Source organism: Dendrobates tinctorius, unplaced genomic scaffold, assembly GCF_039654945.1.
Source record: "Dendrobates tinctorius isolate UK_male_01 unplaced genomic scaffold, ASM3965494v1 ptg000022l, whole genome shotgun sequence".
NCBI lineage: Eukaryota > Metazoa > Chordata > Amphibia > Anura > Dendrobatidae > Dendrobates > Dendrobates tinctorius.
The window spans coordinates 23,463,740-23,607,918 of NW_027361690.1; the positions used below are offsets into that span (position 1 = coordinate 23,463,740).

Consider the following 144,179-nt stretch of genomic DNA (forward strand, 5'->3'; position numbering starts at 1 on the left):
ACACTGCTTGCCTGCCTAGCACTGATATGTATATACCCACATACACTGCCTGCCTGCCTAGCACTGATATCTATATACCCACATACACTGCCTGCCTAGCACTGATATCTATATACCCACATACACTGCCTGCCTGCCTAGCACTGATATCTATATACCCACATACACTGCCTGCCTGCCACTGATATCTATATACCCACATACCCTGCCTGCCTGCCTAGCACTGATATCTATATACCCACATACACTGCCTGCCTGCCTAGCACTGATATCTATATACCCACATACCCTGCCTGCCTGCCTAGCACTGATATCTATATACCCACATACACTGCCTGCCTGCCTAGCACTGATATCTATATACCCACATACCCTGCCTGCCTGCCTAGCACTGATATCTATATACCCACATACACTGCCTGCCTGCCTAGCACTGATATCTATATATCCACATACACTGCCTGCCTGCCTAGCACTGATATCTATATACCCACATACACTGCCTGCCTGCCTAGCACTGATATCTATATACCACATACACTGCCTGCCTGCCTAGCACTGATATCTATATACCCACATACACTGCCTGCCTGCCTAGCACTGATATCTATATACCCACATACACTGCCTGCCTGCCTAGCACTGATATCTATATACCCACATACACTGCCTGCCTGCCTAGCACTGATATCTATATACCCACATACCCTGCCTGCCTGCCTAGCACTGATATCTATATACCCACATACACTGCCTGCCTGCCTAGCACTGATATCTATATACCCACATACCCTGCCTGCCTGCCTAGCACTGATATCTATATACCCACATACACTGCCTGCCTGCCTAGCACTGATATCTATATACCCACATACCCTGCCTGCCTGCCTAGCACTGATATCTATATACCCACATACACTGCCTGCCTAGCACTGATATCTATATACCCACATACACTGCCTGCCTGCCTAGCACTGATATCTATATACCCACATACACTGCCTGCCTGCCTGCCTAGCACTGATATCTATATACCCACATACACTGCCTGCCTGCCTAGCACTGATATCTATATACCCACATACCCTACCTGCCTGCCTAGCACTGATATCTATATACCCACATACACTGCCTGCCTGCCTAGCACTGATATCTATATACCCACATACACTGCCTGCCTAGCACTGATATCTATATACCCACATACACTGCCTGCCTGCCTAGCACTGATATCTATATACCCACATACACTGCCTGCCTGCCTGCCTAGCACTGATACCTATATACCCACATACACTGCCTGCCTGCCTAGCACTGATATCTATATACCCACATACCCTACCTGCCTGCCTAGCACTGATATCTATATACCCACATACACTGCCTGCCTGCCTAGCACTGATATCTATATACCCACATACACTGCCTGCCTAGCACTGATATCTATATACCCACATACACTGCCTGCCTGCCTAGCACTGATATCTATATACCCACATACACTGCCTGCCTAGCACTGATATCTATATACCCACATACACTGCCTGCCTGCCTAGCACTGATATCTATATACCCACATACACTGCCTGCCTGCCTGCCTAGCACTGATATCTATATACCCACATACACTGCCTGCCTGCCTAGCACTGATATCTATATACCCACATACCCTACCTGCCTGCCTAGCACTGATATCTATATACCCACATACACTGCCTGCCTGCCTAGCACTGATATCTATATACCCACATACACTGCCTGCCTAGCACTGATATCTATATACCCACGTACACTGCCTGCCTGCCTAGCACTGATATCTATATACCCACATACACTGCCTGCCTGCCTAGCACTGACATCTATATTATATACAGATGGTATACCTACACTAATAAAATTGCAAATCTCTCCCTATCTCAGCAGCAACTCTCCCTACACTGGCGATTCGGGAGTAGACTGTGACGAGCAGGGCTGTGCCAGATGGCTGCTGCCAGCCAATCATTGTAATGCAACAAAGATGGCTGCGTTACAGTGCATGGCAGACAATCCCTACATGTTGATTGGTGCTCTAAAGAGCGCCAAACACACAGGGCGGGGACAGAACGCCCGCCGAATAATCCCGGAAATGCTCGGCGAGCTCTGAGCACCGCGAGTACAGCGATACTCAGATGAGCACCAAGTAGTGACGAGCAAGCTCGCTCATCACTAGTCACCATTTCTGGATTACTCACCCGCTCCTAGTTTTAGTTTACAAATACTGAGGTAAAATACTGATGAAATACTGAACAGTGGCCTTAATAGGCCAAAAATCCCTGTTTTGTGTACCTTCTAGTTGCTTAAAAGTTAAAACTTTTATGACATTCCGCCATGATTCTGGCTCCAGCTGCCGGATGGCACGTTTTTTATACATCTTTCGCATATAACCTGGCTTTGGATAGAAAAAAAACTGGATGTGTGAATCCGGGTACAGGCTCATTACGTGTTCTCCTACTCTGACAATTTCCGAGCAGCCTGTACGGTCTTTATCGTGACACAACCTATCACCGACGCGGAAATTATATCTCGTGACCGAAAGTTCAATTGCGAAAAGCAGGGAATTCTATGTGTCACACACCTGCGCATGCGCAGAAACCCACCCCAACGTCCACTGCGCAGCGTCACTTGTTGCTACGCAGATCCCGGTAGGAGGCTCCGGGAACTGGTGTGACTCCTCCGGTTACAGCGCTTTCCTTGCCCCGGGCAGCTCGGTGTCATACGGGGATCCGGGAGCTGCCGGCCTGCCCTCCGCTTATTCACGGGGAGTCATCGACCGACAGGAAGTGAAGATCCCGGAAAGAAGCCATTCTTATTGCTGACACATTAGTGCGGCTTTGCCTACATGAAACCCCGGCCCGGCCGCTTGTCTGACTGTCGTGATTGACAGCTGAAATGGAGCTGTCCGCTCTGCTGGGCCTTATAGTGCTGCTGCACCTACCGCAGGTAACGACTGACCCGTGTACACCATAGATGGAGCGGGGCGCACACAGTGTGCAATACCGGGCGCCAGAGCTGTGCTGGAGCTTGTAGTCCTCACAATAAATCACGTCTATGGCAGTAATGGTCAGCGGTGGGCATGTTAGGGAAATGTATGTGGTGCCAGTCTGACTAAAGGTGTTTTACAGAACAAAAACTGTCACAAACCCTGTCACCCTCAAGGCAGTCCCTGGCACTGACCTGTGCCAGGGCAATGCCCTCACCCACCTCGCTCACCTGTGCCAGGGCGATGCCCTCACCCACCTCGCTCACCTGTGCCAGGGCGATGCCCTCACCCACCTCGCTCACCTGTGCCAGGGCGATGCCCTCACCCACCTCGCTCACCTGTGCCAGGGTGAAGCCCTCACCCACCTCGCTCACCTGTGCCAGGGCGATGCCCTTGCCCACCTTGCTGACCTAGGGTGATGCTTTCGCCTACATCACTGACCTGTCCCAGTGCGATGCCCTCACCCGCATCTTCTTGCCTGTTTTAGGGCAAAGCAGTCACTCACCCCTACTGGCCTGTCCGAGAGCGATGCCCCCTACTCAAACCTTCTGGCCTGTTTAATGCCGATGCCCCCATCAACTCTTCTGGATTTTTTAGGGCAATGTTCCCACTCACCCCTTTTGATACTCTTACCCCTTCTGGCCATTTTGCAACCCTCATTCACTTTTTTGTCTGGCAGCTCTTCCCTCTCGCAGTCCTCCTTCCAGTCCTAGGCCACTGCCCTTGCCCAGTGCTCTGTCCAGTCCTAGGCCACTGCCCTTGCCCAGTGCTCCGTCCAGTCCTAGGCCACTGCCCTTGCCCAGTGCTCCGTCCAGTCCTAGGCCACTGCCCTTGCCCAGTGCTCCGTCCAGTCCTAGGCCACTGCCCTTGCCCAGTGCTCCGTCCAGTCCTAGGCCACTGCCCTTGCCCAGTGCTCCCTCCAGTCCTAGGCCACCGCCCTCGCCCAGTGCTCCTTCCAATCCTGGGCCAGTGTTCCTTCTAGTCCTAAGCCAACGCCCTCGCCCTGTATTCTTTCCAGTCCTAGGCCACCACCCTCGCCAAGTGCTCAATCCAGTCCCTCGCCCCAGCGCTCCATCCGGTCCTAGGCCACCGCCCTCGCCTCAGCGCTCCATCCGGTCCTAGGCCACCGCCCTCGCCCCAGCGCTCCATCCGGTCCTAGGCCACCGCCCTCGCCCCAGCGCTCCATCCGGTCCTAGGCCACCGCCCTCGCCCCAGCGCTCTATCCGGTCCTAGGCCACCGCCCTCGCCCCAGCGCTCCATCCGGTCCTAGGCCCTCGCCCCAGCGCTCCATCCGGTCCTAGGCCACGGCCCTCGCCCCAGCGCTCCATCCGGTCCTAGGCCACGGCCCTCGCCCCAGCGCTCCATCCGGTCCTAGGCCACCGCCCTCGCCCCAGCGCTCCATCCGGTCCTAGGCCACCGCCCTCGCCCCAGCGCTCCATCCGGTCCTAGGCCACCGCCCTCGCCCCAGCGCTCCATCCGGTCCTAGGCCACCGCCCTCGCCCCAGCGCTCCATCCGGTCCTAGGCCACTGCCCTCGCCCCAGCGCTCCATCCGGTCCTAGGCCACCGCCCTCGCCCCAGCGCTCCATCCGGTCCTAGGCCACCGCCCTCGCCCCAGCGCTCCATCCGGTCCTAGGCCACCGCCCTCGCCCCAGCGCTCCATCCGGTCCTAGGCCACCGCCCTCGCCCCAGCGCTCCAACCGGTCCTAGGCCACCGCCCTCGCCCCAGCGATCCAACCGGTCCTAGGCCACCGCCCTCGCCCCAGCGCTCCATCCGGTCCTAAACAGTCCCCTTTGCCCAGAATATAACCCTCAATCACCACTTCTGGCTATTTTGCAGCCGTTATTCACTTTTTGTCCCACAGCACCGCCCTCACCTAGTACGCCATTCAGTCCTATACCATCCACCTTACCCAGAACACAGCCCTAACTCAATCCTCTGGCCTATCCCACGGTACTGCCCTCACCCACTCCTCCGGCCAGTCCAAGCGCTCTGATCTTGCTCAGCTCACTAGCCTGCCTGGACTGCGGTCCTGATCTGTCTCTGGCCGGTCCCAGGGCACTAACCTCCCCCACCAGGACCAGGATTGTATAGACAAAGTGCAGGCAGTAATATTTGGCAATAGCAGAGAAGTTCTGTCATCAATTGTGGTAACAAGTTTGTAGTTTAATATTCTTAAATTTTGGGACAATTAAAATGGATTTCCGATCCTCACCAGGTCCTCTCTGGCATGAAACTGGGTTTATAACTGAGGAACGACCTTGTCTGGATGAAATATTTTGACAGACACGAGAAGAGCTAGAGAACACAACCTTGTGTGATCCGCATTGTTGACAGAACCAAACAGCATCCCGTTCCTCTTCCATTACCATTGATGGACATATGTTCTGTCCATTCCGGTTGGGCCTCCCCAGACTGATGACTAACAGACATGATGAGTGCTGTGTTCCAGAATGTAATGTGATTCCTGATCCATAAGTAATTCTAGAGATGCTGGATTATTGAATGTGGGTTACCATATGGCGGTACCAAAATATAGAAAAGGTACTTGTAAGGAAAGTGTCAAGGGAGTTTCAGTCTTCCAATTAGAAATCGTCCAGACCTGAATAAGTAAGATGCTTCTGTATTGGACATGCCGGCATGGAGAGAGAATGACGACCACACAAGATGTGAGGAGTCCTCTGTCTAACTTAATACATATTCTTAAGAGTTTAAATAGCAAAACCCAAAGGGTGTTGAAACATTGCGTTTGCAAAAAAGAGTACATGGAATATGCTGAGCTTGTTAGAAATCCTTATCTACAGTTACCAGAGAAGTCATGTAAGACAAGGAAACCTGCTAAGGTTCACAAAAAGTAACACCCAAAAGTAACACCCATGTATTACATCAGCTGAAAAGAGTTTCAAAGTCTTAAGCAAAAATAAATGGCATATATGCAGTCATGTGCATAGATACATATATACATACATATACACACACTCATACATACATACACGCATGGGTATATATATACACATATATATATATATATACACATACACCCATGCACACATAAGAAAGAACTTTATTACAATTATTATAACATTCCCTCATCTTGTAATAAAATCATTTATCTGTACACATTGGGGACAGATTTCTTTTTGTCAGATTTCACATAAGATCTTCATATAATCTAGAGGGAGAGTAATATGTATATTTATCATTAAGTCCCAAAATTTTCATTCTTTCGTTGGATTCCAAGGTCTCCATTCCTTGATACATAGTATTTGTTATGGCAGAGTCAATCAGTCTTTGAACAAGTCCTCTAATACATGGAATTGCACAGCATCCACAAACAATCAGCACTCCGGCCACGATGGTAAGAGATGTCAACGCAGAAATGAATAATCCGGACCATTTCCCAAACCATCCTTCAGTCCAGGAATATGTCATCATATCCAGAGTTCTCTGCTAATTCATTAGACAGGGCAGTCAGTCCATCAAGAGCTTTGGAGATACTTCCATCAAAATCTGTATTAGGGATAAAAAGGTGCAACAAAAATCCTCCAAACATTTTATATACACCTCCCTTTTCTGCTAAGAACTTGTCTAGTGCCATCCTATTCTACCAAGCCATGAGAGGAGTTGGTCCTAATTGCTCAGCTATCCCTTTAACTGCATCTCAGGTATAATTAACAAATCTCTGCTGGTTATAGTATAAGTAGTTTATCCAATCTGCATTCATTTTTATAATCACCCACCAAATTATGGATTCCCACCCGGATGCTACCTGGTTCCTAGCCTTGTACTCGTTGGTCACTCCCCTGGGAACTCCAATGTCATCTCTGTAGATACTAGAATGGAAGGATCCTTGCGGAGTTTCACGCTTCTGTCTCTTCCACTACTTACCTTTGGCCATATCCCTGTTGACAACAGGTGGAACGGAATGATTAGCTGGACCACCACACAATCCCCTCGGGAACCATGTGGTAGTCTGGCTCTTATCCTTTTATCACCGCATAACCACTATACATCCGCTCTCAGGGTAGTGTGGTCTGACCATATGGCTGAGTACTTGGCCCTGTGGGAGACAATGATCCATTCTCTACAAGAATCACCTTGGAGCTCTCCGAAGTCGTGCCCATGCCCTGGAAGACTAAAACAAGTATAGTTACCAGGATTAGCAATCACCTGTGGTGGGATATCCGGTTTCTCAAGTGGAGGATATGAAAATGATAATATTTTACATTTTCCTTCCCTTTCTGAGGAGACATAAGTTTTACTATATAGCTTAATTTTTTTTAAGCTTTCTGCAATGTATTTAAGCCATTCTAGCCATTCATTCTTCTCCTCACAGCCTCTCTCTAAAGCTAGTTTATCTTCATAAGTTAGGTTAGACAATCTAACTATGAACCCTATGGACTCTGTTAGGGTTAATTTCTGACATACCTTCCTTGGGTCTATGTATGCTATTATTCTGAACTTCTATGTAGAAATATCATATTGGCTCTAATCCTGACATATCAGCTCCTATAACCTTTTATCCCTCATCTTAGGGTTTTCTTAAAAATTCTCAGTAGCTGATTACAATTATTCTTATTTGTGTAAGGGGATCTCCTTTTTCCTAATGGAGAATCAGGCTTTAAATCTATGTAGCCATAAGGCTTATACCTATAGTCTCGGGCTACAATTGTCCATGCTGCTTTACTCCAGTCACACACATACATCCCCTCTGCTATTAGCGCTCATAACACAGACATACTTATCAGACTGCTAGTTTCACAGCTTGTTCCCTGTCTCTGCATCATTTATACAACAGACAGAAATCCAGTAACATGGCGGCCTCCTGCCCGATTTCAAAAGTAGGATTTAAAGTCTTAAATCTGAAACCATTCTACCACCCTGGACTTTCCTGCTGGGTCTATTACCCTCCAATCTCCCATCACTATGGTCATGAAGAATATACATGTGACTAACCCTGATGTACACATCCTAGATCTGACCGTCTTGTCAGGGTAGGGGGATGAATGGGAGACTTCACCAGTTTGAGACAAGCTTTCCCTTGTGGAAAACCTCCCTTTGTAGCTGGACTTTGACAAGCAAGTCAGATCCTACTCTGTCCCTACCTGTCTGACAAGTTTACAGTATGAGAGATGGATCCAGGAATCTTGACCGCAGTAGGAGAAGTCCACAGGACTTGGTAAGGACCTTCCCACTTAGGATGGTGCTGGTGTTTCTTCTTTATCACCTTCACAAGGACCCAGTCTGCAGGTTTCATGATCTCAGGTTTTGTTAGTGGGTTTCCTGGAACAAAACTACGAGTAGAAACTTCTTTGTGAGTTAATATCTTAGCCATATATTCTGCTAATGTACAATCAACTTCCGCATCTATTCTTTTAAAGGATTTTAGCTGAGGTAACAGAAAAGATCTCCCGTATATGATTTCAAAGGCTGTCAGCACTACAGATGTCCGTGTGACATACATATATAGTACAACCAATAGGAGACAGTGCAACCAATTTTTTCATGTTTCCTGCATGGTCTTTGTCAACCTATTTTTCAAGATCCCACTTTGTCTTTCAACCAGTCCGGCTGACTGAGGATGACAGGCACAGCGGTTTCCCAACTCAATTGACAATGTTTTTAGGTAATAACATTACTTAGTTTACTATATATTTTCTGGAACCCCAAATCTTGGTATGACTTCCTTTAGAAGGACCTTTGGTACCATTAATGCATCAGGGTGGACAGCTTCAATCCACCTGCTGAAAGCATCCATAATAACAAGGCCGGACTTTTTCCCTCACACTTGTTCAATAAAATCCATACAAATGTGTTGGAATAAGTATTCAGGGTGAGGACATTGTCCTCTCTCTGGTCTCAGGTTCATTTAGGAATTATTTTTGCACAAGTAATGCAGATTAAACAAAAAATTTAATAGTTAGTAAAGCCATACATCATAAATACGTAAGATATGACCTTTACCAGCCCCCCCTGTTGAGACACAGCTTATGCCATGGCTCAATACTGTGACATATCTTAGGAGGTCACTGGGCAGTTTATACATATAGGGCATCTTTAAAGATAACCCCTTTTGTTACCAATTTTTTTTTTTTTTTTTCTTTTAATGCCAATAGCATGTCATCCACATATAAGAGCATCTGGCTCTCTTCTGGTGACTCACATTGAGCTAGGTTAGCCGATTTTACCTGGTAAACAATAGTAGGTGATTCACAGTACCCTTGTGGGATTCTGGTGAATGTATACCTGCTGTCCTTATATGTGAATACAAACCAAACCAGGCTATCTGGATGTACCAGGATGCTGAAGAAGACATTACTGATATCACTGTAAAGACCTTATGTTCCGGCCTCCAGTCATTCAGCAGAGTATGGGGGTCTGGCACTGTGGGGGCTCTTGTTATCACAGCCTCGCCTACAGATGGGGGCGCCCTCCCTACTGGAAACAAGGCTGCGTTACAAGGTGAGCTGGACAGGGTATAATCACCCCTTTTATCGATCCCACATCTGCAGGTCATGAGCACCACAAAGATTCTGGGTATGTGGTCAATTCTTCCTCTAATTCTAGGAAAGGATCAGCATTTCTCACTCGTTCCCCTGCCTCGCTGCAGGTGGACACTGAGTTTAGAAATGGTGTTCCACTTTAGTACTTGTGAACATGCCTGCAGTCTGGCATTGTAAAATGAGCCATCACCCAAATCCTCCCATTGTTACTTTCCTTACACCCCAACAAAATCACCAAGGGATTTCCATGATCTACCTTTACATCTGGAGAGGGAAACATGTGGCACGGTGCCTCTAAAAAGCAAAAACAACAATTTAATTTGTTCTGACAGTTTACAACTGACGGCACAGTTCCCTTTATAATCCCAGTATATGGTGTGCAAAGAACAATCTAGAGCATGAAAATTCCCATATTTTACATCAGGACCCCTAAATACCTATAGTACATTGTGTAGTTCTTCAGGTGTGTGAAAATCTACATTTGTATACCTTTATCTATTGCTTCCTTGATGAAGGACTCAGTAATAAAGGATGGTCCTGCAGTTATTAGATCTAGACTGTAATAATATCTGGATTCTCCATACCCCTGGAGCACCATTGTCTCAGCCATGGATTTCACCTATAGTCCGGCAGCAGTAGGAATTATTCCCAGGCTCAGGGCTTGCATCATATCCCTCCCACACAGCTGATAATATAAGTTGTGTAATTGCACTTTTACCTGTGCCGAGAGACCGGTGTCTCCACAGGCGTAGACAATGGCTCTCTGTGTCTTACCACTTGCTCCTTTTACCACTATGCAGGCAGCAGACAGTCCAATAGTCGGTATCTCTTCTGGATGGACTAAGGTTCTAGTGGCTCCTGAATCAACAAGAAAAGTGACCTCATGGCTTCCCACAAGGACGGTTACTTCTGGAAATACAGTGTTTTTTATAAATGTATTTCTACTTTAGCCAAATTAAATATTTCCTCTCATTACACATTTCTTGTACCAAATTTTAAACTAAGTTTATCATCAAATGCAACCCATCTATCAAAAGACACATTCAGGGTCTCCTAGTGGCCCCTTCTTATCTCCAAACCACAAACACATTCCACAACAATCCTCCTGTTAACAGCTTATCTCCCACCTCAGGACTGTTTGCTCTGGGTGGTGCCTACTCCTAGTTTGTCAAGACTAAACAGACATTGTCAGGGATCTACAATGTTTACTCTCTATTTGTTACAATATATAAGAGTTAGGCCTATAATTTACCAATAAGGACACATTGCACATTTGATCTGAAGACTGTTCTCTCTGGGTACCTGATGAGAAAGGACCATATCCAGTTTCAATCCAGGGATACCCTTTTGGTACAATCTTAGTAACTTTCCAGCTTTCAGATGAAATGGAAAATAACAATTCTGCCTTACAATGAGGACAAGATATTAAAATATATCTGTGGGTCTACGTCCTGTAAGGATGTTACGTAAAATTCTTATACACAAGAAAAAGACAAACAACAAGATAAGGACTATACACAATATAAACCCTGGAGCACAATGGATTTCTACCCACTGATAAGAAGTTTGACAAATATCAGTGAAATTCATATATCAACAAGAAGATAAAACACCAATAGCAACAATTCAATTACTGCTACTTATATCCAGGATCTAAATAATCCTCACTGATTACACTATGTCCCAGATATTTACCAGCTTCTATCTCTATATCCTGCCACCTCCGTCCAATGAAGGCCTGTAAGGGCCTAGTATGACAACACAGTGTGACAAACGTGAACGGTCCCCAAGGAATGGGGTCACGATGATAAATGTGGTCACTGATCTGAACGAGATTAATATGCTCACAGGGACTTCTGACCAGTGTAACAGTGCAAACACACAACATACAACACTCTTCACAGTTAGAGACTGGACAGACACACGTACACAGAGACATAAGACAGGAGAGTAAAGTTCCCTCGTACTCCTATTCCTGAAGTGCTGAGATAAAGTCCAATGACACCACCTCTTTATATACAGAGACGTTCCCGTTCTTAATATCAGGTATTCAGAGCACCACCGGCACAGACTCTCCTCAGTGAAACGAGGAGGGTTCAGTCACTCTGTGTTATTAAAAGAAAAACATAACAAAACAACATAGAATATTCTCTATGGGGATCAGGTGGCATGTATCTAGGTGATTTATACCACTATAATAACCTATGATTTGTCTCCAGTCCACAGATGACTGTTGACCACGCCTACTGGACTCCCTAATACAGTCAGGATTTTATATTGCAATCCTCATACATTCACTCAAGATAACATTCAAGGAGTCTCATGTGTAACATAAAACATATATTTATGGCATTTTAGTTCTTTGTAGTTTTAAAAGACAGACAAAACGGCACACTTAATTCAACAAAGTACAGAAGACAAAACAGAATACCGGCAAAAATTCATCTTATACCGGATTCCTTAACCCCTTAGTAGCCCTTTTTAAAAACAGCACCCCCTGACATATTGAAAACTTCTGTCAGATAGTTTATTAACCCTTCAGGTGATTTACAGGAATTAATGCAAAGTGGTATAGCAGGATACAGCAAGTTGTCAGCTATAGTAGACAGCCGACAGCTGCTGGATCGTCACCTGTGTGGGGATGATATTCTCTTATATCTCAGGTCAGAAAAAAGATATATTGGCTGTCATTAAGGGGTTAATCTAACGAGAATCTCCCTTGATTCTCCCATCTAGATCAATTTAACGTGCACACAGAGTTTTTTATTCCACAGTAGCCTTCTCACACTGGCTTTGTACCCATTCAAAAATAAAAAAATAAAATAAATAGAGATTATTGTTATTTAGCGGAATATCTTAAAAGAACAAACAAACCCCAAATCTATGGAGCTCCAATTGCATGTAAACTTCCAACTTACAGGAGCCTCTCACAAACCCCAATTGGAAAAGTCTACCAGTTCCCAATTCAATTCCTAAAATAACATTCATAATATAATGAAAATTATTAAATGTTCTTACCTGTATTCAGATACAGACGATTCCCAGAGATCCTTAGACTATACGAAATCTGTCACTTTCCCTCAGACCGGGATAACTGATTAATGCCCCTGGTGACGCCTAATGTCAAGGCGGAGGACTTACTTAAGGAGTCCCAGACTCCCCCGTGCACGGTTTACAGTACTCACCGGTGAGGGAAAGGTGTTGGATTCCCGGCCAACGCACCAAAATGTCAAGGGAGTTTCAGTCTTCCAATTAGAAATCGTCCAGACCTGAATAAGTAAGATGCTTCTTTATTGGACATGCCAGCATGGAGAGAGAATGACGACCACACAAGATGTGAGGAGTCCTCTGTCTAACTTAATACATATTCTTAAGAGTTTAAATAGCAAAACCCAAAGGGTGTTGAAACATTGCGTTTGCAAAAAAGAGTACATGGAATATGCTGAGCTTGTTAGAAATCCTTATCTACAGTTACCAGAGAAGTCATGTAAGACAAAGAAACCTGCTAACGTTCACAAAAAGTAACACCCAAAAGTAACACCCATGTATTACATCAGCTGAAAAGAGTTTCAAAGTCTTAAGCAAAAATAAATGGCATATATGCAGTCATGTGCATAGATACATATATACATACATATATATATATACATATACACACACTCATACATACATACACGCATGGGTATATATATACACATATATATATACACATACACCCATGCACACATAAGAAAGAACTTTATTACAATTATTATAACAGAAAGGACACCCCAGGATAAATTACTACCCAGAGTAACCTCCTGTCATTTCTAGGGGCCTGAAAATTGCTTATTTCATCACTGATTGCTGAGGATCTGGAATTCCTGGATGCCATTAGTAAAGTAATATTAAATTACAAGCCCCGTATCTTAGTGCATTGTATGTATTCACATCTGTTACCAGGGTTGTTTGTGTCGGCATCCCATTCACAGGATGAAACTGCTTCAGACGCCGCAGGTCCAGCGTCTCTGATTGTCAACAGTCACCAATGGACGCTGTGTGATTGCTCATTTCTCTGCAGATGAATTAGTGACACAAGGCTCCGTCTGTCTGACGGAGTGGGATCCACTGTCTTCAGCCACTCTCCATGTTAGCTCACGGCTTTTGCAGGAAGATGCATGCTCTTAATGAAAAATCTGTTTAAGGGGATTGTCTCCTCTTCTGCAGGACTTCTGCGGTCCCCAGGCTTCCAACTTGCTGGAGGGTTGGGCTCTTCTGCTTGATTGACAGATTGGAGCAGCGACATTGTTGCGGCTCTTGCCAGAACTGTGCTGTCGCTAATGCTGCTATGAGGCAACCTTGCTGCTGCAGTGTCAGAGGGGCTCCGTTGCATTGAAACTGGTTGGATCGGGAGCTAACAGAGCTCTCCAGTTATCCTGGAATCCTGGCCAGCTTCAGAGCATAAGTTTTCTAAAACAGCTTGTAAGACTGTAGCGGTGGCTTGTTACCTAGGCATCGAGCCATGAACAATAAAATTTTAAAATCTATCTGTTCTTGGGGAGATTTTTAATACCACATAAATTGAAGTTGAAAAAGAAAAGGGGTGGCGGCACACCATTATGTAATAAAATCCCCAAAAACTTTATTCAGTCATGAGCCATAACTAAAACAGAGAACTGACGCGTTTCAGGTGCGTTACATGCACCTTTACTCATAACGTTTTGACAAGCACTTTGCAATTTTACCCGTTAACAAGCTTGAAAATATCCCTTTACAGCATTTAACAAAGGAATTGCCTAACTCTAAATTCCCTTAAAGGGAATCTGTCAGCAGGCTTTCACCCCCCAAACTAATATACACTGCTCAAAAAAAATAAAGGGAACACTTAAACAGAATATAACTCCAAGTAAATGAAACTTCTGTGAAATCAAACTGTCCACTTAGGAAGCAACACTGATTGACAATCAATTTCACATGCTGTTGTGCAAATGGAATAGACAATAGATGGAAATTATTGGTAATTATCGAGACACCCTCAATAAAGGAGTGGTTCTGCAGGTGGGGACCACAGACTACATCTCAGTACCAATTCTTTCTGGCTGATGTTTTGGTTACTTTTGAATGTTGGTTAGGAGTTGTTAGTCAAGCAGGAGGAGGTGGCGATGGCAGGAAATAGAGCTGGAGTGACAGAGGCTTCAGAACTAGCATAGCTCTTCAGCCTCATTTGCATATCTTTTCAAATTCTGATTCCTCAGTAACTGAGCAATGGACTGGCCATATAATGGTATGGCTCAACTTTCTTTGAAAGAGGTACATGCACATAAAAATGGTTTGGAGGTTTAAATCCAGCTGGCAGGTTCCCTGACTCGGTCAGCACAGGATGACTGTTCAAACCAAGTACATACGCACGCTGCTTCACAGCCGGACCACTCATTTATATACACCTTCCTTCTTGCTAGTTTTCCATCTATTTCCACCCATCTGTGGTCCTATGAAGCTAGTGTTGTCAATCAAAGAAGGAGGGGAGGTGGAGATGTTGGGAGATTATATAAACGATTGGCCCTGCCGTGAAGCACCGAGCGCCTGTACTTGGTTTGAACGGTCATTCTGTGCTGACAGTCCCTTTAAATGGGTTGTTATCAGCATTGGTCTGTTTATAAAGGAGCTCCATGTGTGCACTGGTGAGAATCCCGGGAATTTAAGGCTGTTCCTACTACCGTACTTACACTAAGAATTTACCTAACTTTTCACTAAGAATTTCATCTCGCTAGTTTTACCGTACTTCGTAGTTGCGGGTGTGATGTGAAAATCCAGCAGGGCTGCTATGGGAGTGCTCTGTGTGCTGTCAGCCAACCACAAGTTGGTGGTTTGTCTTATTCTGGTCTCTGGTTTGCGGTGTCCTAATTTCTAGCAAGAAAACCACCAATTTAAGCTTTCTCTGGCTCGCCGCTAATTAGATCAAAGATCACTTCTCCTGAAAAGTAGCTCTTAGGGGCTTTCAATTTAAAGGAGACCCCCGTTATTAGTTGGGGTACAATATCTAAGAACGAGTCCTATGAGAAAACTAGGTTGTGAGCCTCAAGGGATCAGCATGGTGTTTGTTTCTGCAGCCAGAACTTTCACTCTTGGCCGTAAAAAAACGCTGCGTGTAAAATGCATCTATTTGCTTTGTTTTTGCTGCTGCATCTTGCTTTGTTTTTATACTGTTTTCCAGGTATAATCACACAGGATTTGTCTACAGCACACATTAATAAAGTTAGTTTTATTCAACAAAAACGATGCTATAATTGTTTTGCTGCAGATTTTCAAAAACACTGCAGTGCACGTGAAAAAAAACAAGCGTGTGCATGAGAACTGAAATCTTAGCTTTTGTTGGTGTACTGTAAAAAGCAGCTTTTCGCTGTAAAAAACGGCAAAAATGCCATGTGTGAACATATCCAGGACATTTCATAACTGAAATTAGGCTAACAACAGATTTCTATTGGTTAATACGTAGATAAGGAGTGCTTGGTCCGATGGCTATGCCATATTGTTTCATTCTATAGATAACATGGCAACATTGTCGCACGTCGGCTGCTTTTTTTTTCCTGGTTTGACTTGTTATACTGGAAATAATTGTGTTCTGACGTCTGTAGTTGTGAATAGCGATGCTCTGCTGTAGAGAATACTAACTATGGCCCCGATTCAGCCTGTACATTTAAGAAGTCACTTTTCTCTTTCGTCTTGTATTGATCGTTTGCATCAAATTTTTAACAATGGAGCGCACAGTTCACAGATTTTTCACAAAGAGAAAAATGCTATTATTTTTTGTTTTAAAACTGTTTTGCTACCTCTTTTTAGGGCAAAAAAAGTTTCACGATTATCAAAATGACACAAAAGTTGTGCAAAATATATGGCATAAAAAAAAAAAAAAATACTCCAGGGGAAACTGAGTCAGCCTACAACTACTGAAAACCCTAAACTCCTAGAATGGTGCACATAAGAAACAAATGGTTGAGCACAGATAATATAGAGATTAAAAAAGCTCAAAGAAAAGGAAGAATTGGGCCACAATGAAAAACAGGCAAAAAAGGCACAAAGCAAAAATGAATTGGACCAATCAGCAGACCCATGTACAGATTCTCCAAACCTAAAAGGCAACAGAAATGGTGAATAGACATAGTAGTGTCATCTTGGATGTCACCATTGCAGGCAGCCACTGGCCTCAGCAGTTGTCTGCTGAAATGCTAACATCACCGCTGAGGTCAGTGATTGGCTGCAGCAGTCACACGTGCTCTATAGTTATGACATCACTGCTGCAACTTGTAATCAAAAGACAGTAGCCGTTGCATTTGTCATTTGATAGGTCTGTGAGCCTATGAAGAAAAATGTATCTCAGACAGCCCTTGTAAGGTTTCCTGGGGGGACTTAGTACACGGTTTTTGTTGGATTGAAATGCAAAGCTACAGTTTTTGTTGTGTTTATTCTGGCAGTATCGTGGCAGATCCCCTGGATAATCTGCACTGGTTATTATAGGAACACCGGCGTGCCATCTGTATTACATGTAAGAGGATTTTGGCTTAGCATCGGGCCAATGGACACACGAGGGTTTGATTCATGCAGTGTTAGAATTAACAAGTCCGGGCATCAGGAGTCATCCATTACTGGATTATATACTGATATTACATCCTCTAACAATGTGTCCTAACATTCAGTAATGCTTAAAGGGGAAATTGATTTTCTTTTTCGGGGTGGGGGGTGAGGGGATTTCCGTTGAGGACAACCCCTCTTGCCAAATGAAGCCACAATGCTCAATTTAATACATGGTCACACAGTCTTCTCCATAGAAAGGCTAGATCCACGCACCCATAATGCTTGGAGAGACAGCAGGGCTCCAGACACAAACTCCGCAGCTTTATAGCCATGTATGAATCTGCTGAGTTTGGGTCAGGACACTCCTGGCTCCTCTGTCCATCATGGTTCTTGCTTGGACCATGGTAAAAAGATGTTTGAATGTAGCCAAAGGCTATGTGCACACGTAGTTTTTTGGGTGTGCGGATTTTGGAGAGAAAACCCCAGGTAAATCCGCAGGACAAAAGTTTTGCCTGCGGTTTTACACCTCATAATGGATGAGGTGTAAAACTGTAGCGTTTATGCACCAAACAATTGACATGCTGCGGATTGTAAACCGCAGAAAAATCTGCAGCATGTGCACAGCGGGTTTTTTTTTTTTTCATTGAAAATAAAGGTACTGTACAACGCAGCAGAATCTGCTGCGTTTCCGCAGAACCAAAACCGCTGCGGAAACGCAGCAGATTTCACTACGTGTGCACATACCCTAAGGGTCCCTTCACATTGGGTTCTTCCATCTGTTCGTTGACCTCCTTGGGGCTTACGTCTGAAAGCTCCCCAAAACGGGAGTTGGACACTTATACGGATGGGCGCCATAGACTATAATGGTGCTGGCAGAGCGAACGTGCGCTTATGTCGTGCGTCATTTTCATGTGTATACACTTACTGGAGGCGGACACTCAGACGTATTAGACTGCTTCTGGGTGTAAGTCTCCAGTAGGCCTACACACCCGAAAATCATGCACGGTGACTGCACGTCACACGTTCACTCTGCCGTCACCATTCTAGTCCATGGCCCGTCCGCGCATACGTCTGAATCCTGTTTTGTGGGGGGGGTTCAGATGTGAGCCCCGATTGGGCCACCGAACAGATGCTGGAGCACAATTTCAAAGCACCTTGAGAGTCAAGAATTGTAGACACATCAGGTTAATGTCTCTCAAACCTAGCAATTTGGGTAGGAGAAGGCACTCATTTGCTGTGTATTGGGCCCCCCGACTCCCACCAGATAGCTGAGGTTGGGGGAGAGAAGGATTGGACAGTTAGGATATAAACACCCGATCCTTCTGTTCTCAGGGAAGGTTAGATGCTGACAGTGGTGTCTGGGGGCAGCTTTCCCCTCTCCCTATCGAAAACACATGACTGTATGTTTATATGTAGGTTGGAGTTAGGAGTGATGGCTGTCTGTCAGACAGACGTTCATTTGGCCAACAGCGGTCTCCTGAGTATGGCCAGCTTGACTCTTTCCAACAGTTTTATTGCCTAATGTATAAGGCCACATTCACACTTTCAGTATTTGGTCAGTATTTTACCTCAGTATTTGTAAGGCAAAAGCAGGAGTGGGACAGTCAGAGGAAAAGCATAATAGAAACTCGTCACCACTTCTGGATTTATCACCCACTCCTGGTTTTGGCTTACAGATACTGAGGTAAAAATCTCACCAAATTCTCAATATGTGAACGTGGCCTAAGAGTCCCAAATGTGATGTTTATTTGCAAAAACTTTTTTTGGTATGTGCGCACGTTAAGTATTTGGTGCAGAAATGTATGCACCATTTCTGCATCTCCTGGCAGGAAAAACGCAGCAGTGTGAAATAGGTGCATTGTTTAATGAATTTTTTGACTTGCGTTTTTGGTGCAGATTTTTCCCCCACTCATTAGTATGGTTGAAATCTTCAGCAAAAATGCTGAAAGAATTGACATAAAGCAGTCAAAAATAAGCTCCGTGTGCATGAAACTTCAGAATTCTCATTTACTTTGCTGGCATCAGGAAACAATTCAGATTTTCGGACAAAAGTGTGCAGAAAAAAAGTGACAAATCTGCAGCATGTGCACAGGCCCTAAGGCTGTGTGCACACGATGCAGAATTCCTGCGGATCCGCAGCGGATTTTACCGTGCAGAAACGCTGCGGATTCGCAGTGTGATTTAAAGTAGCATGTAAATCAATGGAAAAAAAAAACCCGCTGTGCAGACGCTACGTTTTTTTCCGCGTGGTACAAAATCCGCGGCATGTCACTTCTTTTGTGCGGTTTTCCACCTCCCCAGTCTCCAAATCCGCAGGGGGAAAACTGCAGTGGAAAACCGCAAAAAAACCGCATTAAAAAAGGAAGAAATCTGTAGGAAAAATGCAGGTCATTTGACCTGCGGATTTCTTCAATTCTGCGCGGAAAAATCCGCAGGGCAAAAAAGTACGTGTGCACTCAGCCTAAGACTTCTGTTCTGTCACTGACTTCTCTATATCTATGCTGTATGCATATCTCTGATTTTTAAGAGATTTTTTTGTTTTTTAATATACATGTTATAGCATAGATATTCGACGCTAGAAGCTAAGCTTCTAAGGCCGTGTGCACACGATGCAGATATCCAGCGGATCCGCAGCGGATTTTACCGCACAAAAACGTTGCATATCCACATTGTGATGTACAGTAGCATGTTAGTCAATTGAAAAAAAAAACTGCTGTGCAGACGCTGCAGATTTTTCCATGCGGTTTTCTTGTGGTTCAAAATATGCAGCATGTCACTTCTTTTGTGCGGTTTTCCAACTACTCCATTCTCCAAATCCGCAGGGGGAAATCCGCAGGGGAAAACCGCACAAAAACCGCAAGAAAAAAAGGAAGAAATCCGCAGGAAAAATGCAGGTCATTTGACCTGCGGATTTCTTCAATTCTGCGCCGAAAAATCCACAGGGCTAAAAAGTACGTCTGCACACGGTGCAGATTCTGTGCAGTTCTGCAGCAGATTTGGCCCAGCAGAACTGCACGTGATGTACAGTACCATTTAAGGCTATGTAAAGCAAAAAACGCTGTGCACATGCTGCAGATTTTTCCACGCAGTTTTTTTAGCGGAATAAGGCTATGTTCACACGCTGCAAGGATCCGCAGGTAAAACCACAGGTAAAGTGACCTGCGGTTTTCCTGCAGTTTGGCCTGTGGTTTTGCCCTGCGGTTTCACACCTCTACTATGTTAAAGGTGTGAAATCGCTGCGGAATCTGCCCAAACAATTGACATGCTGCGGTTTGTAAACCGCTGCAAAACCACACGAAAAAACCCGCAGCGTGAGCACAGCAGTTTTGAAATTGCATAGGCTAACATGGTACTGTACCATGTCTGTGGAACTGCTGCGTTTCCGCAGGGCCAAAAACGCTGCGGAAACGCAGCAGAATCCGCAACGTGTGCACATAGCCTAAAAGAAGCAGCATGTCGCTTCTTTTGTGCGGTTTTAGGGTGGTTTCACATTAGCGCTTTTTAAGCGCACGCACGGCCGGGGGTAGCTCCGCCCCCGAGCCGGCTCTCTGCCCGGCGTGCCCGCCCCTTGCTTGTAGCGCCGCCTCCTAGCGGACAGCGGCGCCTGCGATCGGCGCACCCTATCTTTAGCATAGGGTGCGCAGATCGTGCGCAGGCCGTGCGCTAGTTGCGCTTTGACCTGCGCTGCGCACTTTTGACGGTGCGCCGTGCGCGCCAAAATCGCTACAAGCAAGGGGCGGGCACGCCGGGCAGAGAGCCGGCTCAGGGGCGGAGCTACCCCCGGCCGTGCGTGCGCTTAAAAAGCGCTAATGTGAAACCACCCTTACTGCAGTTTTCCACCTGCTCCATTATAGAAATCTGCAGGGGAAATCCGCACAAAAACTGCACTAAAACTGCAGGTAAAACGCAGGTCATTTTACCTGCAGATTTAGCAAAATCAGCGTGGAAAATTCCACAGCAGAATCCGCACCGTGTGCACATAGCCTAATGAAAACTACAGTACATGGGGAAGGGCGCACTAAACTGGGTGATAATGAGTTTCACTTTTTGTATTGAAAAGCTGAAATTAAGTTTTTGATGATATTCTAATTTAGTGAGAAGCACCTGTATCTAATTAAAGAAACCAACATAATTCTCATAGATGGCTATACACAGTGGTTGACTATTGTGTAAACCCACCAATTCCTGCGGCAACTATGTAACGTCCATGGGGTCTTCTAACTTCCTTACATATAAGATGTCAGGGCAACTAGAAAATGCATTTCAGTAGGCATAATCCTGTGGTGGTAACTCGCTGCTCTTTCCTCATTAAAAAAAAGTGTTCTTTAAAAGTCATATTTAAAACTTCTTACAGGAGACCATTTTAGTCATATAAAGTGAAGTGTTGTCGTAATTACAATCCATTTGTGGAATATTGTAATCCTTCAGATCACAGCGTTTAGAGGGAAGTAACTAAAAAGGTCAAAAGTTTGTTCTCTCGAGGATCCGGTATTAGTAGAAAGTCTGTTACAGACAGGATATTGTAATTCCTTTGATACAAAATTTAAAGGGGAATCCATGCAAGTGTTGAAAGTACGTTGTAATGTTTAGCAAATCCAGTATTGATAAGCAAAAACCTGTGTACAAGTTGTTAGGAAGGAGCATCTCAGCCATGTAAATTGGAATGTTTGTGGAATTGTCACCCATTCTGGTCATTCAGGTAGGGGAGAAATCCTGGTTTCATGTTTTTCTTTTCCCTTTTCCTATTTTCCCTTTTATTATTAAAATTAATAAAAAAAATTGAAGGAAAAAAAAGCGTTAAGGCCTGGATCACACTTCCGTTTTTTAAAATCCGCCTAAATCCGTCATTTTCCGTTAAACGGATCCGTCATTTTTTTTGAGGATCCGTTTTTTTGTCCCATAGACTTCCATTAGCGGCTACCGCGGATACGTCAAAAAAACAAATCTGTTTGCGGCAAAACGGAAACGGATCCGTTTTTTCTCACTTTGACGGATGCATGCGGATGCCAAAAAAACGGATGTGTGAAACAGGGCTAAGCAATAAAAATGAGCATGTTTGTCCCTGCATGTTAATGAGGGACGTTGGGAGGAATAGCTATTGGCAGACAGGGAGTAATCCCTCGTTAACTAATAAATCAATAGGTAGAGAAGCGATTTCTCATTCGGGTTGATGAAAGCATCATGTGACAAGTACATCATTTACATTGGGAGCAGAATCATTTTTCGGGCTTCCGTCTTCCGTCTTTCCCTCACATTATGTAAAGGAGCTGGGCACTCCGGTAGGTTTAGTTTTTTGGAAAAATGTAAAGCCACCTTCTCCTCCTTATATCTGGTAATACTGGTATGTGTTGTAGAGAGTGAGTCATTATCCTTTGCTTTTCCGTATATTTGTTGGTGACAGTATTTCAGAGTAAGTATCGGAATTTGTCTTTCCATTGTCAAATAGCCCAGTGTATATTTGCTCCATATGTTCCCTAACAAAGCTGTATTTACTTTCCAGATACGTGCCACTCACGGCATTTTACATGCAGAGGGTGACGGGGGACCGAATTCTGCTCAAGATTACTGCATAACGTACAATTCATCATGGACAACACTCCCAACATCTTACACCAATGCGGTAAGTTATTACACCATAGATATGTAGACTTTTTCTGAGAAATCGCCTTAATAAATTTAGCATTTGCCAAATTTCCACCCACTAAGGCTACTTTCACACTTGCGTTTTTTTGCGCTGCGCACCGTGCGCAGTGCAAACGCACATAAAAAACGCATCATGCGTTTTTGTGCGTTTTTTGCGTTTTTGTGTGTGTTTAATAAAAAAAAAACCCACGCATGCGTTTTTTTTGCGCTGACGTGCACATTACCATGCGCACGTCAGCGCACCCATAGACTATAATGGGTGGTTGGGTGGAAAAAAACGCATTGCGTGCGCATGCGTTTTTTTGGGGCAAGTCGGACGCTCAAAAAATGCAACAGAGTGCATTTTGTGCGTCCGAGCACACACTACAAAAAAAACGCATGCGCATTGAAACGCGTACAAACGCATGTGTATGCGCACTAGGGTGACCGCAAAAAATCGATGTCGGAATTTTGTTCGTCTGGACCCCACAAAACGATTCCCCTTTCCAGATATTGAGAGAGCCAAAATTTGAGCTCGATCAAACGACGTTAACCCGTGCCGCTCGTCGCTCAAAGTTTGAAAAAATCCAAATTGAGGTATTTTAAGATTTAGGTATTTTGCATAGTCTGTTAGACTATAAAGAATGTGACAACAACATTGCAGAAATAGCCCTGACCAAATTTTCGAACCATTTGTGGTATTTGAATGCAGAGTTGGTGGGATTATCGTTTTTTGATCCCACCATTACAGACAATGAAAAGTTGTTAATGGCTAATAAATTGCTCAGTAGCACAGATGAACCATCAGAGCACGCTAGGGATGTAAATCCAAAAGTTAGGAAAGAAAAATTAAGAGGTAGGAAGTTACCGACTTTAACGACCTTCTGACAAAAGATGAAGAACAAAAGCAATATGTCCTGCAAGTTGTAAGCAAATGCCGAGCATTATATTCTGACGTTTCAAAAACTACTTTAACAAAAGCTCTAGAATAGATTAGATAACTATGTAAAATTATCAACTCATGTAGGTTAGCGTGCTCTGATGGTTCATCTGTGCTACTGAGCAATTTATTAGCCATTAACAACTTTTCATTGTCTGTAATGGTGGGATCAAAAAACGATAATCCCACCAACTCTGCATTCAAATACCACAAATGGTTCGAAAATTTGGTCAGGGCTATTTCTGCAATGTTGTTGTCACATTCTTTATAGTCTAACAGACTATGCAAAATACCTAAATCTTAAAATACCTCAATTTGGAATTTTTCAAACTTTGAGCGACGAGCGGCACGGGTTAACGTCGTTTGATCGAGCTCAAATTTTGGCTCTCTCAATATCTGGAAAGGGGAATCGTTTTGTGGGGTCCAAACGAACAAGATTCTGACATTTTTTCCCCCCCATATGAGATCCGTCACCCTAATGCGCACCCATGTTAAGAATAGGGGAAAAAAAAACGCATGCGTTTTTTTGCGCAAAAAAAACTCAAGTGTGAAACCAGCCTAATAGGAACTAATGCTTCGGGGGCAGTGTCAGTTCTGTAGTTGGGCCAGCTGGCACTACTTGTGAGCATGAAAATAATACTCAGATTTACAATAACACTTTTGGGTTTGTAGATTTATCATTGTGGCAGGATCTCATTTTGTCGGTAAAGAGCTGAGCTGCAGTACCTGAGACCACCACTAGGAAGAATATCGAGCTATTCACTGTCAAATCCGTGGCTGCAACTCCTAAAAGCGGATTGGTGAAGGTTTTGAGCCTGCCGGACACGGAATTAATATTGATTACCTATCCAAAGAATATCATATTGTCAGGCAACCCCTTGAAGAGACAGCACTGTAATCCTCATGGACTACTCACAGCACAAGTTCGATAGCAGAAGCTAGAATGACTTGACAGTTTTTTAATTCAATAACATGGATGACCTTTTCTTTTAGATGTACTACAAGCTAGAAAATATAACTACTGTCTGGCTGTGCAGCGAGACCGAAGTACCCAGCACAGGCCTGAAGGATAAAGCCGTGGTGGTGATGGTGGGCAATTGCTCCATTTTGGACAAAGCTAGGATTGCTCAGAACAGCAATGCAAAAATGTTACTTGTGGCCAGTAAAGATGGTCTGGTAGGTGTTTGGATTTCACTGCTGAAAGAGTTTCTTGTTAAAATCCTAATTTGCAGTCAGACTGATCCAGATTAATAATAATCTTCACTATTTTTTATATTCGCTGTACGATTCCACTTGGTTAATGCCCATGAAGAAACTGCACGAGGGATAACTGTTACCAGTTCTGTGGGTACACAGCCCTGTACACAATACGCTGTGATGCACTGTGTCTTCTGACACCTTTCTTTCATAGTTGACATTAACTGTTTCATCGTTTTGGGAAGCTGTTCAGACAGGCTAGCCTTCACTCCCTATCAATGAGTCTTTGGTGTGCAAGGTCACTTACTAACAGGTTGTCCCTACTCGGACTACTTTTCATCAGTACTAAGCACTACATACCATTAATACACCACAAGACCTGCCTTGTTGTAAATGTTGTAACTCTGTCATCTAGCCGTCACAATTTGGCCCTGTTTGGCAATGAATGTGTATAGACTTTTATTATATGAGCTCTGGATAAGTGCATGCTCGACTGACTGTTGCGGTGTCCAACAAGGACTGTGTTTCTCCCTTTTTCGTAAATGATGCCCATGGCCCGTATAAAGAACAGGAGTAATATTTGGGCAAAATCTGTGAATATTACCCAAGTAGTAACGGTCAGCTATTCTTACAGTCATATGATTGCATTGCCATTTGTCCCATGTGCGCTGTATCAGTCTGGAGGACACAATGTTTCCGGATCTCAGTGTGATCGCCAGGCCTTGTGAATTTATAGAATTACAGCATTAATGTTATTAATACAGTCCCATCTATTACAGCCTCGTCCCACAGACAACAGAAGTGGATATGAAAGCCTTACAATACCTATTGCATATGTGAAATATGGAGATATCCGTGGCATGGAGCAGGTAAGTGCCCTTTATATACAAGAAGGAAAACGGATTAGCCTGGGAGGGAAAGGGTTACGGTGCTTCCATGCGTGCATTTGGTAAAGCTAAAATCAGAAGGTGAGTAATCAATAACTTGTTTATTTGTCTCTTCTCTTCTTAGGATGTTGGAAAGAGTATTAATGTGACAATGTATTCCCCATCGCCTCCATTGTTCGATTACAGCATGTTGGTCATATTCCTTATCTCCGTGTTCACTGTGGCACTTGGTGGCTACTGGAGTGGCGTATCAGAGCTGTAAGTATGAAGGATGGAGATTCTGTCTGCTCAAATGCCACGTCACTTCTGGAGGAGGGAAGGGATACTGCTCCAATAATGCACGTGTCACAGACTTGGCACTGTACTTTCACCTTTGTAAACTGCTCGGCTTATCTAAACCTATTTATTATGGCATGACGTAAACAATAGCTTTATATATGACGGCTACTGGAATCTGACCTATCACAATCTCTAGCTTTCACCAATAGTACAATGACTAAAGGTACTGTTACACTTAGCGATGTACTAGCGATCCCGACCAGCGATATAACGCGGTCAGGATCGCTGGTACATTGCTTAGTGGTCGATAGTGAGCTGCCAAACAGGCAGATCTCACCAGCGACATCGCAGGGGTCGGGGCTCGCTACTTACGTGTCAGACGAGGCAATGAAGATGTCCTCCTGCCCGCGTCCATGCGTCGCTCTTCTCCACAGCAGGAAGCTGACGACGAGAAATGGTCCAGGCTGTTCTCGCGCGATCAGCGATAACCAGCGGGGGGAGCGGTCGGAGGTAAGTATCAGACATAGCGATATCGCTAGCAATATCGCTATAACGTCACAAAAAACAGTGACGTTATAGCGATATTGCTAGCGATATCACTTAGTGTGACAGGCCCTTAACACTCGGATGTCTAGAGCTACAGAGAGGACTTCAGTTCACATAGTTCCCGAATGACTAAGTCTCCCACCGTGTAATGGTGGAATATACAAGTGCTTCCTACTAAATTAAAATATCATCAAAAAGTTATTTCATTTCTTCAGTACAAAATGTGAAACTCATATATTTATTACTTATATAGAGTCATTACAAACAGAGTGATCTATTTCAAGTGTTTATTTCTGTTAATGTTGAGGATTATGGCTTACAGCCATTGAAAACCCAAAAGTCATTATCTCAGTAAATTAGAATAATTAACAAAAAACACCTGTAAAGGCTTCCTAAGTGTTTAAAAAGGTCCCTTAGTCTGTTTCAGTAGCTCCACAATCATAGGGAAGACTGCTGACTTGACAGATGTCCAGAAGGCAGTCATTGACACTCTCCACAAGGAGGGTAAGCCACAAAAGGTCATTGCTAAAGAAGCTGGCTGTTCAGTGTATCCAATATATTAATGGAAATTAGAGTGGAAGGAAAAAGTGTGGTAGAAAAAGGTGCACAAGCAACCGGGATAACCGGAGCCTTAAAAGGATTGTTAATAAAAGGCCATTCAAAAATTGGGAGATATTCACAAGGAGTGGACTGCTGCTGGAGTCATTGCTTCAAGAGTCACCACACACAGACGTATCCAGCACATGGGCTACAAGTGTCACATTCCTTGTGTCAAGCCACTCATGACCAATAGACAACACCAGAAGCGTCTTACCTGGGCCAAAGAGAAAAAGAACTGGACTGTTGCTCAGTGGTGCAAGGTGTAGTTTTCAGATAAAAATCAATTTTGCATTTCATTTGGAGATCATGGTCCATGAGTCTGGAGGAAGAGTGGAGAGACAGACAATCCAAGATGCTGGAGGTCTAATGTGAAGTTTCCACAATCAGTCATGGTTTGGGGAGCCATGTCATCTGCTGGTGTAGGTCCACTGTGTTTGATCAAGACCAAAGTCAGCGCAGCCGTCTACCAGGAAATTTTAGGGCACTTCATGCTTCCCTCTGCTGACAAGCTTTTTGGAGATGGAAATGTCATTCTCCAGCAGGACTGGTCACCTGTCCACACTGCCAAAAGTACCAATACCTGGTTTAAAAACAACAGTATCACTGTGCTTGATTGGCCAGCAAACTCGCCTGACCTTAACCCCTTGGAGAATCTGTGGTAAATAATGGGAGACTGGGAAGTAAGAGTCGGCTCACCACCTGTTGCAGCAAAGTCCTGCTGTACACGTATGGAAGAGCCTGAGATCCGGCTGTAGGAATGCACAAGAAGAAGAAATCCAGCGTGTTCACAGGTAAGTAATGAAAGTCCAGTGTTTATTGAAAAATCTTGCTGAACCACAATACCACGCTGCTCACAAGGGCTAATCGAATCATTCAAAGTGAAATCACCTGTGAAGTGCTAACCCACGCATTGCCCTGCATATATAAATGGGAATACTAAAAAACAAAGTGTGAATAAAAACAGCAAGTATAAGGGTATGTGCACACGTTGCGGATTGCTGTGTGGATTTTTCCACTCAGAATCCGCAGGTAAAAAGACCCACGTTTTTACTGTGGATTATGTGTGGATTTGACCTGCATTTTTACACCTGCAGATTCCTATAATGGAATAGGTGTAAAAACACTGCGGAATCCACACAAAGAATTGACATGCTGCGGAAAATAAACCGCAGCGTTTCCGCGCAGAATCTTCTGCAGCATGTGCACAACGGTTTTTGTTTTCCATAGGATAACATGGCCGCAGGCAAATCAGCAACGTGTGCACATACCCGAATACGTGCAAAGGACAAAGAATAAACACACAAAAAATAACTTAAACATGGAAATGTAAATGCATTCAATGTTGAGCGTATGCAAAACCATGAAGAGATTATGGAAACCAAAAAAAAAAATTCTAAGAAATGTTTGCAAAAAATCCCCAAACTAATTTCAACAAGCTATGAATATTGCAAAATGAGATCATGTTCCTTACATTTAATCCAAATTGTTGTCTTGTTGCTAAAATGAAAATCCAAAAGGACTCACTATTCAGAATTTTTCTCTTAACCCCCCTGGCTGGGTTGTGAAAAATTCTGAATCGTGAGTCCTTTTGGATTTTCATTTTAGCAACAAGACAGCCATTTGTTTTAAATATAAGACATGATCTCATTTTGCAATATTCATAGCTTGTTGTAATTATTTTTTTTTTTGCAAATTTTTTTTTTACTTTTTCTTTTTTGGTTTCCATAATCTCTACATGGTTTTACATACATTCAACATTGAATGCATTTACATTTCCATGTTTAAGTGCTTTTTTGTGTGTTTATTCTTTGTCCTATGCACATATTATTCTTGTTGTTTTTATTCACAGTTTGTTTTAGTATTCCCATTTATACACGCAGGGCAATCCATGGGTTAACACTTCAACAGGTGATTTCACTTTGAATGATTCGATTAGCCCTTGTGAGCGGCGAGTTATTGTGGATCAGCACGATTTATGTGTATACTGTGCCTTGCGAAAGTATTTGGCCCCCTGTAACTTTTCAACCTTTTCCCACATATCATGCTTCAAACATAAAGATACCAAATGTAAATTTTTGGTGAAGAATCAATAACTAGTGGGACACAATTGTGAAGTTGAAAGAAAATTTATTGGTTATTTTAAATTTTTTTGGAAATTCAAAAACTGAAAAGTAAGGCATGCAATATTATTCAGCTCCTTTACTTTCAGTGCAGCAAACTCACTCCAGAAGTTCATTGTGGATCTCTGAATGATCAAATGCTGCCCTAACTGACTAATGATGATAAATATAATCCACCTTTATGTAATCAAGTCTCCATATAAATGCACCTGCTCTGTGATAGTCTCAGGGTTCTGTTTGAAGCACAGAGAGCATCATGAAGACCAAGGAACACAACAGGCAGGTCTGTGATACTGTGGTGGAGAAGTTTAAAGCCGGATTTGGATACAAAATGATTTCCAAAACTTTAAACATCCCAAGGAGCACTGTGCAAGCGATCATATTGAAATAGAAAGAGTATCATACCACTGCAAATCTACCAAGACCTGGCCGTCCCTCTAAACTTACATCTCAAACAAGGAGAAGACTGATCAGAGATGCAGCCAAGAGGCCTATGATCACTCTGGATGAACTGCAGAGATCTACAGCTGAGGTGGGACAGTCTGTCCATAGGACAACAATCAGTCGTACACTACACAAATCTGGCCTTTATTGAAGAGTGGCAAGAAGAAAGCCATTTCTCAAAGATTTCCATAAAAAGTGTTGTTTAAAGTTTGCAACAAGCCACCTGGGAGACACACCAATCATGTGGAAGAAGGTGCTCTGGTCAGATGAAGCCAAAATCAAACTTTTTGGCAACAATGCCAAGCGATATGTTTGGCGTAAAGGCAACACACCATCCCCACTGTCAAACATAGTGGTGGCAACATCATGGTTTGGGCCTGCTTTTCTTCAGCAGGGACAGGGAAGATGGTTAAAATTGATGGGAAGATGGATGGAGCCAAATACAAGACCATTCTTGAAGAAAACCTGTTGAAGTCTGCAAAAGACCTGAGACTGGGACAGAGATTTGTCTTCCAACAAGACAATGATCCCAAACATAAAGCAAAATCTGCAATGGAATGGTTCACAAATAAACGTATCCAGGTGTTAGAATGGCCAAGTCAAAGTCCAGACCTGAATCCAATCGAGAATCTGTGGAAAGAGCTGAAAACTGCTGTTCACAAACGATCTCCATCAAGCCTCACTGAGCTTGAGCTGTTTGCCAAGGAAGAATGGGCAAGAATTTCAGTCTCTCGATGTACAAGACTGATAGAGACATACCCCAAGCAACTTGCAGCTGTAATCGCAGCAAAAGGTGGCGCAACAAAGTATTAAGTTAAAGGGGCCGAATAATATTGCACACCCCACTTTTCAGTTTTTGAATTTCCAAAAAAATTTAAAATAACCAATAAAATTCGTTCAACTTCACAATTGTTTTTCAAATAATTTTTATTAATTTTTCATAAGGGAAGGAAGGGTGAACAAAAGGTAATAGTATAAAACTTAGAGAACTCTTTTATAATAGTGCTTTGCAAAACATGCCATACAATATACTTCGTAAACATTAAACATTTTACTGTTGTACTCAGGGCTGTGGAGTCGGAGTCGTGGAGTCAGAGTCGGTGCTCATTTTGGCGGAGTTGGAGTCAGTATAAAATGGACCGACTCCGACTCCTAAAATATATAATAAATTGGGTACAGTAATTCAATGCAGGATGTGCTGAATATTTTTTCATAGGAGTTTGGGAAAGTTATGAAATGTCCTATAAATGGCTGTTATATTCCTGATCTAAGGCTACATTCACACACAGCGTTTTTCCTGTGTTTTTTGAGGATACGTTTTTCAGCTGCAAAAGCTGATCATCTTTTTAAAAAACCGCATCACCTGAAAGGTTTTTGAGCTCATAGATAATGTTTTCAATAGCAAAAGCAGATTAGAAATCTGCTCTATCTATCCATTTATCCATATCTGTCTATCCATATCGTATCTGTACCAAAAAGAATGAAAACCGGGTAGTACACCAATATATATTCTGTTCTATCTAAATATCTTGATTATTGGATCATAAAAATGATTAAATGTCTGAGGTTCACATTGTACTACAATAAATTTTTCACTTAAATATAAGCAATATGTGTGGGAGTCGGAGTCGTGGAGTCGGTGTAAGGGAAATTGAGGAGTCGGAGTCGCAGGTTTGGCTTACCGACTCCACAGCCCTGGTTGTACTTAATAGTATTAAACTAAAGACTAAACTAACCTAACACTACTACCAATCCAGACTTAAAGCTTAACCTTAGTCGCATTCCTGTAGGAACCGTAAGCAGCTTAATGTAACTACAAAAATTTTGAGTTCCACCGAGCCCACTTTGTGTGGTATTTATTCAAAGAGTTGCTATTAAAAGCAAATCTTTCTTCTGTGGAGCTATGGAAACGTAATGTGTCTAGAATATCTGAGAAGTAAGGGATATCTTTTTTTTTTTTTTTTTTTTTCCAAAAAAATGCTAATGAATTTTTTATAGTTAGAAAGATGTGAATCATTATATGTTTGGTTGAAGGATTGATACTCTCCAGATCTAAAGAGAGAAGTACCATCTGCGGGGTTACAGTAATTTCACTATCATGTAAAGTATTAATATGGATTTTGACTTCCTTCCAGAGGATTTTTAGTTTTGGACAGCTCCAAAAGATATGATATAAATTGCCAAGGTTTCCACATCCTCTCCAACATTGGGATGAGATCTCCTGATTAATATGGGATAGCCGTATAGGCGTATAGTACCATCTATTCATGACTTTATAAAAGGACTCCTGTAAGGCTATAGAAATAGTAGACGTATAGGTATGCCTAATGGCGTACTCCCATTGTTCTGGTTGAACTATAATATTTAAATCAAGCTCCCATTTGTGCATATAATTGTTTTTTGAAAAGGACGTATCTTTGTTAAAATGTGAGTAGATATTTTTAATACTCCATTTAAACTTCTGATTAGTATTAACTAGTAATGAATAGACAATTTCCAGATTCTTAGTCCTGCTGCATAACAGCTTTTTTATATTCTCTTTTACCGTGAAAAAAGAATATATTTTCGACGAGGGCAGATGATATTTGGATTTAAGCTCACTAAAAGTACTAAACTCTTTCCCATCCCATAAGTCTTCAACTTTTTTAATGCGTACCTCATCCCAGGTATCTGGTATTGAGAAATTGTAAATCTGGGCCAAGAAGGAAAGAGGGAGTCTTCTAATCATATCCTCCTTATTCTCTTTCCTATGTAGCTTAGCCAAAATGTTCCAGGCCGAGAATATGGCCTGGAGGATTGGATGCTGAGATTCCAATAAGTAACTGAAAAGAAGTTTTGGAATGGAATTATAATTTATTTGGGCTCTTTCTATATCCAGCCATGTCGGATGCGAACTCTCTTTGAACCAATCCTGACTGAGTTTGATGAGTGTCGCTTGGTAGTATGACCAGATATTGGGCAAAGCGAGTCCGCTATGTCTCTTTGTTTTGTATAAAATATCCGCTGCAATCCTTGCCTTTTTATTTTTTCATACAAAGAGCTGAATTAAATTCTGAATTTTTGTTATAAACGAGGGATAGTTCTAAATAAATAAAGAATTTTTTGGTTTTACCACTAAAATTTTTCTTAGTAGGGTCAGGTCGTGAGTTTCGAATCTATGGAAATCTTTGGAAATAGTTTTAATAAGGTTATCTATATTGGTGGGGATAATGGATTTAAGTTTAGTGGTAATAATGATACCCAAATAAGTAATTCCCTTTTCTTCCCATACAAAATTGGATTGCTTTTTGATTTTTTTTCAATTACTGTGTTATTTAGATTGAAGGGTAGAATTTTTGATTTCTCTGCATTGATCGTTAGGCCCTGTCACACTAAGCGATCTCACTAGCGAGATCGCTGATTTTGTGACACATCAGCGATCTTGCCAGCGAGATCGCTGTGTGTGACGGGGATCAGCGACCGGCCCCCCTGCCGGTTATCGCTGATCGTGCTCGAGTGGCCTGGGCCGTTTTTCGATCTCTGGTCTCCCGCTGCCCAGCGCGTATCGCTGCATGTGTCAGCGAGAGACCAGTGATCAGCAACGCTGGACGCTGGTTTCCAAGGTAAACGTCGGGTATCCAGTAGTGTCGCGGCTCCTGGATACCCGACGTTTACATTAGCAACCAGCGTCGCTGGTCCTGTTCGCTGGGGCTGTCTAACGATGTCCCAGCGATCCCATCATATCTGTTCGTTGGTGGGATCGCTGGGACATCATTTAGTGTGACGAGGCCTTTAAAGTAAGAAACTTTTGAGAATCGGTCTAGGACCTGGGTCAAAGCTTTTATTGCGTTTATTGGATCCGAGATTGAAATGATAAGGTCATCAGCAAAAAGTGTTATCTAATGCTGACATTGCTGTGTTTTGATGCCATATATAGAATTATGACCCCTAATTTTTTCAGCCAGGGGCTCAACCGCGAGGGCAAATAGTAAGGGTGATAAAGGACAGCCCTGCCAAGTGCCATTTGAGATGTGGAATTGCGTAGAGAGATGGTTGTTAATATAAATTCTTGCATTCGGTGGAGAATACAGGGAAAAGATTGAGGAGACAGATTTATTATCAAAGCCAAAATTAAATAAAGAAGTTTTTAGATACTGCCAATTCAATCTATCGAATGCTTTTTCTGCATCTAGACTTACGAGCATAGAGGGGATGTTTGATGTCTATCAGATTAAGCAAATTTATAATTCTTTGCGTCCCATCTGAGGCCTGCCTGCCCGAAATGAAGCCAGTTTGGTCTTTTCTAACCAGGTAAGACATGATATTTTTTAGACACTCTGCAAGGACTTTGGCATATAACTTAATATCGCCATTTATTAGCGCTATGGGTCTGAAATTTTGGACTTTTTCCATGTCTCCAGGTTCTTTTGGTATCATTATTATAGATGTTTCCAACATGTCTGCAGGGAATGCTTCTAAATTCGAGGCATGGTCAAAAAGGGTTTTCAAATGAGGTGAAATAATATCTGAGAATATTTTAAGATATTCGTTTATAAACCCATCTGGGCCGGGAGACTTCAGTGATTTAAGTTTGTTTATAGTGCCTGCTATTTCTTTCACACTGAAAGGTGAATTTAATAGCTCTAAATCTGAGGGAGTTATCTGTGGAAGGTTTAGATCAGAGAAGAAAGAGTCTATGGCAGCTTGATTTGGGCTAGGCATTGCAGAGTCAGACTTTAGATTATAAAGCTTGCTAAAATATTCTGCAAATGCATCTGCAATGTCCGAAGGATGGTGTTTAAGAGCTCCTGAGGAAGATCTAATTTTCTCTATTCTCCTATGTATGCGTTCTTGCTTTAGTTTGTTAAGCATGTATCTAGTCAGCTTATTCGTGGATGTATAAGCATTAGATTTGGATGCCCGAATAATTGAGTCATACTCTGTTATGAGTTCCGCCCTAAAGCTGGAGTCACACATAGCGACTTACCAACGATCCCGACAACGATATCAGCGTGTCAGGATCGCTGGTAAGTCGCTATGTGATCGCTGGTGAGCTGCCACACAGACAGCTTCACCAGCGATTATCACAGCGATGCCAAGCGCGCGGCATCGCTGTGTTCGTTAGCGCTGATGCCATCCCTGTAAAAAAAAAAAAAAATAGAATTAAAATAAAAAATATTGTTATTCTCACCTTCCGATGTCCCGCGCAGCCATCCCGCCTCTCTCCACGCTCCCGGTCCCAGTGATCCTTTGTGAGAATGACCGCGAGAATGTCACGGTCTCGCGGGAGCGCGACGTCTCGCGGTCATTCGTGCAAAGGATCACTGGGACCGGGAGCGTGGAGAGAGGCGGGATGGCTGCGCGGGACGTCAGAAGGTGAGAATAACAATATTTTTTATTTTTTTATTATTTTTTACAGCTGATCGCTGGGCTCCCGCCTGTCACACACAGCGATGCGTGCTGGCCAACGGGAGACCAGCGGCGAATAAAAAGTCCAGAGGTTTCTTGCAGCGATCAGCGATACCAGCAGGGGGGCCGGTCGCTGATCGCTGTCACACACAGCTATCTCGCTGGTGAGATCGCTGTTGTGTCACAAAAGTTGTGACTCGGCAGCGATCTCGCTAGCGAGATTGCTATGTGTGACTCCAGCTTAAGTTCCTGCCTTAGCTTCATCAGTTCTAAGTGAATGGCATGAGATGGATAGTCAGATTTATTTTGTTGATCCTCTTTTATTTTTATTTGGGATTGCAGGTTGGAAATTTTTTCCCTTTTTTTTTTTTTTTTTTTATGCCTAGCTGAGAGTTGCATTAAGCAACCCCTAATGACCACTTTGTGTGCTTTCCATAGTATAAATGGGTCAACATCTGATGAGGAGTTTTCAAGGAAGTAGTTATCAATAGTATTCCTAATTATCTCTCTATATTCTGGGATTTTTAGCAATGTCAGGTTGGTTTTCCAAAGAAATGTATTTTTTATCGGGGGACCTAGAATAAATTCCCCCATAACTGGGGAGTGGTCAGAGAATGATTTGTTTAGTATTTCACGCTTTTTGAATTGAGGTAATGAGAAAATATTAGTTAAGAAGAGATCAATTCTGGATGATTTATGCACATCTGAATAATATGTAAATTCTCGTGAGGTTGAATTGAGACCTCTAAAGACATCGGAAAGTTCATTTTGGGTGATCCAGTTAGCTAGAGTTGGAGCCAAATGACGTACGGTAGACGAGGAATCCATATTTCCATTTGGCACTATATTGAAATCCCATCTTGGCTACTTCTATTTTTTTATTAAGTTTATTAAAGAAGTAAAGAAGGGAAATTGTCTCTTACTTGGAGCATACACATTGACTATTGTACATATTTTACAATTTAGGCTGCAAATCAGGATGTGGAATCTACCCTGAGGATCAATCTCCTCACTGATCAGTTGGAATGGGATATCTTTGCTTATAATTGTAATAACCCCTGCCCTTTTTTTGTCATTAAGTGATTTGTACATGTGGGGGTAGTTTTTGTGTTGAAGTAAAGGTACTGTCACACTTAGTGATACACCAGCGATCCCGACAACGATATGACCCGGTCAGGATAGCTGGTGCATCACTAAGTGGTCGCTAGTGAGCTGCCAAACAGGCAGATCTCACCAGCGACATTGCAGCAGTTGGCAGTCGCTACTTACCTGTCAGATGAGGCGATGAAGACATCCGCCCGCCCGCTTTCACGCGTCGCTCGTCGCCACAGCAGGAAGCCCAGCAGGAAGCTGACGACGAGAAATGGCCCAGGCCGTTCTTGCGCGATCAGCGATAACCAGCGGGGGAGCCGGTCGGAGGTAAGTATCACACATAGCGATATCGCTAGCAATATCGCTGCTACGTCACAAAACCAGTGACGTTATAGCGATATTGCTAGCGATATCGCTTAGTGTGACAGGCCCTTAAGGGTGGCTATCCCTGGCTAACTTGATCTCCTGGAGGCAAACAATATCAGCCTGTGCTTGTTTTATCTCTTTCCAAGTGGCAAAGCGTTTATACGGGCTATTTAAGCCTCTAACGTTGTATGATAGAATTTTTACTTTCATATTTGCTGCCTATGTTCCTACAAGTTATAAATTACAGTCTGGATGTGAACAATCAAATAAGAATATCAAAGACTTTCTTAACTATGCCTAAACCTGCACAGTAATGTTTCAAACAAAACTTTGTTCAACTCGATTAGAGCTCTCCTGAGGGATCACACCTCCAGTGAGACCTCTCTCTAGTTTGAGGGGAACAAACAAGAATTGTGGCAAAGAACCCGCCCAGTCATCCCAACACTATACGTAATAAGACTAAAGGCATGTAGACTATACCTACGAAGAGATTAAGGCATAGTGTTTATCCCTTATCTTTTTGGGCTAGTTCTTCTTGGAGGTAGTGCACAAAGTCTAAACCCTCTTCTATTGTAAAGAGAGGGATATTTTTTCCCTTGTGCCAAATCAGCAATTTAGTCGGGAATCCCCATCTGTAGGGGGTTCCCAGATCTCTAAGTTTGGACGTTACTTCTCCAAAAGCCTTCCTAGCCTCCATCGTGGCTTTTGAGAAATCCGAGTAAATTTTGAGGTTGTTATATGGAGGTGGGAAGGACCCCTTCTCTCTAATGGATTTCAAGATTAGTTCTTTCGTTTGGAAAAAATATAAGCACAAGATAGTATCTCTCGGTTTGTCAGCGGCGATGCCTCGTGGACGCGGCAGCCTGTGGATCCTGTCTATAGTGAGCTGTAGCTCAGATAGAGAAGGAGCTGTTGTTTTGAAAAGGGACTTGGCGTAATCTGCAAGGTCATTCTGCAAGACATTTTCAGGGATTCCCCTAATCTTAATATTGTTTCTTCTGCTCCTATCTTCTAAGTCAGTTATTTTTGATCTCAGGGATAGGAGCTCCATTTTTAATTCCAAATTTTCTTTTGCCAGGGATTCTGATTTATTTTCCACTTTCATTATTCTTGCCTCATTGCTTTCAAACCTCTGTGTGAAGCTCCTACATACGTCTTGTAGGGAGTCTTTGTTTGCCTCAAAGCCGAGTCTAATAGACTCGGTCAGGGCTTTGCAGAAATTGGCTATGAATCCCTCAGTAGCTACCTTGTTTGATGTCAAAAACGTATCAAAATTGACCTGTAAAAATGAAGGATCTGCTAAGCCAGTAGACTCCGGGCACCCCCTTTTTGGTTGTGGTTTAGTAGGACTATGGTTGGGGGAGCAATTATGCGACGCGCAGGTTGAACCCGTTTCTCGGGGGCTGCCTCCCAAAGCTCCCTCCTCTGGTTCCTTCCTTTTATATGACTTAGAGCTGTCCATCTCCTCCTCCAAAGATATCTGCCTCCCTACATTAATATCTATATTGCTTGCATTTTTTGGGGGACCTTGTGTCTCATTTTGAGATTTTGGGTCCAGAGGTCTTTGGTCCAGCCCTTCTTGTATCACTTTTTTTTTTTTTTTTTTTTTTTTAAATTCGTTTATTAAACTTCAAAACAAGAAAAGGATGTAATGTACAACATGCATATTTGCTTGTGGTTGTGAACATTGTACAGAGCATACACATTACCGTCTTTTTGTTAAGTACTAAACCAAAAAGTGAACACTCTTATGATTTACGGGTAAATGCTGTGGCGACGAGCGACGCGTGGAAGCGGGCGGGCGGATGTCTACCCACATCGCCAGAGCACTGGTTCCGAATATGTAATCTATGCGCGATAAGGAGCGCCTAGTGGATGAGTGGCAGGTATACTCTCTCAACTCAGGGTGCCGCACTCTCCACAAATCCAGCCACCCGCTACCCTCCATAAATAGCGACAGTTGGTTTTCTGTCGACGAAGTAACCCCCCCAGCCACTCCATCATCCAGTCTCAATTTATCAAGACGATTGTTCATAACCTTATTGAAGTCCCCCATACAGATAAAATCCGCATCCGGATAATTTAGGGCAAAACTCATCGCCTTCTGGAGAATGGACATATTAGCTGGAGGCGGATTATAAACACATAAAATCACATATTTCCTGGTATTTATTGATGCATATACGAAGACAAATCGACCCTCAGGATCCCTCCGGGTCTCCCTGGCTTCCCATCTAACATCTCTATGCACCAACAGTGAAACGCCTCTCGAGTAACTAGTATGGAATGCATGAACAGACCACTGTACCCAAGGCTTCTGCACGCACTGGGCTGTATCCCTGGTCAGATGCGTCTCCACCAAGGCCACAATATGAGGGCGGTAATGTCTAATCTGCGAGAAGACTTTGATCTTTTTCCGGGGGGTTTTTATACCTCTCACATTCCATGTCATACATATCATCTCACACCCCATATTTACTCCGCTGGATATGGCCTACATCAGTACCTGGGTAAAATTTAGAGACACCACACATAAACTGAAATTGCTGCTGGCTGCGAATTATACCTAGAAAACAAATAAAACCACTATAAAAAAACATCAAAATGGAAAAACAAACAATACGGGAGCAAAGTCCTTCTCTCCCATCACGAAATAAACACAGGGATACCATCACCGAGCTCAGTGTCCGGTATTGTTGGTAATCCGGACGTCCGTGGAAAAAGCTCCAATCAAACCATCAATAAAAAGAATTTGAATTAACAGTAGAGACGTTAGGATTCCCTCGCAGCAGACCTGCTGTGGGACCGCAACCACTAAGCCGCCTCCGCCGGATCCATAAAAAACATAGAAGAACCCTCGAGGACCACCCGGAGCCTGGGTGATCATTGAGTACACGATATTCCTCTCCCGGAGCCACTTCTTGATTTCCATGAATTGTGCTCGTTGTTTCTGAAATTCCATGGAGAAATCCGGAAAAATTGATATCGTGGCATTACTGAACTTGATGGGACTTTTTTGTTGAGCTAGACGTAGAATCGCATCCCTGTCCCTGCAATTGAGAAGACGCGCCAAAAAAGGTCTAGGTGGGGCTCCAGGAGGAAGAGGTCTTGTAGGGACCCTATGAGCCCTTTCCACAGCAAATGTTGGGGAGAATTCGTCTCCCAAAGAGGTTTTGAGCCAATCTTCTAGAAATTGTTCCGGATGTTGACCTTCCGAACGTTCCGGCAGACCAATAGCTCTGATGTTATTCCGACACATTCTATTCTCCAGATCGTCTGCTTTTTGCCTCCATGCGTTCACCGAGCCCGCCGCTTTCGTAAGCTTGGCTTCCATGGGTGCGATGGTGTCCTCTACCTTGGACACCCTTGTCTCCACCTCCGTAATACGCCCTCTCATGGCCTGCATATCTTGTCGAAGACGCCCCACCTCGGTATACACGTCCTCTATTTTCCCCGTCAGCGATGTCCTAGTTAAGGAGATTGGCTGCATCAGTTGTTCAGATGCTTGCTTGAGGGTTAATTCCTCCTGCTCACTCTCTTCACCCTCAGAGGGACGGTTTTTACGTTGAGCCTGTGAGGGGTTATTTCTGAGGGACCGTGTAGTGTCAGAATTGGTCAGGTCTAGCAAACTCTTTCAATTTTTCAGCTGCTCCTGCCCCCTTGGAGCGGTTCATTTTCAATAGCAATATGGCCCAGCCGGGTAACAGAAATGGTATGTCCAGGAGGGCTCTCAGGTCCAAGTTATGAGCACAGCAGTGCTATAATATAATAATAGCAAGTGTCCTAGGGCCAGCACAGAGCAGAAGGGCCACACAGGAGGATAAATCCCGGCTCTAAGGAGTGACCGAGAGGCCTTATGGCTGGGGAGGGATCCGCAGTGCCCACAGAGACAGCAGGCAGGGATGGGTCCAGAGGACCCTGGAGTAATAACACCAACTAGCTGGGTGACTTAACAAAGGGGAGTGCGGGGCCCAATCTACCAGAGCACTCACCGCTTCTCCCTTTCAGATCCACAGGATATGTGCTCACCGTCCTGTTAGCGCTGCGAGGAGGGAGCCAGCGCCGTGTCTCACAGCCAGAGCGCGCACTTCTGTAAATGGCCGCCGCCTCGTGTAGGCCCCGCCGGCTGCCCCGGCCTTTACCGCTATCTGCCCGCCGAGATTCGGCCTCCCGCGGGGTCCAGGGGTGCTCCACAGTCCAGGGGGTCCAATATCGGCAGGTATGCCGCGGCACCACGAGTCCGCTGACCGGATCAATGTCAGGATGTGAGGAGCTCTACCTGAACACGTTCTATCTCAGCCACTACATAGCCACGCCCCCTTCCTGTATTACTTTACTGTAAGATGTCATATATAAATTTTTGTTTTTGAGGGAATTAGAGGTCATATTTCCTTTTTTTTATAGGAGATCTGGACCTATAGGAGTTAAAAGATTTTAAAGAATCTGATGTTGGACTTGTATTATTGGGACCCCTGAATTTTGAAGCCCTAGCAGTGGAGGAGTCTCCCTTTTTTGTGGATTTAACTCTATTGGCCCCAGTTTCCATTTACAGGGCTCCTGTCGCAGGTTCACAGAATGAGCTATTTTATAGGGTCTTCCTTCTGAAAGCAATTTAGCAAGTCACAGTCCTAAAGATCTTATAGTTCAAACAGTAAATTTAAACCCACATATAATTCCTAGGAACTCAATGTTTTTCTTCAGAATAAATATTTTGACCACAGCGGGAAGGGGGTTATTACTTATTTCGCTTAATAGGAGAAAGCAATCCTACAATAAGTTAGTCGCTGTATATGTAAAAAGGCACTATATAAGTACTATAATAACAGTTCAGTTCGAAGAAATTAGGAGGACTTCAGTGTTATCCTTCTGCAACAGATGGCAGTGTTGTAAATGATATCTTTCTCTATTTCACTGCTTGATTTATTAAGCACATATAAGTAAATATGCCAGGGACGATGAGAAGTTTATAGAATATATGAATTCAACACAGTATGGCTGTGTTAGGGTACCGTTACACCTAGCGATGCACCAGCGATCCCGACCAGCGATATGACGCGGTCAGGATCGCTGGTGCATCGCTAGGTGGTCGCTAGTGAGCTGCCACACAGGCAGATCTCACCAGTGACATCGCTGGGGACGGGGGTCGCTACTTACCTGTCAGACGCGGCGATCCTGCGTCCTCCCGCCCGGCTCCACGCGTCACTCGTCGGCGCCACAGGAAGCCCAGCAGGAAGTGACCGACGAGGAATGATCCAGGACCTTCTCGCGCGATCAGCGATAACCAGCGGGGGAGTCGGTCGGAGGTAAGTATCACATGCAGCGATATCGCTAGCAATATCGCTGCAACGTCACAAAATCGGTGACTTTACAGCGATATTGCTAGCGATATCGCAGTGTGTAATGGGGGCTTTATACTAGTTATCTCAGTCCAGTTATATCGCTGACCTCTGGCTCACGCTGAATCAGGCTGATTTCTGCCTCCCAAATCAGTTCCTATGTATCTCCTACTGTACCCCAGGGTCACCAGTTTTAATTGTATGGTTTATCAATCACTGCCTGACCCTAGGTTTAACAATAGAAGTGTACTGGGAAGCAGCCAAGCTGTTTCCCCTTCTGTTTATTTACAGGGGATTAATGTCAGTCTATCAGTTATGCCTCTGCTGCTGCCACTCACTGCCTGTCTGGCCCTTCTTATTCAGCAGGTGTCACCGCCATTTTCCTGCATTATGTCTGGTCTCTGGCTTCTCCTTTTGTCTTGCCGCTCTCAGTGTCTCCAGAGCACTGCTTTCCTCCACAGGTCCCTCCGTCCTTTCTTTACCACCCGACTCACAGCCGCTTCCTGGATCTTGTTGCTTCGTCGCCACTGCGTGTGAGGTAATTCTGCGTGTGAGGTAATTCCCTGTCAGCTGGTAGGCTTTTACTGCCGCTTTTCTCTTACCACCGCCAACTTCAGGGGTCTGTAACTCTATAAATAGCTCCTCAAATTCTATGGAAATGGAGGTAGATGGTCCTCAGGGGTATGTGGATATTTTTTTCAGGTACTCTGGGGTAAAGGTCTTCTGTTGCACCGTGAGGGTTGCTTTATTGGGATGACTGTAAAGGAGCCCAGCGCTCAAGCTGCCACCATCTTCAGCGCTCAAGCCACGCCCCCCCCAACTTCACAACTGTGTCCCAAGGATCTGTTGACCTGAGACTTGTCGGTTGCTCACACCATGGCCAAAGCCACATGTCGACATGTTTTTTTGTTTTTTGTTTTTTTTTAAGAATTTTTCAATAAATACTGGACTTTTATTGCTTACTTGTGAACACGCTGGATTTCTTATTCTTGTGCATAGAGAATCTATGTGGTTTGTCAAGAGGAAGATGAGAGACATCAGACCCAGCAATGCAGACGAGCTGAAGGCTGCTATCAAAGCAACCTGGGCTTCCATAACACCTCAGCAGTGCCACAGGCTGATCACCTCCATGTTACGCTGCATTGATTTAATGATTGATGTAAAAGGAGCCCCGACCAAGTATTGAGTGCATTTACTGAACATACATTTCAGTAGGCCAACATTTCGGATTTTAAAATCATTTTTCATGCCGGTGTCATAAAGTATTCTAATTTACTGAGATAATGACTTTTGGGTTTTCATTGGCTGTAAGCCATAATCATCAACATTAACAGAAAGAAACACTTGAAATAGATCACTCTGTTTTCGAACGACTCTATATAATATGAGTTTCACTTTTTGTATCGAATAACTGAAATAAATTAACTTTTTGATGATATTACAATTTTGTGAGAAGCACTTGTGTGTGAATATCTAGAATATCTGTATATGGCCTCACACAACACTAAAGATCCAGGCCACTGACTGAGAGATAGAAGAGGCCCCTGTGCAAGAATATTATATGGGCTCTTTGCAGACCAATAGCTCATCATGATGCACAGTTCTTCCTACTTTAGAGGTTGCAGTCTGTCTGTCCCTGGTCTAGGGTATATCAATCGCTCTGCACACGACCATATATCTGGAATGTGTCTATATAGTCTCACACTCATCTTATAGCCCATTTTTACAAGCCAATAATCTGGGAATGAGCATTCATAGGAAGCATAGTTCCTGACTATAGTCCCTTTTTTAAAAAGGACAACTCTCACCTGATGAACAAGCAAAATGCAATGACTTGTAAGTTGGCTTAAACAATTATTATTGGCAGCACTTCACCTCGTATAATCAGGTGATGTTCTTCCACGACCATGATATTCTATGGGCACAAAACGATGGTTAAGACAATCATTCTATGCTCCTACATCGTTTGTCAGCCTGTCTACACAGTCCAGTAAACAACTGGCAATCGGGTTGTATATATCAGGGGTCTCAAACTTAGCCAGGTAAATATTCCGCACATAGAAAAAAATTTAATATGTATAACATTCTTTACTGGAGAAGATGACGTTTTCAGTTTTACCATTATTTTTCTACATGAGTTTTTGATCATAATTATTTTGGCGTGTTTTTTTAAAATTCTTTTTAATGGTGTTTATTATATGGGTTATGGTACAGGTCTTGACTTTTACTTCAATTTTTACATAAAACATCATTCTGTTGCTCTTTACATACACATAAAAAGAAAATTCTCACCTGACCTCTCTTCCTCGGCAAACAGAGTCCTCTTCCTTCTCCACAGGCGGGAGACTTAGCGGGCCCCGCCGGGATGCCGACGTCAGTTGTTGGCCTCTCGTTTGGCTGCTATTGGTAATTTGGTGCAGAAAGCTGCATTCAGTTGAAAAGAAGTGATGACATCTGCATATCTCTTATGATTTCATATATTACCATGCAGCCAGTACACTTCCATAAAATATAATTTGCAGCCTATATACCTTGATATCAACTTAATAATAATAATTTTTATATAGCGCCAACATATTCCCCAACGCTTTTCAGTTTAACAGTTTCAAACACAACAGTCATAAGTAACAATGTTAACAATAATACAATAATTAAAGGAAAATAAAACGACCTTGCTCATGAGAGCTTACAATCTACAATGAGTTGGAGGAGATACAAGGTACAGGTGTGTATTTACAATGATGATCCAGCCATCTTGAGGGAGTGGGGGATAGATAGAGATAGTGAATGGGCTACACACACACTTACACATAAAATGACTGATTAGGGAACATGGTAGGCCACTCTGAACAAATGCATTTTGAGGGAGCGCATAAAACTGTGCAAGTTGTGGCTGGTCCTAATTTCTTGGGGTAGAGCATTTCAGAGAATTGGCACAACACGGGAGAAGTCTTGGAGTCGGGAGTGGGAGGTACGGATTAGTGCAGAGGTTAGTCGAAAGTCGTTTGCAGAGCGCAGCAGTTGGTTAGGCCGATAGACAGAGATGAGGGAGGAGATGTAATGGGGTGCCACACTGTGGAGAGCTTTGTGGGTGAGAACAAGTACTTTGAATTGGATCCTATAATGAATGGGCAGCCAGTGTATTGACTGGCAGAGAGCGGGCGCGTCCGAGTACCAATTAGCCAGATGGACGACCCTGGCTGCTACATTAAGGATGGATTAGAGAGGGGAAAGTCGAATGAGGGGGAGGCCAATTAATAGAGTGTTACAATAGTCCAGGCAGGAGTGGATCAGGGTGACAGGGTTTTTGTTGTCTCCATTGTGAGAAAAGGGCGGATTCTAGAGATGTTCTTTAGGTGTAAGTGGCAAGAGCGGGCAAGAGATTGTATGTGGGAGGTGAAGGAGAGATTGGTGTCAAACATAACACCCAGACATTGCGCCTGCTGCTGGTGTGTGATTATGGTGCCACCCATGGAGAGAGAAATATCAGATTTAGGGAGGTTAGTAGACGTCGGGAGCAGAAGTTCAGTTTTGGAAATGTTGCGTTTCAGAGAGCAGACATGATGGTGGAGACTGCGCACAGACAGTCACTGGCGTTCTGTAGTACAGCGGGGGTAAGGTCAGGGGATGATAGTTGTGTCAGCATAAAAGTGATACTGAAAGCCAAATCTGCTGATGGTCTGTCCAATTGGGACCGTGTAGAGCGAGAAGAGAGGGGGCCAAGGACTGAGCCCTGAGGTACCCCAACAGTGAGAAGAAGAGGAGATGAAGTGGATCCGGCGAACAAAACACTGAAGGAGCGGTCAGAAAGATAGGAAGAGAACCAGGAGAGAGCAGTGTCCTTAATGCCTAGTGACTGAAGCCTAGAGAGTAGAAGATGGTGGTCAAAAGTGTCGTAAGCTGCGGAAAGGTCGAGAAGAATGACAAGATCAGCTGCGGTGTAAGATGCTTATAATAATAATAATCTTTATTTATATAGCGCCAACATATTCCGCAGCGCTTTACTGTTTAACAGTTTCAAAACACAAGTTATAAGTAACAACGTTAACAATACAGTAATTAAAGTAAAATAAGACGACCCTGCTTGTGAGATCTTACAATCTACAATGAGGTGGGGGAGATACAATGTTCAGGTGTGTATTTACAATGATGTATTTACAATGATGGTCCAGCCATCTTGAGAAGGTGGGGGACAGAGATAGTGAATGGGCTACATACTCACACTTGCACATAAAATGACTGATTAGTGAACGTGATAGGCTGCTCTGAATAGATGTGTTTTGAGAGAGCGCCTAAAACTGTGCAAAGTGTGGATAGTCCTAATTTCTTGTGGTAGAGCATTCCAGAGGATTGGCGCAGCACGGGAAAAGTCTTGGAGTCGGGAGTGGGAGGTGCGGATTAGTGCAGAGGTTAGTCGAAAGTCTTTTGCAGATCGTAGCGGTCGGCTATGCTTATCACCATAAATAAAACCCTCAGGGGTTAAATATCAATAGCTAGGAGGATTACCCACTTCATAAAACATAACCTTTAATCAGTCATTAAAACCTAAGACATCACAAAATTCACAAAAACAAACATAATAGTGCTTGTGCAGGTCAGTGCTCATTAAAAAAATGGTTTGATCTCACCATTAATCACGGACATGTAAATCCCGGTCTATTTTCAGATGTGTCCTACCGGGTACTGGATCCAGTCAGTGGAGCAGGACAGTAAATGTGAAGGGATATAAATGTCAAATGATCCCTATCCTCCCTGTCGTGCTCAAGTTTTGCTCCTGTCCTCAAAAGGACAGGCCCCGAGTGGGCCCTGTAGTGTCATCCCCAATGTGTTATGAGGGGTCCTTGCTCCCTACGCGTTTCCTCCCCAATAATGGGGATTCATCAGGGGAGTTAGATAAATAAGATAGGGGGTTTATTCTAGGATTTGTCCGTATATTATGTAAAGGCCTCGCAGTGGCTGAGTGTCTTGTCCAGCAAAGTGACTGTCCATGTCACTGCGAAAAATGAGTCCAGTGACATGGACAGTCACTTTGCTGGACAAGGCACTCAGCCACTGCGGGGCCTTTACATAATATACGGACAAATCCTAGAATAAACCCCCTATCTTATTTATTTTTCTAACTCTGATGAATCCCCATTATTGGGGAGGAAACGCATAGGGAGCAAGGACCCCTCATAGCACATTGGGGATGACACTACAGGGCCCACTCGGGGCCTGTCCTTGTGAGGACAGGAGCAAAACTTGGGCACGACAGGGAGGATAGGGATTATTTGACATTTATATCCCTTCCACATTTACTGTCCTGCTCCACCGACTGGATCCAGTACCCGGTAGGACACATCTGAAAATAGACCGGGATTTTCATGTCCGTGATTAATGGTGAGATCGAACCATTTTTTTAATGAGCACTGATCTGCACAAGCACTATTATGTTTGTTTTTGTGAATTTTGTGATGTCTTAGGCTTTAATGTTGAGAAGAATGAGCAGAGAGTGGTCACCATTACATTTATCTGTCAGAAGGTCATTGGTCACTTTGAGTGCAGTTTCTGTCGAATGTACGGGGCGGAAGCCGGACTGTGAAGGGTCAAGGAAGGGAGTGAGTGGAAAGGTAATGGGTAAGGCGGGAGTAGACTAGGCGCTCTAAGAGTTTAGAGATGAAGGGTAAATTGGAGACTGGTCTGTAGTGGTTTGTGCACGATGGGTCGAGAGCGGGTTTCTTTAAAGGGAATCTGTCACCTCATTTTTGGCCTATGAGATGCGGCCACCACCATCAGGGGCTTATCTACAGCATTCTGTAATGCTGTAGATAAGCCCCAGATGTAACCTGAATGATAACAAAAACGAGTTAGATTATACTCACCCCGGGGTCCGGTCCGATGGGTGTGGCGGTCCGGTCACCCGCCTCCCATCTTCTAGCGATGGCATCCTCCTCCATCTCCTGCGGCTCCTGCGCAGGCGTACTTTATGTGCCTTGTTGAGGACAGAGTAAAGTACTGCAGTGCGCAGGCGCCGGACCTCTCTGACCTTTCCCGGCGCTTTCGCACTGCAGTACTCTGCTCTGCCCTCAATAGGGAAGAGCAGTACACCTGCGCAGGAGCCGCGGCAGAAGTAAGGAAGAGGACGCCATAGCTAGAAGATCGGAGGCGCAGGACCGCGATACCCATCGGACCGGACCCCGGGGTGAGTATAATCTAACTCATTTTTCTTAACTTACATCTGGGGCTTATCTACAGCATTACAAAATGCTGTAGATAAGCCTCTGATGGCGGTGGCCACATCTCATAGGCCAAAAATGAGGTGACAGATTCCCTTTAATAATGGAGTAATGATAGTGTTTGAAGGAGGCGGGGAACACGCTTGAGGAGAGGGAGAGATTAAAGATTGTAGTTAGGTGAGTTGTGACGACTGGAGAGAGAGACTGGAGGAGATGTGAGGGAATGGGATCGGTAGTGCATGTAGTCAGACGAGAAGAAGAGAGGATCCTGGAGACTTCTTCTGTGATGGGATCAAATGTGGAGAGTGAGCCAGGGGAAATGCAGGGAGGGATGGGAGTCACGGCACCTGGTGGCTGGGAGTGTATTTCCTGACCAATATTATCTCTTTTCTCTATAAAGTGGAAGGCCGGGTCATCGGCACAAATGTCTGTGATAGGGCATTGTGCTGTCGGCCTGAGGAGGGAGTGAAAGGTGTCAAAAAGTTTCTTGGGGTTGTTGGATAGTGAGGAGATCAGGGTGGTGAAGTAGGTCTGTTTGGCAAGGTGAAGGGCAGAGTTATAGGTTCTTGACATAAATTTGAAGTGGATGAAGTCTTCTGGTGTGCGAGTTTTCCTCCATAGGCGTTCAACACTCCTAGAGCATCGAAGGAGAAATCGAGTTTGTGATGTGAGCCAGGGCAGATTTACTCTGTGCTTGGGGGTTCTGAGGGTGAGGGAAGCTACTCGGTCAAGGGTGCTTCTAAGAGTGTCGTCGTAGTGATGTACAGCCAGATCAGGACAGGAAAAAAGAAGAGATTGGGGACAGTGATGAGTATAAGGAGCCTGAAAGTGTATGAGGGTTAATGGTTTGTAGATTTCTGAATGTGTGGTTGTGAGTGTGCTGGCGTGGGCGAGGATTTGTGAGCATGAGGGAGAGAATGCTGTGGTCAAAGAGGGGAAGCAGTGAGTTATCATGGTAGGAGATTGAACAGAGCTGGACAAAGACCATGTCAAGGGTGTTACCATCTGTGTGTTTCAGAGGTTGAGAGCTGTGAGAGGCAGAGAGAAGTGGTTAGTGATAGAAGCTGGCATGCAGATATGGAAGTGGGGCTGTTAATGGGGATGTTGAAGTCTCTCAGGTAAGGGTTGGGAGTTCTGAGGACATGACGTGTGGCAGCCAGGCAGAGAAATGGTCAAGGAAGTGGGTGGGTGAGCCTGGGGCCCAGTACATAACCGCTACCCTGAGGGGGAGGGGACGGAAGAGCCTGATGGTGTGGACCTCAAAAGAAGGGAATGAGAGTGATGGAGCTGGGGGGATGACCTGGAAAGTGCATTGTGGGGACTGGAGTAGACCGACTCCACTACCAAGTCTGCTTGTTGATCTCGGGAATGGGAGAATTGTAAGCCACCATGGGAAATGGCAGCAGGGGAGACTGTCAGAATCCTGAATCCAGGTTTCAGTGAGGGCCAACAGATTAAGAGAGTTGTTCAGAAAGTAATTGTGCAGGAAAGGAAGTTTGTTACATACAGACTGTGGATTCCAGAGGGCACAATTAAAAGGAGATGAAGGTATGCAGCTAACATTAATAACTTATACTGTTATTCATCTAGTATCTTACAAAACAGCCTCAGGGGCCACGATACAGATGTTCTCCACTGCACCATATAGCCATAACAATGTCCAAAACCACAAGCTAGTATCTCAATCACTGCTAATACACTTTTACTCAGATGGCAGATAGTCACTGAATCATGAGGAGCTTCAATGCAATGCTTTGTGCATAAAATCATCTGGTTTTACTTTTCCTCTTCTGCTCCAGTAATGTGCATATTGCAAGAGAAATCCCATCCATAAAGGAATAGAAATGAGAGAACCTGCCACTAAGCTAGTGTTTATGGGGCTTTCCAAATATGATGTTTGCTTGCGTGGCCAACAAAGGATGGGTATGTTGGGTTAATATGCCAGATCCTTGGTTTCCCTGAAAGATCGACTATTGCAGTGTCATAAGCACGTTGAATAGCGTTAGGCTAGGTTCACATTTGCGGCTGGGCGAGCTGCGGAGGACTGCGGACATCCTCCATGAAGCTCCGTCCATGGCCGCACCTCCTCCGGTCAGTGCCGCATGCGGCCTGCATAGCCTATCTTTAACATTGGGTACGCAGGCCGTGCAGATGTATGCAGATGCGAACGCATGCGTCGTTTTGACGTTGCGACGAAAAAAAACCAAATTCAAACATGGTGCGTTTGATGCGGGTCGCCGCATCATCAAAACGACGCATGCAGACGCATCCGCATATATCCGCACGGCCTGCATACCCAATGTTAAAGATGGGGTATGCAGGCGGCGCTGACCGGAGGAGGTGCGGCCGTGCGCGGAGCTTCACGGAGGACGTCTGCAGCTCGCCCAGCCGCAAATGTGAACCTAGCCTACTTCTACTTCTGGGGTACATGTTCATGCACAGCTGTTCAAAAGCTATTTTATGTACAGTTCATGAGAGAGGAACATATTGTTATTTATTTAGTTGGTAGTTTAGAGAAAAATGCATAATTCTTGTAGATAATTTAGGGAAATATATTATAGTGGGTAAATATTCTCAATCAAAGATTTTACGATGCAGACAAAAAAGTAGGTAAAATATCAACTTTTTATTACAGGGAAGACTTAAGACCCTCACAAAATACAGGGGAAAATGAAGGCGGGAAGAAGAAAGATGATAATGTTACATTCACCCCTTTCACTGTCATCCTGTTTGTAGTTATATGCTGTGTCATGTTACTTCTACTTTACTTCTTCTATAAGTGGTTGGGTAAGTATTGTTTAGCTCAGGTTTGTTCTCATGGATTTTATGTTAGTTTTTTCCTGTAATTCATCTTTTGCTTTTTCTTTAAAGGGGTTGCCCACTATTAGGACAAACTCTTCTTAAACTAAATGTTCGGCCCCAATTAAAATAATAAATATACAAAAAAAGTTGCACTCTATCGTGCTAAAGCATGTCAATGTGAAATATATGCAATATGAATAGCAATACAGCTTCTGAATTCTAGAAAAGTCATGCCTGCCCATCAACCAACGTCAAGGTGGTCTCAAACCTGATGGGTCCCTATAAAGCCTATACTTCCCTCCTGTGCAGACTCCGTTCCAGCGATGTTGACACAGTCCTGGGGCTGTGATGCAGTGGAATGACACGTGATGCCCGGCGCCCAATCAGAGTTGGCTGTTATGAATGGGTCATCGAGGAGGATAACAGGACTAGGCTAAGCCACAGAAAACCAGAGAGGTTGGAAACTAAGTGGATTGCAGACCCCTGATCCTACCCACACAACTAGCAGTAGCCGTGGAGCTTACCTACGATGCCCTAGATGCCTCGGCACAGCCGGAGAACTAACTCAGCCTAAAGCAAGAAAGGTGAAATCTAAACTGCCCCGGAGCAGACCCCAAAGGAATAGACAGCCCCCAAACATATATTGTCGGTGAGACAAGATGAAAACACAAACGCAGGCAGAAAAATAGACTGAGCAAATGATGGGGCCCAAACTGACTAGACAGGACTATCAGCACTCTGGTATATACTGAAAGCAAAGCAAAAAGAGACCAATATAACAGGGGACAAAACAAACTGACACAAGAAGTAACATATGGGCGGTGATCCAGCACAGCCCCAGCAGGAGCAAGCTGAACCGCACAAAGCAGAGCTAGACAAAACCAGATCAAATGCAAAAAGATTAGCAAATGAGCCACTTAGCTGAACCATGCAGGAACAGAGCAGGAGACATCAGACCTCAGAAGGCACAGGAAGAAAATCACCAGCAGGGATTGAAGGAAGTCAGCTGTCTTAAATACACCAGTCAGAAACCCCAGATCTCCAATCATTGTCGTCATCATTATCAGGTGGCAAGCCTCTGTCAATCTGACCAGCTCCACTACCTCCTGTAACCACCAGAGGGAGCCCAGAAAGAGAACTCGCAACACCTCTGTCAAGCTGACCTGCTCCACTACCTTCAGTAACCGCCAGAGGGAGCCCAGAAAGAGAATTCACAACAGTTGGCGTCACTATCGCCGCCTTCGATAAACTGAACATAAAGAGAAAGTTTGGGATGAGCTGCAACTCAGGCTTCCTTTTCATGTTCAGTTTGTACGAAGGTGGAGACAATGACACAAGCGCTGATTGGGCGTTGGCGTCATAACAACTCATCACAGCCCGGGTAATGCCGACACTGCTGGAACGGCGCCGGCACGGGAAGCGAGTATAGGCTTGATTATTTTATTGGGGACGAACATTTAAGTCACTTTCCTTTTTTTGGCTTCTGGTATTTGCTGATGTTTATTTTGGAAAATTCATCAAATTGGTACACGTGGTTCATGCATTTGGCGCAAAGTCAAAAATTGTCTTTTTCCTTTCATTAACTATTTTTGCGTCTTTTTAAACAAATACTTGTATCTTTTCCAAAATGTTGCAAAACATGCAACTTTTTAAAAAAGAAATTGATTAAACCACATCGTGGGTGGTGGGGTGAATCAGAGTAAAGTTGCGCCAGATTTTGCAACTTTGTAAAAAGATGCAATTGTTGAATTAGCCGAAAACATCTGGAATCAGCACGTTTTAATATAGACCTCAAAGAGAGTGCAAGTAGCATAATGAATTGGGCGCAAACAACAACAAAAAAGCTCAAAATTTAATCTGGTCCAAAATGTATGTCGACAACACCAATACATAGTAATATAGTAACCTAGTTATTAAGGTTGAAGGAAGACTTTAAGTCCATCTAGTTCAACCCATATCCTATCCTAACTGGCCCTAACATGTTGATCCAGAATAAGGCAAAAGAAACCCATGTGGCAAACAGTAAGCTTCACATTGTGGAAAAAAATACCTTCCCGACTCCACATTCGGCAATCAGACTAGCTCCCTGGATCAACGCAATATCAAGGAAACTAGTGAATATAACCTGTAATATTATACTTTTCAAGAGCCTAGCTGCTCATTGCTGCGGATGGTTACTCCTTCGCTAGAAGAAATACATTTGAAAAGGTAGAATATATAAAAGGACTGCTGGTGTTTCCATGTCTAATTTAAAGTGGTGTAGGACAAAAGGGTTCTCAATTTGTGGACACTTTACCTACACACCATTACATTGAAAACTAAGTGGCATGGCCTTCTGGACTTTCAAGAGGCTACTTCTTTAGAACCCGTAGACTATAATGGAAAATATATACCTATAAACATAAGAAGCACATGTCATATTTTTATTATACTACTTACTCCCCAAGGAAGAAGCTAACGTGAAACGCGCGTCAGGGCGCCATACTGCAATCAGGTCATGTATACCTAATCACTTAGAGCTTTCTTCTTTTCCCTCCTTTTATTCAGCTGGCACCTTTTATAGGCACTATGCATATTGTGGCACTATGGAATTATTTCCTAAGCACTTTATTCTATATTTACTTAAAAGATTTGTTGGCACAGGCTGTTTATTTGAAGGGATTATTGATTGCTCTATGCATTGAACACCACAGGCACAAACTGTGATGTATATACATTTTGGTTGATAAGTATTTTATTGCTTTCGTATATGATCTCTTCCAGTTGGTTGGATTTTTACAAGCACACAGAGGAAAAAAATAGCTTATGATTTTTTATGTGAGCAATGATTGTAAAAACTTTTTGTGATGATTTAATGACATCTTCTTTTGACTTTTTTTATACTTATGAGTAAGAATCAATTGCTTCTCTATCTCTTTAGGCCTAATGCACTTGCATTTTGTCCACTTGGATGTTTTTTACCTTTAACTTAAAGCACCTAGCACTTTAAGGTGTGACTCTAACTGGATTGTTCTGTTTGATAAATAGGTCTTAGGACCATTCAAATGAGGATTGTTTATTGCTTGAATATTTGATTTTTTGAAGCATTTTAATACCATCAGTACTTGTCCTTGAGTACTTGATTTTTTGAAGCATTGAACACCATAAGTACTAACTGTCCTGATATGTGTAATAGGTTTTATTAACCTTTTTTACAAAATCTTTTCAACATTTTGGTGTACCTAACCTTTGTATTTGCAGTTCCTTTTTGTATATTTTTTTTGTCTCCTATGGAATTTTAATTCAAATATAATGTTTGTTTAATAAAGAGTCATATCACTTTTTAAAAACAAATATGGAATGTGCTTCCTTATGTTCATAGGTATATAATTATAGTTGTGGAAGTGCCACCAAAAAGCGAGGCCACCTTGCTTGGTTATATAATGGAAAATATCTTTATGGACAGCTCGCTTTTATACTTCAGTTTGATGTGTACAAGGGATCACAACCACCACCCCATTTCCCCCACATCCTCCATTTTTTTGTGATCATGACTATTCCAGTGACCAAACCCTCAAATTACTGTATTATAGGGAACCTGTCCTGTCCTCAAGTGCTATTAAACTGCAGATATGAGGTTGACCTTCAGGTTAATAGTTTACTGAAACTGTGCTGCCATTGCACTGAAAGATCTGCTGCTGGGAGAAAATTAACTTTATTCTTCCCAGCAGCCTCAGGCTTTCAGTCATAGCCGTACGGCCGGTGTGACGTCACCGCTCCGTATACAGTGAGTGGCGACTGTAACCATTCCCCTGCACTGACTGTCAACTGGCCCTGCAGTGCATTAGTACAGACCTGGCTGTCGATCAGTACTGGGGAGCGGTTACAGCCACCGCTCACTATGGACTGAGCAGTGACTGAAGCCTCTATGACTGAAAGCTGGAGACTCTAGGGAGGAATAAAGTTTTCCTCCAAGTAGCTGGACTTTCAGTATGACGGTTGCACAGCTTTAGCGCTATTAGCCTGCAGAATGACCCCATATCTACAGGTTAATAACGTTTGCCAACATGACTTGTTCCCTTTAAGGATTGGCTGAACAGCTCTCCTACAACTGGCTAGAAATAATAAGTTTACCTTTATAGTTGAAATCACACCAGAGATTACTAGGTCGCTGTGATTTGTTACCCTGACTTAATGCCATATGGTCGTGGTGACCCTTTTTCCATAGTGATGCAATGTCAAGAGAGCAGCCAGAAACACTTCTAATTGGTCCATATGTCTTAGTGCAGCTAGTCTTTACCTCCTCTCTCCCTGCAGCTTTAGCACACGCTGCGCCCAAAGCCTCCTTCTATTGGACATCGGTGAATCCGTGGGTGGTCATTGAACCGTGCGGACTCACCGCATTCAATACATTCTGTTGATGCAATTTCTCTTGCGGACACTAGCATGTTGAAGGAGGCGCCACATGTCAGTCTCCACGGGTGATCCGCAAGTGACTATGGGCACATAGTGGACGTGGGATTTCTTGAAATCTCGCCCACTATGCTGTCACGGCATAAATACGCAGCATCCAACCCGCAGCAGTTCCCGATCGTGGGCACGTACCCTAAGGAGGGGCTATTTTTTGTCTTTCTGATTCATTTGCATTATTTTTTTTACAGTCACCAAGTAATATGACACTTAAAAACGCTTTATAATTCTATATTAGGTTTTACATAGTCTATCTATTAATCCTCCATATTTCTCCTTTGTTTCCAGTGTATGTGATCATCTCTGTGTTTTGCTTGGCATCTGCAATGAGCACGTTCAATTGTCTCTCTGCTCTGATCCAGTACATCCCATATGGAAGATGCAGGTCGGTATAATTGTATTTTTTTAAATCAAGGCTTCTCTTACATAATATATGTCAACACATGTTTGATATTTATTTTCCAGAATTTCATGCTTTAGTAAAAGTGCAGAAGTGCGGCTGGTCTTCCTGGCGGCGTTCTGTGCAGCCGTGTCTGTGACTTGGGCAGTATTTCGGAACGAAGACAGGTACTGTGTGTGATCCAAACTGATCTGTATTTTTAAATGTCCGCGAGTCAGTTTCCACTGTCCTATTAATAGTGTGCACGCGGTGCGGGTTCAGCTGTCAGTGGAGATAAGCATGGAAATGCATGTATGTTTGAAGTGGGCACATACTGTGCATAGTTACAATGTGCTCCAGATATAAAGGGAATGTGTCATCCGAAAGTGACCTATTGTTTAACCCCTTAGTGACGGAGCCAATTTGGTACTTAATGACCTGACCAATTTTTACAATTCTGACGACTGTCAGTTTATGAGGATACAGCTTTGGAACGCTTCAACGTAGCCCACTGATTCTGAGATTGTTTGTTTTTTTGTGACATATTGTACTTCATGTTAGTGGTAAAATTTCTTTGATATAACTTGCGTTTATTTGTGAAAAAAATGGAGATTTGGCAAAAATTTGGAAAACTTTGCTATATTCAAACTTATAATTTTTGTACAATTAGAGAGTTGTCACACAAATTAGTTAATTTTTTTTGTTAGGAAGATATAAGGGTTAAACCGTTGACCAGCGATTTCTCATTTTTACAAAACCATTTTTTTTAGGGACCACATCACATTTGAAGTCACTTTGAGGGGTCTATATGATAGAAAATACCCAAAAGTGACATCATTCTAATAACTGCACCCCTCAAGGTGCTCAAAACCACATTCAAGAAGTTTTATTAACCAGGTGCTTGACGAGAACTAAAGCAATGTGGAAGGAAAAAATGAACATTTTACTTTTTTCACAAAAAGTTTACTTTGAAACCAATTTTTTTTTATTTTCACAAGAGTATCAGGAGAAAGTGGACCACAAAAGTGGTGGTGCAATTTCTCCTGAGTACGCCGATACCCCATGTGTGAGGGAAACCTACTGTTTGGGCGCTTGGCAGGGCTCAGAAGGTTGGGAGCACCTTTTGACTTTTTGAACGCAAAATTGGCTGGAATCAATGGTGGTGCCGTGTCGCTTTTGGAGTTCCCCGATGTAACTAAACAGTGGAACCCCCCAATTCTAACCCTAACCTGGCCAGCAGATCTCGGCGGGCGCACTGAGCATGCGCCTGTCATTTTATCCCGGAAGAAGATGCCGGGGAACTTCAAAGGGGCATGTAGGAACACCAAAGGTATCGGGGGGGTGTTCGGGGACCCTATTTCTCTCTCCTCTGATGTGCGATCACATCAGAGGAGAGAGAAATTATATGGAAAATCGGATTTTATTTTTTTTGCGGTCGCCGTTAAACCGTTAATAATGGAGATCGCAACACTGATATCGGTAAAAACCGACTCGAATCATGTTCTCTGGGGGTAGCCGAGATCCCAGAAAAATTCCCAGAAAAATTCCGACTCTGGGGGATGCTATACACTTATTTCTCAGTGCCGTTAGCTGCGCTGAGGCATAAGTACCCTTAATTGACGCTATTAAAAGGAGTATCGGCAGTCGTTATGGGGTTAAAGTAATTTTTTCTTTTTAATTTTTCATACTACAATCTATATTTATAAATGAAACCTTTGCAATTTTTCACACTGGCACTGGGCGTTATACTAGACACCTACCTCCTGTTTTTCCACCAGCTACATGGACATAGGCTGCAATAGACTGGCTCTGACTCATTCTCTTCTACAGCAGAGATTTCTGGCCATAGGTTAATGTGAAAGGAGGAGGGAGGAGGTGAGCTGTGGCCATCACCTATTGTGAATGGTGAATTCTGTGTCATAAACTGTGTGTAGAGGTGTTACCTTTTCTTGTGATCGTTTCACCTGAGTGAAGTTGGTACCCCATGTTCTCAAAAGATGAATAAAAATACACCATTTGTTTGTGCTGGTTTGTGCCGCAAAAATGAACGTTTGCGCCGCTTTGGTTCCAGAGATATTGCGCGTTATATTTTTATGAAGCTCCGCCCACTTTCCACCCCATGTTCTTAAATTTTAAAAATGAATACACCATTTGTTTGTGCTGCGTTTGTGCTGGTTTGTGCCGCAAAAATGAACGTTTGCACCGCTTTGGTTTCCGAGATATTGTGCGCTCAATTTGCTGAAACTCCACCCACTTTCCACCCCATGTTCTTAAATTTTAAAAATGAATACACCATTCGTTTGTGCTGCGTTTGTGCTGGTTTGTGCCACAAAAATGAACATTTGCGCCGCTTTGGTTCCAGAGATATTGCGCGTTATATTGCGCGTTATATTTTTATGAAGCTCCGCCCACTTTCCACCCCATGTTCTTAAATTTTAAAAATGAATACACCATTTGTTTGTGCTGCGTTTGTGCTGGTTTGTGCCGCAAAAATGAACGTTTGCACCGCTTTGGTTTCCGAGATATTGTGCGCTCAATTTGCTGAAACTCCACCCACTTTCCACCCCATGTTCTTAAATTTTAAAAATGAATACACCATTCGTTTGTGCTGCGTTTGTGCTGGTTTGTGCCGCAAAAATGAACGTTTGCACCGCTTTGGTTCCAGAGATATTGCGCGTTATATTTTTATGAAGCTCCGCCCACTTTCCACCCCATGTTCTTAAATTTTAAAAATGAATACACCATTTGTTTGTGCTGGTTTGTGCCGCAAAAATGAACGTTTGCACCGCTTTGGTTTCCGAGATATTGTTTGCTTCTGCAGTTTCTTCTACGGACCAGGTAAGAACATCTGTGGACTGCTGGTGCCCTATTTACATTCTGCCACTACCAGCTGTAACCCTAGGGCCCCCACCCTAGTCAGGTTGGAGACAGGAGTGAGACTAGGGAGATGGTGGTCGGGTGGATCGCCCTTGCGGGTGTGAAGTCTGACGGTCTAGTTAGGGTTGCAGCGTAGGGAATCTAGATCGGCGGGGGCACCAGTGGTCCGCACCTGGTCTCAACGTTATTAAATTATTGTATATATTTTCTGTTGTGGTTTCTCAGCCAGAGGTGTGTCTGACTTTTCAGCTGCAGTCTTATTGGTTATTTTTGTCACGTGAGTGTTGGCTGTCCTCTCCCTGCTGACGTCACCTTGCAGGGAGGGTTTTAGGACCCAGTGGCTCCCATAGTTCCATCTGGGCCTGCTGAGGGGTTTTGTTTCTTTTTTTTATATTACCCAGCAGGCCTAACACATTGTTTAGCCAAATTACGTTGCACTATAAAAAGAATTCCAGGGAAAAAAAAGATTGTGATTACTTTTGACGTTGGCCAGTTTATGTAAAGTGACTGTCATCTTCTATGAAAATCTTTGCATAAATATGCAATGACCGTAGACATCACCACTTTGTGTGTGATGGCTTTGGATTGCAGTGTGAATATGGCTGGGTTAACATTACATTTGGGCATACTGGGCATACGCTCCATTCATTTCTATGATCTGGCTGGGGTCCGCAAGTGACCCTAGTTGGCTCATTTTTGCTCCATATGTGGTTTTCTTGCTGGACTCAAAACCGTGGTAGACCATGATTTTGTGTCTGGCTCAAAACAAAAGTATTGTTATTTTAATATAGCTGTCCAACTAAACAGGACCTTCAGAGCTTAATAAATCTTTGCAAATCAAACACAGATAAAAATGGAATTACCAATAACAGATGAAACTTTGTAGACAGCAGAACTGTTTAAAGAACCATGAAACGGTTTAATCATAATGGGAAATCCACATTAACAAAATGTTAACAGAATAAAAAAATATTGGTAAGGCATATTTTAGGTTATTTTAAACATACACTTTAAGCACCAAAACAACCTTAGAGGAAAGCATTACTAACACTTTGTTTGGTGCCAGGATACTTTTAAACTTTCCACAACAATCTTGGAGCCTGTGACTTGCCACGGGACTCATGATGAGACAGATTCTCCACATATTCACTCCTCCTTTGTAAATATTACAACATGGGGTTGTATCTTGGTCTTTGCAGAGGCTGTTGTAATAAAGTCACACAGGTCATCATATTTCTCCCAGCCATTAAATTTTCTTCTACAATAGGCAACATAATGACCAAGAGACATATTGCCAGTTCCTGGAATGAAGGCAACAACCCCTCGTAGCACAAATGAATGACTGTCCAGATGTATGTTCACAGGTATTTCGGACAGTGTATACTGTGTTTCTGCACTTATTTCAATACAAAGTACTTGTCCACTGGTGCAGCTGTGCGTGACCGAACCACTGCAAAGAAATTTCAATGAAGATGCATCCTGAATTTTCAAGCCATCTGGACACTCTTGAGGTGACTTTAATGGCTTTAGACATTTTGAAACATTTAGGTGTAGCCCATCTTCCAATGCTAGCTGAAGTTTACTAAGTCCATTAGTTTCTAAAATATGTATATTGATTGGCAGAAGAGGGATTGCTCTTGAATTAGCTATATTTCTATTGCAGTACACAGAAGAACACTGTGTTTTAATTATTACACTTGGTACCTGTCTCATTGTCATTGAGATTATGTGTGCAACATTACATTCAGCATTGACCTGCCTCACACCTGACTTCAGCTGAACATATTCAAATATTCCAGACAGTATTTTAGCCCTCATTGCATAAACTTCCTTTCCAACTCCCTTTGTCACAATTGTCTGCACCAATTCAAAAATTTCAACGGTGTTTTCTTTGATGACATAATTGCAAAATAATCCACTGTCCCAGAATGCACAACAAAGACACTGGCAAAATGAATCAAATGCACAGGTATTAATGATACTTATAAGCTTTTTGTTTACTTGTATTGGTTTTTTAGCTAGATGGTTACCATTTTTCAAAATGCTCACCTTTTTTTTTCGGTTAAATTTTGTGTCCATGTGCAGCAACTCGGAACATGGGGTTAGGTAGGACAATCTCTTTTTTGGAGGAATACTGAGACCTTTCCAATTTTCAACAGGCTGCTCCTGCAAGCTACTTTCATCACCCAATTTTATGTGAACTTGTGAATCCTCCTCACAGTTGCTGTTTTTTTGCCCATTCTCTTGGCTCATATTTTCACTGCTTTCGGTTTTCTTTATGGGAGCTGAGGAAAGTCTCATTTTGCCTTCCATAAATTCAAGGTGACGAATTACAAATCGGTCGGTTCTAATAGGGAGACATTCATGTTTAAAGAGTCCATTTTTTATGTTCTTAAATTCAGCCTCAACATTTGCAGAACTTGCTGTCATGTTCACACTTTTAAAGTGTGGAACCATTATGGCTGTCCAAAGTGGAAGGTAACATGCCATTCTTAAAAGATTTGGAACAAGTTCTGGAAGGAAATGTAAATTGTCTCGGTCACCATGATTTGCTGCAAGCATCTTACTCCTTTCACAAATTTCTGTTGCCCATATTTTCAGGTCTGTTTGGCATGGTTGAATTGGCTCATCCTCTTGTTCTTTCATCTCTACTCCATAGTCATCTTCAGTGACAGTGGGTAAAACACGTCCCTCTGCAATCCGTCTCTTCAGTTGAACTTTGCTAGTCTCTGATAAAACTGGTGTGCCTCTGTCATCATTCCCTTCTGATTCACTAAAAGCAACAACTGAAATTGAATGAATGAGTTCTCTCGCATCATCAAGTGATGTAGACTGTAGAAGTTGTGCCATTGCTCTGAGATAGAATTCCCTTACTCTGTTTCCAGCTTGCCTCAGACATTCCCATCGGCTAATAAGCTTGATACAGTGCGCAACATCAATTCTAATAAAGCATGGTGGTAGTTTTGATGCAACATTCCTGGTCAACACTCCAAAACACTGATTTATATATGTCTTCAAGTCGGGGTAAGGAGTGAAAGCCTTAACTAGAGCTCCAAGCAAAGCGAGGGAGAAATCACAAACTGCTTCCTTTGGAACAGTAGCACCTGCTTGTTTCCATTCAGTCAGCCATTGTGCTATAGAATTAACAGTATGGCTCTCAGAAAGCATCTGCACTACTGGGATATGATCTCCACTCGAACACAAAACCCCTTGGTACAAAAAGATGTGTGCAGAAATGCCAACAGGTCTTTTTAGTTTTCTCACTACTGAACCTGTTGCATCAAAACTTACATAGGAACCCAAGTTCTTTGACTTTATTTGGTAGACTTGCATCTGAGACTGGGTCCAGTAATGGCAAAAAAATTTATCTAGACCAATGTTGTGTATGCTTCCAGTCTGAGGAACACTGTATTTCAGGAGATGTAATGAAAGAATTGGGTCCTTGTGCATTAACTCTCTTTCGCCAATCTCTTGCTTGGCTTTTCTTAACGTTGCTAGATTTGGTAGATGGCTAGGCTCAGGGTCACCAACATCCATAACTTTATAAGCCTCAGCTGCTCGCCATACATGTGCTTGTTTTCGTCCTTCCCAGAGTTCTTTTGACAACCTTTTTCTTAAATCTCCTGATAATTTACGTTTTGATTTTCCTGTGTGGAGACTGTCATCAATATTGCAGATCATACACTTAAGCACTACTGGCTTAGCAATCTCTGGTATTTCTTCAACTTTTATGGATAGTTGTGCATCACACTCTGTGCAGCACCCTGTTATATCTATGTAGTTAGATACAACATTTGGATAAACCTTTGCCCTCCTGAATTTAAGTGTGCACGATGACTTGATATTTTTCCAGATCTCCTCATTCAATATGTGAGTCCATGTACCAGGTTTTAAGATTGTGTATTCTCTTCTATCAGCATACATAGATTTGTCATTGTAAATTACTTTTTCAGGCCAAATTTTGATCCAGCTCTGAAAAGAAAGACTGAACTCAAACTGAATGTCATAGCACTGAACTGATGAATGACTCTCTGTTCCTTCTGAGCTCTCACTGTTGGAAGGTTGTTTTGGGATATTTGTAACATCTTTGTACAGACCAAGGGCTTCCCATACATTGTGCCGATTTGTCTTTACAAACGTGTAAAGGTTTTTTGGTGACATTTTGTTATTTAATTTTTGACACAAGTCTACCCATACTTTTTCTGAGGGGAATGCTATTGCCTGTCCTGTAATAATTTTTTCGTGTGAAGAACAGATGACATTTATAATGTCATCATAGGCACAGGCTGGCTTCCTGGGCATCTGATCAAAACAAAAAATGTTTTTATTAGTTTTACATGCAGTGTATTATATGGAAAATAATTGATTACATAATTTTTAATAGTTAAGATACAGTGGTCCCTCAACATACAATGGTAATTAGTTCCAGGTGAATCATCGTATGTTAAAACCATACTGGAGCAGCAGGTGATGCTGCATTCAACAGAGTCCTTCATATGTTGAAATGATCGTATGTTGAGGCCATTGTATGTGTTGAGGGATCACTGTACTGAGATTAAATAATCCTATTCTTAGCATGCTCACTTCTCTCTACTTTTACAGATGAAAAGTGTATTGTGTATCTCTGCCTCTCCCATAGTAATAAATGGTGGGGGCGCACCTGCCACAGCAAAGCCCTGTGGTTGGCAGTCACTCTGCACAGGGCGGTGATTGCTCCATGCAGGGGAGCACTGAGGGCCACTGCAGGAGATTGCAGGGGGTCCCAGTGGTCAGTACCAAACCCCCCCCCCCCGGGGGGTGGGATAGGGGATAAGTTTTGCAGCAGATTACTCTTTTAATGGGTTAAAGCATTACTGTAATTACAAACAACTTGATGTGTTGGAGAACTACAACCCCCAGCATACCCGGACAGCCTTTGACTGTCCGGTCATGCTGGGAGTTGTAGTTTTGCAACACCTGCAGGCACCCTGCTTGGGAAACACTGTTGTAGACAGATAAAAGTACAACTCCATGATTGAACTAAAGTTTCTTTGCTCAGGTAATAGCTTTGCAGAAATCTACCAAGACAGTTTAGCACATTTTCAGTTCAAATAAGTAAGTACACTTGATTTACCCTGGGAGTCTCTCAGCTAGTAGTCAAATTGTTAGGCCTTTCCCCAAGTTACAGTGTGTGGGGGAGGGGCATCACAAGCAGGAAATCGAAATGAAGTATGGGGTCTAGTAAGGAACAATTTATACATTTTTTTATTATAAAATTGCTATGGCTAGCCGGTGTTTTTCATTTCTTTTTATCTCCCTTTATCCATATATCAGTTACAGTGATTTGAGGCACAAACTCAGTGCGAGATACAGCACAAACGAATGATGTATTTATTTATTTTTAAAATTTGAGAACATGGGGTGGAATGTGGGTGGAGTTACAGCAAATTGAGCGCACAATATCTCGTAAACCAAAGCGGCACAAACGTTAATAAACCAAAGCGGCACAAACGTTTTTTTTTGCAGCGCAAACGCAGCACAAACGAATGGTGTATTCATTTTTAAAATTTAAGAACATGGGGTGGAAAGTGGGTGGAGTTTCAGCAAATTGAGCGCACAATATCTCGGAAACCAAAGCGGTGCAAACGTTCATTTTTGCGGCACAAACCAGCACAAACGCAGCACAAACAAATGGTGTATTCATTTTTAAAATTTAAGAACATGGGGTGGAAAGTGGGCGGAGCTTCATAAAAATATAACGCGCAATATCTCTGGAACCAAAGCGGCGCAAACGTTCATTTTTGCGGCACAAACCAGCACAAACGCAGCACAAACGAATGGTGTATTTTTATTCATCTTTTGAGAACATGGGGTGCCAACTTCACACAAGTGATCGTTTCTGTGATGGTAATGAGACTACTGAATTAGTGAACTTTACAGAACATGAAGTATGAATTTAGAATTAGGCCTAATGGCCAGTATGAAAATGGCAAGATTAAAAAAATAATAATAATGCAGTGATATATAAATAAAATAAAAAAAAGTAAACTGACAATTATTTGATTAAATGTTCCTTTTTTAAAGGGAACCTATCACCAGAAAAAATGCTATTAACCTGCAGATATATGGTTAATTTGTAGGTTAATAGCATTACTAACGTGCCTGCTGCCCCACCCCCCCCTCCCCCGGCATCATTCAGATTCAGTCGTGCTGGTTCCAGAAAAATATATATAGAATTAGATATTCAATATTGATAGATTAATGACGTATGTATGCTAGAATAGGAATGGCGGACCCCATTGGGGTGTGCACCACACTTGGCTTCTGGACCTTCTGGGTAATGTAACCTTCCTGCTTGTATGATGAGACCTTTTGCCTCCCTTGATGCGCCATTTTTGCTTTCTACTGTCATGGCTTGATCTGTATGCTGATATAACTATATCTACCATATAACTACTACTATCATTTCTGTGTGCAATCGGCTGCTTCTGTGCCATTCATAGCCCTATGCTTACCTCTTTGATCGTCTTTACTGCTCCTGTATGGCATACCACACTCGGTCTGATACACGATCCAGCATTTTGGTCTGACACCTCTTTTCATCCCTTACTCTAGTGTTTAAACACACTTACAATAGGCTAAGGTCCTCACGTATTTATCCATCATATACACCTTTTTTTTTTTTCTTTTTAAATACCCACACCTTGGTCTAAACTACATCTTTTTAACTATTTGTGCTAATTCACATATTTTAACCCGTGTGGTGAGTTGGCTGTTGTTTGTCCCATGTTGTTGCCAATTACATAAAGTATATATTTCTTTGGTTTTCTGAATTACATTCTATAATTATGACCTCATATTCAGTGTTCCCCCTTTTGGGTTTTTCCTTAACGCTCTGAATATACATAACGGGAACTGTAATTTCACCCCCGGCCCTGACTAACAGCCGGACCCAACGCAGAGCCAGTGTTGGTCAGGGACGCAGTTACATCCACCGCTCACTATACTCATAGCGACTGAACCAGCATCGGCATTGCCGGGGAGGTCAACGTGCAAGCACCAGGCAGGTTAGTAACGCTATTAACCTGCAGATTAACCCCATATCTGCATGTTAAGGCTGGTTTCACATTTGCGTTTTTTTTCGCTGTATTTTAGCGCTAAATAGCGCATGCGTTTTTTTCCCCTATACTTTGCATGGGATGCGCTTATGTGCGCATACACATGCGTTTGTACGCGTTTTTCCGCGCATGCGTTTTTTTGCGGTATGCGCTCGGGCGCACAAAATGCAACCTGTTGCATTTTTTGTGCGTCCGACTTGCCTCAAAAAAACGCATGCGCGCGCAATGCGTTTTTTTACAGCAAGACACCCATTATAAGTCTATGGTGAGCATATGTGCGCATTGGCATGCTTATGTATGCGTTTTTTTGCACATGCGTTTTTTTTTTTACCATTAGTTTAGACAATGGAATTTAGGGGTTTGGGTTAGAGTTAGGGTTAGTTAAGGGGGTTTAGGGTTAGGGTCAGGGTCAGGGTTAGGGTTAGGATCAGGGTATGGTTTGGTTAAGGGTCAGGGTCAGGGTTAGGGTTAGGATCAGGGTATGGTTTGGTTAGGGTCAGGGTCAGGGTTAGGGTTAGGATCAGGGTATGGTTTGGTTAAGGGTTAGGGTCAGGGTCAGGGTTAGGATCAGGGTATGGTTTGGTTAAGGGTCAGGGTTAGGGTATGGTTTGGTTAAGGGTTAGGGTCAGGGTCAAGGTTAGGGTTAGGATCAGGGTATGGTTTGGTTAAGGGTCAGGGTTAGGGTCAGGGTTAGGGTTAGGTTTAGGGTCAGGGTTAGTTAGGGTTTAGGGTTTGGGTTAGGGTTAAGTATGGTTTGGTTAAGGGTTAGGGTCAGGGTCAGGGTTAGGGTTAGGATCAGGGTATGGTTTGGTTAAGGGTTAGGGTCAGGGTTAGGGTTAGGGTATGGTTTGGTTAAGGGTTAGGGTCAAGGTTAGGGTTAGGATCAGGGTATGGTTTGGTTAAGGGTTAGGGTCAGGGTTAGGGTTAGGGTCAGGGTTAGGGTTTGGTTTAGGGTCAGGGTTAGGGTTTGGTTTAGGGTCAGGGTTAGTTAGGGTTTAGGGTTTGGGTTAGGGTTAAGTATGGTTTGGTTAAGGGTCAGGGTCAGGGTTAGGGTTAGGGTCAGGGTTAGGGTTAGTAAAGTCATGGTTTGGGTTAGTGTGAGAGCCACCTAATGTTTGGAAAAAACGCAAACGCTGTAAAAACGCACTAAAAACGCATACAAACGCATTAAAGCGCTGCGTTTTTTTCATGCATGCTCATAAAAATGCTTGAAAAAAACGCAGCAGTTGTATGCTTTTGTATGCGTTTTTTCAATGCGTTTTTTTGCGGGAAAAACGCGCTGCAAAAAAAAGCAAGTGTGAAACTAGCCTAATAGTGTGTTTTTTTTTCTGGTGACCAGTTCCCTTTAACTTTTTTCACAACCACCCACTGTCTTTGGATTGGAGACTGTGCAAGTTCCTAGACTTTTGACATAACTGCTTTGGTGTTCGTGCAATGTTAGCATCAGACAGTAATTCTAAGGAGAAGACAGAAGCTTTTTACCACCGCTTCTGTCTTTTCTGTTTCCATTTACATATCGTGTAAAGGAAATCTGTTACCAAGTTTTCGCTATGTAATCTGTTATCAGTATGCCATAAAGACTGAGAATCTCGAGTCAGCGATGTCTCACTGGTTGATCTGCTTGCTGTAATTTTGATACAATCACAGTTTAGCAGTGCTTGGAACGCTTAGCTCTGTTTAAGCCCGCCCCCACCACTGATTGGCAGCTTTCTGTGTGCACTGTGAATAGGCAGAAAGCTGCTAATCAGTGGTGGAGGTGCAGTTGCTAATAAAACACTCAGCCCAGTAAGTGATACATGTTTTTTGGACTATAGGACGCACTTTACTAGAAATATCTATTTTAGACATCAGAAAAATATATTTTCTACTAATTAAAACTTCCTGATGTCAATAGATAAGAGAGGGGGGTCAATATTCCAAGGGATCAATAAAGTGTTCTTAGGAGCTCTTTTGGAAGGTATCGGGTGGTGGTGGTGAGGTTAACAGCCACACGCGTACCTGTGCTGCACAAACAGCAAATGCACCCACATCTCTGCTGTGTATATGTATACACATACACACACCTCAGCTGCTGGGATCCTACATCAATTATAATCCTGAGTAGTTTAGTGCCATATATAAAATCTTTTTTCTTCCGGTTTTTTCAAGGCCTATGTCTGATCATTGAAGGTCCTTCAGCTCTAGTTTTCTGTGCAGGTCTCATTCAGTTGTAGTCAAGTGCAGGTTCAGCTTTCTCTTCTGCCCTGCAATCATCAGATCGATCAGTGTGGGGCAGGAGGAGTGTGAGCTGTGCCGCTGCATAGTTCTCTGTGATCAAGAAGGTTGCTGTGTCAGTGCTCCTCTCAGTCACAGAGGAAGCTGCATCTGAGCTACAAGACGCTCATAGTCCGAAAAATCCTGCAATTCAATAGGTTATCTAATGTGAAATAATTTAGTATTAAAAAAAATGGTCAAAAACAACTTTTTTCTATATTCTCTTGAAAAAAGAACATTCCCACAGCATAAAACGCCTTATACAGCTGAAATGTGGAGAGGCAAAAATACAAGTTGGCCAGTCTTTCAAGCCTTACTTTTCTGGCCTGGTCATGAAAGGGTTAATGTGCTCTTTACATTTATCGCTGTTCAAATGAAACTCCTTTGTGATTATTATTTTATAATTTTTTTTTTTTCATTTAGGTGGATTTGGATACTTCAGGATATTCTGGGGATTGCATTTTGCCTTAACTTTATTAAAACTTTAAGAATGCCAAATTTCAAGGTGAGAAAAAAACCTAAATGCATATTTTCATTTTTTATCATTGATCAAAGTCAGGAGACGGTGACAAAGAGGTCGTCAAACACTTGATAAGGAAAACACTCATCTTTAAGTGCACTGATTTTTAAGCCTGTATAAAGATTCATCATTATTTGCATCATCCTGTGCAAAGATGACAACATGACATTTTATGCTCACAGAACAGTAACATAAGCAATCATTCCATGTGCTTAGAATTGTCATTGGACGGTCTTGACGAGCCATGAACCGACAACCAGTTAGGGGCAGTTAAAATCCGCCAAAAAGGCGGACAAGTGGATCCGTTCCTAACTGATGTGAACGGAAGCCACAGGATCCAGAATGAGGAAATTTTTGTCCGGCACCCAGACTGAATTTCGGGTTAAATCAGTGTCTGGAGGATCCGCCAGCCAAAAGAACGTTGCAAGCTCCGTTTGGAGATCTGTCAGGATGTTGACGGACAACAACATTTTGGCGGATTCTCACAAAAACGGATGCAACGGACGGCAATCCGTCAAGATCCGCCAATAATGAAAGTCAATGGGGAAAAAAACGGATCCGCAAAGAAAAATGGCGGATCCGTTTTTTTTCCAAATCGGCGGATCTTGACTGATTGTCAAAAACGGAAGTGTGAAAGAGGCCTTAGCTGCCGCAGTCGACATGAGTAATCCCAGCATTACACCAGACTGAAAGTACAATGTAGCTTGAGCCTTAAGGGCCTGTCACACTAAGCGACATCGCTAGCAATATCGCTATAACTTGTGACATTATAGCGATATTGCTAGCGATATCGCTATGTCTGATACTTACCTACGACCTGCTCCCCCGCTGGTTATCGCTGATCGCGCGAGAACGGCCTGGACCGCTTCTCGTCGTCAGCTTCCTGCGGCGCTTCCTGTGGAGAGTCGAGCGACGAGCGTGGATCCGGGCGGGAGGATATCAGGATCGCCTAGTGTGACAGGTAAGTAGCGACCCCCGACCGCTGCTATGTCGCTGGTGAGATCTGCCTGTGTGGCAGCTCACTAGCGACCACTTAGCGATGCACCAGTGATCCTGACCGCGCCATATCGCTGGTCGGGATCGCTGGTGCATCGCTAAGTGTGACAGTACCTTTATCCTACCAGACATACAGTGGGTACGGAAAGTATTCAGACCCCTTTAAATTTTTCACTCTTTGTTTCATTGCGGCCATTTGGTAAATTCAAAAAAATTTATTTATTTTTCCCATTAATGTACATTATGCACCCCATCTTGACTGAAAAAAAGCAGAAGTGTAGAAAGTTTTGCAAATTTATTAAAGAAAAACTGACATATCACATGGTCATAAGTATTCAGACCCACATATTTAAGTCACATGCTGTCCATTTCCTTGTGATCCTCATTGAGATGGTTCTACTCCTTCATTGGAGTCAAGCTGTGTTTAATTAAACTCATAGGACTTGATTTGTAAAGGCACACACCTGTCTATATAAGACCTCACAGTGCATGTCAGACCAAATGAGAATCATGAAGTCATGGGAACTGGCCGATGAGCTCAGAGACAGAATTGTGGCAAGGCACACAGCTGGCCAAGGTTACAAGAGAATTTCTGCAGTACTCAAGGTTCCTAAGAGCACAGTGGTCTCCATAATCCTTAAATGGAAGACGTTTGGGACCACCAGAAGTCTTCCTAGACCTGGCCGTCCAGCCAAACTGAGCAATCATGGGAGAAGAGCCTTTGTTATAGAGGTAAAGAAGAACCCCCGAAATCACTGTGGCTGACCTCCACAGATGCAGTAGGGAGATGGGAGAAAGTTCCACAAAGGCAACTATCACTGCAGCCCTCCACCAGTTGGGCCTTTATGGCAGAGTTGCCCGACGGAAGCCTCTCCTCAGTGCAAGACATATAAAAGCCCGCATAGAGTTTGCTAAAAAACACTTGAAGGACTCCCAGACTATGAGAAATAAGAATCTCTGGTCTGATGAGACAAAGATAGAACTTTTTGGTGATAATTCTAAGCGGTATGTGTGGAGAAAACCAGGCACTGCTCATCACCTGCCCAATAAAGTCCTAACAGTGAAACATGGTGGTGGCAGCATCATGCTATGGGGTTGTTTTTCAGCTGCAGGGACCTGACGACTAGAAACATGAATACGGCCAAATACAGAGAGATCCTGGATGAAAACCTCTTTCAGAGTGCTCTAGACCTCAGACTTGGCCAAAGGTTCACCTTCCAACAAGACAATGACCCTAAGCACACAGCTAAAATAACGAAGGAGTGGCTTCAGAACAACTTTGTGACAATTCTTGACTGGCCCAGCCAGAGCCCTGACCTAAACCCAATTGAGCATCTCTGGAGAGACCTGAAAATGGCTGTTCACCAACGTTCACCATCCAACCTGACGGAACTGGAGAGGATCTGCAAGGAAGAATGGCAGAGGATCACCAAATCCTGGTGTGAAAAATTTGTTGCATCATTCCCAAGAAGACTCACGGCTGTACTAGCTCAAAAGGGTTCTTCTACTCAATACTGAGCAAAGGGTCTGAATACTTAAGACCATGTGATAGTTCAGTTATTCTTTTTTAATTTGCAAAAATTTCTACATTTGTTTTTTTTTCAGTCAAGATGGGGTACAGAGTGTCATTAATGAGAAAAAAAATGAACTTTTTTGAATTTACCAAATGGCTGCAATAAAACAAAGAGTGAAAAATTTCAAGAAGTCTGAATACTTTCCGTACCCACTGTATAGCGGCAATCGGAAGCTTGTAACCAGCACCTTCATCTGACCTAGAAGCAGTTAGCTGGCATGTGGATAGGTTCCCAGGAACGTTAGATGAGATATGGCCAGAGATATGCCAGGGCTGCACATTTGAGCTGCCTCATTCATTTAATCCTAATAGCAGGATTACCGCTCTTTGTACCAGGGCTGGACAGGCAATTCTGGCAAATGCCAGAAGGGCCTGTCTGGATGTGGGCTACCTTGTCTGCTATGTTGTTAGCAGAATCTATATTCTCAAGACACCCATACTGTTAAGAGTTGTGACGGAGCACAAAGTTGCTGACTCCGTCACTTACCCCAGCAGGCCACGGGTATCATTAGAAATATTGGTCTTGTAGTAAGTCTTGTTTTCCGACATCCAGAGTAATATTAGTAATATGTTTCCATCTGGTGCTTGGGAACGGGGACAGCATGGGCCTGTGTGATTTCAAATGCCAGGGCTGAATTTCAGCCCCAGTCCGTACCTGGTTTGTACCAGTTGTCTCTCCCTGAAACTTGTCCAGTAAGTTCAGACTGGTGGCAGGGAAAATATAAAGCATATTCTAAGTATTTCTGATCCATTCTGTGCTCAACAATGAAGTGAACCCCCACTCATGTCCACTAATTGTCTGTGCTCCCTCCTTTTCGTCAACATAGTATGACTATTCAAATTAAGCACAGGAGCTCGGTGCGTCATGGTGTTGCCAATTATTTAAAGCATAATCGTTGTTTTAATTGTCATTTCATAAATCAATAGTACATGCAGTGGCATTTAAATATTTGGGCGTCTGTGGTCAAAATTACTGTTATTATGAGCAGTTAAAAAAGTTCAAGTTGAAATGATCTGTAAAAGGCTCAAAGTTAAAGGTGATACATTTCCTTGGAAAATTCTTCCAGGTCTGTGAGATTCCTGTGGTGTCTTGCATGCACTGCTATTTTGAGGTCTAGCCACCTCAAAAAACCTTCAGCTATTGTAAAACCTTCAGCTATCGCCTTTTAAGGTAGTCTATTGTGGATTTTGGCGTGTGTTTAGGATCATCCATTTATAGAAGTCACCCTCTTTTCAACTTCAGCTTTTTTACAGATGGTGTTATGTTTACATCAAGAATTTGTTGAAATTTCATTGAGTCCATTCTTTCCTCTACCCATGAAGTTTTCCCCATGCCATTGGCTGCAGCACAACCCCAAGGCATAATTAATCCACCCCCATGCAGCCAAAGAGTTCTGTTTTACCTCACCGGTACACAGGACTTATTTCCAAAATGTATCAGGCTTGTTTAGATGTTCTTTTGTATACTTCTGATGATGAATTTTATGGTGAGGAGGCAGGAGAGGTTTTCTTTTGATGACTCTTTTATGAAAGCCTTATTTGTTAAGGTGTACCACAACTTCAGAGTCTAATAAATCTTTCTGAAGGTCTTTTGCTGTCAAGCGGGGGTCCTGAATTGCCTCTGTAGCAATGCTATCAGCAGCTCTCAATGAAATTTTGCTTGGTCTTTCAGACCTTATCTTGACCTAACATAAGAAAAATTTTAAAAAAACTTACATATGAAAGGTAGACTCACCAAACCCTGACTGATGCACTAGCAGGATGCAGCAGACCTCCATTGATAAAGGCTTAGGGCAGCACAGGTGCAACCCACTGATGAAGACAGCCAGTAACCAAAAGAAAAAGAGGAGCTGGCTGCCTAGTGGGAAAAATGCCCACAGATAAGGCTTGCATAGGACCTCAGTCACACAGATCAGTGTAGTGCAAAGTGTCTGAACAGCCTATTGATCACGCCCACAGTATTAGCAGGCAGGCTGCTCAGCACTATATACATGCATCACACAGAAAAATCAAGCCAACATAAAGAGGCCTAGCTGCATCCTGCAAAAATAATAAAAAGTGCTAAAAGATAAAAAAAAAAATGGGGTATTACTATTTTGGCCGAAGCAGATAAGCTCACAACCCGAACGTCAAGGGTCCCAAGATTTTGCGAGTCCCTAACACTAAATCTGAACAGCTAACATAAGTCTCTTGCTACCACAAGTGTGAAAGCACAACCAACATTCAAAAGTGACCAAAACATCAGCCAGAAAGCATTAGTACTGAGATGTGGTCTGTGGTCCCCACCTGGAGAACCACTCCTTTATTGAGGGTGTCTTGATAATTGCCAATAATTTACATCTGTTGTCTATTCCATTTGCACAACAGCATGTGAAATTGATTGTCGATCAGTGTAGCTTCCTAAGTGGACAGTTTGACTTCACCGAAGTTTGATTTACTTGTAGTTATATTCTGTTGTTTCGGTGATCTCTTTATTTTTTTTTGAGCAGTGTGTGTGTATATGTGTGTGTGTATGTATGTATGTATGTATGTGTGTGTATGTGTGTGTATATATATATATATATATATATATATATATATATATATATATATATATATATATATATATATATATATACACACAGTGTGTATGTATATGTGTATGTGTGTGTGTGTATATATATATATATGTGTGTGTATATATATATATATATATATATATATATATATATATATATAATGTGTGTGTGTGTGTGTGTGTGTGTGTGTAGAATGTAAGTCCGCCAAGGACCGGGTTCTCTCCCCTCTGTACCAGTCTGTCATTGTAAATCTGTTTACTGTTAACGATATCTATAACTTTGTATGTAACCCCTTCTCATGTACTGCACCATGGAATTAATTGTGCTATATAAGTAAACAATAATAATATACACTCACTGGCCACTTTATTAGGTACACCTGTCCAACTGTGTGTTAAGACTTAATTTCTAATCAGCCAATCACATGGCGGCAACTCAGTGCATTTAGGCATGTAGACATGGTCAAGACAATCTCCTGCAGTTCAAACCGAGCATCAGTATGGGGAAGAAAGGTGATTTGAGTGCCTTTGAACGTGGCATGATTGTTGGTGCCAGAAGGGCTGGTCTGAGTATTTCAGAAACTGCTGATCTACTGGGATTTTCACGCACAACCATCTCTAGGGTTTACAGAGAATGGTCCGAAAAAGAAAAAAAATCCAGTGAGCGGCAGTTCTGTGGCCGGAAATGCCTTGTTGATGCCAGAGGTCAGAGGAGAATGGGCAGACTGGTTCGAGCTGATAGAAAGGCAACAGTGACTCAAATTGCCACCCGTTACAACCAAGGTAGGCAGAAGAGCATCTCTGAACGCACAGTGCGTCGAACTTTGAGGCAGATGGGCTACAGCAGCAGAAGACCACACTGGGTACCACTCCTCTCAGCTAAGAACAGGAAACTGAGGCTACAATTTGCACAAGCTCATCGAAATTGGACAGTAGAAGATTGGAAAAACGTTGCCTGGTCTGATGAGTCTCGATTTCTGCTGCGACATTCGGATGGTAGGGTCAGAATTTGGCGTAAACAACATGAAAGCATGGATCCATCCTGCCTTGTATCAACGGTTCAGGCTGGTGGTGGTGGTGTCATGGTGTGGGGAATTTTTTCTTGGCACTCTTTGGGCCCCTTGGTACCAATTGAGCATCGTTGCAACGCCACAGCCTACCTGAGTATTGTTGCTGACCATGTCCATCCCTTTATGACCACAATGTACCCAACATCTGATGGCTACTTTCAGCAGGATAATGCGCCATGTCATAAAGCTCGAATCATCTCAGATTGGTTTCTTGAACATGACAATGAGTTCACTGTACTCAAATGGCCTCCTCAGTCACCAGATCTCAATCCAATAGAGCATCTTTGGGATGTGGTGGAACGGGAGAATCGCATCAGGGATGTGCAGCCGACAAATCTGCGCCAACTGTGTGATGCCATCATGTCAATATGGTCCAAAATCTCTGAGGAATGCTTCCAGCACCTTGTTGAATCTCTGCCACGAAGAATTGAGGCAGTTCTGAAGGCAAAAGGGGGTCCAACCCCTTACTAGCATGGTGTACCTAATAAAGTGGCCAGTGAGTGTATATATAATATATACTCCAAGAAGGGGTAAAGGCTAGGGGGTTTAATGCAAGAGTGTAGGGTATGCAAGTAAAGGTACTGTCACACTTAGCGATGTACCAGCGATCCCGACCAGCGATATGACGCGGTCAGGATCGCTGGTACATCGCTAAGTGGTCGCTTGTGAGCTGCCACACAGGCAGATCTCACCAGCGACATCGCTGGGGACGGGGATCGCTACTTACCTGTCACACCAGGCGATCCTGCGTCCTCCCGCCCGGCTCCAAGCGTCGCTCGTCGTCACAGCAGGAAGCGCCGCAGGAAGCTGACGACGAGAAACAGTCCTGGACTTTCTCGCGCGATCAGCGGGGGAGCGGGTCGGAGGTAAGTATATCAGACACAGCGATATCGCTAGCAATATCGCTATAACGTCACAAGTTATAGCGATATTGCTAGCGATATCTCTTAGTGTGACATGCCCTTAAGAGTTTACAGGGGATCAGGGGGTAAGTGGATAATCAGTGAGATCTGCTCATCATGCTGCCAGTGGAATAAGAGAGAAAGCCAGAACATGAGTACCTGGGAAAGACTTCAGAAAATCAAATACAGAGGGTTCACCACAAGGCTCAAACTATTAGGCAGCCTTAAAAATAGACCAGATTAGACTTTGCCCAAAAAATCTAAAGACGCCAGCCCAGTTCTGGAAAACCATTCTTTGGACAGATGACACACAGATCAACCTGTACCAGAATGATGGGAAGAAGAAAGTATGAAGGCTTGGAATGACTCATGATCCAAAGCACAACACATCCTCTGTAACAAATGGTGGCGGTAGTGTGATGGCAAAGGCATATATGGCTTCCAATTGCACTGGGTCACTAGTATTTAATGATTATGTGACTGAAGACAGGAGCAGCCGGATGAATTCTGAAGTGTACAGGGCTATACCTTCTGCTCAGACTCAGACAAATGCGGCAAGGTTGATTGTACGGCGCTTCACAGTACGGATGGACAATGACCCAAAACATATTGCGAAAGCAAAACAGGAGTTTTGAAGGCAAAGAAGTGAAATATTCTGCCATGGCCGAGTCAATTACAGATCTCAAGCCCATCGAGCAGCATTTCACATGCGTAAGACCAAACTTTAAGCCGAGTGACCCACAACCAAGCAACAACTGAAGTCAGCTGCAGTGAAGGCCTGGAAAAGTATCACAAAGGAGGAAACTCAGTGTTTGATTACGTCCATGGCTTCCATACATCAGGCAGTCGTTGCCTGCAAAGGATTCTCTACAAAGTATTAAAAATGAATATTTTATAAATGATAATCTGGCCATTTACTTTTGAGCCCCTGAAATGAAGAGGCTTTGTGGTTGCAATTCCTAAACATTTGTTCAACCCTTTTTATTAAACGTGAAAGTGTACATTTCAGTTGCATCTCAGTTGTTCCATTTCAAATCCTAGTGGCATTCAGAGCCTAAACCACGAAGATACGGTCACTACCCGAATATTTCTGGACCTAACTGTATGTAATGTACTGGTCTCAGAATCAAGAGATAGAAAAGATATAACCGTAATAGCACATTCGGAATAAGTAACAATGGAAAGCTAAGTTATCTGGTAACTAGTACTGAGCTACAGACAAAATGATAGCAAACCTGAAGGCTAAGTTCACACGTACCGGAACTCTCGCGGAAATTACCGCGAGAATTCCGGAATTCCATTCCGCGGGAAAATCGCATTTTAAATTCCCGCGATTTTCCCGCGGAAAAACTAGCATTTTGCAAGCGTATTTAGCTTGCAAAATGCTAGCGTTTTTCAAGCGATCTGTAGCATCGCTTGGAGAACTGATTGACAGGTTGGTCACACTCGTCAAACATAGTGTTTGACAAGTGTGACCAACTTTTTACTACTGAGGCTGCCTATGCAGCTTCAGTAGTAAAAGATAAAATGTAAAAAAAAATAAAAAATTGTGTTATTCTTACCTTCCGACGTCCCGCGCAGCCGTTCCCAGTAATCCTTTGCGAAAATGCCCGTGATGACGTCCGTTCTCGCGGGATCGCGATGTCTCACGGTAATTCGCGATGACGTCGCGCAAATGACCGCTAGACTTCGCGATCCCGCGAGAACGGACGTCATCGCGGGCATTTTCGCAAAGGATTACTGGGAACGAGAGCGTGGAGAGAGGTGGGAAGGCTGTGCGGGACGCCGGAAGGTGAGAATAACAATATCTTTTATTTTAAATTCTATTTTTTACAGGGATATGGTACCCAAAGCCCAGAGGACAGTCTCCTCTCCTCCGGACCGTGGGTACCATCCGCAAATGTTCTGCTTACTTTCCGCAAGGTGTGCACAGCCACATGCAGGAAGTAAGCGGAACAATGCATTGCTATGGGTGCGGGATCGCCACGATTCCGCAAAATTAATGAGCATGCTGCGGAATGCATGGGATGCTTATTTTTTTGCGTTTTCGCGGCAAAATCGCGCGGTTAAAACCGCCGCGGAAACGTGAAAAAAACGCCACGTGTGAACTCAGCCGAACAAGTCTCCACCTCAGACCCCATTGTGAGTTTCATCCTGTGGCTTCTCCTGGGGGTAACAACAAAGATACCGGTTATGCTGAGGAGAGGTGTGGAAGGGTTGAACACTTATTTTCATAATTTCACTGATAAATATCATCTGCTGTGTTTTTATGTATCCCAATTGCATTTTTTCTGCCTTCTACTCTGTATATTGCTTATATACTTTTCAAGAAACATATTTGTTTCAATTGTGGCTCTTTATCTGCCTACAGGCATGTGTCATTCTCCTCGGCCTCTTGCTTCTCTACGATGTATTCTTTGTCTTCATAACTCCGTTCATCACAAAGGTATGTAATAAAACTGCCATAGAAATGGACATATTATTGTTGACTTTCATAAATACATCTATTTCTTGAGGAGGTGTTTATGACATCTTTTTGGACGTCTTTTGCCGCAGCTTTTTATTTTACGTTTTGTATATAATATAGTGGTGGCTTCCAAGCTACCAGAAGAATGACGAGGTCACCTATTTTAGCCTCTTTTTCAACTTTTGAAGCCTGAAGTGGGTAAAAGAAGTTACAAAAGATGGAACAAATGGGCAGCAAGTCATTTGGACATTGCTGTGCATATGTTTGTTGTTTTTGGTGTTTACCGAGAGCTTTTTCAGGAGGGTTTTAAGCAGAGTTTGTCTGAAAAAGACGTTGCGTGCATAAAGGATGGTCTGTATTCTTGTGTGTAAGTAATATATTATAATCTTTTATTCTGCTGAGTTTTTTTTCTGTTTTAATTATCATTTTAGAATGGCCAGAGCATCATGATTGAAGTGGCAGCTGGACCATCAGGAAGTACAGAACGGGTATGTACTCAACCAAATAAATAAATGATATGTCAAGTATATTGTGTTTAGATTTAAAGTAGCCTTTTTGTTTTGGTCTAATAATTCAGAGCTGAAAAAGTCACGTAAAATTCCCTCTGTAGAGAATGAATATAGCAATTCTGACATTCGAGCTGTCCCCAAGCATTATCCGCCTTAGATGCTAGTTAAATTAGATTGAATGTGTTGGAAATCCTTTATAAATGAAATTTATGTTCATCTTTACTCTTGAAAAGCTTTCTTGGGATTTTCTTGTGTTTATATTACAAATATTCTGCAATTAGTGCAGGTGGTGAGCTACCACTATGCTTTTCTAATTCCATACTTTATTTTTGATTCAGGGATAACTTGACAGCATAGTACGATTATAAGATTGTCAGGCTAAAACATATAAATCCATAGACATTTTATATCGCCAACACTTCTACAAAGTAAATTCCAATTCCCCTTTGATCCATGTGCAGGCAGGGTGATATAGACACCACGCGGACATTGGCCACCATGTGAATACACTTCCTGCAGCAGTGCATACCACATACTGCCAAATCTTCGGCATTTGCTGCTCTGAGCAAAGGAACACTACAGACCAGAGACCACTGCCAGAAATCATTTTAGCAAAGCATCAGCTTACATTGAGATCAGGCCTGTATCTGTATGCTTAGAAATGTTCATGGTGTTTTTTTTATATGAAGACCTAAAGGCAAAACACATGAAGTGGTCAATGGTCCATCCTGTGATTGCTTTATACCATAAGCTTTAGACTTAAGAGATACAAATAAGTAGATATAACAATCTGGCCTATGTTTGGCTGATCCATTTTGGATATTAAATGTCTTTTGACTTGGATTTGATCCTAGAATGGTGAGAACTATGTGGAGGTCCCTCCTGACTCTCAAGCCACCTTCGAGAAAGTAAGGATTTTTCTTTCCATTGTCTGCAATGGACTCTTTTTTTAATCACACTCTTAAGATCTTACTGTTTATTCACTACATGAGATGTATGCTCATTATCATGTTGACTTCATGTTTTGTTTTTTACATAGCATTTTCATCTAATGTGTTGCTGTCATGCTATATTAGTCAGAGTCACTATTTAATCAGTAAAAGGAACAGATGATATTTTTTATAAAATGTAAATGGAGAACTTATCAAGCCATTACCTTTTAATATGAACAGCTGCCAATGTAATAAGAAACAAAAAGCCAATTAATGCACAAGTGCATGCACTCCAAGGCCAATGTACAAATATATATCAGCACACTCCAGTTAATGAATCTATTAATTCTGCTATTAGACATGTAAAAATGTGTTTTTGATCAAAAAGCGTATAAGCCATTCAACGACAAGGTGTACCTAATGGATGAACCCAATTCTAGTGTTTACCTAATGGATGAACCCAATTTTGGTGTTCTACCTCCCTATGTACCAAACTGGTCTCAAACTGGCGAGGAGATAGAATCCAAGTTATGTTCCCCTATTTTTCCTTGATGATTCAGGGCGGACCCGCCTGTGATTCTCCCTTTGCCCGCCTGTGGCGCTCCCTCTGTTTACATGCGATCGGCAAGCAACTGCTGCAGCCAGTCTATGTCCACAGCAGTCATACGCTGTACTACTGACATCGCCATTCAGTCACGGGAGCCCCGGTGTCCATAATATGTCACATGACAATGGCTACTTCTGATTGGCTTACATGGTCTCTTGCCGGCAATATGTAAACAAAAACAGAGAGACAGGAGTGTCATTGCTGTATGGTCGGGCGAAAGAATTTGCTCTTTTTTTTTTTTCTTTTTAAGTTGCCTTGCAAGCCAAAAACCATGTTTCCCTGAGAAGGGTTTTTGAGGCCAGGATTCCTCATGAAGGATTCCTAAAACACACATTAGGGCAGAGTGGTACAGGGGTTGTATGATCTTGATGAGAGCTATGACCTATTTCCAAAAGTCTGCAATAGGATGGTAATAGCACATCGTGTGTATAAAATCTGCCGCCTTTTCCGCACACCAATGGTGGATCTAGTCATGCTATACAACCTGCTAGGTGTCAGGTAGCATTGATGGACTATGTACATTTGGACTAGCTCTGTTTTTTGTCTGTGAAGCATATTGTAGGGAGGTAAAGGCCTCACTCTGAACGTCCTCTGATAGATCATTACTGTCCTCAATTTGGCCACAACCAGCAATGATGGTGAGGAGCATCTCCTGCTCAGTAACTGGGTGTCAAAAAAAATCAACCCCTTGGGTCCCTGGCTCCTTAGAATCCCAATCAGGGGAGATGAGGACTTGGGACAATTTCCAATGTCTGGGAACTGGGTATTTAGGGCAGGTCTTGGTTGCAGATACCTAAAGAAAGCGTTGTTAACCACTTTAATTGTACATTTATTTTGTAATATCAGTTCCCTGATTCATTGCATCTTCAGCCAGTTCATAAAAGTATGCAACATTCAGGCTGTACATACGTGAAATCCAATAACTGGCCAAAATCATTCACGAAAGTAAAGCATGCTCAGATAAAGGGGGTTATCACAAGAACCATATTTCTTTATTTTAATAGGAGGAAATAATATATCATAACAAAGCAGATATTCGCCCACTCATTTTCCTCCAAATCTTTAAATTATTATTCTGTACATTTGCAGACTCAGAGTTTCTTTCTATCCTTGGCTCTCTTGTGAGTAAATTCTAGTATCTCTAGGGACCACTTGACAACGCGTGTGGGTGACTACTGTTTGGTTACATTTGGCGGCTACATTTACAGAAAAGGTCACAGGAAATTCCCCCTGCTATAACATTACTTGGCATTAGATTACTCTCACTTGGGCCACAGGATACCCAAGAATTTAGGATCTAAGACGCCCCTAAGGGATTAGGAAAACTATTTGAGGATACAGCTTTAAAGAAAAACATATTGATCATTATTGTGTTTTAAGCTCGAATAAGCCAATATAGGCCACTCCTATATGTTGTGGTGCAATTTATTCCCATATACAGTTAGGTCCATATATATTTGGACAGAGACAACATTTTTCTAGTTTTGGTTCTAGACATTACCACAATGAATTTTGAACATTTTTAAAAACAGGGTGGCACATGTTAAGGAGCTGAAACTCCTAAACCCTTCATCCAATTTTAATGTGGATACCCTCAAATGAAAGCTGAAAGTCTGAACTTCAACTGCATCTGAAGTGTTTTGTTTAAAATTCATTGTGGTAATGTCTAGAACCAAAATTAAGAAAAATGTTGTCTCTGTCCAAATATATATGGACCTAACTGTAACATCATGGAGATTGTTCACAAGCCACATTGTAGTCATCTAAAAGCTAAATTCCACAGTCAGAGCTTCCATGATAATGCTGTTTTCTATCATAGGGTACAAACTTGGAGGTAAAGTGGATGTAAACCCACAATGCCGAGGATCCAATATACGATAAGAGACCAGATACAATATGGATGCGGTTTTATTTGTCAACACGTTTCAAGGTAATCATGCCTCTTCATCAGGACAACTACAATGATCTTTGTGGTTAGTCCTCTTGAAATACATTGACAAATAAAATCACATCCACATTGTGTCTGGTATCTTATCATATATTGGATCCTCGGCAGTTCGGGTTTACATCCACTGTACTTCCAAGTTTGTACCCTAACTTTTGGTGGATCTGGAGCAACCATTTTGATAGAAGCTACCTAAGGAGTTGGGACTGTCACAACCCCACCAGGTAAACAAATCCGGTTTTACCTTTTTCCTTTGTAATCCGGATAAGACCTTATTGCGCTTTATTGTCATTCTAGTTTTTATTATATTCATGTTTTCTATGATGTATTGGTTATGTGCTGAGATTTACCACCTGCCAAGGCTTAAGGTTGTTGTATACAAATTAGTAAATTGTAACATTGAGTAGTTGGCTCTCATAGCAGTGGGCTGATTTATTAAAGGGAGTCTGTAAGCAGGTTTTGCTATGTAATCTGAGATCAGCATACTGTAGGGGCTGAGAGCCCAATATCAATGATGTGTCACTTATCAGGCTGTGTGATGTGGTTTCATTAAATTCAGGGTTTTATCAGCAGGAGGTTATCACTAGATGAATAAGGCTATGTGCACACGCTGCGGATTGGTCTGCGGATTTGTATCTGTGAAACCGCAGGTAAAATGACCTGCGGATTGGCCTGCGGTTTGTCACCTCTACAATGGAGGAGATGGTAAACCGCAGCAGAATCCGCAGAAAAGAAGTGACATGTTATTTCCTTCTGCGGATTCAAAACCGCAGCTTTTCCTCAGTTAAAAATCCGCAGCATGTGCACAGCAGATTGTAAATCTCATAGATTTACATGCCACTGTACACTGTCTGCAGAACTGCTGCGGATCCGCAGCAAAATCCGCAGCGTGTGCACATAGCCTAGGTGTCTCATGTCATGTAGTTCTGCTCTGTATGAACATGTCCCCAACCACTGATTGGAAGCATTCTGTATATGCACAGTGCACTCAGAAAGCTGCCAATCAGTGATATGGGTGGGGTTATACAGGGCTCAGCATTCTTGAGCACTGCTAGATCTGCTTCAGAGAAGGCAATGATTGCATCAAAATGACAGTATGCAGACCAGTAAGTGACACCACTGGAATCAGGGTCTCAACCCCTATGTCATTGTGCTCTCACATTACATAGCAAAAACCTGGTGACAGATTCCCTTTAAGTGTCGAGCACAGTGTTCAGCCGTAGTGTCCTCCTGTTACCACTCGGCATGGTATAGCCTATAGTACTCTGATCATTTCCCCTTTTTTACTACATAAACCCCTTTATGTTTTCATTTGTCAGTTCAGACAGAGATAATTTTATGGCGGGAATAAAGCATTCCCTAAGAATAACTCGTTCCTGGAGTCACTTTCTGGATTCCCTGACTCTTGCCCATTTTCTACCATTAAAGGAGTTGTCCCAAACTGCTCTCTCTGATGCTGCTACATGAAGCAGGAGCGCAGTACACTGAAGCTGTCCGGATCGGGAGCTAACAATATGCTGTAACTATCCTGACCAGCTTCAGAGTAATGCTTACAAGCTGTATAGGGTAGAGCACATGTAAGGCCTCTTTCACACTTCAGTTTTTTGTGTCAGTTAAAATCCGCCAAAAAGGCGGACAAGCGGATCTGTTCTTAACTGATGTGAACGCATGCCACAGGATCCGTTTTTTGACGGATCCGCAAAATGAGGAAATGTAAAGGAACAGCTGGGGGGGGGGGGGGAGGAGGAGAGAGAGAGAGGAAAAAAAAAATATACTGTATATATATATTTTTTTGTCCGGCTCTCAGACAGAATTGTGGGTAAAATCAGTGTCTGGAGGATCCGCCGGCCAAAAACCCGTTGCAAGCTCCGTTTGGAAATCTTTGAGGATGTTGACGGACAGCAACTTTATGGCAGATCCGCACAAAAACGGATGCAACGGACGGCAATCCGTCAATGGGGGAAAAAAATTGCGGATCCGTTTTTTTCTAAACCTGGCGGATTTTGACTGATTGTAAAAAACGGAAGTGTGAAAGAGGCCTTAGACCACCACTTGTTTGATAGCAGTGGTGGCTGATTGCACACACAATAAGGCTGGTTTCACATTAGCGTTTTTTTTTGCGCAGCGCGTCCATGTGCATGCGTCATGCGTACCTATGTTTAACATGGCGTGCGCATGGTCTTGCGTTTGCACGCGTTCGTATGCGTTTTCGTGCGCATGCGTCCGTTCTGGAGAATAGATAGGATTTTTAATAACTAAATTGTAAAGTTGCTTGCTTTTACAACAAGTTTGCAATTGTATCCATACAGGAACATAGGAATAACTCTTAAAATTAAGTCACTGGTCCCTGGTTCGCCCAGGCTTTGGTCCCTACGGTTAGCCCTCCCATCTATAAAATGGCTGCAGATGCAGTGATTTGTGGCCAGAAGTAGCATTCGGCCTCCTCTGCATAGTGTGTTATTATGGAGGCTTATCAGCCTGTATGGTCACATTCCCCTCCATCTGCATGTTTGTGCTGTGACAATGCTGTCCTGTCCAGCATCATTGGTAATAGAAATCAAAAAAATGATCTCTTTAATTCTCATTTTCATTTTCCTCTTGCAAAGAGATGTGGTCGACTACAGCCTCCAAGAGAGAAAGGGTTCAGACTGCTCACTTTATTTCTTTTTTAAACCACTGCAGCTCTTTGAAAAGACCCGCTTCACAAGTCACTAACTATATACTCTCTGCAAATTGAAATTACAACACCAAGAAGGAAAAGTTGTAATTATGACAATCACAGGATGTGTATTGATATGCAAATGATGAAAAAATAGAAACCAAAGTTTCAACACATCTCAATTTAATCAGAACGGAGTATGCACATCACATAGAAGTACACACACTTACACGCCTTGGCACTTTATCAGTGAGGTTATTAATGGTATTCTGAGGAATGTTCTGCCATGCTGCATGCACTTGGACACGCACATCATCAAGATCCACTTCTGGCAGTTCCTTTTGCGGTTCCTTACCAATGATGTCCTAGATGTGCTCAATGGGAGACAGGTCCGGATGCTCTGCAGGCCATGGTAATACATTTTGGGACACTTTGGGCAATTGGTTGTACCCCTGGTTCTATTTCCAAATCAATATAAACCGGAGTTGTTGGTGTACCTAGAATGAAAACTAGAAGGGTCTGGTTGCCGTGCATTATGCCACTTTGAAGCATAACTCAGGGAATAGGTCTGGTGAAACGTTCCTTAGTGACGGCCTCTTCATGGTATTGCCCGCATGGTCTCCAGACCATTGCATGGTTATCTTTGAGAACAGTGCATGATGTCAGTGAAGAGGTCTTCATGCGGCAACATCATACCGATACTACTTCTAAGATTATGGTGTGGAATCATGGATTATATGTTACCACCTAGAGACTGACACTAAGAGCCATGTCTCGCATAGGGAGATCACTGAAAAGTCACCGATTTTGTGACATAACAGTGACCTCGCCAGCGATCTCGCTACGTGTGACACATAGTGGCAACCGGCCCCCCGCTGCGATATCGCTGATCATGCTCGAAGGTCCCAACGACCTCCGAGGTCGTTATACGGATCTCTGCATCATTGCTGCGTCATTGAGTAGATCTGCCTGTTTGACAGCTTACAAGCGATCATGTAACAACGCACCAGCGATCCTTACCAGGTCGTATCGTTGTCGGGATCACTGGTGCGTCGCTTAGTGTAAAGGGATCCTAAGACATCTTAGAAAAAATCCCTCCCCACCAGGCTACACCTGGGCAGCACACCAAGTTAATGAGTTTAGCTTGGTGTCATTCGGAGGCAGACATGGGTTTGCGTAGCAGACTTGTCTTGATTATGCATGTAAGGAACTATCCTTTTTTCTGTTATCCTTATGTATACATTTTAATTGTAACTTTATTCTAAAGAAACCTCCTTTTTATTCGGTCACCTGTGAAGACAGATCTTATTTTTTTGTTATCAGACATTTGGTTGCCTTGTGGGTCTGGCAGATGTCATATCACATCTAGGGTTACCAGTTACCATTGTTCTCTGCGTTCGGTCTGCAAATTCAGAAAGTTGGGTTAAGCTAGGGCCCTTCTGCCAGGACCTGGCTTTATTCCCCGACAGGGTAGAAGTCTCCTGAGCCTTCTATTCCTCTAGTCCCTTGAGCCTTTACTGTGTCTTCTGTCCACATGTTTATGAGGCTCTTACATTTGCATCTAGGGATGGCAAGCCTTACTAGAAGGATGCTACAAGCTGCTGCTGTTCGAGTAGTAACCTGAGGGATTGCTATTCCGTCTTCTGCAGTACTGATATTCGTCTTCCCAACCCAGACATCCCGGTGTTCCTCAATGAAGCGACCAAGAAATAAGAATTTTGAGCACTCGCCATAAAATCTTTTTCTTGTTGCCTTCATTTGGGATACAACACCCTCCTTTTTTGGGGGGTGGCCTTGATTTTGCTTCTCTTCTGTTTTTGCACTAGCTGAAAAGCTGGGTGTCCACTTCCCAGGTGTAGCCTGATAGGGATCAGTCAGCTTTTTTTTTTAAGGTGTATTCTTGGTGTCGGCCTCCAAGTGGCAGCATATAAACCCATGGTTCCTGTGTCCCCCCGTTAAAGCAACTGAGACAAAGAGTACCAAAAATCTTATTTCTGTCCTCGCCCTTTATACTTCATTTTCAAAACATCTCAATTTATTCATTCTCTTTCCATTTCGTAATCATTTGCATATCATGAATATGTCTATCAGTATTGTGTTTTCCATAATTTCATTTTCTTTTTTTCCCGTAGTTGCAATTTCCCTGTTCTGGATAGTGTCTGACTATTCTCAGAATCTGTCCCTTTTGTATGTCCATGCATCTTCTGGAGCTCAGATCCCCTATAAGATGATTTCTGCACATTTGTGACATGTGTTCGGCTTGCCTGTTCTGTTGGCGATCTTTATATCTTTGGCCAGCTTTAATATCGCACTTTCAAATATGCCTGTCCTTTTCTTGTCTTCCAGTTACCTGTAGTTATTAGGGTACCTAGGCTGGAGTATTCTGCTGTAAAATTATGTGTGATGCCTTTTTCATTGTTGGGCTTTGGAGATATCATTGTACCCGGTAAGTAAAAAAATAAAAAGTCAATATATAATAATGTATTTTTTTTAGTATAAGAAATCAGCTGCAGAAATAATTTTGATCATTCTCCTAATAAAATTGATAGTGTCCCACACTACACACCTACGTTACTTGTAAAGCCCCCGTTACACACTGCGATATCGCTAGCAATATCGCTGTAAAGTCACCGATTTTGTGACGTAGCAGCAATATTACTAGCGATATCGCTGCATGTGATACTTAGCTCCGACCGGCTCCCCCGCTGGTTATCGCTGATCGCGCGAGAAGCTCCTGGACCATTCCTCGTCGTCAGGTTCCTGCGGCGCTTCCTGCTGTGACGACGAGCGATGCGTGGACGCGGGCAGGAGGACGCAGGATCGCCTCGTCTGACAGGTAAGTAGCGACCCCCGACCCCTGCTATGTTGCTAGTGAGATCTGCCTGTGTGGCAGCTCACTAGCGACCACCTAGCGATGCACCAGCGATCCTGACCGCGTCATATCCCTGGTCGGGATCGCTGGTGAGTCGCTAGGTGTAACGGTACCCTAAATCTCTGATGAGCCCATTGTCACCTCCTGTGGGGCCACATGTATATAATTCCAATTTAGGTTAACAGAAATCATAATAAGCCATCTACATGTCATTCCCAAGTATTAATAAAAAGAAATTCTTGGGAAAACCTGGGAGTGCTACAATATATTAAGACTCTTAGCAACATTCCCTATGAGGTTTTTTTTTAGTCCCCATTGTTTGCTAGCACATTTCATTTGCCCTCTGTGTTATGGACAGCTTGTTACGTACAGATCTCCACCTTTGTAAAGATCTGAATTAATCGCTTCCATTGTCTTGAAGTACTGGTGGCACATATCGATATAACGTATAGACCTGAAGGCTTCTTCCTGAGGCTGACCGGTGTTTCACTATGCACACACACACATAGAGCAGGCTGGGGAAAAACCACCAAGGACCTGCTTGGGACTAGTCAACAGTCACAAAGTCCCTGGCTGTCTTTTCAAAGTATGTGTTGTCTGAAACGTAAGAGCAATTTAGAGTAAAACATACAAGGCTGCAATAACTAAAGCCCCGTCACACACAGCGATCTCGCTAGTGAGATCGCTGCTGAGTCACAAGTTTTGTGATGCACCAGTGATCTCACCAGTGAGATCGCTGTGTGTGACACTTACCCTGCAGGGGGGCCGGTCGCTGATATCGCTGATCATCCTTGAATGGCCTGGACATTTTTTTAATCGCTGGTCTCCCGCTGGCCAGCACGCATCGCTGCGTGTGACAGGCGGGAGACCAGCGATCAGCTGGTAACTAAGGTAAATGCAGGGTTTCTAAGCACGGCGCGGCGCTTAGAAACCCTATGTGTACGTTAGATACCAGCGCGCTGGTGCAGGGAGCTGGTAACCAAGGTACACATCGGGTTTCTAAGCGCGGCGCTTAGAAACCCGATGTGTACCTTGGTTACCAGCTCCCTGCACCAGCGCACTGGTATCTTAACGTACACTGCGGGTAACTAAGCGACGTGCGTCCCTTGTTACCCGCGTGTCGCTGTCCTTATCGCTGGTGAAGCTGCCTGTTTGGCAGCTCACCAGCGATCATGTAGCGACACACCAGCGATCCTGACAAGGTAATATCGTTGTCGGGATAGCTGGTGAGTCACTATGTGTGAGGGGGCCCTAAGTCAGTGTCTGATTCAGGCCACCTGTGGTTCGAGCAGCATGACACTACTGTCAGGCGGTGAGATTAATGGTCACGATTCCACAAATATGTGCTTGCATACAAGCGGTCACATGACGACTAGGCGTGCCATGCTCGACCTTGCTCAATTCACTTCAGCTAGAATATTACAAGGAATTGAAGGGATCTCCTATGATGAAAGACTGCAAAGTGCGGTTTCTTTAGCTTGGGAGCAAAATGCTCGAGAATAGATCTCATATGTATACATGTATGTGTGATCAATACAAAGGACTGGCACATGACTTGTTCCTTCCAAAGACCTTACAAAGAGCCATTATGTTTGGAGGGAAGGCGATTCCTGCAGCTAAATAGGAAAGGGTTCTTTACAGTTAGAGCAGTCAGTCTGTGGAATGCCTTACCACAAGAGTTAGTAATGACAGACACTAGAACAGCATATTAAAAAGGCCTGGGTGCTATGGACCTGTGACTTTTTTCAACCTATGAAACAATGTAAGGCCTGTTTCACACTTGCTTTTTTTTGCAGCGCGTTTTTCCCGCAAAAAAACGCATTGAAAAATGCATACAAAAGCATACAACTGCTGCGTTTTTTTCAAGCATTTTTATGAGCATGCAGGAAAAAAACGCAGCGTTTTTATGCATTTGTATGCGTTTTTAGTGCGTTTTTACCGCGTTTGCGTTTTTTTCCAACATTAGGTGGCCCCTCACACTAACCCAAACCATGACTTTACTAACCCAAACCCTAACCCTTAACCAAACCATACTTAACCCTAACCCTGACCCTAACCCTTAACCAAACCATACTTAACCCTGACCCTAACCCTGACCCTAACCCTTAACCAAACCATACTTAACCCTAACCCTTAACCAAACCATACTTAACCTTGACCCTAACCCTAACCCTGACCCTAACCCTGACCCTAACCCTTAACCAAACCATACTTAACCCAAACCCTAACCCTGACCCTAACCCTTAACCAAACCATACTTAACCCTAACCCTGACCCTAACCCTGACCCTAACCCTTAACCAAACCATACTTAACCCTGACCCTATCCCTTAACCAAACCATACTTAACCCTAACCCTGACCCTAACCCTTAACCAAACCATACTTAACCTTAACCCTAACCCTGACCGTAACCCTGACCCTAACCCTGACCCTAACCCTTAACCAAACCATACTTAACCCTAACCCTGACCCTAACCCTTAACCAAACCATACTTAACCCTAACCCTGACCCTAACCCTTAACCAAACCATACTTAACCTTAACCCTGACCCTAACCCTGACCCTAACCCTTAACCAAACCATACTTAACCCTAACCTTAACCCTAACCCTGACCCTAACCCTTAACCAAACCATACTTAACCCTATCCCTAACCCTAACCCTAAACCCCCTTAACTAACCCTAACTTTACCCAAACCCTGGGATGATTTAGCGAATCCTGCTTTGAGCAGGGGGTTGGACCAGATGGCCCAGGAGGTCCCTTCCAACCTACGATTCTATGATTCTATGAAATTCCATTGTCTAAACTAATGGTAAAAAAAAACGCATGTGCAAAAAAACGCATACATATGCATGCCAATGTGCACATATGCTCACCATAGACTTATAATGGGTGTCTTGCTGTAAAAAAACGCATTGCGCGCGCATGCGTTTTTTTGAGGCAAATCGGACGCACAAAAAATGCAACAAGTTGCATTTTGTGCGCCCGAGCGCATACCGCAAAAAAACGCATGCGCGGTAAAACGCGTACAAACGCATGTGTATGCGCACATAAGCGCATCCCATGCAAAGTATAGGGAAAAAAACGCATGCGCTATTTAGCGCTAAATTACCGCGAAAAAAAACGCAAATGTGAAACCAGCCTAACATTTATTTTACTCATCTATATAGCGCCATTAATTCCACAGCGCTTTACACACACTATCATCACTGTCTCCGATGGGGCTCACAATCTAAATTCCCTATCAGTATGTCTTTGGAGTGTGGGAGGAAACTGGAGTACCCGGAGGAAACCCACACAAACATGGGGAGAACATACAAACTCCTTGCAGATGTTGTCCTTGGTGGGATCAGAATGTTGTCAAAAGTCAGTGAAAACCACATACTTATAGTCACGTGACTGCCTGTTCTTGCCAACAGCTCTGGAGAATATTAAAGTTCCTTATTCTTTAACACAGCCATGTAAATCAATGTTTGTAGAAGGATTTAATGTAGGATTTAATCCTCTGATAATGGATAATTCCTGTACTCTGTAATTAAAGCCCAGCTTTGTGTTTGCATTGTAGGCCTGCTGGTGGCATACTGCAGAAGATTTGATGTGCGATTTACCTCCTCTAGTACATATTACATATCCTGCACTATAGGTACGTGCAGCACCTGAGTACCTAATCCTATAAGGGGCCTGATGACTGGTATAGTTATACTATGTACTCACCCTAGTGGGTCTACTGGCTCTGATTCATTATTGCCTTTGCCTTTTTTTGTCTAGTTTTGTGGGATTTGCGCCTTTTTTTGCACTCAATTCCTTATCCTATTTGCTCCTTGTTTTGAAATCATTTTTAATATGTATTTTAAATAAATATATACTTTATTTTGTTACGCTTTGCAGTTTGGAGTCTAGCAATTCCAGATCCAAATTAATCAGTTGTGACTTTTTAAAAAGTCACAAAATTTGGTGCAGCTTCACTCCAGCCCTCCCTGTTGTATTTTTGAGACTGGCAGTATTTTGGCGCAATTGTTTCATCTTTTGGCACCCTCATACGATTTTGTCACCAAGAGTTGCAAAAGCAGTTTCAAAAAGGAAGAAAGTGTATTATTGACTTTACGTCAACTTCATTAATAGGATATTCCCATCTCAAAGACCACATCCCAATATGTAGTAGGTGTAATAATAATATTAGCAAATACCTCCAACTAGAAATGTAGTATAGCTTTTCTGATTTGCTGTGTCTTTCCTCATGTGCAGGGCACACCACACATAAAGGAAAACAGGGGAAAACCAGCAGCAGCAATCACACAGTGATATATGCAGACCCAGTGGTATCTACAGCTGATAACCCCACAGACTTTATAATTGTTAGAAGAGTCAAATCACTGAGCACAGCACAACACACAAGAACACATTGACCATAAGTCCTGAATGTAAAAATATATATACTTTATTATTTTATAAATGAAAGTACTTGAGGTATTTTAAAAGTAGCAAAGCATCAGTGTTTTATAATATAAAAATATACATAAGAGAGCAGGACTATCCATTTCATAAGGGCATATTATTGCAGTAAATGGTGCTAACAAATATATGTATCTCAAAAATATACAGTGAAGAAAATTTAAAAACCAAAATAAAATATATATTCATAAGTGCATACAAATTAGTGAAAATTGTATGTCAATTCCCTATAGGTGTACATCATAATTATACAAGTAAGAAAACGTATATCAAGTGCAAAATATATAGGTATTAAAGTGCAATATTAGTGCACAAAAAAAAAATAGTGAACACCATATGTGTCAGTGCATAGATATACCACATGAATAATGTGAATAATACCCAATAGCACCAATAGGTATCAGTATATGCATAGTTTATGTAATGGACCAGGAAAATCTCTGAAAACAGCGTTAGACATCAAAGAGTATGGTAAGTATAAGGTATAACTTACAAGCTACACTGCACCTGGTCTGAACAGGCGGCAGTATAAGTTATACTTTATATTTACCATACTCTGATGTCTAACGCTGTTTTTAGAAATTTTCCTGGTCCATGACATAAACTATGCGTATACTGACATCTATTGGTGCTATTGGGTATTATTCCCATTATTCATGTGGTATATCTATGCAGTGACACATATGGTGTTCACTATTTTTTTTTGCACTTTATATACGTTTTCTTACTATTATGATGTACACCTATAGGGAATTGACATACTGTACACTTTTCACTAATTTGTATGCACTTTACTTATGAATATATATTTTATTTTGGTTTTTAAATTTTCTTCACTGTATATTTTTGAGATACATATATTTGTTAGCACCATTTACTGCAATAATATGCCCTTATGAAATGGATAGTCCTGCTCTCTTATGTATATTTTTATATTATAAAACACTGATGCTTTGCTACTTTTAAAATACCTCAAGCACCTTTATTTATAAAATAATAAAGTACATATATTTTTACATTCAGGACTTATGGTCAGTGTTTCTTGTGTGTTGTGCTGTGCTCATGTGCAGGGCATTGCAGGACCTTTGGTATCCATGGTTACGACCACTAGCAATTAGCTAACTGTCTCTATTTTAGTGGTTGTATCTATAGATACCTAAGGTCCTGCAATGCCCTGCACAGGAGGAAAAAGACAGCAAATAATAAAAACTATTCTACATTTCTAATTGGTGGTATTTGCTATTATTACACCTACTAACATATAGGGATAGGATCTTGGAGATGGGAATATCACTTTAACGGTTCGCTGATTAGATGAATTTGGTGCCAAAACCGTCAACTAATACCACAAGACAAAAAATTAAAATGATGAATCTGGGTCATATTGTACAGTGTGGCCCCTGATATGTCAGATAATGTCATTTGTGTTCTGGATGGTAGGATTTAGATAATTTCTCCCTTTTAATTGGTGATTTTCAGTACTGTATGTTTTGCATTTAGTGTGCCTCCTACTAATACACAATCTTGCATATCCTCTTGCAGGTTACGCTGTGGGGATGATTTTGACGTTAGTGGTCCTGATTGTGCTCAGTATGGGGCAGCCGGCCCTGCTGTATCTAGTGCCTTGCACACTTCTCGCCAGCTCTGTCGTTGCCTGGAGAAGAAAAGAAATGAAAAAGTTCTGGAATGGCGGCAGCTATGAGGTATTGGCCCTAATAGTTCAGTGCGCTCTCAGCCGTGCCTGATGACGGCAGTAAATCCCCAGTGGATTTTCAGATTCCTAATATTTCATTAGGAGAAATTCTTCATCAAAAGTAGTCCCTCACATTGTAAGACCCATTCTAGTGTTATTGTCAGTGAACAGCCATCTCAAACCTGTACAACTCCCACCATTCTCTCACAGTCTGCTGCCCTTGAGGGATGATGCGATTCTGTCCTGGATCTTCAAAAATACATATTTCTACTATTACCCTTAGTGCCTAGAGCCGATCCAGTGACTTCCGGGAGGAAAGCAAATCTGTTTTACACCAGAGTACTGCACTTGTGGAGAGAACGTAGTAGGATCAGCTGTACTCTGTATTACAGCTGTATACACTGAATGGTCACATTATTGGTGGACATCCATCTAGTAGACTCTGGACCTCCCTTGCCACAATAGATTCCTGCATTACTGAAAGCCAGAGATCCCACTACAGGTTCAAATAGTATTGTAAGAAGTTTCCTCCATGCGAACAACACAGCATCTCACATCTACTGCAGATTAGATGGCTACTGACCTGCTCTTAAAAGCCTATGCCAGACAGAGAAAAAACTGGGAAGTGATGGAAACTCGCTGCCATGTTCCTGGAACTAATCCGTGAGTATATGACCCCTGTGACAGGGTGCATTGTCTCACTGAATGGGTGCTCTGCCATGGGGTTAACTGCAGCCACAAACCTATCCGACATGTTGCCCACTGTGCTCTGTCCCCAGCGGCCATTAAACTATGCTTAACTCTGAAACACCACAGCATTTCAGAGTTAAACATATATGGCTGGAATCAGTAGGCCACTGTCTGACACATGGTACTCGCGTGGCAGACTAGTCGGACCGGCGGGTCCCATGCGGCTTCTCCCCACCCGTTCACCTGCAATTCTACGCTTTCAGCCCTTAAGGTTTAGAGTCCCATCATAGGGTAACAACTTGCCATGGATGATGGGCTCTCATGAATTGGCCAATTTGTGCATATGTTTGACATTGTGTCCACAAACCCTTAGGATCGACATTTGATACAGTTTCATTTTTCAATAAAGGCAAGGAGTGTCTCTCTAATAAAGAAACAGTATAGAGTGACCACATACCTTTCTTCTGTTTTGGATCAACTTCCCGCTTAAGTTAAAAGTCTGGCATCAACAATTATATCAAAGATCACGTGTTAATACAACCTGAAAGATACTTCTCACAGATCTACTGATCGCTATTCGGAAGCACTATGATCTGTAGCCATCAGATGGCAGCACACACTGCCAATATTGTGTATGAAGATCACGCAGAATGTACTGTTCTCTTCCCAATGAATTATAACAATGTTTGTTCTAGTTTTTATCTATTATAGCTTTTACTGCACATTACAGATGTGCCGAGATGCTCCTATTCTATCATATCAAACATAGGAAGAAGAAGAATTCTATGACCTATGCACATTTACTACTTTTGTTTAACTATATACAGTTCACTATTTTTATGTTTTGATAACTTTTGAGTTATTTCTGTTAATTTCTATCCTCCTATAAATAGCTGATTTCATCATTCTGCTGGATCCCCTTGGATTCAGTTTATCTCCATTGGGCTATAATGCTGGCCTTAAGGCCCCGCCACACATAGCGATCTCGCTAGCGAGATCGCTGCTGAGTCACAAGTTTTGTTGTGACACAACAGCGATCTCACCAGCGAGATCGCTGTGTGTGACAGCGATCAGCGACCGGCCCCCCTGCCGTTATCGCTGATCGCTCTGGGAAATCTCTGGACATTTCTTTCGTCGCTGATCTCCCGCTGGCCAGCACGCATCGCTGCGTGTGACAGGTGGGAGATCAGCGATAAAATAATTAAAAAAAAAAAAATATTGTTATTCTCACCTTCTGGCATCCCGCGCAGTCTTCCCGCCTCTCTCCATGCTCCGGTACCAGTAATCCTTTGCAAGAATGACCGCGAGAACGGACGTCATCGCGGTAATTCTCGCAAAGGATTACTGGGACCGGAGCGTGGAGAGAGGCGGGAATGCAGCGCGGGACGTCAGAAGGTGAGAATAACAATATTTTTTAATTTTAATTCTATTTTTGACATGATTCAGCGCTGAACACAGCGATGCCGCGCGCGGCGTCGCTGTGCTAATCTGGTGAAGCTGTCTGTTTGACAGCTCACCAGCGATCACATAGCGACTTACCAGAGATCCTGACACGTTGATATCGTTGTCGGGATCGCTGGTAAGTCGCTATGTGTGACGGGGCCTTTACACATGAGATGGCTCACGACCAGCCAGCTATCTCATACGGAAGACGCCTATCTCTCCAGGCTGCCCATATACACAAGTGCTCAACTGAGCATTCGTTTTTCACCCAGGAGAGAGGACAAAGATCTTCCATACTAAAAACGAAAGAATCAGGAATTGAAACTTCAAGTGGCTGTTCCTTTCCTTTCAGCCAGTTTGGCCGACTTTTATCCAATGCATATTGGGACAATAAGGCTGTGCGCCGACGTTGAGCTTTAATTAAAAGCATTTTTGATGCGCATTTTCGTTGCGGCAGAAATGCCGTGTTTAAAGTTGTAGCAAGGTGGATTAGATTTATAGAAATCTCCTGCCCACTGTGCTTCTTTTTTATGAGGCGCAAACTGACCAGTGGTGCGTTTTTTCCAATCCGCAACATGTCAGTTTCTCTTGCAGGTACACTGAGTTGTACGTGTGGATTTTCCCCATTGCATTAGATGCACGTGTGGAAAAGCATCAGAAACGCATGTAAGTCGCACCTAAGAATGTCAAATACCAGAAAGTTTAAAAAAAATAAATCTGCTTTATTTAAAGCATAACGCACCAAACATGCAAAAAACGCATATTAACAAAAGAAAACACAAAAACGCAATGAAAAAAACGCAAGTAACCTAATTTACATAAGAGGTGCAGAAATTCAGCAACGTCAAAAACTCACCAATTACTGACATTGGGAACATAGCTTAACACGTGTCAATTAACTGTGTAAGGCTAGGGCTATACTCTAGGTGACATGACAAACAAGTCAGGCAATGCAAACATTTGTGTGACTTGTCTGCAACAACAAAGTCATCCTGCAAGTTAAAGGAAAATCGGACATTCACCCAATCTAAATGGTTTTATATGAAGGCACAGTTGCTTTATGACTTGCAACGAGACTAGTCCAGTTCTGCCCTTGACCGGCTCTTCCAAGGGACAAAAAGTGATTGAGAGGTTTCTCTCTCCCTCCTAAGTAAATGGGAAGAGACCCGTCATTAACCTCTAGCAGTGCAGGGAAGAGCTGGCCACAGACCATAGCTAGAGACCAGACAAGTCCAGTTCTGCCCCTGGCCGGCTCTTCCCAGGGCTGCTAGAAGTGATTGAGAGGTTTCGCTCTCCCTCATAAGTAAATGGGAAGAGACCTGTCAACCACTTCTATCAGCACAGGGAAGAGCTGGCCAGGGACCATAGCTGGAGACCAGACAAGTCCAGTGCTGTCCCCGACCAGATCTGCAAAGTTACCATGCAGAGCCAGGCTGTGATTCATACCGTCTGTGGTTTGGGCAGCATGAATTGCTTGACAGGTTCCCTTTAAACACAGATGACCTTGGTAGATCATCTTCTTTAGAATGCTATAATCTGTTATTTCTTATCTGTTATTTTCCTTTTTAATGGAAAACATTTACTGTAAAAAAAAAAATCATCTTCCTTCTTGTTAATATAGATAATGGAGCAAGTGGACAACACCGTCAGTGAAGAAAACATTATACGAGGCGAAGCACAAGAAGTGCCATGACCTAACCGTTACGCTGTGCACAGTTCTATTTTATAAGGAAATTAAAAGTTTCTGCTTGGTTTTACAGTTTGTTTTTTCCATATTTTCCAATTGCAACCTGTATATTGCAACGTGTAATCTAAAGTATTTTCTAGATTTTTTTTTATTATAATATATGAATCTGAGGGAGGATTGTAAAACTTATTCCATTTAATCGTGCCTTATTTGAAAGATCTATGCACTACAAAAGATAATTATGTTTCTGCCTCTTCATCTCCGGTGTTGGACGTGTAGTTCTTAAATTGTACCTCGTGATTAGTGTAAAAAAAAAAAAAGTAAATTCAGACAGGACTGATCAGTGATACAATATCTATCATATTCTGCTGCCTTTCAAAGCTCCTGTGTTCTTCCCTGCAAGCTGCGCATTAACTTCAGAAATGCAGGCTGAGTCAGCCCGCCATCTCCAGTATAGGAACTACTATGTACTCCTACAGAAAAGGGGATTATGGGTAATAGATCTCTTCTGGATCATCTGAGTGATGAGTGATTCAGGATCCATAAACTACAGCAGAATGTGTTACTTTTTGATACATAAGGAATAAACTTCTGTAAATTGTCTTCTCTTTTTATTGCACATTATACAAAGGACCTGCCAGCTCGTCTGACATGGCTGTTAAATTACTTGTATTCCCAGTAAAAAAAATGAAATAATAATGCTTGATCATCTTTGCTTAGTACTTAGTTGTGCCTGTCCTCCTAAAAATAAATGAATACATTTAGTAATTGGGTTTTATTTCAGTTCTCAAAAAAGGGATGTCCCTGCGCAGTCTCACACTATCCAATCAGCGCTGTCAGTGTGTACGGACACCCCCTTAGTTATTGGTGGCTAAGGGATCCGTTACACCTTCTTTGCCATATTGGATGTGCTGCTTTATTCTTTTTGTCATTAGAAGACTGCATACTAAGCCTCCAGTTTTAGAGGAGTTTTGTCTCAATCTAAACTGTGCTATTTTTTCATCTAGGTGTTAATTTATTCATGCATATTGAGGCGTGCGGAACGGCACAAAGCAGAGTTTTAAGATCAGATGTTCCTGAATTAATATTTCCTAGGGAATACAAATAAATATATCTGACCTGTTGACATGCCCTTTTTAAAGGAGTTTTCCCACCAGCAAAGTACTTTTCAATCAATAGATCCTGGAATAAAAATAATTTCCACAATTGTATTTGGTAAAAAAAAAAATAAATAAATAAAATGTTCCTGTGCTGAGATAATCTTATAGATGTGCCCATGCTATGTACTGTGTAATGGCCGTGTCTGATCGTACAGGAACATGGTCTGATTATACCACAGCTCCTGGGCATGGGGGAAAGCAAAGGAGTATACAGACATTACAGCACGGGATCAGTGATGCTGCTTTCTGTGAGATAAAACATGTTTGGAAACATGCAGCCAAAGCTTTACCTCACAGAAAGCAGCAGCTGTGATCCCATACTGTCCAGTCTGTATACTCTTTTGCGTCATCCCTTCGCCAGCTGTGCTAAGATCAGACCGTTTTTTTGTACGGTCAGACTCTAACTTCAATATTTTTGATCAGTATTTCTGAAATATTTGTATGCCAAAACCAGGAGTGTTAACGCATCCAATCGTGGATCTTATTATTATTCAAAGATCTATTAATTAAAATGTCCTTTGTTCATGGGAAAACCTCTTTCAGCAACAAGAATGCACTATAATGTACTTGTATGTATATATTTGTACATACATAGTTGTGCCATGATCGCTTTCCTTCCATCAAGCAGACAGATTTGTGTAACTCTTTCTGTTATTACAAGCGACATTGTGATTCTTTGACTTGTATTTTGGGTATGTTATGTGCTAGAGATCATGAGAAATACCCCTGTTCATGGGACATTACACCTTCAGCACTGTAGTCTTGACAGATTGAAATGAAACTTTAGATTTGTATGAGAAAATATTTACTAATGTCGTCAAAATTAGTTGGATTTGTTATATTTCCACGAAATCTGTTTTCACTTTTGGTAAACCACTTTTTGGGTTGTGCCTGTAACAATGCTGGGAGTACATATGTCACTCTCTGGGGTAAAATAGCCTTCTTATTGACAATTTTCCCTACAAGACGGGGAATGAGGTGCTACATAACAGCTCACAACAACGGGGGGGATCTTCAACCGTACGGTCAAGTTTCTGTTAATATGTCAACATATGAACCCTTTGTACAGCAGTTGCTTATCTAATGTTGCTATCCAGTCCAATGGTAGCTGTTCTTCACTGACTAAATAATGGAATGTGTGTATCTATGTATATACATATATATATGTGTGTGTGTGTGTGTGTATATAGTATATACATGTGTTTCACTTGATTGCTATATACATATTAAGATTACAACTTTTTGAAAAACATATAGTACATTCACAAAGGAGGATAATGACAGCTCCATCCGAATAGTATAGTTTTACCTTTAAACAGGTGTCGAACCGTTTCTGTCCCGCTGCTGTGTATATATTATATGATATACAGTGTATATATAGCACACACATTTGTGTTTCGCTCTCTTCCCCTTAAACTGTGGCTGCAATGTCTCAGTTTTCATTTTTGACATAAGCAAGTACACATTTGCATTTATTAGTCAGAAAGCTTTCTTCCTTCCTTGTTGTACAGTGCTGGAGAACATCAGATTTTGTGAATTTTAATTAGACTACATCGTACAGCACTAATAACCTCACAATTGCAGATCTAAATGATAGAACAGAATGTGACGCATCAGGAGATGACCACTCAGTCCACCCACAAGTCTTTCAGCCTGTTTATTTCTTCTGTAGTAATGTATGTGTCCATGCTAGCACAGTATGGTGTAAATACAAGTCTCCAACAAGCTCCGCAGAGAAGCTTTTGTACAATCTGTCTACATTTTTATACCTTTTGGCACAGATAGGACTCAAATATACTTTTGATAATTGAATCAATTTTTTTTGTTTTATAACTGTTTGTTGCTGACTTTAATACTAACTGACTGAATTAACTGAACCGTTATTTGGAATATTTTTAACAAACAAATGTGATTTAATAAATGCATAATTTGGATAATCTCTTGTGTGATTCATTAGTGTATATTTATAAATTATTATTTATTATTATAGCGCCATTTATTTCATGGCGCTTTACATGTGAGGAGGGCTATACATAATACATACAAATACAGTAATCTTAAGCAATACAAGTCACGACTGGTACAGGATGAGAGAGAACCCTGCCCACGAGGGCTCACAATCTGCAATGGGATAGGTGAGGATACAGTAGGCGAGGGTAGAGCTGGTCGTGCAGCGGTTTGGTGGATCGGTGGTTACTGCAAGTTGTAGCCTTGTCGGAAGAGGTAGGTCTTCAAGTTCTTTTTGAAGGTTTCCATGGTAGGCGAGAGTCTGATATGTTGTGGTAGAGAGTTCCAGAGTAGAGGGAATGCACAGGAGAAATCTTGTATGCGATTGTGGGAAGAGGAGATAAGAGGGGAGTACAGAAGGAGATCTTGTGAGGATCGGAGCTTTCGTGCGGGTAAGTACCGGGAGACTAGGTCACAGATGTACGGAGGACTCAGGTTGTGGGTGGCTTTGTATGTCATGGTTGGGGTTTTGAACTAGAGTCTTTGGGTAATGGGGAGCCAGTGCAGGGATTGACAGAGGGGAGAGGCCGGGGAATAGCGGGAGGAGAGGTGGATTAGTTGGGCAGCAGAGTTAAGAATAGATTGGAGGAGTGCGAGAGTGTTAGAGGGGAGGCCACAGAGCAGGAGGTTGCAGTAGTCAGGGTGGGAGATGATGAGGGCATGGAGTAGGGTTTTTTCAGATTCTTGGTTGAGGAATGTATGGATCCGTGAAATATTTTTGAGTTGGTCGGCAGGAAGCGGAAAGGGCTTGGATATGTGGTTTGAAAGAGAGATCAGTGTCAAGGATAACCCCGAGGCAGCGAGCTTGTGGGACTGGAGAGAGTGGGCAGCCGTTTACTTTAATGGATAAGTCCGTTGGGGGGGGTCACGTGAGATGGACGAAAGATGATTAATTCTGTTTTGTCCATATTAAGTTTTAGAAATCTAGCGGAGAAGAAGGATGAAATAGCAGACAGACATTGAGGGATTCTGTTTAGTAGGGAGGTGATATCTGGTCCAGAGATGTAGATCTGTGTCATCAGCATAGAAATGATACTGAAAGCCATGAGATTCTATGAGCTGTCCGAGGCCGAAGGTGTAAACGGAGAAGAGCAGGGGCCCTAGGACTGAACCTTGCGGGACTCCGATGGATAGGGGGCACAGTGAGAAGGTGGTGTGCGAATGGGAGACGCTGAATGTTCGGTCTGCTAGGTATGACGCAATCCAGGATAGGGCCAAGTCTGATACCAAGAGATGAGAGGGTCTGTATTAATACGGAATGGTCCACTGTGTCAAAGGCAGAGGACAGGTCCAGGAGGAGGAGGACAGAGTAGTGTCGCTTGGCTTGGTCATTGGTGACCTTAGGGCAGTTTCAGTGGAGTGGTGTGGCCGGAAGCCGGATTGCAAGTGGTCAAGGAGGGAGCAAGAAGAGAGGTGGAAGGATAGTTCAAGATGGACGTGTTGTTCCAGTAGTTTTGAGGCATAGGGGAGAACTGATATAGGGCGATAGTTAGATACAGAGGATGGGTCAAGAGAGGGCTTTTTGAGGATAGGTGTCATTGAGGCATGTTTAAAGCTTGAGGGGAAAACACCTGTTCTTAGTGATAGGTTGAAGAGATGGGTTAGGGTTGGGATGAAGACTGGTGAGGTTTGGGATGAAGTGGGATGGGATTTGGTCAAGCGCACAGGTAGTGAGATGTGATCTTGAGAGTAGAGTGGAGAGTCGATCTTCTGTAATGGTGGACATTATGATTGAGTCACCGAGGAGGAAAAAACAAAACACAAGCTCAGCCCAGAAAATCAGAGAGGTTGGAAACTAGCGGATTGCAGACCCCTAATCCTATCACACAACTAGCAGTAGCCGTGGAGTGTTCCTACGGTGATCTTAGACACCTCGTCACAGCCGGAGATCTAAATAAGCCTAAAGAGAGAAAAGGAAAAACTGACTACCCCAGAGCAGACCCCAAAGCGATAGGCAGCCCCAACATATAATGACGGTGAAGCAAGATGAAAGCACTAACACATAGAAAGATAGGTTGAGCAAATTATGGGGTCCAAGCTAAAAAAAAAGACAGGACAGAAAAGCTGCTGTCTGCAATCCGAGAAAACCCTGCTAAAAATATTACCAACACAACTGATAAGCAAAAAGGACCCTGAAGTCACTAGACTTCAAACCCTATATCAGCACTCAGAATATTCTGGAATCAGCAAAAGAGAACACTGATCAAGGAAAAAGAATCCAGCACACCCCCGGCCGGGGATGGCTGAACTCAAAAAACAAGGTAAAGAAAACCAAAACTAATAAGTTCAATAGCAGAGCAAAAACTTATCTTTGGGAAGCAGGAATCAGACTGGTCTCCAAGAATCCAGCAGAGCAATCACCAGCGACTCAGAAGGGCGTCGGCTGCCTTATATCCAGTCTGAAGTTCCCTTTACCCAGTCACAATCCACCTGATCAGGTGTTTGGTTTCTTTCATCCAAATCAGCCTCACTACCTTCCTTCACCAGAAGATCCTCAGACACAAAAGATGAATGAACAGAGAGCTCACAACAGTACTTCCCTCTTGAGGAGGGGTCACCGAACCCTCATCCAAGCCACCAGGCCAATCAGGATGAGCCCGATGAAAAGCACGCACCAATCTTTCGGCATGAATATCAGAGGCAGAGACCCAGGAATTATACTCCTGACCATAACCCTTCCACTTAACCAAATACTGGAGTCTCCGTCTAGCCAGACGGGAATCCAGTATCTTCTCTACCTCATATTCCATGTTACCTTCAACCAACACAGGGTCAGGAGGTGCTGCCATAGGAACCACTGGTTCAACAAACCTCTTCAACAAGGACTTATGAAACACATTATAAATCTTAAATGTGACAGGAAGAGTCAACCGAAAAGAGACCGGATTAATAATCTCCAAAATCTTGTAAGGTCCAATAAATCTAGATTTAAACTTTGGAGAAACCACTTTCATAGAGATATTCTTTGATGACAACCAGACCATATCACCCACCTTAAACCGGGGACCAATGGTCCTATGCCGGTTAGAAAACCGCTGGGCCTTTTACTGGGAAAGAGACAACTTATCCACCACTTGGTCCCAAATCTGCTGCATGCTTTCCACCACAGTGTCAACCCCTGGACAGGCAAAAGACTCCACCTGCCCTGAAGAAAATCGAGGATGAAACCCAAAGTTACAGAAAAAGGGTGACATCAAAGTGGCAGAACTAGCTCTATTATTTAAAGCAAATTCGGCCAAGGGTAAAAAAGAGACCCAATCACCCTGATCAGCAGATATAAAACATCTAAAATAAGCCTCCAAAGTCTGGTTTGTTCTCTCCGTTTGCCCATTGGTCTGAGGGTGAAATGCAGAGGAGAAGGACAACTGAATTCCCAACTTGGAACAAAAGGTCCTCCAGAATCTAGAGACAAACTGAACTCCTCTGTCCGATACAATGTTCTCAGGAATCCCGTGCAAGCGAACCACCTGTTGCAAAAACAAGGGCACCAACTATGAGGAAGATGGCAACTTAGGGAGTGGTACAAGATGGACCATCTTAGAGAATCTATTACAAATCACTCAGATAACAGTTATCCTCTGAGAGACAGGTAGATCAGAAATAAAATCCATTGAAATATGGGTCCATGGCCTCCTGGGCACCGGCAAAGGCATCAATAACCCACTAGAACAAGAGCAAGGCTTAGATCGGGAGCAAGTCCCACAGGACTGCACAAAATTTCTGACATCACGAGACAAGGAGGGCCACCAAAAAGAGCGACTCACCAGATCTCTAGTACCAAAAATACCTGGATGACCAGCCAATGCGGAGCAATGAACCTCAGACATCATTTTCCTCCTCCACTGGTCAGGAACATATATCCTACCACTGGGACAACGCTCAGGCTTATCCTCCTGAAACTTCTCCAGAGCACGTCTCAAATCAGGCGAGATGGCAGAAAGAACCACCCCCTCACCTAAGATGGTAGCAGGCTTGGTCACAATAGGAGAATCGGCCAAAAAACTCCTAGAGAGGGCATCAGCCTTAACGTTCTTAGTGCCCGGATGAAAGGAGACCACAAAATCAAAACGTGTGAAAAACAAGGCCCACCTGGCCTGTCTCGGATTCAAGCGTTTAGCCGACTCAAGGTAGATCAAATTCTTGTGGTCAGTGAGGACCACAACTTGATGTCTAGCTCCCTCCAACCAATGTCTCCACTCCTTAAATGCCCACTTCATGTCAAACAGTTCTCGATTCCCCACATCATAGTTGCGTTCCGAAGGAGAGAACTTTCGGGAAAAGAAGGCACAGGGGTTCATTTTAGACGTTACAGGATCTTTTTGGGACAAAACAGCTCCTGCACCAGTCTCTGAAGCATCCACCTCCACCTGAAATGGAAGTGAGACATCGGGTTGTCGCAAAACCGGAGAAGTGAACCTCCGCTTCAGCTCCTGAAAAGAAGAAACAGCCTCTGGAGACCAATTCAGCAAATCAGCGCCCTTCTTAGTCAAATCAGTCAATGGTTTGGCAATAACAGAAAAATTGGCTATAAACTTACGATAAAAATTAGTAAAACCCAAAAACTTTTAGAAAGCCTTCAAAGGAGTGGGCTGCACCCAATCATAAATGGCCTGTACCTTGGCCAGGTCCATTTCAATAGTTGACGGAGACAAAATAAATCCCAAAAATGAAATCCTCTGTACACCAAAAAGACATTTCGATCCCTTAACATACAGGGAGTTTTCCCTCAAAATCCAGAACACAGTCCGAACATGTTCCAAATGAGAGTCCCAATCCCTGGAAAAGATCAAAATATCATCCAAATAGATGATCAGAAACATCCACAAAGTCCCGGAAAATATCATTCATGAAGCACTGGAAGACAGAAGGGGCGTTAGTGAGCCCAAAAGGCATCACCAGGTACTCAAAAAGTCCCTCCGGAGTATTAAATGCTGTCTTCCATTCATCCCCATGCTTAATGCGAATAAGATTATACGTCCCCCTGAGGTCAAGCTTGGTAAACCAGCAAGCACCTTCAACTCTAGAAAATATGTTAGAAATCAGGGGTAACGGATACTGATATTTAACAGTAATTTTGTTAAGGGAGCGATAGTCAATACATGGCCTTAATGAACCATCCTTCTTGGCCACAAAAAAAAACCCAGCACCCGAGGGTGAAGAGGATGGTCTAATATGACCCTTCTCCAACGACTCCTTAATATAAGAACGCATAGCCTCATGTTCGGGTACAGATAAATTAAAAAGTCGACCCTTGGGAAATTTACACCCCGGACTCGGCTCAATTGCACAGTCATAACTCCTATGAGGAGGCAAAGACGCAGACTTACTCTCACTAAACACATCATAAAAATCAGCCAAATAGTCAGGAACCTCATGAGACTGGGGAGAGGTGGAGAAAACAGGAGTGTCACTAAGAGCACACCGACAACCCCAACTCACCACAGACACAGATTTCCAATCCAAAACTGGATTATAGATTTGCAACCAGGGGAACCCCAGTACGATGGTATCATGCAAATTACGCAACACCAAAAATCTGCAATTTTCTTGATGGTCTGGGGCGACCCGCATTGTCACCTGGGTCCAAAACTGAGGTTTATTCTTCGCCAAAGGAGTAGCATCAATACCCCTCAAAGGAATAGGCGTCCGCAGGGGTGTCATAGGGAAACCACAACGTTTAGCAAAATCTAAATCCATTAGGTTCAAGGCCGCTCCTGAATCCACAAAAGCCTTATCGGAAAATGTGGACAGGGAGCAGATCAGAGTAATTGCCATAAGAAACTTAGGTTGTACACCACCTACAGCAAATGTGTGTGCAAAACGTCTCTCTCGTTTAGGGCAGACAGAAATAATGTGAGAGGCATCTCCACAGAAAAAACATAGCTTATTACGTCTTCTAAACTCCTGACGTTGCGCCCTAGACAAAACTCTATCACATTGCATAGGTTCAGACATTTGTTCAACAGGTGGCAGCATTTCCCGTATAATTTTACGTTCACGTAAACGCCGATCAACCTGAATGGCTAATGATATAGAATCGTCAAGACCAGAGGGAACAGGAAATCCCACCATAGTATCTTTTACAGTTTCTGACAACCCCTTCCGAAAGAGAGCTGCCAAGGCACCATCATTCCAAGTGGTGAGGACCGCCCACTTTTGGAATTTTTGACAGTACAGTTCTGCAGAATCTCGACCCTGGCTCAATGCCAACAGGGTCTTTTCAGCTTGACCAATGGCATTAGGTTCATCATACAACAACCCCAAGGCCTGAAGAAATGCGTCCACATTAGTCAGAATAGGATCATCTGGTACTAAAGAAAACGCCCAATCCTGGGGATCGCCGCGCAGCAAGGAGATGACAATTTTAACCTGCTGCGCAGAGCTCCCCGATGAGTTAGGCTTCAAGGCAAGAAATAATTTACAATTATTCTTAAAATTCAAAAATTTAGACCGATCCCCAAAAAACACATCAGGAGTGGGGATCTTTGGTTCAGCAGCGTGTGAATGAGCAAGATAGGTGGAAATTCCTCGCACTTCAGCAGCAAGCTGCTCCACACGATCAGCCAATTGCTTAAACTCCATCAGAAAAAAAAAAATATTCCCCCTACGGCCTCAGAGAAAAAGAGGAAAAAATATACACAAAAAAAAAATTCTGACACTTTTTTTTTTTTTTACAATTCTTTCCTGCTATTGAGTACCCTAGAATCTGCGGTATGGCTGGTGATTCTGTTATGATTGAGTCACCGAGGAGGAAAAAACAAAACACAAGCTCAGCCCAGAAAATCAGAGAGGATGGAAACTAGCGGATTGCAGACCCCTAATCCTATCACACAACTAGCAGTAGCCGTGGAGTGTTCCTACGGTGATCCTAGACACCTCGTCACAGCCGGAGATCTAAATAAGCCTAAAGAGAGAAAAGGGAAAAACTGACTGCCCCAGAGCAGACCCCAAAGCAATAGGCAGCCCTCAACATATAATAACGGTGAAGCAAGATGAAAACACTAACACAGATAGAAAGATAGGTTGAGCAAACGATGGGGTCCAAGCTAACTAAAAAGGACAGGACAGAAAAGCTGCTGTCTGCAATCCGAGAAAACCCTGCTAAAAATATTACCAACACAACTGATAAGCAAAAAGGACCCTGAAGTCACTAGACTTCAAACCCTATATCAGCACTCAGAATATTCTGGAATCAGAGCAAAAGAGAACACTGATCAAGGAAAAAGAATCCAGCACACCCCCGGCCGGGGATGGCTGAACTCAAAAAACAAGGTAAGCAAAACCAAAACCAATAAGTTCAATAGCAGAGCAAAAACTTATCTTTGGGAAGCAGGAATCAGACTGGTCTCCAAGAATCCAGCAGAGCAATCACCAGCGACTCAGAATGGCATCGGCTGCCTTATATCCAGTCTGAAGTTCCTGTTACCCAGTCACAATCCACCTGATCAGGTGTTTGGTTTCTTTCATCCAAATCAGCCTCACTACCTTCCTTCACCAGAAGAGGGAGATCCTCAGACACAAAAGATGAATGAACAGATGAGCTCACAACAGGTGGAGAAGTTGGTTTTGGGGGAGGAGGGCAGGTAGGAGGAAGGGCACTGGGGGTTGTTGACCAAAACTGTCTTTGATGTTATCAATCTTCTCCTTGAAAAATGAGGCAAAGTCTTCAGCTGAGATGAGTGGAGAGGGGAGGAGGTGCTGGGGGGCGGAGGCGAGAATTGAAGGTGTTGAATAACTGTTTAGGGTTGTGAGACAGGGAGGATATGAGAGATGAGACGTAGGTTTGTTTTGCTGCAGCAAGTGTGGCCTTGAAAGTAGTGAGGGACTGTTTGAATGTGATGAAGTCCTCATTGGAGTGGGATTTTTTCCATCTCCGCTCAGCAGCCCTGGAAGCCCGCCTCAGTTCTTTGGTCAGACTGATGTGCCAGGGCTGTCTGTTGATTTTGCGAGCTTTGATATGTTTGAGAGGGGCAACTGATTCCAAAGCTACAGCTATTGTGGTGTTATATAGAGCGGCAGCGGCATCCGCATTGTGTGGGGAACTTATGTCTGTAAGAGGGCGGAGGGATTCAGACAGTGAGTGTAGATCGAGGTGTTGAAGATTTCTGCGAGGGTGTGGGAGTTTTTGAGGTGGGGATTGTAGACCTGAGGAGGAGAGGGAAGAGAATGTAAGTAGGTTGTGGTCAGAGAGAGGAAGAGGTGAGTTAGAGAGGCTAGATAGGGAGCAGAGGCGGGTGAAGATGAGGTCTAGTGTGTGGCCATCTTTGTGAGTGGCTGCAGAAGACCATTGAGTGAGGCCGAAGGAGGAAGTGAGAGATAGAAGTTTAGTGGCAGCTGAGAGGGAAGTGTCAATGGGGATGTTGAAGTCGCCCAAGATGATAGTGGGGATATCAGTGGAAAGGAAATGAAGCAGCCAGGTGGTGAAGTGGTCAAAGAAGGTGGTGGCTGACCCTGGAGGGCGGTATATGACAGCTAGTTGGAGGTTGGAGGGGGAGTAGATGTGCACAGAGTGCACCTCGAAGGAAGGGAGGGTAACAGAGGGCGGCAGTGGGATTGGGGTGAAGGAGCAGTTATCTGACAGGAGAAAACCAACTCCTTCACCATGCTTGCAGCTGGGGCGGGGGGTGTGGAAAAGGTGGAATCCACCATATGAGAGTGCAGCAGGAGAGGCTGTGTCAGAGGAGGTGAGCCAGGTTTCGGTGATGGCGAGGAAGGAAAGTTTGTTAGTAATAAAAAGATCATGGATGAAAGAAAGTTTGTTGCAGACAGCGAGCGTTCAACAGAGCTCCTGTTAGTGGGACTGGGGAAGCTGGGGCTGGGCGAATGTGTATAAGGTTGGAGTGGTTACGGAAAGTTGTGATTGGGTGTGGATGGGAGGTAGAAATGACTGTGGGAAAGTGGTGAGGAGGACCAGGATTTGGAGAGATATCGCCGGCAGGAGCAGAGAGAGTGTTAGCAGGTGGGAGCAGGAGAGGGCATGAGGGGGCTGTCTGTGTTTGGAGACAGAGGATTCTATGTTGAGGAACAGATCTGAGGAAGAGGCGAGATGGATTGGAAGGATTGAAGAAGAGATGAACAGTTCCTTGCTTGGTGTAGGGATTAGTGGGGTTATCAGAAAGTGAAGGATTATAGGGGTTAGAGTGGAAACAAACAAAAAAATTGTTTACAGTGACTCCAGTTACCTTCTGTTCCCTTCTGGTTTCATTCTGGATTAATTCATATTTTCATATCATCTCACACTTTTATGATACACACTTCTAGGATACCCACTGCAGACTAAAGTCTTGGCAGACTTGTGCTCTGCAATATATGTGCTACAAAGTGCATTCAGGCGTGAAGCTGAGAGGAGTGGTCTGTGCTTCTCTTGGTCAGATAATTAAGAGTGGACCAGATGCATATGATCAAGCCAAAGTAAACAAGGTCATAAATAATACTGGGGTAAAGCAGGGGGTTGAGAGACATACCAAGTGAATGCTATGTGTAGAGGTAAGAAGTCTCTGTGGAAAGCGGAGTTATCGTATCAATGTGATACTCGTGAGAGCTATGCAGCTATAGCTGCAATTGTATATGGAGACTGGTATGCGATATAGAATATATATATATATATATATATATATATATAATCTCCCTGCACTACCGCTCTCCAGGTGTGAAGGCACATTCGCAGGACTGAGTCCGTCCCGACTCAGTGACGTCAAGACACTGTGCTGGGCCTCTTGACAATCTCTGCGTACTTCAGTGCTTTGCAGGTGGACTTGTTAGGATTCTGAGATGTTAGCCCATTATATTGTGTATAGAGTACCTATTCATGGGTGTACTCAGAAGACATTATTACTGTACATGGTGGGACTCGGGACATTATTAAATGTTAAGTGTGGGCACTTAAGCATTATTGTTTTAGGCACTCAGGATATTGTAACCATCAAGGGGGCGTTATTACTTTCTAGGGACAAAATGTGGTCACTATTTTCTAGAGCACTTACACAGGATATTAATATTTTCTAGTGGGCAATTTTACCATATAGAGGGCGTAAAATAGGACTTTTACTTGGGGGCACAATGGTGGACATTGAGGAGCAATGTTATTGTACAACACAGCAGGTACAGTAATAGGGCAACATATGGCAGTTTGCGCAGGTTGCAAATAGATGGTGACTGGACTGGAAAATATGAGAAGTCAAATGTTTCTTTGTTGTAATCTCTGCAGACAAGTCCTGGCTGGAGAAGTTGTCATGACTGTCTGGGCCTGATGGAAAAGACAGAAAAAATGACCGACTTTATCAGAAGATTGTCAGCTGTAAGTCACCTGTACCTCTGTCATACCTGTACTGTAATCACTTATATCGGCAGCAAGACTGGTGTCTACCACTATACGGTCACTGTATGGCAGTAATATCAGTTCTGGTCTTTTTATAGAGATACAAATCACACGAATATTACCAACTGGCATATAACCACTGGTAAAAAAAGTACATTAATAAAGGATAAAGCATAAATTTCTCCTACGCCTCATTGGGGGACACAGAGACAGTTGGTGTTATGCTGCTGGCCACTAGGAGGACACTAAGTAAACCAGAAAAAAAGTTAGCTCCTCCCCTGCAGTATACACCCTCTCGCTGGCTGAGATTTCTCTAGTTCTTGCTTAGTGTCTATAGGAGGCACTTGGGTCCGGTTTCAGACCCCACCATTTTTTTTATTTTTGAATTTTCTGTAAATTTTTATTTTTTGATTAACGGAGTGAAGGGGGCGACGGTCCCTTTCTACGGCCCGCTCTCCCCCGAACCAACAACAGGCAAGCACGCAAAATATACCTCCCCGTACTCTTTCCTGTGGCGAATGGGGCTGATTCCTCTGACGATGGTTCCCTTACGGTCGGTACTCCACGGATACGAGGGCAAGCGCACAGGACGAAGCACAGGAGTGCATGGAGAAGGACTTAAGCAGCGCTTTTCGGATGCCCTGAATCAGCCCCAGAGCTCTCCATCCCCCTACCACAGGGTCGATTGATTGAGCAATGCCCCTTTAAGACCTCCTCCAGCTCTGCTACATCGCCCAGAGGATGAGACACCTGCAGCTGGAAGACCCTGGACAGCACCCTGGACGACCTGCCTGAGCACAGGAGTGGAGGTATGGGGTCGGGTCCTTGCCCCAGGGAGAAGCGCTGACTTAGCGTCAGCGGCGGTACACTGGCGCCCGGCGGCGGCCCCCTCCCCCCCGCCCGGCGCATACCGCGGGGAGACCAGAAATTTAGTCCCCGGCTTTTTCCGGCCTACTAGGCCGCAATTTGAGTAGCGCCACCCGTGCTAACATCGCTGCCCCCTCCTCTTGGCGCCTCTCATTCCTTACGAGACGCGCAATTCTAATCCCGGGGTCCATGTCTTATACCTCAGCTGCCGTGTGACACCGCAGGGGCCACCGCTTTCCCCCCGAGGGATACAGCACAGGACCGTGGGTAAGCTGCATCTGCCCTCAGATTGAAGCTTAACCCCTTCCCGGCACATTCCCTGCAGCTGCAGACAGACTGCAGTTAACCCTTTCACGAATGCTATGTCTCAATCCAAGGAGGCTAAACGGGCTGTTAAGAAGCACACTGCGTTTTTTACCGTGTGTACCACTTGCAAGTCTGCCTTACCGAGTGCACAGACTAATCCGTTATGCACGGACTACGCCCCGGCCTGCACTCCCGCTGCTGACGGGCCTCCTGCGTTTAGTACCCCTGAGTGGGCTGCGTCCCTGTCACGGTCGGTGGAGTCTCTGACCCAGGCTATATTCTCCCTCCGGGAGGACTCTTTAAGTCAGAAAGCGTCCTTACCTCCCGAGGAGGGCTCTGGTGTCGGCCGGGAACTGTCCACCAGCAGGGGCCATACTCGTTCAAGGGATGGTCAAGTCTCTAGAAAGCGGACCCATGACGCGTCCCCTAGTTACGTTCGTGCCTCAGCATCGGCAACTCCTGTCTCTCGCTCTCCGTCGCCTGAGTCGCTTGATTCTCTTATAGAATCAGTCAACAGGATTCTAAAGTTGGATGAGGAAAATATTCCTGTTCCAGCACTCCCTATCTCATTTAAGAAAACCAAGCGTGTGCGCAGGTTATTTACCAGCCATCCAAAAACATAGGGATCGGCCACATAAGCGGTTCACAGGGCAAAAGTCTACTCAGGCTAAATACCCTTTTGCTCCAGACCTAATGAAGGATTGGTTATAGTCCCCTCCGGTGGACCCTCCTGTATCGCGTCTTGCTTCTAAAACGTGCCTATCTGTTTGAGGGTTCCTCAGTCAGAAACCCCTCCAATCGTCAAATTGACTACCTTGCCCGTTCAGTGTTTTGAAGATTCAGGAGCAGCGCTTTTTCCATCTTTCGTGGCAATTTGGGTCACTAAGGCAATGGCCGCTTGGGCAGAAGTCTTGATTACTTCCTTCCAGGGCATCAATCTTCCTCCGGAAGCAACCACTGTCGTCAGGCAGATAATTCAGCAGCGAACTTTGTAGTAGACGCTTCTTTTGATGCCGCCAATTGCGCGGCTCAAACTGCCGCTAATGCGATCTCCATTAGAAGAGCCCTATGGCTCCGCGGATGGCGGGCGGATGCCACATCTAAAAGATCATTGACTTCTCTCCCCTTTCAAACGGGTCATCTTTTTGGAGAGAAACTGGACCAGCTCATTCTGATACTACCGGAGGAAAAAGTAAATTTCTTCCTCAACAAAAGGCTGTTCCGCCGTTTCACAACCAACAGCCGACGCGTTTTCGATCTTTTTGCAACAATTCCGGTTGGTCCTCCTATACCTTCTCTTTCGGATCAGGTCGGTCCCCTTGTGGAGACAGAGGATTCCAGGTCTCATACAGACCTTACCGCTCTTGGAAACCCAGGCCTAGGGCTTCTGGATCTAGGGGAGACAGATCTCATAGATCTACCCAATGCCAAGATAGAATTTTCTTCTCCCCCTCCAACTCGGTTTTTTCCTTTCCTCTCCCTGTAAGAAAATGTTCTTATCGGGAGAGTTGGAAGAGCCGGACAAAATTGCAGACAATTCTTTTCGAAGCTGAGATTGAAGTTTATTGGAGATGCACGGCAAAACAGATACAGAATAACAGAGGAGTCGGAATATGCGGGCAAAAACAGGGATTCAGACGGGCAGAGATTTGCTAGGAGGTCTGGCGATGATAAGGCTCTGTGCCCTGGCCATGGTGAGGCACAGTGGCATGAAGGCGATGGAATGGCAACAAGCAACAGTAACAGGAGCTTCTTATACTTTAAGAAAACAAAGAAAGCTGCATTTTGCCGCAGAGGGCGTTAACATTATAATTCTAAGGCGTTTACATGGTAATTCTAGAGAAATGTGGTTTAGAACAGAGAATATAATGACATAATACGAAGGCATTAATTAACGTTTCTCCAAGCAACACTAAAACCCATAAGTCATTGGTATCTATGGCTACTGTCCTAAAATCTTATCACTGCTTTCAGACTTGATCCATAAATTCATGCATTTGACATTTTAATGATTCTTGTCTCTATCAACAATATCACATAAACACACATTGACCATATATTTGGTGACCCTATTCCCCTATTGATCCAATCTTCCTCTATGCACATCTACTGAGATTGGTAGGAGAAATGATCTCATTTTCCATCCTCCATTTATTACATTTTATTAGCTCTTTTGTAAAATTTGAATCTTCTCTAACTTTCGACAAGATGGCTGCTATAGACAACATGGCCGCTCAGTATATTATGGCTGACCATTCTCTTACAATTCCCCCTCTTGTACTCTATCCAGAGTACAACATACAGTACTGTAATATTCATGGGTGAATTATTGAAAATAAGCATATTGAGGTAATTCAGCACTTTATGCACATGTGTGTGTAAGGCAAAAGTCCCTAAAAATAGCACAAACACATAATAAAAAAAATAATTCAAATAGTCCCGAAAAAAATAAGTTGCACAATAGTCAGTCTTTTGGTCTTTTTCTCACACTATCAGAGTCTCACTGTATAGTGTGAAACATCTTCTCCTGATCATCCAATAGGTTCATGGTCCCAGGAGTCGAATATGAAAATCTTCAGCGGACCTGGAGAAAATAGAAAAAAAGAGTGGAGTATCAGTCCTTACCAGAAATCTCAGTAAAATAATTGAGAAGTCTACACTGATTGATATGAACCATTTTAATCACCTTTTTAGCTTGAAAATTTGAACAAAGACTTAATCATTGTTGGGATGTAAGACGCTAGCCCGTCCCCTTCAATGGGCAGGGACTCAAGGGAATTGAACAGGGATGAGTCTCCATCCTTCTCCTGTGCCTTTACAAGATCTTGAAGAGGAGAAAAACAAGGGGGGGGGGCTCTCTGGGTTTTTTAGTGACTGCAGCAATGACTTCTTGGGGATATTTGTCATCGCCCGTGAGTGCAGCTTCCTTGGCTGCGTGGTCTACATATGCATTGCCAAGGATGTGGGGGTCAGGAATCAACCTCTGGTGTCCTTTAATTTTACAGAAGGACCATAATTTTGGGAATTCTTTGCCCCGCTGCTCAATTTGTTTAAGAATTTCTGCATGCTGCAAGGGCTGTTCTGAGAATCAACCATTTCCCTCATGGTCCATATGTTAAGATACAGGATGAGGGATGAAACAACATATGCGCTGTCACTGAAGATATTCATTGGCTCTGTACACACGAGAATGACCTGTAAAGCTGCTTCCAATTCAGCTCTTTGAGCGGAGAAATGACCTGGGAGTTTATACTGCTGCAGCAATGGCTTAGCTGGAAGCCACACAGCGAAGCCTGTGACGTAATGCCCCTCATGCCAATATCGAGCTCCGTCGATATAGGCACAAGGGATTCCCTCTTGAAAGTCTGCTCGGAAGGGAGAGGGAGTAACATTAGCCTGTTCAATTTGACAATCGTGACTTTTTCCTGCATATTGCATCATCTGGGCTAAATGATATTTCTCACCTACTTCGACTTGTAAGTCTCTAGTCTCAAAATCAATGATCCATTGGGCCATTCTCTGTGAATTAATACTTGAAGCTTTTCCTTTCAGCAAAGTTTTTAAAGTGACATGCGGGGTTTGTAAAATTAAAGGAGCAAATCCCACTATATGTCTCACTTGATTCATAGTCCAGTGCATGCCCAGTAGGTGCTTCATACACTGAGTGAATCCTTTTTCCACGGGGGTAAGCATCCTAGAATAATAACCTAGGGCATACAACTGACTAGACACTTCTGGGCTTTCTTTGGGCCATTTTTGTAGGAGCACCGAAGAAATAGAGATATCACCAGTGTGAGTCTGAATGTAAAAAGGCTGGGAAGGGTCAGAATTAACCAATGCAGTAGCTGCCGTAAGGGCGCGCTTCAATCCCCCAAAAGCCTGTAAGGCGGCTCAGGGGCAAAGTCAAAGTCATTATCAACATTTTTCAATAAATCAATAAATCATACAGTGGTTTAGCCAGATAAGCAAAATCTTCAATAAATTCTCTGGAAAAATTGAAAAGACCCAAAAATTTTCTGAGCTCAGTAATATTAGTTGGTATGGGGACAGCTTGAATAGCTTTAACCCTGTCATGCATAGGTTTTTTTCCTTCTGCTGAGACAGACACACCCAGAAATTTAACCTCTGATTTCATCAATTGTACTTTATCTAGACTCATTTTGAGTCCTGCATCTTGTAAAGCCTGACAAACATTTCCAAGGGTCTCTTTGTGTTCACATTCGTCGACAGTTTGAATCAATAAATCATCCACATGTCAGGACCACCGCACTGCACTTGCTCACTGAGCCAGGGTGCGTGTCCTGAGTACAAAGACTGTGCACAAAGATACCTGCGGAGTGAGCAGCAGTGGTGACAATGCATGCTCCAGGACCTGAATCACGTGACTGCTGGGGGCGTGGCCTAAGCTCCACAGAGCTAGGAGCTGCAGGGAAACTCCTAGAAGGGTAACTACAGGACAATGTTACCAAGGAGCATAGACAGAGACAGATACCAGATCAAGCTGGGTCAAAGCATGAGATAGCAGGACAGTACCAAAGGGCTTAGACAGAAAGAATAATCAGGACGTAGCAATAGATCAGAAAACCAGAACAGGTATTAGACGGTCCAATAGGGGTAAACTGTAACGGAGTAACGATAGCCAAGCCAGGAGGTCAGAACCAGAAAAGACAATGGTACCAAAAACGAGAGACGGAGTACAGAGTGAAGGAACAAGCCGGGTCATACACGGGAAGCAAACAAACTATGCAGAGTACATGCACACCAGGGGTCAGACACACCAGAATAGCAGTATAACTGACAGATAATGCCAGTATGGAGTGAGCATAAATACCCCTCCCAGATCCAAAGAGAGGCCGGCAATGTTAACCCTGTCAGAACAGGACATTAACCATGTCCTAACCATGACACCGGCAATGTTAACCCTGTCAGAACAGGACATTAACCATGTCCTAACCATGACAGTACCCCCCTCTTAATGGGGGGCCACCGGACCCCCAGGTTTCTCAGGGTACCTGGCATGAAAAGCCCGCACCAGTCGATCAGCGTGCACCGAACTGGCCGGAACCCACGATCGATCCTCAATGGAATATCCCTTCCAATGGATAAGGTACTGAAGTCTCCGGCGCACCCACCGCGAATCAATGATGCGCCCTACCGCGTACTCCAGTTGACCCTCTACCAACACTGGTGGAGCCACGGATGAGGGATCTTCTCTAACTGTCCCCACAGGTTTTAATAGGGACCTGTGGAAGACGTTAGAGATTTTGAAGGAGGTGGGCAACTGTAATCTGTATGCCACCGGGTTGATCACCTCTACAATCTTGTATGGGCCAATAAATTTGGGGCCCAACTTCATAGAGGGTATTTTAAGTTTGATGTTACGAGTGGACAACCAGACTTTTTCCCCCACTGTCAACGCAGGAACCACCCCCCTCCTCCTGTCTGCAAAATGTTTGAACTTCTTCTGGGCTTTGGAGATGTTCCCCTGTACCTCCTTCCAGAGGGTTTTTAATTGTTGTACCATCCCCTCGGCACCAGGGCAATCCGAATCCATACGGGAAAATTCCCCAAACTGCGGAACAAACCCATAATTGACCAGAAAGGGAGGCTTTCCGGTAGACTGATTAACCCGACAGTTGAATGCAAATTCTGCCATGGGCAATACCTCACACCAGTCTTCCTGTCTGGAGGAGGCCAGGCATCTCAGAATCTGCTCCAATGACTGGTTGGTGCGTTCCGTTTGTCCGTTAGATTCCGGGTGATAGGCAGAGGAGAATGACAACGTGACCCCCAACTTTGTACAAAACGCTCTCCAAAACCTGGCCACAAATTGCACACCCCTGTCCGACACCACGTTCACAGGCACTCAATGCAGTCGAACAATGTGCTGTATAAACAAACGAGCCAAGGTTTCAGCAGATGGTAACGCAGGTAATGGCACAAAGTGGGCTTGCTTAGAAAATCTATCAACCACTACCCATACCACTGAGTTGCCCTTGGAAGGTGGAAGGTTAGTGATAAAGTCCATGGACAGGTGTGTCCATGGTTTATCCGGAATTGGCAAAGGCACCAATTCCCCGGCCGGCCGGACCTGAGAGCTTTTAGAGCGCGCGCACACCCCACAAGTATTCACAAATCTTTTTATATCAGTACCCATAGAGGGCCACCAAAAACCCCTAGCCACTGCCCCCCGGGTAGCTGCAATACCAGGGTGTGCACTTAACATAGAGTCATGAAATTCTTGAAGGAGTGTGGGACGGAATTGTTCGGGTACAAACAATTTACCTGGGGGTTTATTCCTGGGAGCTTGTGCTTCCAGAATCTCTCTCTGTAACTCAGAGGAGATTTCGGCTACAACCACTCCCGGTTGAAGAATGGAGGAAGGAGGTTCTGGAGGAGACACAGAATCAAAACTTCGGGATAAGGCATCTGCCTTTACATTTTTAGACCCTGGTCGAAACGTGATGGTAAATTGAAATCGAGAAAAAAAAAGTGCCCATCGAGCCTGTCTGGGGGTCAATCTCTTAGCAGACTCGATATAGGCCAGGTTTTTATGATCAGTGACGACCGTAATGGGATGAGCGGCCCCCTCCAAAAAATGTCTCCATTCTTCAAAGGCCAATTTAACTGCTAACAGTTCCCTGTTACCGACATCATAGTTTCTCTCGGCCGACGAGAACTTCTTAGAGAAAAAGGCACAGGTTTTGAGGTTAGTCAGGGTAGAGGGGCCCTGTGACAATACTGCCCCCACCCCCACCTCCGAAGCGTCGACCTCGACGATAAAAGGTCTTGACGAATCGGGTTGTACCAACACAGGGGCTGTAGTAAAACACTTCTTTAATGTCAGGAAGGAATTTTTTGCGGCCACAGACCAAATTTTTACATCTGCCCCTTTAAGAGTGAGGTCCGTCAAGGGTTTTACCACCTGCGAGAACCCTTTAATGAACTTCCTATAATAATTAGCGAAGCCCAGAAATCTCTGCAACCCCTTCAGGTCATGAGGCTGCACCCAATCTGTAATGGCCTGAACCTTCCCTGGATCCATGCGGAATCCCTCCCCGGATACAATTACACCCAGAAAAGACAGTTCTTGCATAAAAAATGAGCACTTCTCCAGCTTAGCATACAAATGGTTCTCCCGGAGTCTCATAAGCACCGTACGCAGATGATGCAAGTGTGACTGACTGTCCTCAGAGTAAATCAAGAGGTCATCCAGGTAAATGACTACATAACGTCCAATCAAGTCAGAAAAAACAACATTAATAAAGTTCTGAAAAACCGCAGGAGCATTAGTGAGGCCGAAGGGCATAACCAAGTTTTCAAACAGCCCCTCAGTTGTCAGGAACGCTGTTTTCCATTCGTCCCCCTCCCGGATCCTTATAAGGTTATAAGCCCCTCGTAGATCGAGCTTAGAAAACCATTTGGCCCCTGTGAGTTGATTGCATAGATCAGGAATCAACGGGAGAGGGTACGTGTTCTTAACAGTAATTTTGTTCAGTTCTCGAAAGTCGAGGCACGGTCGCAACCCACCATCTTTTTTCTTTACAAAGAAAAACCCCGCTGCCACAGGTGAGACCGAGGGCCGAATATGCCCCTTGCGAAGGCTTTCTTTAATGTACTCTTTCATAGCTTGGCACTCAGGCCCGGACAAATTAAACAAACGAGCCTTGGGTAATTTGGCTCCAGGTACTAAATCGATAGCACAATCATATGGTCTATGTGGTGGGAGTGCCTCGGCCTCGCTTTCGGAAAACACATCTTTAAGGTCTCTCAGGTACTCCGGAATACCCTCCAGACCGACAGATGACACAGATACAGATTTTATCGGATTGACAAAAGGAACCGGGTTACAACATAGACCATCATCATTACATCCCCAACGGGTGATCTCCCCCTTCACCCAATCAATAAGAGGATTGTGGCGTTGCAACCAGGGCATTCCCAATACCAGTCCTGCAGGCAGATTATTCATAACAAAACTTAAATTTTCCACATGAGTGAAACCCACTTTCATAGAAAAAACTTCAGACATAAAACAAATTCCATCCCGGGTAAGAGGAGATGAATCCACAGCCACAATTTTAACAGGGTCTTTTAACCTGACTGTCCCTATCTTATTAAGAGTCACAACTTGGGCATCAATCAGATTAATGGAGGAACCACAGTCAACAAAGGCGGTGGTCATAACAGGACCGCCAGCAATTTCCAATTCAACTTGGAGGACCATTTTTATACGTGAGAAAAAATGTACCTGGGAGTCTGGACAACCTCCTCGATTGTTGCCCAGACTCAGTCGTTTCTCTGAAGGTTTCTCTGAAGAAGGGCAGGAGGGACAATTCCTTTTCCAATGTCCAGAGGCTCCACAGTAAAAACATAGTAGGTTGTCTCTGCGGTGCCTTCTCTCTTTCTCCTTAACCGAGACTGACCCAACGTTCATGGGCTCAGATACGGGTGAAGTGTCACACAATTTGGGGTACAAGGGAGACTCTTGTTGCATCATTCCTCTAGCACGGAGTCTCCGGTCCATACGGACCGCCTGCATCATGGCGTCCTCCAGGGTATCAGGAGGCGGATGTAATGCCAGAGCGTCCTGCAGACGGTCAGAAAGGCCCCTGCGAAACAACCCCCTCAGGGCGGCGTCATTCCAGGATACTTCGGCGGTCCAATGTCTAAACTCTGAGCAGAACCATTCGGCAGAGTGTGTCCCCTGTGTCACACTCATCACCATATCCTCTGCCAGACGCACTCTATCAGGCTCGTCATAAATGTGCCCCAGAGCCTCAAAGAACAAGTTCACTGACATACATTCAGGAGCAGAGGAAGACAGAGAGAAAGCCCATGCTTGCGGAGCCCCCCGAAGTAGGGAAATAATGACCCCCACCCTCTGGAACTCATCCCCGGAGGAGCGGGGCCTTAGAGAAAAAAAAAGCTTGCATCCTTCTCTGAAAGACCTGAACTCCTTTTTATCCCCTGAGAAGGGATCGGGCAATTTGACTGGAGATTCGGGGGATGCTAATGACACATCCCTACCCCCAGAACTAGAAGCCCCTGCATCGACAGCCCCCTGCACAGTAACCACCAACTGTTGCTGGGTATGGGCCATCGTGCGCTGTTCCACATTGAGTTTATGGAACATTTGGGTCAGGTGCTTGACCTGATCAGCCAAGGCTTGTATGGGATCCATGAGGATAACACACACTTTTTTTTTTTTTTTTTCCCTTCAGAGGAAAAAAAAACTGAAACGGTCAATTATAATGTCAGGACCACCGCACTGCACTTGCTCACTGAGCCAGGGTGCGTGTCCTGAGTACAAAGACTGTGCACAAAGATACCTGCGGAGCGAGCAGCAGTGGTGACAATGCATGCTCCAGGACCTGAATCACGTGACTGCTGGGGGCGTGGCCTAAGCTCCACAGAGCTAGGAGCTGCAGGGAAACTCCTAGAAGGGTAACTACAGGACAATGTTACCAAGGAGCATAGACAGAGACAGATACCAGATCAAGCCGGGTCAAAGCACGAGATAGCAGGACAGTACCAAAGGGCTTAGACAGAAAGAATAGTCAGGACGTAGCAATAGATCAGAAAACCAGAACAGGTATTAGACGGTACAATAGGGGTAAACTGTAACGGAGTAACGATAGCCAAGCCAGGAGGTCAGAACCAGAAAAGACAATGGTACCAAAAACGAGAGACGGAGTACAGAGTGAAGGAACAAGCCGGGTCATACACGGGAAGCAAACAAACTATGCAGAGTACATGCACACCAGGGGTCAGACACACCAGAATAGCAGTATAACTGACAGAGAATGCCAGTATGGAGTGAGCATAAATACCCCTCCCAGGTCCAAAGAGAGGCCGGCAATGTTAACCCTGTCAGAACAGGACATTAACCATGTCCTAACCATGACACCACATACTGTAAAACTTTGTCTCCATAGCCAAGGGGTTCTAACACTTGAGCCAATGCCTGATGGAAATACACAGGAGAACTGTGAAATCCCATGGGCAACCGCGTGAACAAGTATTGCACATTCTCAAAAGTGAATGCGAAGCAGAGGGCAGATTCAGGTGTTAGGGGTACTGAGAAAAAGCCGTTTGCAATGTCGAAACAAGAAAACACTTTACAATCACTCCTCAGCTGTGATTTAACTTCAGGGACAGATGCAACAAGGTGGGCTGCTGAGGGAGTGTATTTATTTACAAGTCTCAGGTCTACTACCATTCGAAAACTGCCATCTTCCTTTTTTACAGGTAGAATAGGACTGTTACATGGAGAATTACCTTTCACAACAACACCTTGCTTCTCCAATTCACTGACTGCAACCCTTCTGTAAGGGATTGCGTCCTCAGGAATACGGTACCGACGCTGGAAAGGTGGCAGTTTTTCACCATCAATTTTAACCTGAGTTTGCATTAACCCACAATCAGTTTTCTTTGAGATCCACAATTCAGGGAACTTTTGCTTCAATTCATTCTTTAAAGCATCATTGTCAGCATTTTCAACATTTTTACCAGTACATATTCCGAAACTAGCAATGGGTAACTTGTGACTCTCCTCCTCCTCCTGCACAGGGACAATTACAGAACAGATAGTTGCTTCTTTGTTGTGCCACAAGACTTTGTTACATGAATCAACAATTCCCATTGCTCCCAAAACATCAGTTCCCAAAATAGTGTACCGTAACTGTGGGTTTACCCAAAAAGCGCATCGAAGACCCCTTTACTTCGATCCCCCTGTGTCTTGAAATCTCAGGTTTACTGGAAGACTTTTTACTGCTTGAATACAGGAGCCCTCAAATCCTACCAAAGTGGTAGTCTCAGGCAGTCCAGGGGGTGACTGCAATTTGTGTCGTGTTACTGAAACTGAGGCTCCTGTATCGATGAGGATGTCTTCCCACGGCAATCCCTCTATTCTCGCCTTGAAATAAGGTCTACCGTCCTTGCTCAGGGAAAGGGGGGCAAGGAGGGTAAGGGGAACAGGGGGAGCACTCCATCAATCAGTGTTACCTGTGGTGGGAAGCCCGAAAAATCCATCATCCCCATCTGGGCACTGCTTCCGTCCAACAGCTGCCACCTCCGCCCCAAAGAGATCCTTAGTCAGGGTCCGGTCCTCATGTTCCCGTAGCTCCTTGATCAGGGGAGCGTAGGGACGAGGAGTGACCCCTCCCTGAATGGCATGGACCTCCGGGCGCGGATGAGTGAAAGCCGTTGGGGAAGGAGCAGGAGCAGAAGGCTCAGGAGAGACTGCGTTAACCATTTGAAGACCATTATACTGCTGGTACTGCCTAGGGTCATTCACTGCTGGATACGGAGGTCTAACTCCAAAAGGTGGTCTAGAGATCTCCCGGGGCCGTTGGGGGTCAAAGGGCTCCCGGGGTTCTCGGGATATAGGCCCTGGCACAAAGTTGGGACAAAAACGTTTAAAGTGTCCCAACTGTCCGCAAAAATAACACAAGGGAGGACCTCTCATGGGATCCCGTGGGGGCTTGGCCGAACGGGACCTGCCCATTCTCGGTATCTGGCCATACCCCCCGGAACTCCTGGCCTCCCCAAATCAACAGATACACCCCTAGGTGAATGGCATGCAAAAACATTGGACTCATCACCCTTCACCTCGGACTGCATCGACCTAACAAAACACTCCCTTACTTTCCTCCCAATTAGGCAAATTTTTAATAAATTTAAGATGGACCAGGGACATCTGACCAGGACTCTTTCTTGGGGTAGAGGCAGTGTCGGCGTTAAATTTAAAATCTACCTGTGATGAATCATCCCCTTCCTCTTCGATCAATTCTTTACTTAACTGTGCCTGCATGTGTTGAAGATGTCGGAACAATCTATCCTGTGTGTCTGTGTGTTCCCTTATCCAGTCTCCTATCATTGTTTTCCATTCTGAGATTGTTTTCTGGACCACCCACGCACTTCTCCACTGCAGACTCCATCTGTGCTATGAGTGCTTTCAAAGGCTCCAAATCAACCCCCTCCCTTTGTGTCTCTCCTGCTTGTCTCAATGTCTCATTCAACTGTTCTAATCTCTCCCCATACACTGCCCCTGCCCGGGTGACCCCATATACATACTGTGGTGTAGACTGTTTATCAAGAGCCTGATCAAAGGTTATGACTGTCTTACACAAAGCCGCTACCCGGCTGTTACTTTTCCCTAGCGAATTATTTCTATCGAGTTCACTGTTCTCTGTGGTAAACCATCGCATACAATTTAGCCACGTGGTTTCCACATTAACCCCCTCCAGCTGGGGTGTGCCAGCATATTTCTCTGCCTGCTTCCGTAACCACTCCATATTTACAGTGGTCTACAAGGACTAGTTTTACTCTGTTCTAGTATCAACAAATTCAATTTAAGCAAAGTTAGATACTCACACCTCTCTTGAATGGAAGACCTCCTGCCGGCTGTTTGGGGTCGACCAGATATCAAAAGAGGTGCAGCCGTAATTCCAGCCTCACTCGTTAGCTTGCCAGGCGTCTCCCCACGCCCTTTTAAAGCTTCTTGCTACCGGGCACAAAAAGTTCTCACGTCCTTGTAGATAGCTTCTTCTTAGTTACTCATCTTTTTATAGTCTTTTCCTTTGTCCGTGGTTTTCTTATAAAAAATCGGGCAGGCGGTCTCGGAGCAATCACGAGAGGTTCTCCTTCAGGCTGGCTTCCTTTGATCGGTTTCATGTGTGGCCACACGCTTTTTTTTTTTTCTTCACTCTTCCAACCTCAAACTCATCTGCAACTTCTTCCACAAAGGTTCTTCTGGAGGCCGCTCTCCGGAGCCGCTCCTCCTGGCTGGCAATCGCCACGAGTAAGAAAATGTTCTTATCGGGAGAGTTGGAAGAGCCGGACAAAATTGCAGACAATTCTTCTCGAAGCTGAGGTTGAAGTTTATTGGAGATGCATGGCAAAACAGATACAGAATAACAGAGGAGTCGGAATATGCGGGCAAAAACTGGGATTCAGACGGGCAGAGATTTGCTAGGAGGTCTGGCGATAAGGCTCTGTGCCCTGGCCATGTTGAGGCACAGTGGCATGAAGGCGATAGAATGGCAACAAGCAACAGTAACAGGAGCTTCTTATACTTTATGAGAACAAAGAAAGCTGCATTTTGCCGCAGAGGGCATTAACATTATAATTCTAAGGCGTTTACATGGTAATTCTAGAGAAACGTGGTTTAGAACAGAGAATATAATGATATAATACGAAGATATTAATTAACGTTTCTCCAAGCAACACTAAAACCCATAAGTCATTGGTATCTATGGCTACTGTCCTAAAATCTTATCACAGCTTTCAGACTTGATCCATAAATTCATGCATTTGACATTTTAATGATTCTTCTCTCTACCAACAATATCACATAGACACACATTGACCATATATTTAGTGACCCTATTCCCCTATTGATCCAATCTTCCTCTATGCACATCTACTGAGGTTGGTAGGAGAAATGATCTCATTTTCCATTCTCCATTTAGTACATTTTATTAGCTCTTTTGTAAAATTTGAATCTTCTCTAACTTTCGACAAGATGGCTGCTAGAGACAACATGGCCGCTCAGTATATTATGGCTGACCATTCTCACACTCCCCCCAAGAAAAAGACAAGAGCCTTCCTTCGGGCTGTTCAGGCTCTGCTAAGGGATTCATCATTCCGGTCCCTCATCACGAAAGGTTCAGGGGATTTTATTCAAAAATTTTTGTGGTTCCAAAAAAAGGACGGGACGATGCGACTCATTTTGGATCTCAAACTGTTAAATAGTTTGTCAAGGTACGGTGATTCCGAATGGAATCTCTCCGATCAGTTGTTGCTTCCATGGAAAAAGGAGAGTGCCTAGCATCCATCGACATCAAGGACGCTTACCTTCACATTCTGATCTGCCCATCCCACCACTCGCCACCGTCCCCAGGGTCTTTACCAAGGTCATGGCCATTCTCCACTCTTGGGGAGTGGTGGTGTTATCTATCTGGACGACCTGCTCATCAAGGGTCCGTCCCTTCCAGCCTGCAAGGAATCCGTGGATATAATACACTTTCTTGCCTGGGGTGGAAGATAAACTTCAAAAAGTCTTTCCCAAAACCGGCTCAGATTTCCTTTTTAGGAATAATCTTGGACACTTCCCGCGGGTTGGTCATTCTCCCTCCAGGAAAGACCCAAGCCTTACAACAGGCAGTGCGGACTTTTTCCCGATCGGTTTCTCACTCCATTCGTTTCAGCAGGAGAGTTTTCAGAAAGATGATGGCAGCGATGGAAGCATGTTGTGAGTTCATTTTCCCCTTCGTCACTGAGGTCTGGTGAACTCCCTATTCTGGTAAAGGAAGGTAATGAGCCTGATTATCAGGCACCTGAGCCTAATGAGGATGACTGGCTGAGTGGAGTCACAGACTGGATATAAGGCTGCCGACGCCCTTCTGCCCTGCGGGTGATTTCTCTGTGGACCTCTATGACACCAGTCTGATTCCTGCTCCTCTAAAGCTAAGTTTTCTGCTTTGCCTGTTAGCATTTGTGTTTGGTTGTTGTTTTCCTTGCTTTTCTGTATTCTGCCATTCCCTGCTGGGGTGAGCTGAATCTCCTTTTGCCTGTAGCTCTGTCTTCAGAATATTCCTGAGTACTGACATAGCTTTTTTGAAGCCTAGCGTCTTCAGGGCCTTTTTCACTGTCAGTTTGTTGGCTCTTATTTTCATAGGGTTTTTCACGGATTGCAGACAGCAGCCTTCCTGTCCTTTTCTATCTAGTTAGCTTGGGCCCCGTCTTTGCTCAGTCTATCTTTCTGTCTGTGTTGGTGTTTTCATCTTGCTTCACCGTCATTATATGTTGGGGGCTGCCTATTGCTTTGGGGTCTGCTCTGGGGCAGTTTAGATTTCCCCTTTCTTTCTTTAGGCCTATTTAATTCTCTGGCTGTGATCGAGGGGTCTAGGGCATCGTAGGAACCACCCACGGCTAATGCTAGTTGTGTTGATAGGTTCAGGGGTCTGCAATCCGATAGCTGCCAACTTCTCTGGTTTTCTGGACTTAGCTAGCATTTCTGTTTTTGCCTCCTACGGTGACTCAATCATAACAGAATCACCCGCCATACCGCAGATCCTAGGGTACTCAATGGCGGGAAAGAATTGTGTTTGAAAAAAAAAAAAAAAAGGGTGTGTGTGTATATTCTTTCCTCTATATCTCTGAGGCCGTAGGGGGAATTTTTTTTTTCTCTCAATGGAGATAAAGCAATTGTCTGATCGCGTGGAGCAGCTCGCTGCGGAAGTGCGGGGAATTTCCGCCTACCTTGCTCGTTTGCATGCTGTTGAACCAAAGATCCCTACACCTGATGTATTTTTTGGGGATCGATCTAAATTTTTGAGTTTCAAAAATAATTGTAAATTATTTTTTGCCTTGAAGCCTAACTCGTCAGTGAGCTCCGCGCAGCAGGTTAAAATTGTCATCTCTTTGCTGCGTGGCGATCCCCAGGATTGGGCATTTTCTTTGAAACCAGATGATCCTATTCTGACTAATGTGAACGCATTTTTTCAAGCCTTGGGGTTGTTGTATGATGAACCTAATGCTATTGATCAGGCTGAAAAGACCCTGTTGGCATTGAACCAGGGTCGAGATTCTGCAGAGTTGTACTGTCAAAAGTTCCGAAAGTGGGCGGTCCTTACTACCTGGGATGATAATGCCTTGGCTGCTCTCTTTCGGAAGGGTTTGTCAGAAGCCGTAAAAGATACTATGGTGGGATTTCCTGTTCCCTCTGGTCTGGACGATTCTATGTCATTAGCCATTCAAGTTGATCGGCGTTTACGTGAACGCAGGATTGCACGAGAGGTGTTGCCACCGGTTGAACAGACGTCTGAACTTATGCAATGTGATAGAGTTTTGTCTAAGGCGCAACGTCAGGAGTTCAGAAGGTGTAATAAGCTGTGTTTTTTCTGTGGAGATGCCTCACATATTATTTCTGTTTGTCCTAAACGAGAGAAACGCTTTGCACACACGTTTTCTGTTGGTGGTGTTCAACCTAAGTTTCTTCTGGCAATTACTCTGATCTGCTCCCTGTCCACATTTTCCGCCAAGGCTTTTGTGGATTCGGGAGCAGCGCTAAACCTAATGGACTTGGATTTTGCTAAACGTTGTGGATTTCCGATGACACCTCTGCAGACGCCTATCCCTTTGAGGGGGATTGATGCTACTCCTTTGGCTAAAAATAAACCTCAGTTTTGGACCCAGGTGGTCATGCGGGTCGCCCCAGACCATCAAGAAAATTGCAGATTTTTGGTGTTGCATGGTCTGCATGATGCCGTTGTTCTGGGGTTTCCCTGGTTGCAAATTCATAATCCAGTTTTGGATTGGAAATCTGTGTCTGTGGTGAGTTGGGGTTGTCGGTGTGCCTTTAGTGAGGCTCCGGTTTTTTCCACCTCTCCTCAGTCGCATGATGTTCCTGACTATTTGGCGGACTTTTATGATGTATTTAGTGAGAATGAGTCTGCGTCCTTGCCTCCTCATAGGAGTTATGACTGTGCAATTGAACTAAGCCCGGGGTGTAAATTTCCCAAGGGTCGGCTCTTCAATTTATCTGTACCCGAGCACGAGGCTATGCGGTCCTATATTAAGGAGGCGTTGGAGAAGGGTCATATTAGACCATCCTTTTCACCCTTAGGTGCCGTTTTTTTTTTGTGGCCAAAAAGGATGGTTCTTTAAGGCCTTGTATTGATTATCGTGCCCTCAATAAAATTACTATTAAATATCAGTATCCGTTACCCCTGATTTCGGATCTATTCTCTAGAGTTAGAGGTGCTTGCTGGTTTACCGAGCTTGACCTCAGGGGGGCGTATAATCTTATTCGCATTAGGCAGGGGGATGAATGGAAGATGGCGTTTAACACTCCGGAGGGACATTTTGAGTACCTGGTGATGCCTTTTGGGCTCACTAATGCCCCTTCTGTCTTCCAGTGCTTCATGAATGATATTTTCCGAGACTTTGTCGATAAATTTTTGATTATCTATCTGGATGAAATTTTGATCTTCTCCATGGATTGGGATTCTCATGTGGAACATATTCGGACTGTGTTCCGGATCTTGAGGGAGAATTCCCTGTATGTCAAAGAATCGAAATGCCTTTTTGGAGTACAGAGGATTTCATTTTTGGGATTTATTTTGTCTCCGTCAACTATTGAAATGGACCCGGCCAAGGTATAGGCCATTTATGATTGGGTTCAGCCCACTTCTTTGAAGGCCCTCCAGAAGTTTTTGGGTTTTGCTAATTTTTATCGGAAATTTATAGCAAAATTTTCTAGTATTGCCAAGCCATTGACTGATCTGACTAAGAAGGGTGCTGATGTGTTGAATTGGTCTCCGGAGGCTGTTGCTTCCTTTCAGGAGCTGAAGCGAAGATTTACCTCCGCCCCGGTTTTGCGGCAACCTGATGTCTCACTCCCGTTCCAGGTAGAGGTGGATGCTTCTGAGATTGGTGCAGGACCTGTTTTGTCCCAAAAGGATCCTGTAACATCTAAAATGAATCCCTGTGCTTTCTTTTCCCGAAAGTTCTCTCCATCTGAACGTAACTATGATGTGGGGAATCGGGAACTGTTGGCCATGAAATGGGCATTTGAGGAGTGGAGACATTGGTTGGAGGGAGCTAAACATCAAGTTGTGGTCCTCACTGACCACAAGAATTTGATTTACCTAGAGTCGCCTAAACGCTTGAACCCTAGACAGGCTAGGTGGGCCTTGTTTTTTACATGTTTTGATTTTGTGGTCTCTTTTCTTCCTGGAACTAAGAATGTCAAGGCAGACGCCCTCTCTAGGAGTTTCTTTGCTGATTCTCCTGTGGTGACCAAGCCTGCTACCATCTTAGGCGAAGGGGTAGTTCTTTCTGCCATCTCGCCCGATTTGAGACTTGCTCTGCAAGAGTTCCAGGAGGACAAACCTGAGCGTTGTCCCAGTGGAAAGTTGTATGTTCCTGACCAGTGGAAGAAGAGAGTGATGTCTGAAGTTCATTACTCTGCATTGGCTGGTCATCCAGGTATTTTTGGTACTAGAGATCTGGTGAGTCGCTCTTTTTGGTGGCCCACCTTGTCTCATGATGTCAGGAATTTTGTGCAGTCCTGTGGGACTTGCTCCCGGTCTAAATCTTGTTCTCGCTCTAGTGGGTTGTTGATGCCTTTGCCGGTCCCCAGGAGGCCATGGACCCATATTTCAATGGATTTCATCTCTGATATGCCGGTCTCTCAAAGAATGACTGTTATTTGGGTGATTTGTGATAGGTTCTCTAAGATGGTTCATCTTGTACCACTCCCTAAGTTGCCATCTTCCTCTGAGTTGGTGCCCCTGTTTTTGCAACAGGTGGTTCGCTTACACGGGATTCCTGAGAACATTGTATCTGACAGAGGAGTTCAGTTTGTGTCTAGATTTTGGAGGACTTTCTGTTCCAAGCTGGGAATTCAGTTGTCCTTCTCCTCTGCTTTTCACCCTCAGACCAATGGGCAGACAGAGAGAACAAACCAGACCTTGGAGTCGTATTTGAGATGTTTTATTTTCGCTGATCAGGATGATTGGGTTTCATTTTTGCCCTTGGCCGAATTTGCTTTAAATAATAGCGCTAGTTCTGCCACTTTGATGTCACCTTTTTTTTTGTAACTTTGGGTTTCATCCTCGATTTACTTCAGGGCAGGTGGAGCCTTCTGCCTGCCCAGGTGTTGACACTGTGGTGGAGAGAATGCACCAGATCTGGGACCAAGTGGTGGATAAGTTATCTCTCTCCCAGGAAAAGGCCCAGCGGTTTTCCAATCGACATAGGACCATTGGTCCCCAGTTTAAGATTGGTGATATGGTGTGGTTATCATCAAAAAATATTGCTATGAAGGTGGCTTCTCCTAAGTTTAAGCCTAGATTTATTGGACCTTACAAGATTTTGGAGATTATTAATCCGGTCTCTTTTCATTTGGCTCTTCCTGTCACATTTAAAATCCATAATGTGTTCCATAAGTCCTTGTTGAAGAGGTTTGTTGAACCACTTGTTCCTGGGGTGGCACCTCCAGACCCTGTATTGGTTGAAGGTAACATGGAATATGAGGTAGAGAAAATACTGGATTCCCGTCTGGCTAGACGGAGACTCCAGTATTTGGTTAAGTGGAAGGGTTATGGTCAGGAGGATAATTCCTGGGTCTCTGCCTCTGATATTCATGCCAAAAGATTGGTGCGTGCCTTTCATCGGGCTCACCCTGATCGCCCTGGTGGCGTGGTTGAGGGTTCGGTGACCCCTCCTCAAGGGGGAGGTACTGTTGTGAGTTCATTTTCCCCTTCGTCACTGAGGTCTGGTGAACTCCCTATTCTGGTAAAGGAAGGTAATGAGCCTGATTATCAGGCACCTGAGACTAATGAGGATGACTGGCTGAGTGGAGTCACCAGGGTTGCCACTAGGAATTTCGGGGCCCCATACTGGCAAAATGTATGGGGCCCCCCTTGAGACTCCGCCCAGGCCCCACCCCCAGCTCCGCCTCCACCCTAGCTCCTCCTCCACCATGCGAACCTTCCAAAATCCCTCCGCCCTTTCTTGGAAAAACTTCACTTCTACACCACACCCTCACCAATCTCACATCAACACCATATCACATACATAGCCATCAGCTTTAGTTTTGACCAAAAGATTTTTTAAGCCTGCCACCATGACAAGGTAGACTCTATTGACAGGGCCCTACTCTACTCTAACCTATTAAACATTTGGTAACTTTTTTTAACCATTATTGTGCATCCATCTTCAGACAATGACCAGATGATACTGAGTCAGTGCCCATCTAACTCTAACATACTCCAGCAAGGTGGCAAAGGCAGTACCTTATATTAGGTTGGTCACATATTAAGTCAATGTAATTGTACCCCCCATGAGACCCCCAGATTCTGTTCCCTCTCCCGTCATGGCTCTTTGGGCACCGCCACCATGCCACCGGAGACGGAGACATCGGAGAGAGTCAGAGACAGACAGTCTACTCACCCTGCTCGCTCGCCGCCTCGTGACTGGTCTGCCAGTGCCTACCGTCTGTGCCTCGCCATCCACCGTCCCGCTGCCGTCCACGGTCACCATCTTCTGCTCCCAGCCTGGTCCCACCACGTGGCGCGCTGGCACAGCCTATGGGTGATGGTCACACAAAATCCCTCATGCTCCATTCAAACATGGCTTTAGGACCCCAACTTCTCAGAAAAGGGCTTTTGGCTGCCAGCTATGTAAGGTGTATGTGCACCCCAAAACATGAGATCGCAGATATCAGCACTTCAGACCAGACATGCTTCTGTAGACACGGACTGTGTTAACAAATCGCCAGTGATCAGCACTGACACTGGTATCCGAGGTCCCAGCAGTCAAAGATGACAAGATGAGAATGGAGGGGCTGCCATGTCCCTGACTAATATGTCCCCACTGCTACAGATCTGATAGTGAACTGCCAATCAGATCAATTTACCTGAATGACATTGACATAGGGGAACTGGAAAATCCCCAATGTTCAGCACTAGACCTGTAGTGAGGGTCAGCCCTAAGAGTAAGCGCACGAGCAGCACATTCAATGTGGACTTTCCTCAACAAAATCATGTGGCACGTGTGGATCTTGTCACATACAAGTGACACACTGTGGATTTTAAAATGCACATTTGAGTGGGAATCTCCCACTCATTTGTATTTCCTCACACAATTCCTGGAGGAATAGAAATGCATATTTATAAGTATCTAATGGTCCCAGGACTGCGCTTTATGTTACATTACCATCAAAAATCTGTTCTGTCAAAACCCTACAAAAGAGCCCTGACCCTAAAAATGGCACAGAGTGGACTGAGAACCAGTGGGACTATAAAGCCCCCAGTCAATTTTACACTGCAGACTTCTCCGCTGCCTTGCACATTGTGAGAATAGAGCAGGTGACTTTATAAGAGTTGTCAAAAGGTGACCCCAAAAAATCCCTGAGGTAAGAAAAGACTAGATAATATTACCCCCTCCCCTATGTCTGACTCTGAACCCTTCAGCTAGTGCAGGGGAGGGAGAGGACTGGGGGGCTTTATTTACTGTATTGGGAGTCATCTGGGGACAAGTGAAAGACCCCTAGAAGATGACATCTCATGCACATAGGGCAACCTGAAACAGTAGGGTAAGTGGGAAGAAGCCGGCTCTGCAGCAGAGAATATAGGGCAGGAGGGTGGGAGTCTGCCCCTGTGGGGTACAACACGGGGATGTACCCTAAGGCTCCCAACCCCACAATGGCACTGCAGCCCCTCAGGGGGAGACAGGTTTATTGAGCTGGACGGAACCGCTGCCCCACAGAGCCTTGCTCTCCCAGCATGAGAGCCGCAGTCATATCGCAGCTGCTGCAGAACTCCTATCTGAAGCGCGGTTTCCCTTATCCCCTTCACATGGCCATAAGCGCCCGCCACCGACGTTGCATAACAACTTTCTAATGGGCCCCCCAATGCCAAAATGCACAAGCGGCTCTGTACACCTCGTACACACGGCTCCGCTCCGTACACCTCGCACACACGCGGCTCCGCTCCGTACACCTCGTACACACGGCTCCGCTCCGTACACCTCGTACAGACACGGCTCCGCTCCGTACACCTCGTACACACACGGCTCCGCTCCGTACACCTCGTACACGCACAGTTCCTCTCCGCTCACCTCGTACACATGCGGCTCCGCTCCGTACACCTCATACACACGATGCTCCGCTCCGTACACCTCGTACACACGGCTCCGCTCCGTATACCTCGTACACGCGCGGCTCCGCTCCGTACACCTCGTACACGCGCGGCTCCACTCCGTACACCTCGTACACGCGCGGCTCCGCTCCGTACACCTCGTACACGCGCGGCTCCGCTCCGTACACCTCGTACACGCGCGGCTTCGCTCCGTACACCTCGTACACGCGCGGCTCCGCTCCGTACACCTCGAACACGCGCGGCTCCGCTCCGTACACCTCGTACAAGTACGGCTCCGCTCCGTACTCCTCGTACACACACGGCTCCGCTCCGTACACCTCGTACACACACAGCTCTGCTACATCCACCCTGTAAACCCCTCCTGAACCCACACAGAAACTTTACCTCATCCAGCAGTACACCATGACAACCAGCACAGCAGAGTCCTGCAGACATGAGGCCCCTGATCATGTGACCCTTGACTCCACCCCTCCTGTGACCTCATCACAGGTCCTGTGCGCACACAGCAGACGGAGCTGGAGGAGCCTGAACAAAATGTAGGGGGGCCTGGGGCCGAGCGTGGACTGGGCTGCCATTGTTCTCAGGCGCCGGGCGGGCACCGGGCCCCCCTAATCACCAGGGTCCCCGCACAGAAACTTTACCTCATCCAGCAGTACACGACAACAAGCACAGCAGAGTCCTGAATACGTCCAGGGCCCTGATCATGTGACACCGGACTCCTCCCATCTTGTGACCTCATCACAGGTCCTGTGCGCACACAGCAGACAGAGCTCGGCTGCCAGTGTGCTCGGGCGCCGGGCGGGCCCCCCTAATCACTTGGGCCCCATACACTTGTAAGGGCTCTCATGCCCTGATGGCGGCCCTGGGAGTCACTGACTGGATATAAGGCTGCCGATGCCATTCTGCCCTGCGGGTGATTTCTCTGTGGACCTCTATGACACCAGTCTGATTCCTGCTCCTCTAAAGCAAAGTTTTCTGCTTTGCCTGTTAGCATTTGTGTTTGGTTGTTGTTTTCCTTGCTTTTCTGTATTCTGCCATTCCCTGCTGGGGTGAGCTGAATCTCCTTTTGCCTGTAGCTCTGTCTTCAGAATATTCCTGAGTACTGACATAGCTTTTTTGAAGCCTAGCGTCTTCAGGGCCTTTTTCACTGTCAGTTTGTTGGCTCTTATTTTCATAGGGTTTTTCACGGATTGCAGACAGCAGCCTTCCTGTCCTTTTCTATCTAGTTAGCTTGGGCCCCGTCTTTGCTCAGTCTATCTTTCTGTCTGTGTTGGTGTTTTCATCTTGCTTCACCGTCATTATATGTTGGGGGCTGCCTATTGCTTTGGGGTCTGCTCTGGGGCAGTTTAGATTTCCCCTTTCTTTCTTTAGGCCTATTTAATTCTCTGGCTGTGATCGAGGGGTCTAGGGCATCGTAGGAACCCCCCACGGCTACTGCTAGTTGTGATGACAGGTTCAGGGGTCTGCAATCCGATAGCTGCCAACTTCTCTGGTTTTCTGGACTTAGCTAGCATTTCTGTTTTTGCCTCCTACGGTGACTCATAACAGAAGCAGTTCCATTTGCACAGTTCCACCCCCGTCCCTTACAACATGCGTTGCTGTTAGCTTGGGACAAGAACCCGTTCTCCATGGACCGTCGGATCCTTCTGTCCCTGCGGGTCAGGCAAGCCCTCAAGTGGTGGACTCTGAGGTCCTCCCTGAATCAAGGGAGGTCTTTTCTCCCAGTAAGATGGTTGGTAGTAACCACCGATGCAAGTCTTCTCGGCTGGGGTGCGGTCTTTCTTCACCACACGGCCCCGGGTCATTGATCATCTCGAGAGTCGCATCTCCCCATCAACATTTTGGAGATACAAGCGATCATATTAGCTCTACGGAGTTTCCACCATCTCGCAGGTCACCCCATCAGGATCCAATCTGATAACGCCATGGCTGTAGCGTATATCAACCGCCAGGGAGGTGCCCGGAGCAGGATGGCCATGCACGAAGGGAGTCACATCCTCCATTGGACTGAGACCAACCATTCGCCCATCTGAGCAATCCACATACCGGGCGTAGAAAATTGTGCTGCAGATTTTCTCAGTTGCCAAGGCATTGTCTCGGGAGAGTGGTCTCTTCATTCGGAAGTCTTTCAGCAGATTTGTCATTGTTGGGGGACTCCGGATGTGGATCTCATGGCCTCAAAACTAAACAACAAGGTTCCTCGTTTCATTGCCCGATCCATGCGCCATCGGAGCGGACACCCTAGTTCTGCCATGGCACCGGTTCCGGCTCCCGTACAAATTCCTCCCTCTTCCCTTGCTTCCAAGGGTCATCAAGAAGATCAGAGCGGAGGGAGTACCAGTGATCCTAGTCGTGCCAGATTGGCCGTGCCGAGCGTGGTAGGCAGAACTAATGCAACTAGTCGCCGACGTTCCCTGGTGACTTCCAGATCACATGGATCTACTCTCGCAGGGCCCGATTTACCACCAGAACTCCGGAGCGCTGTCTTTGATGGCGTGGCCGTTGAATCCTGGATTTTAGCACAGGCTGGGTTCTCTCAGAACGTGATTTCCACCATGATTAGTGCTAGGAAGCCTGTGTCCATGCGCATCTATCACTGCACCTGGAAAACATTTTCGTGGTTCAAGGATCATGGTCGATCACTTCTGGTGTTTTCCATTCCAGCCATATTGGAATTCCTTCAATCCGGATTAAAATCAGGCCTCGCGCTTAGCTCGCTCAAGGGCCAAATTTTGGCCTTGTCAGTGCTTTTCCAACGACAAAATTGCCACCAAACTTCAGGTCAAGACGTTCATTCAGGGAGTTTCCCATGTGGCGCCTCCTTATAGAAGGCCATTAGAATCATGGGACCTTAACTTGGTTCTCGGGGCCTTACAGGAGGCTCCTTTTGAACTGCTGCAGGATGTGTCACTGTCCGTCCTCTCTTGGAAGGTGGTCTTTAGTGGCAATTACGTCAATCAGACAAGTTTTGGAATTGGCAGCCCTGTCCTGCCGTTCTCCGTTCCTGAGTTTTCATCAGGACAAGGTAGTTCTCAGGATGTCCCCGTCCTTCCTCCCCAAGGTCGTCTCCTCTTTCCATCTCAGCGAGGAAATTGTTTTGCCTTCCTTTTTGTCCGGCTCCAGTCCATCGCATTGAGAATGCCCTCTACACCCTGGATGTGGTTAGGGCGCTGAGACGGTACACCTCGTGGACGGCTCCCTTCCACAAGTCAGATGCCCTGTTCATGCTTCCAGAGGGGCATAGGAAAGGTCTAGCTGCGTCAAAAGCTTGGCGATTCAGGAATCCTACCGTGTCAGGAATGTGCCTGTCCCAGCGGGGATTAAGGTGCACTCTACCGGGTCAGTGGGTGCCTCTTCGGCCATTCAGCACCAGACCTTGGCAGAACAGGTCTGCAAGGCTGCGACTTGGTCCAGTCTGCATACTTTTACAAAACATTACCAAATTCATTCTCAGGCCTGTTCCCAAGGCTGTGACTTGGTCCAGCCTGCATACCTTTACAAACATTGCCTAATTCATTCTCAGGCCTCTGCTGATGCAGCTCTCAGCAGATGCAGCCTGTAATCGGCAGTACCTCAGTGTTGACCAAGTGGTACATGGGGTATTAGCAGATGTATGCTCCCCACCCAGGGACTGCTTTAGGATGTCCCACTGTCTCTGTGTCCCCCAATGAGGCTCAGGAGAACTAGGGATTTTTGTGTACTCACCATAAAATCCTTTTCTCCAAGCCAATCATTGGGGGACACAGCACCCACCCTGTTTAGCTTATTGGCTCACTGTAGCATTCTTAGGCTTTGACAAAGTTATGGTTATTGTTGACTGTTTATGATCCTACTGCTTTTTTCACCGAACTGGAGAAATCTCAGCAAGCAAGAGGGTGTATACTGCAGGGGAGGAGCTAACTTTTTTTCTGGTTTACTTAGTGTCCTCCTAGTTGTCAGCAGCATAACACCTACTGTCTCTGTGTCCCCCAATGATTGGCTCGGAGAAAAGGATTTTACGGTGAGTACACTAAAATCCCTATATTTTAATAATAATTTAAAATATATTTTTACACAAAAAAGAAAGGTACTAGCATTAAAAGATGGACTAATGACACTCCATCTCAAAAGGGTCTCAAATACAGTGAAATCACTTTCCACTATTCATTATTTCGCCAGAAAATTGTCAGCAATTATGGTAGTTCAAGTATAATATTACCAGACCTCAGTGACATGCCTTGAAAATGTCAGGATAAAAAAATAGGGTCCAAAATGCCAAAAAATGAACAATGAAGTGAAAAAAATGGTCACTGCGTATAGTGCAATACACTAAAAATCACAAAAAATATCCAATCAATCCCAAGTAGTCTATTAGTAATAATTGCTTTATAAGCATATGGACATATCAGAATAGCTATCTGATATATAGGGAATCTATTACACATGACTGCTTTAGAAGCATACCATATAACAATATGAACATCAGGCTGGGTATCCCAACAAGAACTGACACTCTTGCTATAGTGATCTCAATATGAATTGGCCAACCTAAGAATCAAAGTGCCGATATTGCACTGAACATGGCGTCATAACTAAAGCACAAATACCCCGTCCCACACAAAAATCCAAGTATAATCTGCTGAGACAAGATGGCTGAAGTCAATACCTGTATTGCACAGAACCCGATGGATGTGGTGAGTTCCCTCTGCCCCGACGCGTGTTTCGCATAGCTTCAGGTGGTGTGTGGGTTTAAACGTCCTAAACGGCCAATCAGGAGCTCAAAAAATGTGACGTAAATGGAAAGATAATCTTAGCGCATGCGTCCGCCTAGAAGGGAAATAAAGAGACTTGTAACGCACTGCGGAGACCCGTGTTGCCAATAGTGATACAAAAGCGTCGGTCACGTGAGCGGGCATGGTTACGGAAGTGGGTGCGGAAAGTATTCAGACCCCTTTCAATTTTTCATTCTTTGTTTCATTGCAGCCATTTGGTAAATTCAAAAAAGTTCATTTTTTTTCTCATTAATATACATTCTGCAGCCCATCTTGACTGAAAAAAAAATGTAGAAATTTTTGCAAATTTATTAAAATATATATATATATATATATACTACATGGTCATAAGTATTCAGACCCTTTGCGCAGACACTCATATTTAAGTCACATGCTGCCCATTTCCTTGTGATCCTCCTTGAGATGGTTCTACTCCTTCATTGGAATCCAGCTGTATTTAAACTGACAGGACTTGATTTGTAAAGACACACACCTGTCTATAAAAGACCTCACAGTGCATGTCAGACCAAATGAGAATCATGAGGTCAAAGGAACTGGCCAAGGAGCTCAGAGACAGAATTGTGGCAAGGCACAGATCAGGCTGCAAAAAATTTTCTGAAGTACTCAAGGTTCCTAAGAACACAGTTGCCTCCATAAGGCTAGGTTCACATTGCGTTAGGGGCATCCGTTTAACAGATCCATTAAACAGATGTGCTAACGCAGATGTAATTTTTGACATCTTTTGTGCACCTAGCGCTAACGTATGCGCTAACGCATGGTAACATTTTACTATCATGCGTTAGACATGCAGGTCTATGCACAGCGAACGCATCCGTTCGCTGTGCGTTAGACCCGACGCACCCAAAAACGCTGTAGACCGCATTCTCTGTTGCATCACAAAGTAACGCATCATCGTTAACGCATGCAAATTAGGCATGCGTTAGGATGCTTTACTAACATTGCGGCCATTGGGTGCGTTAACGCATCTGTTACATAGAGTTAGTGCTGCTGTGTAACGTATGCGTTAAACGCAGGGCCCTAATGCAATGTGAACCCACCCTAATCCTTAAGTGGAATAAGTTTGGGACCACCAGAAGCCTTCCTAGACCTGGCCGTCCAGCCAAATTGAGCAGTCATGCGAGAAGAACCTTGCTGAGAGAGGTAAAGAAGAACCCCAAGATCACTGTGGCTGAGCTCCACAGATGCAGTAGGGAGATAGTTGACTTTGTGGAACTTTCTCCTATCACTGCAGTCCTTTATGGCAGAGTGGCCCGACGGATGCCTCTCCTCAGTGCCAGATGTATGAAAGCCCGCATAGAGTTTGCTAAAAACACATGAAGGACTCCCAGACCTTTTTGGTGATACTTCCAAGCGGTATGTGTGGGGAAAACCAGTGACTGCTCATCACCTGTCCAATACAATCCCAACAGTGAAACATGGTGGTGGCAGTATAATGCTATCGGGGTGTTTTTCAGCTGCAGGGATGGGACTATTGGTTGCCATTGAAGGAAATATGAATGCCGTCAAGTACAGAGATATCCTGCATGAAAACCTCTTCCAGAGTGCTCAGGACCTCAGATTTGGCCAAAGGTTGATCTTCCAACAAGACAAAGACCCTAAGCACACAGCTAAAATAACAAAGGAGTGGCTTCAGAACAACTTTATGACCATTCTTGGCTGGCCCAGCCAGAGCCCTGACCTAAACCCAATTGAGCATCTCTGGAGTGACCTGAAAATGGCTGCCCACCAACGTTCACCATCCAACCTGACGGAACTGGAGAGGATCTGCAAGGAAGAATGGCAGAGGATCCCCAAATCCAGGTGTGAAAAACTTGTTGCATCATACCCAAGAAGACTCATGGCTTTACTAGCTCAAAAGGGTGCTTCTACTCAATACTGAGCAAAGGGTCTGAATACTTATGACCATGTGATATTTCAGTTTTTCTGAACTTTGTTGAATTTACCAAATGGCTGCAATGAAATAGATTGAAAAATTCAAAGGGGTCTGAATAATTTCCATACCCACTGTATTTTCAGCCTAGTCATCTGTTGAGGTTCCCCTATACCCACAATTGGGGTGCGCTATCCACAATTAGGATGCACCACTGTAGAGTTATCTAGGGTCCACTGGGAAGTTTTATCCCACACACACCACCTTGAGTCGAACCTCTAGCTACACCTGTGACTAATTCTGAAAGGTTGTAACCACTTAACGTTCAATGATGGACATAGTCCGTCATTGGACGCCTCCCCGTTTGTTGCGGGCTTCAGTGATGATATATCAAATATATCAAAAAGGGGAAAGGGTATCGAATCTCACTGAGACCGAGATGACAGCACTTAATCTATTGGAGAATAATAAGGAGATCGTAATAAAGCCCTCTGACAAAGGGGGCAACCTAGTTATTATGGACCAAGAACAGTACACTGCCATGTGTCACTCATTGCTGAGGGACAGAGATACATATGAAGTTCTAGAACATGATCCTACTTCTCAATATATGGACAAACTTACAGATATTCTGATGGCTGGCCTGGACTTGAGACTCATTACCAAGAATTAATTTGATTTTCTTTCTCCCTCCTCTCCCCTGACACCTGTCTTTTACTGTTTACCAAAAATTCACAAGGGGGTCAATCCCTTGAAAGGACGGCCCATTGTCTCGGGGGTTGATACAATGAGTCAAAACAGTGGGACGTATATTGATAAGATCATGCGCCCATTTGTTATGTCATTACCATCGTATCTAAGAGACACGTCTGACCTTCTCGTTAAACTTGAGGGTATTAATATCAGTTCAGAGACATATCTAGCATCAATAGATGTTGAAGCTTTGTACAGTAATATTCCACATTTGGCAGGTGTCAGGGGGGTGGAGTTCTTTCTTGGTACAAGTGCAACGCAGTTAGTGGCACATAACAACTTTGTGGTGGAATTGTTGGTGTATATCCTTAATCATAATTACTTCCTCTTCAATGGAAAGACCTACCACCAGCTCAGGGGGACCGCTATGGGGAGTCTTATGCAAATCTCTTCCTGGGCTGGTGGGAGGAGACCAAGGTCTTCCTGGAGGAAGCATGTTGGTACCCGCATATCCTCCTATGGTCGAGATTTATTGATGACGTGTTCATCCTGTGGTCTGGTTCACCAACTGAATTTCATACAGTTGTGGCCAAAAGTATTGACTCCCCTGCAATTTTGTCAGATAATACTCAGTTTCTTCCTGAAAATGATTGCAAACACAAATTCTTTGGTATTATTATCTTCATTTAGTTTGTCTTAAATGAAAAAACATAAAAAGAATTGTCCTAAAGTCAAATTGGATATAATTCCACACCAAACATAAAAAAGAGGGTGGACAAAAGTATTGGCACTGTTCGAAAAATCATGTGATGCTTCTCTAATTTGTGTAATTAACAGCACCTGTAACTTACCTGTGGCACCTAACAGGTGTTGGCAATAACTAAATCACACTTGCAGCCAGTTTACATGGATTAAAGTTGACTCAACCTCTGTCCTGTGTCCTTGTGTGTACCACATTGAGCATGAAGAAAAGAAAGAAGACCAAAGAACTGTCTGAGGACTTGAGAAACCAAATTGTGAGGAAGCATGAGCAAACTCAAGGCTACAAGTCCATCTCCAAAGACCTGAATGTTCCTGTGTCTACCGTGCGCAGTGTCATCAAGAAGTTTAAAGCCCATGGCACTGTGACTAACCTCCCTAGATGTGGTTGGAAAAGAAAAATTGACAAGAGATTTAAACGCAAGATAATGCAGATGTTGGATAAAGAACCTCGACTAACATCCAAACAAGTTCAAGCTGCCCTGCAGTCTGAGGGTACAACAGTGTCAACCCGTACTATCCGTCGGTGTCTGAATGAAAAGGGACTGTATGGTAGGAGACCCAGGAAGACCCCACTTCTTACCCCGAGACATAAAAAAGCCAGGCTGGAGTTTGCCAAAACTTACCTGATAAAGCCTAAAACGTTTTGGAAGAATGTTCTCTGGTCAGATGAGACAAAAGTGGAGCTTTTTGGGCAAAGGCATCAACATAGAGTTTACAGGAGAAAAAAAGGCAATCAAAGAAAAAACACGGTCCCTATAGTCAAACATGGCGGAGGTTCCCTGATGTTTTGGGGTTGCTTTGCTGCCTCTGGCACTGGACTGCTTGACCGTGTGCATGGCATTATGAAGTCTGAAGACTACCAACAAATTTTGCAGCATAATGTAGGGCCCAGTGTGAGAAAGCTGGGTCTCCCTCAGAGGTCATGGGTCTTCCAGCAGGACAATGACCCAAAACACACTTCAAAAAGCACTAGAAAATGGTTTGAGAGAAAGCACTGGAGACTTCTAAGGTTGCCAGCAATGAGTCCAGACCTGAATCCCATAGAACACCTGGGGAGAGATCTAAAAATGGCAGTTTGGAGAAGACACCCTTCTAATATCAAAATGATGAAGAAGAACAGCATCTCATCCGGGTGAAAAATATATAAACATTTATTGTGCCATGACAAAATGCGACGTTTCGACCATCACATGGTCTTTATCAAGCATAGCATACAGCAGGATATGGCAGTCTTAAATAGGCCAATGTGGCCAATCAGTAGCAAGTATCCGCCCACATTATATGAAATAGCATAAAACAATACAAATAAAACATATAGATTACATTATACATACATAATAATATAGTGCACATACAGACATATAACATTAAACAAAAATTGTACAGCATACTAGCACATGGTGATAATAAATAAATAAACGGCAACCAAAGGGATGTTCGCATTCCTATATCGCCTAGCAACCCCCCACCAATGAACAACATTCATACATAGGGTGTCAACAACCAACCACCTCAGCCAATGATTATAATTTTTTATCAGGCGCCAAAAATCAATAGCCTATCAAAATTATCAGCACAGACCTAAGTGCTGAACTTCCCTTCACTGGCGTTCCATGTCATCACAATCCACTGCAAACGGTCACGTGACAAGTCACATGATCACACCTCCACCAACCACATCATGGAGCGGTCCCATGGAGAGATCACATGACCGCACTCGCCGAATTTCAAACATATGCATCCACATATAAAAAGAAATTACATCCAACGGGTTTACAGCGATTCAAACGGGCATTCAACATACCTACTAAATAACTAGTGAGGGAACCAATATACAAGAGACCCAAAACGGTTTAAATATATAGTCAGTCAGGTTGCCACAATACTGGCAGCAACGTAGTTGTAAACAGGAAGGGACTAATGACCCCCACCTTCTAATAATGTCAATCAGTATACCACAAAATAAGTAGAAACCAATATTGACTCATATAGTAACATGACCGTAGCCACAAATATATACTGGTACATGACTCTCACAAAAGGGAATCCTATAATGGTGTCCACAGAAGAAAAGTTCAGCTGTCACGTGACCGTTTGCAGTGGATTGTGGGCGCCCTGAGTACAGACCATTTGGTATTATGGAGCTCCGGTGCGCATGCGCGATCCCCTGTTGCGGTATCGCGTGAGTGAGCTGTATCATTTCCTATGCGACAG

At 44.0% G+C, this 144,179-nt stretch overlaps 1 protein-coding gene across 2 annotated transcripts; it reads left to right on the forward strand.

Moving 5' to 3' along the window:
* The first annotated feature begins 2,612 nt into the window (after positions 1-2,612).
* SPPL2A (signal peptide peptidase like 2A) lies at positions 2,613-100,633 on the forward strand. 2 transcript variants are annotated; one of them, XM_073568494.1, is made up of 16 exons: positions 2,613-2,979; positions 22,573-22,692; positions 24,628-24,810; positions 25,611-25,700; positions 25,843-25,976; positions 50,740-50,891; positions 55,644-55,740; positions 55,821-55,922; positions 68,385-68,466; positions 77,951-78,025; positions 78,478-78,534; positions 79,410-79,463; positions 87,045-87,144; positions 91,137-91,214; positions 93,566-93,726; positions 97,471-100,633. In XM_073568494.1, exons 1-16 carry the CDS (start codon positions 2,929-2,931, stop codon positions 97,540-97,542), a joined length of 1,608 nt encoding a protein of 535 aa, XP_073424595.1. In that variant the 5' UTR covers positions 2,613-2,928; the 3' UTR covers positions 97,543-100,633. The 2 variants fall into 2 exon arrangements, with proteins under 2 accessions (XP_073424595.1, XP_073424596.1); XM_073568495.1 differs by lacking the exon at positions 79,410-79,463.
* Positions 100,634-144,179: the final 43,546 nt, after the last annotated feature.

Coding starts and splice junctions, on each gene's coding strand:
- SPPL2A (XM_073568494.1), top strand. CDS start 2,929: ATGGAGCTGTCCGCTCTGCTGGGCCTTATAGTGCTGCTGCACCTACCG. Junction 50,892..55,643: donor CTTCTTCTATAAGTGGTTGG/GTAAGTATTGTT, acceptor CTTTGTTTCCAG/TGTATGTGATCATCTCTGTG. Junction 68,467..77,950: donor TAAGAATGCCAAATTTCAAG/GTGAGAAAAAAA, acceptor ATCTGCCTACAG/GCATGTGTCATTCTCCTCGG.